The sequence below is a fragment of the Canis lupus genome, chromosome 2 (genome assembly GCF_003254725.2).
Source record: "Canis lupus dingo isolate Sandy chromosome 2, ASM325472v2, whole genome shotgun sequence".
Lineage (NCBI taxonomy): Eukaryota > Metazoa > Chordata > Mammalia > Carnivora > Canidae > Canis > Canis lupus.
In genome coordinates this window covers 75,289,993-75,434,171 of record NC_064244.1, presented here as the reverse complement: position 1 = coordinate 75,434,171, position 144,179 = coordinate 75,289,993, and the positions used below count along the sequence as shown (strand labels likewise).

Here is a 144,179-nt window from a genome sequence, read left to right as displayed (position 1 = left end):
TCAAGGCATGCCACTCTTCCAGCACCTCCATGTGTTCCCCAACCTGGAAACTCTCCACTTCGCTTAGTCTTTATGGAGGCTTCATTTCATAGACATGATTGGTTATATCATTGGGCATTAATGATTGACTCAACACCCAGCCCTTCTCCTTCTGGGGTGGGGGGGGGGTAGGGCAAAAGTTCCAACCCTCTAACTACCATGATTGGTTTCCCTGACAACCAGCTGCCCCCACCCAGCCTTAGGGACTTTCCCAGCTCAGGTGTTGAAACTGTGGTTTCAAGCCACTGAGTTTTGGGAGAGTTTGTCTAAAATCTCTATAGAGAGGTGAGACAAGGAAGAGGACCCACAAGTGGGTCCTGCCCTGGGAAAGTACCATAAGTGAAAACTGAAACACAGCAGGGCACTGTGTGAGAAAAGCTTGGGGCAGTGGGAATAGAAGTCAGGAGACGAGATACTTGGGTCTTGGCCCTGGTTCTTCCACCAAGGTGCTGTGTGGCTTTGCGCCTAAATCTCTCTGGGTATCAGTGTTCTCTTGACAGAGAAAGACTTGGGTCCCGTGGTCTCCAGGGTGTTGCTCAAGCTCTGTCATCCTTGGCTGGTTGGCTTCCTTGATGATCTTTAATCAAACTGCATATTCCTGCCTCCAAACACTTGCTCATCTTGACCTACTGTTGGGATGATCCAATGGAGTAATCCCAGGTTTGTCCATCTGTGTGTCCTCCCTGATGGCGCCAACCAATGGCTCACTTCCAGTAATACTTCCAGAGCAGGGGCTCTCTGGGCCAGAACACCTGGGTACCAATGCCAGCTCTATCACCAACTAGGTACCACCTTGGATGAATCCCTTCACCCCTCTGTGTCTTAGTTCCTCATCAGTAAAATGAGAATATCTCTCATGAAAGTATTTGTGCAAACATACTGGATGATTCACATGAAGCAGTGACCCTGTGCCTGACCCAAGGCAGCTGCTGCTCTTATTCCCCTCCTGTTTCTGTTTCATACAATTGTGCTCCACTGAGCATATTTAGTTTGAGTCTTGTCTCCTGATCCTATCCTCTCTCTTCCGATAGGCTTCAGGCTTCTGGAAAGCTTGACTCAGGCTGAAACCCAAACCACAAGATTTAGCACCAAACAGGGCCGCAGACAAGGCCCTGGGAGCCAGATGCCCACAGGCTGTGGGATCTGGGCATGATCTTGGCTCTTCTGAGCCTCTGCTTCCTCATCAGCAAAGCTGATCAACCCCATTCTGTCTCCTCCTGGGGCAAGGTAAAGACCAACCGACACACCGAGTGCTAATGTGATATGTAAACTGCCATATGTTTGATGTACATACACAAGGGACACAGTGGCCCAGGGTCAGACCACAGGCCTGGAGGGTGGAAGAGCTGGTTCTCATTCTGGCTTTGTGACATTGGGCACATTCCCTCCCCTCTCTGAGTCTCCGTATCCTGGCAGAGTGAGGTCAGATCACAAAACCTGCAGACATTTTGGCTTAGCCTACACGTAGTGTCCTTTAAAAATTCAAACTTATTTTTTTAAAGACTGGAGCCACTCACACAATCATTGATTTCCAGGTTCTCTCTAAAAAAAAAATCAGAAGGTGTAGCAGCATGGGCTCTATTCTCCCACAGGGTTGTTGCTGAGTGGTGGCCATCCCTTTTAGAGAAGGGTCTGTGTTCCCCAGGATGCCCCACCCATACCGGACCTCATGCCCCCTCCAGCTGTTCTCATGAATGTCACTTGTCCAGCCCTGACAGCCATCTGAGTTTGCCAGGCCTGAAGGAGGTGGCCTCTGGGGGCCACTTGCTGTGCTAACATCCTAAGAATCTCTGCCCACAATGAGTACGACAGTTATGCTTCCTGGTATCCCGCTCAGCCCGGCACAGTTCTGGGAACACAATGGATGCTCTGCAAACATTTGGCTCCCACCCCTCCCCGGCTGCCTGGTGACCTCGGTTACCCTACAACCCGGGAGGCTTGAGATGCATCCTGCAGGGTGTGCCTTGCCTAAGCCCAGTCCCCATGTGGCCTGCATCCGTGTGGCCAGTGCAACAGAAATCAGGACCTTGTTCAGTTGGGGTGGATCTCAGAAAACCTCAGAAACTGTGGATACTACTTTCTGCCCAGTTCCAAATTGGCCACTCTGTCTGCCTCCCATTTTCTCACCCCAAACAGAGCTGTGAACATTACCTGTGGACAGGAATTCACCTTCACCACACAGAGAGGTGGACAGCATAGATTCACATCACATAGACTTGGGTTGAAACCCAACTTGGTAGCTGTTGCTGTAGCTGTATTCGGGTTCTCCAAAGAAATAGAACCAATAGGATAGAGAGAGCTGTAATAGGAGATTTATTATAGGAATTGGCTCCTGTGGTTATGGCAGTGGAGAAGCCTCACTATCTGCCCTCTGCAGGCTGGAGACCCAGAGAAGGAAAAGGTGGTGATATGATTCAGTTGGAGTCTGAAGACCTGAAGATCAGTGAAGCCAGTGTGAAGATGCAGCTCTGAGTCTGAAAGGCCAAGGAGCAGGAGCACTGGTGTTCAAGGAAGTCCCAGCTTGGAAAGAGAGAGACAATTCGCCCTTCCTCCAACTTTCTGTTCAGGCCCTCAGAGGCTTGGCTGAAACCCACCCACATTGGCAAGGGGGGTCTTTTTATCCAATCTACTGACTCAAATGTTAATCTCTTTCAGAAACACCCTCACAGACTCACACAGAAATAACATTTTACCAGCCACCTGGGCATCCCTTAGGCCAGTCACACTGATGCATAAAATTAGCCATCACAATAAAGTCCCTCACTCTTCTGATCCTCAGGAAGGAGGGCTGCTGACAGGATTAAAGGGGCCGGCCAGATAATGAATGCATAGGAAGGGGTGGCAATCCGTGTCATCATCTCATCGTGGCTTGGCATTTCCAAACCAGAAGGAGCCGTTTCCCCCAACTCCATCATGAAACCAGGAAGAAATTGATGGATGTGCCTGGAGTCAAACTGGAACTGGGTGGAAGGAACCCAGTATCACGCAAATCTCTCACCCCTCAGTGGAAGACACCTTTTGATTTTTGCCCACCCAGCATCCACTTTCTCTTCTGGCAATAACATCCCAAGTTCCCTTGGGGAGACTAGCCCTCCTCCATGCTCAGTCTATGCAATTTATTGAGGTTGATGCTCTCAGCCACCTGGCCCATCAGAGCCCTGACTCCTCTAAGCACAGTGACTGGATCATGGTGAGCATGTGACCCAGGCTGGGCCAATAAGAGACCTCTCTGTGATTTTTACTGAGCTCTTGGGAAAGAGGCATCTTCTTTCATCTGGAGAGGTGCACGGGACATAAGCCTGCAGCTGCTGGTGGGCAACTTTACAAGCAGAGAAACAAATAAACAACCTATTTATTGAAGAGTGAAGCCAACAGCCAATACAGAGGAAAGCAGAGCCAAAGCGGATAGGGAGAAATCCCGACAATCATGTCCAAGCACCTGGATCCAGTCATGACTGAAGCTGTATGTATCCTTGCCTTGGAACATTTCAGGTATAGGTATTAATGAATTTCTTTTTCTACTTGAGCCAATGGGGTTGTATTTCTGCCACTTGTAATGAAAAAGTCCTAACACAGTCCAGAACTAAAGTCTGCTACAAACAGCAAGAGTGAGTAAACAAATGATTAAGGAAATAGATGAATTAGTAAGGGATCAAGAAAACAAATGAGTGAGTGAATGAGGGACTGAGTGAACGCACGAATGAAGGAAGCATTTTGGGGACCCACCCCATTATTGCTCTCCAAGCCTCAGATGCCGACCCTTTCTGCTCCTAAAAGGCCTCCTCTATGGCATGTGGCTGCAGGAGGACTCATCCTGGGGTACTTGGTTAGGGAGGGTTTTGCAGTCTGTCTCACAGAGGTGCAAGCTTCTTAGGTGTGCAAGTCACTTAACCTTTAGATGAGCCTGAGTTTCCTACCGTGAAATGGAGATAAGAGGACTTATAAGGCTGTCGCAATGGTTAAATAATGTAACGTACATAAGAGCACTTTTGGTAAACAACAGCAATGATGATCCTTACTGTTACCAGGCTTTCAGGCTCAGCTCATATCTACCTCCATGAAGTCACCTCTGACTGCCCGAGTCCCCATCAGCCTACTCCTTTAGAGCAGAATCTGAGTTGGCAAACTTCAGGATATCAGAGTCCCCAGGGGGAGTGTGTCAGAAATGCAGATTCCCAGGGCCACCGTCTGAGAACCGTTGCCAGGGGTCTACTGTGGGGCCCAGGGATCTGTATTTTCACCAAGTCCCTACCCCAGGATTATTCTGAAGCAAGTGATCCACAGACTACACTTCGCAGAAACATTCACCTACCCTCCACCCCATTTTCCAGATGGGGAAACTGAGGTCCACGGGGGGATACAGGTTGACCCAAAGTCAGAGAACCAACTTTGACCTAGAACTTGTGCCTCATGGACCTGGGCTAGTTCTGCCCTACCACACGGGGCTCCTTGTCTGTGGCCTGAAGCGTTCCTCAAGCCTCTATGCCAGAGGCTTGTGTTTTCCACCATTGGGTTCTCTAATCATTGTCCTGCCTCCTGCCTCCAGAAAATATGTCTGTTCGGAGCCCTAAATCGAGTTGGTATTCAACAAATATCCGTCAGAGGATGGACATGACTATAGCAGGACTAAAATATTTAGGACTTTCTTCAAGCGAAGGAGCCAGATAACCTGGGCATGGGAGTGATGGAATCTCCAAAAATGGCCTGAGGGAAGAGCCATTATCCTTGAGGGATCCCAAAACGTAGATCTTTTTTCTTGTGTTCCTTTTTCTCTCTTGAGATAGTTGTAACGTTGAAGAGCTGCTGAATGAACCTGCTAAACTATGAGCGCCAGCAGGTAGGGCCTGCCTCTGCCTTGCTCGCCTCTACTTCCCTCCTGGGCGTACAACAGGTGCTCAATAAGTGATGTGATGAGGGAAATGGGACTGTGGACCCTGCTTTCCATGCTAAGTAGTTCATTACTTGCTCTGTAGGTGGTCCGTTGGTGAGAATGTTACCAACCCCTGTCCCCCTCCCATCTTCCCAACCCCACCTTCCAGCTATGGGATGGGAGGACACGGAGGCCCAAGAGATGGCCTCGGTCCCCGCTCTCGAACCATCTTCTCTAGCATCATGTATCTGTGCAGTGGAGGGTGGAGTGGGGAGATTTCTGCCGAAATCGCTTCTGCACAGTCGGGGCGTGCCGTCACCCCCAGCTGCATACCCTTCCTCCATCAGCACTTTGGCGCCGCGGCCCTGGCTCAGCCAGGACTGGATTTGATTGATTCTTTATGGCCTGCGGATTCAATGCCTGAGCCGAACACATGTGGAAGACAAGCCAGGGTGGAGGTGGGGGAGAAGAGAGGCAAGGGGGAGCAGCGTGGGCCAGACCCCAACTCCTACAAGACACAGGGCTTCCCCAGGTCTGGCCCGGATCACAACCCACATGCCCGCCGCACCCACATACCGATGACTCTGGTTTCTAGAATTGTCCTGGACCTCATTTCCCAGCAATGTCCGATCGAATGGGAATGTCCAAGGCCAGGCCCTTCAGATGGGACAAGCCTGGGCCAAACGTCCTCCCGAAAAAATGCGATGTGAGCAGTGTTCATCTGTTATTGATTGGGAGGCTGTGAGCTTGGCTTCCAAAATCTCCAATAAAACTGGCTTGGAGGAGAATTTCCTGGATCCCCGGTAAGTGGATAAAGATGTTCCAGAAGTCCAGAGTGGTGCTGGTGGGGAAGCTCGCACACCATGTCCAGTTGGTTTTCCCCTTTGTTACTTAATGAAGAACAGAAAACAATCGGCCCAACCTCTCTGCATCCAGAGACGGCTCCCTTCTCCCTTTGAGTTAATTTCCGGTTGGAGACAGGAGCCTGCTCAGCCTGAGGGCCCCTGGGAACCTGCCCTCTTCTTCTCTTTTGGGTTGGGGGCTGGGGTTAGCTCGTTCCCCTGGACATCTCATGGTCAGGCTCTGGCACCTACAGGTGGTACTAGGAGAATAGGGGGTCTCCAGGGACTACAGCAGAGCATTTGGGGAGCTGGTTCCAGTGTTGGAGCAACAGAAAGCAAAAGGAAGACTGGATCCAACTCTGAGGTTCCCTCCTCTCAGGGGCCCTCCCATTCCCCCGCTGTGTGACCCCGGGCAACAGAGTTCACGTTTCAGAGCTTCAGTCTCTTCATCTGTGAAATGGGTGTCATCTCAGCCTCTGTCTCATGGGGTTGTTACCAGGAGTCAACAAGGGTATGTGTGCAATGTGCTTTACACAGTGCCTGGCGCACAGCAAGTACTCAATTAGCCTGGGTTGTTATTACTATTATTCCCTGACATCAGCAGCTGGGATTCTGCTGACTTCATGGTGAGACCCAGAGACGCCCAGAGAGATGGAATCACCCCCTTCTGGTCCTTCTCCTTCCCTTCCTCCACCTCCCACCACACTCTCTTGGGCCATGGAGTGGAAGGATGAGGACAGGGAATCTGAGTCAGAGTGCTTGTCATCTGGGTGGGAGGAGTGGGGGGTGGGCCAGGAGCTGGAAGACCTCAGCCAGAGCCAGGGTGCGGCTGGGGAGGTCAGCCCTTGGCCTCACATCTCCGCTGTACGGCGCAAAGATGCCGGGCAGCCTCCCACCTCCAGCGTCACTGACCTAGGCCTCCCTCAGCCCTCCCTCGGTTGGAAGAAGCAGCCTACTCGTGGCCTTTGCTCCCGTGCACCTATGTGACCGCGGGTCCCCAAGGCCTAATCTCTCAGACGAAGAGGTTGATTTTTGCCTCATGCACCTCCAAGGGATGTTATGTAGCTCAGAACAGTCTAGGGCCTGAAGGACTGAGTCGAGACCTGAACGATGTAGACAATCTAACCAGGAGCTGCAGGAACCAATGTGGCCAAGGCTCAGAAAACTCAACTGGGACCCAAAGCATTTGCCCAAGGGAGCCAAGCAGAACTTTTGGTCTGAAGCCAGCCAGGTTATTTGGGTGCTCAGAGAAAAATCTCAGTGTTCTCCAAAGACAGTTAAGAATCCAGAATCTATGCGGCTTAACATCACGGTGCCCAGAGCACAATCCAAAATTATCAGCATACTAAGAGCCACAGAAATATGAAGACTCTGAACCTGATAAAGGGCATCTATGAACAATTTAGAGCTAACAGCGTACTTAAGGGTGACAGATTGAATGCTTTCTCCTGTGAGCTGTATCTTGCACCATATAAAAATGAAACAAAAAATGGATCATACACCTAAATATAACACATAAAAACATAAAGGGTCTAGAGGAAAAGATAGGAGAAAAGTCTTTGTTATCTTGGGGTAGGCCAAGATTTCTTGGAGTCAGCACCAAAAATGTTATCTATAAAAGAAGAAATGGATGAATTGCACTGTATCGAAATTAAGAACTTATGCTTTTTAGGGGATCCCTGGGTGGCTCACCAGTTTAGTGCCTGCGTTTGGCCTAGGACATGATCCTGGAGTCCCAGGATCGAGTCCCGCGTCAGGCTCCCGGCATGGAGCCTGCTTCTCCCTCTGCCTCTCTCTCTCTCTATGTCTATCATGAATTAAAAAAAAAAAAAAAAAAGAACTTATGCTTTTTAAAAGACTCTATTAAGTAAGGTACAGACTGGGAGAAGCCATTTGCAAATCACATATCTGTTAAAACACTTGCATCTGGAATATATAAAGAATTTTCAAAATTAATAAGAGAACAAATAACCCAATAAAAAAGAAATGGGCAAAAGATCTGAACAGACACTTCACCAAAGAAGATATATGGGTGGCAAATAATCACACGAAAATGCTCAAAACAATTAATCACCTGTGGGGCACCTGGGTGGCTCAGTGGTTGAGCAACTGCCTTTGGCTCAGGTTGTGATCCCAAGGTCCTGGGATCGAGTCTCGCATCAGGCTCCCCATGGGGAGCCTGCTTCTCCCTCTGCCTGTGTCTTTGCCTCTTTCTCTGTGTTTCTCATGAGTAAATAAAGAAAATCTTTTTTAAAAATATAATCACCTGAGAACAGATCATTAAAACCACAGTGAGATACCATTCGCACTGGTTAGAATGGCTCAGATTAGGAAGACGGGCCATACCAAGTACCGGTGAAGACAAAACTCTCACAGACTGCTGGCGGGAATGAAAAAACAGTACCACCACTTTGGAAAACAGCTTGGCAGTTTTCCATTAATTAAGCATATGCCTGTCACTTGACCTAGCCATCTCGTCCCTCTTGGTGCTTAACCAAGAGAAAGGGAAATGTATGTGTTCACGAAAACTTGTATGTGAATGTCCATAGCGGCTTCTTTCGTAATAGCTAAAAACTGAGACCGACCCAAATGTATATCAACAGATGGGAGTGGATAAACCGTGTGTGGCATATCCGTACAAGGGACCACTGCTCACAAGGGAAAGGAATACACTATGGATACGTGCAACAACATCCCGGATCAAAATAATGAAGCCAAGCGAAAGAAGTCAGATGAGAAAGGAAACATGCCGCGTGACTCCGTTTAAAACTCTAGGAAGTGCAAACACTTTCTAGTGACAGGCACAGATGAGCGGTGTCAGAATAAGAAGAAAATGTTTCTTACCCCATTACAGGGATGGTTTCATGATGGTATACATATGTCAAAACAACCCAAAAGAGTACACTTGAAACACGTGTGGGCTGTAGCACTTCAAACTTAATGAAGCTGGGGAGTAAAAGGAATAGTTGTCTTCCTTTACACTACTATTAAATGCCCATCCATAGAGTACCCAAGGTGCCCCCTGAGCCACCCAGGGCTCTCCTGCTAGGAAGCACTACTTTAAAGAAAGTATTCAACTCATGTGACCCACCACTTTCCACAGTTGGTGAGTTGGTGGATGCAGACGTAAAACCCTAGCTGTAACGCTACTGTGAATTTAATTTGAACTGTAGGAGAAGTAAAAGTCAAGAGTTACGGGAGCGCTGAGGAGGAACAAATTCTCTCCTCGCCCGGCCCCACTCCCTCCCTCCCCGAAAGCAGAGCCTGAAGCAGAGGGCTCATGTGTTATCACTTTGTAGGGGGATAGAACCCCAGTGAGATGGCTAATTTTATACGCCAATTTAACTGGGTCCCGGGATACCCAGATATCTGGTTAAACACTTCTGGGAGTGTCTCTAAGGGTCCTTCCAGAAGATGAGAACATTTGGGTTGGTGGACTGAATACAGCAGATGGCCTTCCCCAGTAGTCATCATCCAATGGCCTGAGGGACTCAACGGAACAAAAAGGCGAAGGAAGTTGAATTTTCTGTCTTTCTGCCTGACTGCTTGAGCTAACGGGTAAGCCTTCTTCTGCCCTCGATCTGGGACTCGCACTCCTGGTTCTCAGGGCTTCGGCCCTGGGCTGAAATTATACCACCAGCTGAGGGATTCTCACCCTCCATATCCACATCCTTATAATAAATCTCATCCTAAAAGATAAAATAAAATAAAAATAAAATAAAATAAATAAATCTCATCCTAGAGGGGCCACTGGGTGGCCTGGTGATTAAGCATCCGACTCTTAATTTTGGCTCAACTCGTGATCTCAGGGTGGTGAGATGCAGCCCGGCTTGGGGCTCCATGCTGAGCACGGAGCCTACTTAACATTCCCTCCCGCTCTCCCTCTGCACACCCCCCTCCTCAACTTGCACACAGTGGCTCTTTCTCTCTCCCTCTAAAAAGAGTTAAAATAAATAAATCAGTCTCATCCTAGATGTGTAAACGTGTAGATGGCTATCAATTGCTGGTGTAGGTATCATCTTCTCCTGATTCTGTTTCCCTGGAGAACCAACCCCGCCTCAGACACCCAGGGTTAGGAGCGAAGGACGAGAGGAAGCAGAGAGCAGAGAGGGAGGATTGTGACTGTGAAGTCTGCAACCTGCGCCCGGAGAAGCTGTGTACACTTTGTTCTGGGATAGCCCGGGAGCAAAGGAGAAAATGTATCCACTGGCTCTTCTCTACCACTGGTCACCCATGGAGGAAGGGACCTCTCTCCCTCCTCCCACCTCCCCCTGCTCCCCAGCCCACACTCTGGGGCTGTGTGCACCCAGGGATTAGGCACCGGTACACCCAGTTAAAGGCAGAGTTAAAGGAAGTCCCAGGGTGAGCAGGAAGCTGTACCTGGGAGGAGCCTGCTGGGCCCACGGAAAGCCAGAAGGAGACACTGTCTTAGGGTGGTGGGAACAAGAGGAACTAGAGTGGCGCATAAGAGGGAGGCGTCTGATAAAAACTCTGGGGTCACTGGAGAAAGCCGCAGAGGGGGCAGGTGCACTGAATAAAGCCAGGCCTTGGAGGATGAGTAGTTTTCAGGAGTAGAAGGGTGTGTAAGCCAGGAAGGCCGTCCCCAATGAGGGAACAGGGTGGGCAAAGCCTGATGTTGGTAATGTATTAATGACCCCCCAATCTGTATCTCAAATTCATACTGGCCCTGAGCTCCAGGCCAAGAGATGGCTCTGCTCAACAGGGCTTAGACCGGCTCGTCCCCCCCACCCCAAACCTCTCCCCCGCTCAGCGCCTGTCCAAGGCTAGAGTCAAAGCCCCACGTCCTCCCAACTGCTTATGCCAGAGACCTGCAAATCCTCCTGGAACCCCCGATCTCCTCCGCATCCAGGCATCATCAAGTCCTGCTGATTCTGGCTCCTCGATATTCTCTCCAGATACTCGCAACTCCAAGTGCGGTCCAGGGACCGGCAGCGTCGCCATCAGATCTCGGCCCCCACCCAGACTCACAGACCAAACTGCATTTTAACAGCCTCCCCAGGTGACTCGTGTGAATGTGCAAGTTTGAGAAGCCCTGCTTTCAAAATTCTAACTCTCGCAGCCCTGGGGGAGCAATTTAATGTCATCTGAGAGTCTTTTAAAATACTGATGCCTTGGTCCCACCTCCAGAAATTCTGATTGAATTGGCCCGGGCCGGGGCCTGAGCATCGGGGTGTTTAAGAGCCCCCCAGGTAATCCTGCTGTCTGGGCTGAGGCCCGCCACTCTCGCCCCCGTCGCCCGCAGCCCCTCCCCGGCCCCCGCCCTGGGCTAGGCCTCCTACAGGGACAGTCTGGACCATGGAGCTTCCAGGGTAGCCCCCCGAGTCCACTCCCCACACTGCAGCCAGAGTGGCCTTCCAGAGCAGGAAGAGATTGGCACCCACTACAAAGAGATAAACCAAACAGGTATAGACAGAAATGTTGTTTTTTTCTGAGTGACCCCAACTCCTCAGTCGGTCTTATCATCTTGCTGAAGAAAGGAAAACAATTAAACCTGATTTTACCACTGAAAGGAGCATCTCTCTCTCTCTCTCTCTCTCTCGGGCTACGATGGTCTCTTTTGAGGGAGATGCTCTTTTAGGGGTTCTTTCCACCTGCCACCACCCCATCTTTCCCTCCTGAGGCAGTGTATGTTCTCGGAGTTGTTGCTGTCCACGTCGTGCGTCCTCTGACCCGCTTCACTGGCCTCCGGCGTCCTTGCTGGTCTCCGAGCTGCAGACCCTGCCTTCGCGTAAGTGCTGGTGCTGTCCTTGGTCCCTCCGGCCCGCAGATGTCTGTCCACATTCACTACTTCTCATGGTGGACCTTGCCCTTGCCTCCCTGGGGCCTCCTTGTCCTGATCTTCTCAGCCCCTGTGACCACCACCCTTGCTTTGGGAGGCAAACAGGGAGCTCCCAAGGGAGCTCATGCCCCATATCCACGAGCCATGGGGAACAAGCAGGCCTCTCTAGGTCTTCCTGGCTGGTCATATCCCTTCGTGTCTGCCTGAACCGGGAAGGCCAGCGGGGCAGGACACTCCCCTTCACTCCTCCGAAGAGAGTTTCTGTCCTCTCCGTCCCCTCAACCAACCCAGCAGGGTTTCTGCCCCAGACTGGCAGCACCACCCATCCTCCCCTCACGCAGGACGGGCTCTCGGATCCACCCTCTCTAAGGTATGTGCTTCTCTTGCATCTCACATGGGCTCCCCTATCTAAGACTCTCAGTAAGCTCTCTGGTCTGAGTTGATCGGGCCTGGCTCACCAATACAGGGAGTTTTGAACATTTTTTTAAAAAATCAGTTTCTTGGGCAGCCCAGGTGGCTCAGCGGTTTGGCGCCGCCTTCAGCCCAGGGCGTGATTCCGGAGACAGGGGATCGAGTCCCACATCGGGCTCCCTGCATGGAGCCTGCTTCTCCCTCTGCCTGTGTCTCTGCCTCTCTCTCTCTCTCTCTCTCTCTTTCTCTCTCTCTCTCTGTGTCTTCCATGAATAAATGAATAAAATCTTTACAAAAAATCAGTTTCTCTTCCTACAAGGCTGACTTTCAAGACTATTACCTCACTGCAAACCCAAGAAGGCAAATCTGGCCCCTTTGTCCTAAAGAATAGTTGTTCTCTGTTTCCCCAGGCAACAAGCCTCTTGGACTGTCCTTCACGGTGGGAAGGCTGCAAAGCGACACTAGGGTGAGAAGAGGGGAGAATTCAAAGCAGACTTCTTGCCCCCTGACTGTCCATCAGCAGTGAAAGGCATAGCCACGCAGCGGAGTATTACTCTGTAGTGAAAGGGGAGCAGCCTTGATGCGCAACCCGGGGGAGACACAAAAGCACTGTGTGAAGTGGGAAAAGCCCGTTGTGTACTGTGTGATTTAATGTGTAAGAACGTCTAAACAAGCCAAACCTACAGATTTTAGATCAGTGGCTGCCTGGGGCTGGCTGGGCAGAGGACAAGACTGCAAAGGGTCAGGTGAGAACTTTGGGAGGGGACGAGGGGACGAGGGGACGAAAATGCTCTTCTTCCTGATTATACTAGTAACAACACAATTGTATGCCTTTGTCAAAAACGATTGACATGTACCCTTAAAATTGGGGAATTTTATTATAAGCAAATTAGTTTTTAATGCACTTGCTTTTATTTTATTTTTTTAAGATTTTATTTATTTATTCATGAGAGACAGAGAGAGAGAGAGAGGCAGAGACACAGGTAGAGGGAGAAGCAGGCTCCATGCAGGGAGCCCGATGCGGGACTTGATCCTGGGACTCCAGGATCATGCCCTGGGCCGAAGGCAGGCGCTAAACCGCTGAGCCACCCAGGGATCCCCAATGCAGTTGCTTTAAAAAAAAAAAAAAAAAAAAAAAAAAAACCTTTAAAAACACCAGTCTCATATTTTGAAACATCAACCTCATTTCATGTCTAAAATTGACATCCCTTCATCTGATTCTCCATTCACACTTCCCATTGCCCTTGGGACAAAGTTTGACATCTGCCCTGCTCTCTCTCCTTTCATCCTCCAACTCAAATTTATTTTTGGACATTCTGCTTCAACCCCACACCAGGCCCCTCTGACCCCGGAGACTGGGCTAGATCTCCACGCACCGTGCGCCAGCAGCAGCTTCCACCTCTGCTTTGCACACTTGGGATTGCTTAATTATTTATCTGCTTTCCATGTTTCCCACTCGAGTGTGCATTTGGTGTCCCAGGGTTCCAGGGAGGTGTTCGGCACAGAGTAGAGCCTCAATTAATGTTTGCTGGGTGGCCCTCTAGGTGCTCAGTGAGTGTCTGCTGAGTGAACGAACAGAAGAGCAGTGAGTGGCCTGGTGGGCCTGGGGTGCTGTTGGCACAGAAGGGAAGCTATTGAACAAACACTGGGCAGGCACCTAAGGGATAGCTCGCGAGCCAGGCTGGACCCTGGAGGACAGGAGACACTAGGGAAAGAGAAGGAAGTGTGAAAAGATATTTGCCTTGGGAGCCCGGCCCAGCAAAGGCTGAGATTTTTTTTTTAATATTTTATTTATTTATTCATGAGAGACACAGAGAGATGCAGAGAGAGAAGCAGAGACACAGGCGGAGGGAGAAGCAGGCTCCATGCAGGGAACCCGACGTGGGACTCGATCCTAGGTCCCCAGGATCAGGCCCTGGGCTGAAGGTGGTGCTAAACCGCTGAGCCACCAGGGCTGCCCCCAAAGGCTGGGATTTGGCACATCACAGTGCACCAGGGGCTCCGGACGAGACGGGCTGCTCCCAACCAGATGCAGACACTGTTACCGAGTATTTGCCAGGTGCCAGTCGCGCGCCCAGGACCACAGCGAAGTTGTGCAAAGAACAGGCTGTTCCCACTTGTCTCCACGACGCATTTCGCCACCCCACACCTTAGTCTCTGCCTTGTAAAGATCGATTCTGTATTGACAGTTTCTGTCTGCACCCAAATAGGCAGAAAAAAACAGCCCCGCTGGAGGGACCCGGCAGCAACCGGATTATGACAGCGCCTCTGAGAACACAGGCCACACCGCAGCACGCCAGCCCTGCTGTGGCTCCCAGCGCCCCGGGGGGCACAGGGATCCCGCCGCCAGAAAGGCAAGGGTGGGCCCAGGAGGACAGGGTAAACCCGCATTTCCCCACGTCTACACCGTGCCAGCCTCTAAGGATACGGAGAACAGTAAGACCTCATCCCTGCCATGTTCCCAACCTTAGACCAGCCAACAAGCATTACCAAATACCTTCCATGTGTGTTCAATAATGTTTGTTGAGTTTTAGTTATTTAACAAACACTTACATAGTGCTTGCTATGTGCCAGGAAATGTTCTAAGTATTTTACAAAGATTAACTCCATTAAGCCTCGTCCGTTATGACTCCCATTCTAGGGATGAGGAGACTGAGGCCGAGAAATGCAGAAGCTTGCCGAGGGTCACATAGCGGGTGAGTGGCCGAGCCAGAGGACCGGACCAGACGGTGGGCTCTGGAGTCGGCGCTCACACCCCCCACGCTGTGTCGCCTTATCTTTGTCGTTGTTGAGCCTCATTCATTCATTCATTCAACAAATATTGAATGAGCTCCTACTGTGCATCAGACATGGCATAAGATGTCAGGGAAACAGAGAGTAAGGCCTCCCGCTAACATCTGGGGAGCACCTCCTGGGTGCCTCAAGGACAGGACCACGTCTCGCTCACCTGTGCACCAAGCAGAGGGTGCGAGATGTAGTTGGGGCTTGATCCTGTTTGTCGAGTGACTGAAAGTGCTGGAAAGAGTGCTGAACTTGGAGCCTGAGAACTTGGATCCCTCCTGCCGGGAAGGAAAATGTTTTGACAAGCTCATCCATATTCAGGTATGTTATATATCCCCAGGGGCTTATATTGAAAGAATGGAACTGAGATAAGGCAAGAATATTCTCCAAAAGAATGAAGTATTAATGGTGGAATTCCAGGCATCTGCAAAGGAGATAATTTGGTGGGTGGGTGGCCCCCATCACACCCCGTCACTGATCGCCTCCTCTGAAGGCCTGGGAATGGGACAAACACTGTCTGCTAGGAGGTGCCAAGCACTCCACGTGGGGCGGTGAGTCACTGGCTGGTCACACTGGAACCTGACAGGGAGGACAGAGAGCACATCCACCCTGCAGACAGCTCCGTCCTCAGGGACAAGGCAGGGTCTGTGGGAGCCGAGCAGGGGCCTGGCCCTCTGAGCCATCAGACGACGAGGCTGACAGCAGCCCCAGTCTTGCGCCTGGGCTGGAACTGGCATATCTTCTCTGAGCCGGCTGCAGCCTGGGGAGGGGTTCGTGGGGATCGGCGACAGAAGCTGGCATCTGCATCACCTGACACCCCTGGGGTCCACTCAAGGCGCCCTGGCAGCCAGCAGGGGTAGGATCGTCCCAAATTCAGTTGGCTCAGCTCAGGGAGAGGGCGGAGTGGAGACTGCTGGATGTCCCTCCCGTCCTTGAGAAAACAACACCCACCGATGGTGAGAGGTGCCCAGTTGCCCCTGACACGGGGCACCTCATCTTACTTAATCCTGGCCCAGCTCTACGAGGCGGCGCTGTCCCTTGCCCCTTTTACAGAGGAGGAAGTGAGGCCTGGAGAGGCGAAGTCCGTCGCCCAGGGCGGCTCCGGAGGAGTTAAGGTTGGCTGCAAACCTGCTGCTTCTGAGTCTGGAGCCCGGGCACGGAACCACAGTGCCATGCTACCACCTGCTGGGTTTGGAGTCCTGCCCCGGCCTCCTGGCTGCCCGGCCTTCCCCGGCAACTGGCTCTGGCCTTAGTGGTGGCATCCACACAGATCCATGGTTCGGTCATCAGGTCTGACAGTAAAACCTGCTAAAAGCCCTGCTTGGATCAGGCCCTTTAAGTGAAGCCCATAACAGAAGTCAGTTAATCTCACACACACACACACACACACACACACACACACACACACACTTGGGGTGGGCCTGCCCTCTCTGGGGTCTCTCCAGCCTCACCCATGCCAGTTGCCCTCCCCTCTACCCTGACCTGCCTTCTCACCCTCCAGCAAGCTGGCCTCACCTTAGTTCAACACGCCCAGTCTTCCCCAGGCCAGGAAAGGTGGTGCTTGTGTCAGGGACTTCCTCCTTTGGCACTTATAATATTTAGAGTTAAGCATTGCCCCTTCTGGAAATATCGAGCTCATTGTATGCCCCCTCCTCCATGTACCTGGTGATGGTGTCAGGAAAATACTCAGGGACAGCTTCTATCCCCCACAGTCAAGCGGGTTCTAGACGGTGGCCAGGAGGGAGGCCTGAGAGGCAGTGGAGACCAACTCTCTCATGAAGAGGAGACAAGGCCAGCGAGGGTCAGGGATTCACCTCCAGACACACAGCGACCTCTACCTAGAATCCAGCTCTGTCCAACCCCTAGCCCAGTGCCATTTCTTAAAGTCAAGTTTCCAGAAGCACTGAGAGACCTCTGGCGACCTCCAATGCGGAGGCCCACCCTTAGCACCCTGTCCCCATGCCCGGGGTGAGGGCCGCCTCCTGACAGTGGCTCCTCCAGTCCTGTGCATTGCTGTTCGCGTCCCTGGAAGCCTGCCCCCCACACTCCTCTCCTCCCTGCCCTGTAACCAAAACAAACATTTTTCCCATACTTCGTTTCATCACCAGACAATAGCAGAATTTTTTCCCCCTTAGTGGAAGCGTTAATTTATTCTCTATCATGCAGCCAGCTCCACAGGGGTGATGCAGCCAAGCTGAGCACGGAAGGCCAGGTGGGCCGCCGTTCCTGAGAGACCAAGGTGTCCTAGCCTTCACGGGGCGTGCCATGCTCTGTCCAGCCAAACAGGCAGGAGAGAAGCGGCTCGAACCGCTTCCCTGGCTGGGCCAAAGCCAGCCGGGCCCCTGTCCTGACAGCCCTCTGGCTGGAAGGCTCGGCTTCTCTGTAGGGCTGGGGTGGAGGGCCCGTCCCCAGGCACCAAATTAAGACTGATAAAAAGTTCAAGGTCAGAAAAAAAACAAAAACCTAGAGCACGCCTGGCCCTGCCAGCTGATCTGCATCCAGCCGTCCAGGGGTTGGCTGTCTGTCTTGGGGTTCCATCATCTGTGGGCACATCACGGAAACATGGATCCCAGCAGAGAACTCTCCTGGCTCGGAGAGCTCCCTTTTCAATTTGCCATTTCAATTCCTCTGTCTCGCCCCTCCCCAGCATGCAATCCATCGGCAACCACCCCCCCTCTACGGGCCCCATCGCCTCACCGGGCTGAGCCACCATCACCTCCCACCTGCGTCATCACAACAGCACGTCCCTGGGCTCACCACTTGCACTCTACCTACCTTCCATATGGCAGAGAGGGGGGCCCTTTAAAATGAACATCAGATTTCTTTCCCATCCTACTTAATCCCTCCAATGAGGTATAAATTCAGGTCTCATTGTGGTCGACAAGACCCTACTTAATCCGGCCACCGCCTGTCACTCTAACCTCACCTCCTATGGGTCTCCCCCTTGGGCATGTCATACCAGCCTCCTTGCTGCTCTTCACTCCTGCCTCAGGGCCTTTGCATTTGCCATTCCCTCAGATATTCCCAGGGTTCACTTACTCTCTTAATTTAAAATATTCCCTCCTCAGCCCATCTCTGACTCCTTTACGGAATAGCCCTCTTCACCCTGTTACTCTCTGTCCCTATACTTCTCTTTCAAGCACTAATCGCTTTCTAATATTGCATTTTATCATTTACGTGATGGTGCTCCCCTCTAGAATGGAAGTTCTATGAGGGCAGAGGCCCTCTCTGTTCTTTTTCGTCTCTGCATCCTTAGTGCCTAGAGCAGCACGTAGTGCAGAGCAGAGGCTGAGTAAATGTCTGTTGAATGAACCAGTATTCTGTTTTGCATGGGCTGTATTTGCACACGTAGCAACGCTTCCTACCTAGATGATGTTCTTATTAAGGGGGAGGCATTCTAATGCCCCCAAAGCAATTTCCAAAGTGGTATCCAAACTGTCTTGCACGATAGTGGTTTTGTTGGCATAACAGGAACGGCAAGTGCCAGCATCCTTGCTTCAATTCCGCCCTTCCACTCCCATAATGGGCATTATTTGTGCATCATGGTTAACCAGGACTTTTCCCAAATGCAGGCTTGAAATCTTGGGCAGGTGATGTTACGGACTGCAAATACGTGTCCCGCCCAAGTTCGTGTGTTAAAATCCTAGTCCCTAGTGGGGGCTTGTATTAGGAGGTGGGGCCTATGGGAGGTGATTAAGGTTAGGTGAGGTCATGAGGGTGGAGACTCATGGTGGGATTAGTGGCCTTATAAGAGGAGGAAGAGATTAGAACTGTTCTGTCCACCAAGTGAGGACACAGCCAGAAGGTAGCTGTCTGCAACCCAGGAAGAGGGTCTTCACCAGACACTGGGATCTGTTGGCATCTTGATCTTGGACTTCCCAGCCTCCAGAACAGTGAGTAACAAATGTCTGTTGTTTAAAACACCAGGTCTATGGCAGTTTGTTGGAGCAGCCCAGGCTGACCAAGACAGGTGAGGCTCTGCTGGGGCAGCCCTCGTCATGGCAAGCACCCTGACCCTGAAAGTCTGGATGTGTTGTTCAACATGACTCACGGCTGGGGGAGACCACAACTGTGGCAGAGGACAGGATGCCCAGAGGGGCTGGACTACCCATTTGAAATAGGCATAATGGAGTTCAAGCAAGGTCAACGTTGTCCTTCATTTAAGTTCCTGAAAACCAAGCATTGAATTTCTCCCGGGGAATAATATAGAACGCAGATAGAGATTTATGGGTGACACTGTTTATCATGACCGTATTTGTAGTAGTGAAAAACCAGAAGCAACTCCATTTTCAACAAGAGGGGATTGAGGAGTCAAAATCTTGCAGATCTATGTGAGGGATTACCAGACGGCAGGGGTCTCAGCCTTGGCACCATCAGTGCTTGGGGCCAGGTAAGTCTTTACTATGGGGCTGGCCTGTGCACTGTGTGGTGTCTTGCAGCCAGTAGCAAGGCTCCCCCTCTCCCACCAGCTGTGGGAGTCTCCAGAAATTCCCAGATGCCTTTTAGGGAGGCAGGACTGCCCTCAGTTGAGAACCCCTGCTGTGCATTCAAGAAAAATAACACTTCTTAGTACTATGGGAAATGCTTGTGCGATTATGCTGGCTCAAGAAGAAAAAGATGCAAAATGTGTTTTCAACTATATGCATATGTAAAATAGAAAAAAAACTTCGGGGGACACCTCGGTGGCTCAGCGGTTGAGCATCTGCCTTCGGCTCAGAGCGTGATCCTGGAGTCCCGGGATCGAGTCCCACGTTGGGCTCCCTGCATGGAGCCTGCTTCTCCCTCTGCCGTGTCTCTGCCTCTCTCTCTGTCTCTCATTAATGAATGGATAGAATCTTTAAAAAAAAATAGAAAGAAAGAAAGAAAGAAAGAAAGAAAGAAAGAAAGAAAGAAAGAAAGAAAGTAAGTTTGGGAGATAACATACCAAGATGCTAGCAATAATCTCTGAATTATAAAAGCTTGTCTTTGACTCTTTATTTTAAACATCCATTCATTCATTCAGTAGATATTTATTGAGTACCTACTACATGCCATATATTGTTTTAGGCTTTGGGAATAGGTTGTGTGCAAGACAGACACAGGCGTGTGTCTACACATAGCTCTGACTCACACATAGGTGAAGTTCTAAGGGGGGATGGACATTAAACCCAGAACCTATAAAGAACAATGGTCTGAGGGGGAGGGAACTATAATCAGAACAAGGTGAAGGAGGAGAAAACTGGTCTGGCCTAGTCATGTTCAATGAGTATTTATTTTAAAATTTTATTTATTTATTCATGACAGAGAGAGAGAGAGAGAGAGGCAGAGACACAGGCAGAGGGAGAAGCAGGCTCCATGCAGAGAACCCGACGTGGGACTCGATCCAGGGTCTCCAGGATCACACCCTGGGCTGAAGGTGGCGCTAAACCGCTAGGCCACCAGGGCTGCCCCCAATGAATATTTTTATTTTATTTTATTTTATTTTTTATGAAGAACACTTACAGGATTTTTAAGTAGGGGAACTAAATGATCTGATTTCCGTTGACAGATAATTATTGTCAGAAAAAAATTAGTTTTTGAAAAGTTAATACCTGTTTGTTCTTGTGAAAAATTCAAACAGCACCAAGGAAAAGCTATGCAGGAGAATATAAAAATCCCACGGGATGCAGCCACAGAGAACAGACCCGGCAAACATGTCGGTGGCCCTCTTTTCATGTATCCTTCTCATTCCTCCCCTCTCTCTATTCCTGTCTATCTCTGCCTCTCTTTATAAATATATTAAAAAAATGTTGTATGCAAGTGGATTTAAACCATTCATGCTGATTTGTAACCTGCTCTTTTCCTGCCCTTTGTAATTTTATGCTCATTGTAAACTTTCCACAGTGGGCATATATTACTTTTATAATCCGGAACATAAAAAAAAGCAAAAGACCACAAAAAATAAAGTGAAACCCACAAATACAGGATGAGGGATCGCTGGCTGAGCAATACGGCTTGTGAAGAAAGGCTTTGGGGTTTCGCTGACCACAAACTCAGCATGAGTTGACGGCATAGTGCGGTTTCTAATTTCAGCTCAGTTCATTTTATCAGACAATTCCCCAGCTCCTAGTATGGGAAAAGCCAAGGGCAATAGGAGCAGGCTTCTCTGGGCTCAGCTCAGAGTACCTCGGTTCTGCTCAATCCCCTCTGCCTTACAGGTTTTGAAGCGCCTACTGTGCACAAAACCAGGATGATATAACAGCTCACATTTCCTGAGCACTTACTCGGTGCCAGGCACCGTCCTAAGGGCTTTCCATATATGAACACACTCAATCCTCACAGTTACCCTATTACATGGACACCATTATTGTTCTCACCTTATAGGTAAAGAAACTGAAGCCCAGAGAGGTTACACAAAACCTGCCTGAGGTCACGCAGCTCGGTAGGTATCCTGAGAAATACCAAGAGAAGCAAGTTTGGGGTCTGCCCTCAAGCAGCTGACAGTCCACGAGGCAAATGCGGTAACCTCGCATCAGTTCATCTGACAAACATTCAGTGTGCCGGGGGTCCCATGAATGCATTCTCTCAGCCTAGCCTTCTCTCAGTGAATGTTCACTATTCAGTTCTCCAGCACATTTTTCTTGAGCACCAGCTATGTCCCAGGCACAGTGCCGGCCACTAAGGAAAGGGTGGTGAACAAGACAAAGCCCCCACAGTTCAGCTTACGACTGAGTGGGAGAGAGACCAGCAAGCAAGTACCTGGTCTAATTTAATCCTGTAAGGAAGCAAGTCCTATGAGGAAAAAGAAGGTTGAGGCAGGGGCTGGAACATCCTGATGTGTGAGTCTGAGCAGGAGAGCCAATGTAGGCCATTTAGAGAAGACCATCAGGGACAGCCCCTTAGATAAGGTAGCTTTGGAGAAGGGGTCTGAACAGAGAGGTAGCAATCTTGGGAATCTGTGGGTCAGTGCTACCCAGGCATGAAGAATGGCAAGCGCAAAGGCCCTGAGGCACGAACAGACTTAGAAAGGCTGAGAACACCAAGGAGGCTGGTGTGTCTGGATCAGAGCCAATGAGGCAGGATTGTAGGAGACACGGCTGAGAGGCAGTCAGGAGTCAACAACACACAGTTGGGGTTTGGCTGCCAGGTAGGACGGTATTACATCCAGGAAGCACCTGAGAGTTTTTAGCAGGGAAGCAACAAGACCTGGTGTCCACTGTTGAAAGGTCACTGCATCTGAGGGCAACAGGGAAGAGGGGAAGCAAGGCTAATTCAGCACCAGGGACACGAGCTGATGGGAAAGACTGGGGTTCCTGTGGGAGTCAAGATCCATTATTAAATTAGAACTGACCACACCTTTGGACGGACGGAATGCACGATGTGAGGGAAACGGAGGAGGCAGGGTGGCTCCAGGAGTCTGGGCTGAGGCAACCAGTGGTGTCTACCTAGGAGTGGAAGACGGACGGGAGAGCAGGCGTCAGGAACTTGGGTCTCCTCCAAGTGGGAAGCTGGATATAAGAGTCTGGAGGTCAAGAGAAAGGTCTAGAGATAGACATTTGGGAGATGTCAAGGTAGAAAGATTCCATCTACACCCTCAGGCTGGATGAGCCTACCTAGGGAGGGGATGGAGAGCCCCGGGGTGCTCCTACACATATCCCTTTGGAAGAAGAGATAAATTCCAGAAGAGAGCCTGAGAAGGAGTGTCCAGGGAAGGAGAAAAACCAAGAAAGTGTGGGGTCCGGGGAGCCAAGTGCTTAAGACAGAGGACAGCACCCCGAAACCCAGACTCCTTGATTCCCAGATCCAGCCACGGGCCCATCAGCAGCCCTGGGACCTCTCCTCGGCCCACACAAGCGTCTGGCAGAGGAGCCCAGAAAACACCAGGCCCCAGTAGGACGGACCATCCTCCCGGGACCAGCAGAAGCACGCAGGGTACAATTTCCCAGAGACGGGTAGCTCCCTCCTGCAGACTGCTGGGAGGGTCACGGAGCCTGGAAGGAGCCTCATCAACTCAAACAGAAGGTAGCCTGCGGTCCATAATGAGCTCTGATCATGGCCATCAGAAACGAACTCTTCCTCCAACGCCATCCCCTCCTTCCCACTCCTCCCAAAGGCGACTCACCATCCCCAGGGCTCCTCCACCACCCCCCAACTTAGCCATCTCTTTGGGGGGGGTCTCTTTGGCTGGGCCATTCACAGGCACCTCAGCCTTCCTTCCCCTCCTCTGCTCATCACCATCTCCCCCAACCCCCGTCCCCCAGGGGAAAGCCAAAGGATGGCTGCAGTGAAAGTGAGGATGATGATGATGATAGTGATGAAGAGTGCTGCCGGCAGTGAGACTTCTCATCTCCTCATCCCTTCTGCCACCAAGGTAGGAGCTCTCCGAGGGGCAGAGCTACCCCTGCCGCCAGCAGGACATCGGTGATGCCTATAGTCAGCAGGCACTTACCACGAGCCACTGGCACCTTCTGCTCCCTCCCTCCCGCTGGCCTAACATCATTGGTAGGGGATCCATACTCACCGTGGAAAGGCCAAGTTGTTAAGTAAAAGAATAAATCTTGGATCAGAATTCAAAACTCAGGGTGGAGGCAGAGAGACTCCAGAAATGACTGCTAACCATTGAACCCCCCTGAGTTCCCAGAGAAACGCAGGTGTGGGGCGTCCTGTGCATTGGATGAGGGAGCAGAGGAATGCACAGCCCTGCTCCCCTGGGAGTCCTGCCCGGACAGAGGGACCCCTGGGTCCTTAGCTAGTGAGAGGAGCGGCCACCAGAGGCCTCGGTGACTTGAGCATGTCCCAGGGGGACTGTGGCGGTCTTTGCATTTTTGTGGCATGAGGTGGAAATTTGAAACAGTTAGAAAAGGGGAGGGAAGAGACAGAAAGGAGAAAGAAAGAAAAAGCAAGGAAACAATAAAATGTTACCATCTTGCAGGCGCCAGCCCGGGCGATGAAACCGCTAATGAGCCCAAGGTTCTGAGGAGCCCAGCACCTAATTCAAACCAGACAGATAACAGCCCCAAAAGCCCCTGTCCAAGTGCTGAGAATGTGCCCCCGAAACAAGGCTGGGGTGGGTGTCCCTGCCCCCAACCCTGCTGCCCATCCATCCAGCAGCCCAGCTGGGTCCGGTCAGGGTGGACGAGAGGAGAGGGGGCGAAAGGTAACTGGAAACAAGGTGAGAATAGACCCACCTGCCAGGGGTGGTCCTGTTGTGTCCTTGCCAGGGAACATTCTGGAGCATCACCCCAGGCCAGTCCCTGTTTCAATCAGCATTTCACGTTGGGGGATATAGAGCCTGCTAAACTTTTAAGGAGCCTTTCCCCCTATTCTATCTACCTTTGAGCATTTTAAGGATTTTTATTTTAGCTCACTATTTCTTTTTCTTTTTTTTTTTAAGGGGGGGCGGGGTAGGGGTAGAGGGAGAGGGTGAGAAAGAATCTTCGGCAGGCTCCGTGCATGGAACCTGACACAGGGCTTGATCTGATGACCCTGAGATCATGACCTGAGCTGAAATCAAAATTGGACTCTTTTTTTTTTTCAAAGATTTTATTTATTTATTCATGAGAGACACACAGAGAGAGGCAGAGACACAGGCAGAGGGAGAAGCAGGCTCCATGCAGGGAGCCCGATGTGGGACTCGATCCCAGGACTCTGGGGTCACTCCCTGGGCTGAAGGCAGGTGCTCAACCGCTGAGCCACCCAGGCGTCCCAGGATTAGACTCTTAACAGACTGAGCCACCCAGGTGGCCCTTGCTCACTTTTTCTTAAAGCGCTTGATCATGTGAATAATCAGCTAGAATTGTATCTTGGTCGCTATACTGTGAGTTTACTCTTTTCCAAGTATTTTGACTCCCTTTTAGGTGCCTTAGAAGCACGGTGGTGCAGGGGTGCCGGAGTAGGGCTACCTGGGTCTGAGTCCCAGCGTCACCAGTAGTAGCTGTGTGATCTTGGGCAAAGAATTAACCTCCCTGTGCACCAGTTTCCCATCTTTCAAATGGAGATCGTGAGAGTCTGTCGTCCAAACCTAAACGAGAGCCATCAGTGAGATGGTACATGTAAAACCCTTGCCACTGAGTAAACATTGAACAACTTAGCTGTTTTGTCTACTTTGACACATTTTATTTGTTTAAGACTCAGTATCAACTGAGCGTTTCCTGGAGTCGGGTGCTGGTCTGGGAACTAAGATAATGGTGAACACGACAAACAGGTCCCGGCCTTCCCAATGCTCCCTGTGCAGAAGGAAAGATGGGCCAGCAAAGAGATGATTACAGCGCAGGGTATCAGGGGTGAGGGGGCAAAAGTCCATGGCAGTGCACAGCAAAGGCACCCAGCCAGTCATCAGCAATCAGAGAGGGCTCCCTGGAGGAGGTGACGTCCCAGTTAAGATTCAAAGGACAAGCAGACATCAGGCAGCACAGAGGGACTGGGTATCCCGGTGGAGGGGTTTGCAAAGGCTCAGAAGCAGGAAACACCAGGATGCTCTTAACAGTGACCAGTGCTGGAAAGTCGGGTGTGGGGACAGTCAGCTGGCCAGGCCATGGAGGGAGCCACGAGGGGCCTCCCAAGCCTCTGATGCTGGGCTGAGGAGCTTTTTTTTTTGGGGGGGGGGGGGGCTGAGGAGCTTAAACACTCTTCCGAGGTTGGTTTGAACCTCATCTTTGAGCTCCTCCTTCCTCACCTATAAAGCCGGGGTGTCTCGAAAGCCGTTGGATGACGTGACGCCAGCCCCATGCCCCACACAGGCCGGCCACGTGGCAACAGTGCCACACGTGCAGACTGCAAGGAGCACTGACATTCCAGTCTAGCAGAATTATCGGGATGTAGGCAAGGTTCTCAGCACGTGAGAAGAGGGCACGGTCGTGCAGAACCTGGGTTCTGCAGCCAGACTGCGTGGGCTCCTGTCCCGGACCCTCCCCCTGAGACCCTCACCCCAAGAGGGGACGAGCGACCCCACCTCCCGAGCCTCCTCTTGGGGTCTGTTACATCGGCGCCAACCCCTCATGATGTGAGGATGAAGATCGTGGCAAGGGCCTAAAGTGTTTCTGGAGGGTGACAGGTGCTCGGAGAAACTAAAAAGGCGGCGATTATGTGCACTTCCCCATCACAACCCTACCTGCCTCTCGCCCCAGTTACACACAGTTACACAACCTTCGCCTTCCGATTACGCACAAGACTGTTTGAATAACTAGTTTATCAGCCACCAGGTTTGTTTGCTTTCAAGATGGTAGGAATAAATCCAACTCCAATCTCACCACTTTTCCAAGGTGGTGAGGATCACAAACCCCCAAAAGTCATCACAGAGTTAGCGGGTAACTAAGCACGAGTAGTTGGTAGGTAACTCCGGGTTCCCGCTAAATGCGGAGTCCTGGACACTCAGTACAAGCGGTCGGTGTTACTACCAACGAGCCCCTGCCGCCGAGCCACACATTTGAGGATGGGCTTTCTTTCTTTTTTTTTTTTTTTTTTTAAGATTTTATTTATTCATGAGAGACAGAGAAAGAGAGAGAGAGAGAGAGAGAGAGAGGCAGAGACACAGGTACAGGGAGAAAGCAGGATCCACACAGGGAGCCCGACGTGGGACTCGATCCCGGGTCTCCAGGATCACACCCTGGGCTGAAGGCGGCACTAAACCGCTGAGCCACCCAGGCTGCCCTGCCCAAGGATGGGCTTTCATATGCAGCCACCTTGAGGTGGGGTGAGGCACTCTCACTTTGCCTCGAGGAGATGGGGAGTCAGATGGGTCCCTTGGCAGCCAGCGCTTAGACCCCAAGCCAGGCTGTGACCTCTCCTTGGAGAAGCGTGGGCAGGGTCTTAATCTCCTTTACTGGCCTCCCCATCTCACTGTCCATTGTGAAGCTTATTCAAGGCCCAGAAGGGAGGACACTTGTCCAAATCACACAGGGAGAAAACGGGCTGTCCAGAGGTGTAGCTGGAGCTTCCTGGCTCTGGAGGAGGAGGGCAGAGAACAGGTGGGGGTGGAGGGTAAAGGGAGGCCTCCAAGCTGGGAGGCTGGGGGAAGAGGGAGTCTGGGGAGAGGAATGAGGCTGGAGTTGGAAGGACCAGGCTGCAGTTGGAAGGACCAGACTGGAGCAGGGGAGGGGGAGGGAGGAGGAGGGAAGCTAGGAAGAGGAAGAGGAGTCTCTCCCTTCTGCCCAAGGCAACGCTCCTGTTCACAGATGTGTCCTCAGCACCTAGAAGAAGGCCTGGCACCCGGAAAGTATTTAATAAATATTTGTTTGAGACCCTGAGGCAAAGGAAAGCCATCTGTTGGCCTTTCTGCCCTTGAGTGGAGCAGACCACTGGCTGGCCTTGGGACTCAGGTGAGCTCGCTGAGGTGGGAGCTGGGAGCAGATTCAGGCCTGCTTGGGGCTGAGTTTTTGGACTGGACCGTAGCTGCAATGGGTCTGAAGTTAGGCCTGGAGTTGGCTGAACTTGAGCTGAGCTTGAGACAGAGCTGACGTCAGGTTGAAGTGTGGACAGGGCTGGGGTGAGGTTTTAGCAGTTACAGGGGTCTTGGCGCTGGGGCCCTAGTGAGGCCAGAACAGGATTTTGAGGTGAGTGCTGATGTCCAGCCTGAATTCAAGATGGTCTGGGAATGGCCCCTGGGATTCGGGCAAGGCTGGTTCTGGAGCTGATGGAGGAATAGGGCCCAGGGTCTCCTTCCCTCCACTGCCCCAGCCCACGCTTCTCTCCACCAAGCCTGCCCCAAAGGTCCTTCCTGGAGTCCTGCCTACAGCCACCAGGGCCCAAGCATGCACCACCTCTTGACCTGTGATGCAGGCACATAGACGTGCCCCAGGGGGGCCAGGCTGGGCCCCAGCTCACCAAGGACAGGGCACCCTTACAGCTCTCCTGGACAGGCCAGAAGCAATGGGGCCCTGCCCTTTACTGCCTTTTCACAAATAAAATATACCAAGTGAAACTTTTTTAAGGCAACAGTAAATATTTACCAGTGTGTGGCTTCCTCAGCCCCTGATTTATGGGAGAACTGGGCCATGGGGCAGGATTCCTAGCAGAGGCTGCCTCAACCCTGGAGCTTATGTGTTAAAGGCTTGAATCCAGTTTCTACCCATCGGGGCTGGGCAGGAAGGTGCTGATGGGGCCAAGAGCAGCTCAGAACTCTGCCAGCTGGGAAGAGGAAACCCCATCATCTGAGTTTAGTTCCCACCTTTCTTTAGCACAGGCTTTGCAGTCAAAAAACCCCAGTTTTAATCTCAGCTCTGGGACCTGTAAATCAGCTCCGTCACCTCCCTGAGCCTCGGTTTTCATATCTCTAAAGTGGGATATTCTCTCCCTCATCAAGCTGTAGAGAGGATATGCCCGGCTCAGTGTCTGACTTACAAAATAGGTTTGCTATCCCTTCTTTCTTATAAAAGTTGAGAGATTAGGCTCTAGACTCAGACAGACCTGGGTTTAAATCTTGGCTTTGCCATTCATTATCTGGGGGTCCCTGAGCAAGTCACTTTACCTTTCTGAGCCTCAGTTTCCTCATCTGTAAAATGGGCAAAATAATAGTATCTATCTCATAGGGATACAGTGGTCAGAGCAAATGGTTGCAAGCAACAGAACCTGACTCTGTCGTGAGTGTACAAGCAAATTTCCTAGGAGCATATTGGGGTCCCACAGACCTCTGGCTAACAAACACCATGCACAAAGAGTGGATAGAAAGCAAGGAAGGAGGAAGGGCAGGGCAACAGAGACCTGAGCAAGTGGGAGCAGCCCAGATGCAGGCCACTGCAGCCACAGGGATGGCCAGGACTCCAGTGGTCCCTGGGCCTCCAATGCTCATGGCCAAACCTACATTATATGTCAATGCCCCATTTCTTTGGTTTCCATAGAGGACAGCATGACCTCCCAGCAATTCCCCAGGAATGAGCAGGGTGCTCATGAGAGGGGGTTTGGGAGGCAACCGCAAAGGTTCATAACAGGGGTCTTTGACAAAAAACTAAACACACATGGTCCACCCCACCTCCCAAGGCCTGGCACCAAGTAATGCTCCTTGAATGGCAGCCATCAGCTGTCGTGACAGCCTCTGCCAGCACGGTCCCTGCCTGCAGAGATTCCTGTATTAACGTGGCAAATATGAACAGAGCAGGGAGTTTGGCTCATGAGGCAACAGTCTGCTCCTCAGGCAGCATGATGTGAAGGAACGAGCACTCAACCAGGAGTCCAACTCTGCTTCTCATCATCCCCCTGCCACTAATCAGCAATGCAGTCTTGCCCGGCCCTTCGCCCTCCCTGAGCTCCCAGTTTCTCAGCTGAAAAACAGCACCAATGCTACCTGCCCTGGTGGCCCTGGCACCAGAAGTTAGGAGGAGCAAATGTGATAGCACATGGGAATTTTGTTTAATGTTTTCTAACAGCTTTTAAACATTTGGAAGGTAATAAATTAACTCACATACCATAAAATTCACCCTGTTAAAGTGTACACTCTTTGGCATATTATTATATTCACAGGGTTGTGCAGCCATCACTACTAATTCCAGAAAATTTCATCACCCCCCAAAGAATCTTTATACTCCAACAGCACCCGACAACCACTAATCCACTTTCTATCTCTATGGATTGGCCTCTTCTGGACATTTCACATAGATGGAATCATGTAATATGTGGTCTTTTGCATCTGGCTTCTTTCACTCAACATGTGTTCAAGGTTTACCTGTGTTGTACCACGTGTCAGTACCTCTCTCCTTTTCATGGTGGAATATTAGTCCATTGAATGGATATACCACATTTTGTTGACCCGTTCATGTAGGGTTATTCTTATTCACATTGGCCCAGCACTGGGGACTCAGGTGTCCTCACAGGGACAGAGGTCAGCGCAGAATGAGGAGAAGGGGTCACATCTGTCTGGGGAGGTGTGTGTAGCCCAAAGAGCTCAATCTCTGGCCCTATCTGTTCTTAAAGTGCCTGAAGGCATTCCAGAAATTCTCTGGATTCCAAGCTTGGAGAATTATTGCTGCCTAGAATCTGGGCTTTCCATCACCTTTGCCTCAAACACCAGGTTGCTGTGAGCACCAGCAAGGATTTCCTGGGGGAGGAGAGATAGCTGACACAATGCCAAACCAGGCACATGGTAAGTGCTCGGCAAATACTTGGATGGATAAAGGGATTAACAGAGATATATGGATGGGTGGATGGATGGATGGGTGGATGGATGGATGGGTGGATGGATGCACAGATGGATGGATGGATGGATGAATTGGTGGATGGATTGGCAAATGCAGCTGGCTCTACATCTTGCTAACACCTATCTTATGCAGAGGAGAGAGATAAACTTTCTACCTGGAGAGCTATCCTAGCCCAAGGCATTCTTGAGCCACAGGACCTATCATTTATGTGCTAACTCCTATTCAGGAGTAGGAAGGATTCAATCTAAAATCTTTGGAATTTCAAATTAAAATGATTTAGGGATGCCTGGGTGGCTCAATCAGTTGAGTATCTATCTGACTCATGATCTTGTCTCAGGTGTTGATCTCAGGGTTGTAGGTTCAGGCTCCGTGCTGGGCTCCATGGTGGGTGTGGAGCCTACTTAAAAAAAATCTGACTGTGCTTGGTACATAGTAGGTGCTTTGTACATCGTGAGTTAATGAATGACTTAAACAATGGAACAAACCCATTTCCCACCCATTTTACGAATTAGGAAAGTGACACTCATTTATAAATGAGGACAGTGGCACTTAAAGTCACCTGGAGACTAAGGGCAGAGTGCAGTGTGGAATCCAGACCAATTGGAGGTCCATCACCTTGTCCCCCAGAACAGGCAGGTTTCTGGCTCCTGATCTCAGTGCGGACATGTAAAACAGACAAGTCATTTCCAGACCTTGGATTTTTTGTTCTTCTACCTGCAACAAGGAGATCACTGAGCTGACCACATGTCTGATATTTGTGAGAGAGTAGAGGGTGAATGTGCACATGTACGCATCCTCAAGAACAGAAAGGCAAATATATCTTGTCAGCAGCCTCCACCTTTCCATTGTCCAGCTGTGGCATGTCAGGTGTATGGGACACTTGAGATAAGCTGGCTTTGACACACCGCAGATGCCTTCTTACCTCCCAGGGAGGTTGTGACAGCTGCATGTGACAGGTACAATGACATTCAACATCTGGGTAGCAGCTCATGTGAGCTAATGACTGCCTGGCACGTGGTAAGTGCTCAATGAATGGTGGCTGCTTTCATTAAATAATCACAATCCCCCTGGCCCACACATTCATATCAGGCTTATGCTTCTCAGTGCCACTGGACGGGGAATTGGAAGGTCTGGTTCTAATCCCAACTCCACCACGCACTCCCTGTAGGACCATGGGTGTCTAACCTTCCTGGGCCCCGGTCTTCTCACTCGCAGACTGCAGACAACCATATCCTCCTCACAGGGCTGATGGAGAGACAACAAGAGAGATGGGCTAGGAGGGTACTTTGCAGGCTACAGGCTAATAAGCAAGGGGAGCAGACTACCATGGGCCAGATCTGGCCCACCACTTATTTTTGTAAATAAAGTTTTATTGCAACACAGTCATGATCATTCGATCATTCACCTGTAGATTGGTTGCAGCTTCTTTTACACAATAACCACAGAGTTGAATAGTTGCAACAGAGACTGTAAGACCTGCAAGGTCTTAAGTATTTACTATCCATTCATTGACAAGAAAAGTCGGCTGACTCTTGCTATTGAGCAATTATTCCCAGGTCTTAGCAGCACCTCCTCTCTTCCCCAGGAGCTTGTTGCGAGTATCACTCCCAGGCTCACCCCAAGGTTCTAATTCAGTAGATCTCCTTTTTGACAAGTGTTCCTCATGATTCTGATAAAGGGAGGTCCCTAACCCAGATCCTGAAACACACTAGGGTAGACAGGCCTGGGGTCAAATCCCTGCTCCCTCACTTCCTATCTGTGTGACTGACTGTGGGCAAGGTACCTCGTCACTCCAAGTCTTGGCGTCCTCATTTACAACACGAGGACAGCAATGCCTGTCCCTTCGGGCTGCTGGGGAGATCAAGCGAGAATCTATAAAGTGCTCAGGAGGGCTTGGGAGCTCAGTACTTGACAGCTCTCTTTCCTTCCTGCATCCCTGGACACGCGTTCTCCCCGAAGCCCTGGGCAGGCCTCGTCTCCCAGTTCTCTCCGAACCCTCCCAGCTGCCCCCCTCAGCCCCAGGGCAGCAGGCAGGTCCTGCTTCCCTAGCACGTGGTTAGAGGCAGCATCCGGGGGCCGGTCTGTCAGAACCTGGGGTCCTTGGCCTGTTCCTGACACCGAAACTGCCACCAGCACCATGCTGACACACTTAATCTCATAATATTTGCTTTCTGTGGCCATGATTTGTCCAGGGGCTGACGTCAGATGAAGATAATCGACTCCCCACTGGAGCTTTCAAAGAGCAAGGTCAACACCTCCCCGTCCCTGTCCACTGTCTCATCCCCTCTCCCTGTCTGAGTTTTCTAAAATGACCACGTTCTGGGCGGCAAGTGACTTAGCCAAATGTGCTGGGGTGAGACCAGGAGAATAGGCACATTCCGGTTCCAACCCGTCACTGACCTCGGGGCTACCTTGGGCAGGTCTGGACCTCTGCCTGGGTCTCCGCTGCCTCATCTCTGCCCTCAGAGCTCTGGCTCGCCGGCACCACGATTCCGTGGCTCTGGGACTCCAGGAGCTCCCCAGCTTGGAAGAGTCTAGAGTTCACCTTGCTGTCACTTCCCACCTTCACCCCTCCACCCTTCTCAAGCAAGGGAAAAGTAGGGAGGCAGAGAACAGAAATCGTGAAAAGCTAAGCCATACTTCCATTTATCTACAGCCGTGCAAACAGCACCATCTTTCTCCCATGAAGATAGAAAATAAAAGCCAAGATAAACTATAAGCCTCTCAATCGGACCATCTCCCGGAGGTGTGTTTCTCTATCGCCACAAAGACCGTGTGCAAGCTTGGTCCCCTTGCAGGGGAAGCTACTCTGCGTCCCAGGGAGGACGAAGAGTCATGCCCAACTCCAGAGGAAGAGAAAATGACTATGTGAGTTCGGAGTCCCCTCCCCTGTTGAGATGTGCTTCTATATCAAGGACATTGGTTTGTGGCAAGGATGCTAGGAGGGCGCCCACACCTCCCAAGGACCACATAAAGGGCATCCATCTGAAACCTCGGCCTGGGAGACTTTAGTGAGTCGTACCATATTCCCTCCCACCTGGCCACGAGGCGGTGTGGGGTTGTGTCGTGGTTGGAGGGAAGTCTGTGGCACTAGACTAAGGCTACCCCGTGGCTGGGTGACCCTGGGCAAGCCAGGTTGCCTCTGTGGGCCCGGGTTCTCCCAACTGTGAAATGCACACGATAGCAATTTGTACCTCCTGGGGCCATTGTGGGAATTTAGAGTGGCCTAAGGAGAGTGCCTCGGCCAGCTCTAAGTTCATAGCAGGCCCTTACCAAAGGCTGTTTCGCCTCCCCTGCAGTGGTTATGGAATGATTCTCTGAGGGTAACACTGCAACAAGAAATACTTACTTTGGCATAGACAACACGCAAATCCTTGCAAGCACTCACACATGATCTGCCTTGATAACATTTCTCATGACAAGCCCCTAGACATCACTGTCCCCGTTTTACAGGAGCTGAAACAGGCTCGGAGAGGTGAAGCAATTTGCCCAAAGCTCACCAGGCACGAGTCAGTGGCAGGGCTTCACCCCCTGGCCAGCGCTCTTGCACATCCTTCCAGAGGGTCATGTCCTGCTGGCCCCATATGGCCTCCCAGGGGACAGGCCCCAGGCCTCCCAAATTTTGTCCCAGCTCAAGTGGACCATTGGTCAGGGCCAGTGGAGGGAAGCTCACCCAGAACTGTGGGGACACAGCACCCTCCAGTGGCTGCTTGCTGCAGTGAGGGACACCGAACTTCCCGGGGAAGGCCCAATTTCCCAAGTGCGGCAACACAAAAAAGAGAGGCACAGATCAGGTGCATGTTCCAGCTCCTACCCTCCCTCACCAGTCCACTAACTGCCGGGATGACTGGCTCCCTGACACCCCAAATAATCCCTCTGTCCAGGGCTCTTCTCTTAGAATCACATCATTTTAATCTGGGAAGAAACTGCAGCACTTCCTAAGCACACGCTCTCTTTGCACAGAAGAGGTTATTGAACCAGGGTGGGGACAGCATGTCCAAGGTCACACAGGCAGTCAGGCAGCATAGAGACCAGAGCCCAGATCGCCTGCCTCCCCCTTCAGCTCCAGCAGGAAGCTCAGGGAGGCTGGATCCAATAATGCTGCTGCATCTGCCCCAACCCTCCCGCATCCTCCTCTCTGCTTCCTCCTCCGAGTTCCCCGCTGCCCTCTCCCCCTCACTGGCTGCCAGACGCACCAGGTAGAGGGGGACAGGCTAAGGAGTAAGAGTGACACTAAAAACCGTTGATTGCTGTGTGACCTTGCACAGGTTACATAACCTCTCTGTGCCCCCCATTTCCTCCTCTTTGAAATGAGAAAAATAACAGTACCAGGATTGCTGCGAGGACCAAATGAGCAGCAAAGTAAAAGAGATCCATAGTAACCAGCCCCCAAGCATGGTAACCCTTGCTACAGTGATTATTATTTATTTGGTGTCTTTAATTCCCTGGCTCACAAACTCTCCTGAGCACAGCATCTCTCACTCTGTTTCCTCTCACCAAAACCCAAAGAGGCAAATGAATCCCCAGCACCTGTAGCCCATGTCTGTCCTGCTAGAGGAGGTGGCCTGGTCAGGGACTGGAGGGCCGGCCCACGGACACAGCCCCCTTGGGGTTCAGCAAAGCCACTCTGGCCAGCGTGAGGTTGGCCAAGTTTGAGTCTTGGGGAAGGGCTGGAACCCTAGAGAGTTTCTCTGGAGCCAAGAGGACAGGTTGGAAGAAGCTGTCAATATTTTCCTAGGCTTCTGGAAGGCTTCCGAGGGCCCAGCTCTCACAATCCGATACCATCAGGCTCAGGCTTCGTGCTGGATGCCTTGAAAATGCCTCCTTGGTTTTTCCTTTGCCACCAGGTTTGGAGCAGCCGCTCTGAGCTGTGTCATCCCGGGAAAAGATCGGACGTCTCTGAGCCTTAGTTCCCTTGTCTGTGAAGTGGGGGTGATGATGGGACTGTACAGAGCTGACCCTTGGCTTCGGAATAAAGTGCACAGTGCAGTACCTCGAATGTGGCACCTTGAGCTGCTTCCCCATCAGCAACTCCAAATACATTCACCCTCCTTTCCCCCAGGTTCCGTTCTTCCTCCTGGATTCCCTGGCAGATGGCAGCATCCGCCCAGCCGTTGGGTTCCCCCTCCCCTGCTAGGCCTACGAGGCCAACCTGCTGTCCTGCTGTCCTGTCGTCCTGTCGCACCCAGCTCCTGCCCGCCCGCACCTCTGCTCCCTCCCCGGCCCTGCTCTCCTTCCAGGGCTGGGTTGCAGCAAGTTGCTCCTCCTCGCTGGTTTCCTCCTTCCACCTGCACATCACCCCCTCGACACTCACACACAGTCCCCCCAGCGGGGAGTCCAAACCGCTCAGCAGAACGGGACAGCCGAGGCCCCCCCAGCTCTGAGCCTCCCTCCCAGCCACCTCCCAGCACCTTCTACTCCCACCCCTGCGCTCTTGCTCTGGCCTGTCCAGAGAGCTCAGGTCCCCTGACAGCACCTTGCTACCTCGTACCTCCAGGCTTCTGCCCAGGGCCACCGACATCCAGAGCGTCTCCCTTTTATTATTTTTTTTAAAGATTTTATTTATTTATTCATGAGAGACACACAGAGAGAGAGAGGCAGAGACACAGCAGAGGGAGGAGCAGGCTCCACGCAGGGAGCCCGACGTGGGATTCGATCCCGGGACTCCAGGATCATGCCCTGGGCCAAAGGCAGGCGCTAAACCGCTAAGCCACCCGGGGATCCCCGAGCATCTCCCTTTTAGACCACACCTGCGAGCCCACTGACTGGCCTGGCCTCCCCAGCCTTCCTTCATGGAGCTGAGCATCCCTCCCCCGGGTCCCCCTTGGACCTCCGTGATGTCCCTCCTCACCTGCATTTGGCACAATAACCAGTCAACCCTGGAAGTCATGAGAGAGCTCTGGTTGAGACCAACGCCCTGGGGTCATGTCACTAGCTTGGGCCTAAGTCCTGGGTCTTTGTGATAATTTTCTGACAGGACATGTGTAAAGCCCTAACACTGTGCCCGGGGCATAGTAGGTGCGCGATAAATGGAAATCATTCTTTTTATTACTATTCCCCCACAAGACTACAGGTTCCTGGAAGGCAAGACTCAGGTCTTCGTTATTTCTGCATCCGCAGCAACCGGCATGGGATCTGGCCCATCGGAGAAGTGTAACAGATGGACGAATGGACGTGGCTCAGAGGACAAAGGAAATGTAAGTTAGAGCTGCCATTGGTCTGGTAATTAGGTGGTGACAACAAACAGAGCACTTTACAAGGTGATGTCACCTAATCTTCACCCCACCATGGAGATAGAATCTATTTCTATACCCATTTCCAGGGGGAGAAATGGGCTCAGGATGGTGAAGACACCTGCCAGTGTCCCAGACTGATGATGCCGGTGATGGAGCAGATATTCAGAGTCACCTCCCTCTGGCTACAAACCCCACGCAATGTCCGTTTTTCTGCGCTGCTTCCTTAAGGGGGGGCAGTTGGAATAACAGCCAGCATCTGGAGGAAATAATCAGCAGCATGTATTGAGAGTCTGCTAAAATTGTCAGGTGTTTCATACTTATTTAATCCTCACAGGAAGGGAGGCTGCTATCTCTCATCCCCATTCTACAGATGAGGAAACTGAGGCACAGGGAGTGGGTAACTTGCTGACAGATACAGGGCTCTTTGCTGTGGCATGAGCCATCCTGCCTCCCAGACGCTGGTGGTGCCTAATGCAGCGCAGGAGGGTGAAGCTGGTGGGGTGCATCCTGGATCTGAAAGAGAGAAACAGAAGCAAGGAGGCAGAGGTGTCTGCAGACGTTCAGGCCTCGGTAGCAGGGTGCCCAGGAAATGTCGCTGGTATTACAGTTACTAATAACATATCCTATTAGTATAGATATTATATAAGAATATACTATTAAATTACTGACATTGTTGAGGCACTTGACAATTTTCAGAGCACTTTTGCACACACAACTAATTCTTCTTCACCGAAGTCCTTTGAGATATGTGAGGCTGGGATTTTTATCATAAACTTACAGAGCAAATGAGCTTCCAAGGAGTTAATATGAATCCTCCCAAGGTCCTAAAGCTAGTACGTGGGTCTCCCTGGGTCCCGATCTAGGCTTTTCCGACTCCTGATCTGTGCTGTCTCTCAGGCACCTGCAGCCTCTCCAAGAACCTCGATGGTACAGTACAGGTGGCGTTCAGCAGGTTGACGTGAGGGTTGATGGGGAGAGAGAGAGACAGCAGAGATGGATGAGAGGAAGCAGGATGATTAGGAACTGGGAAGGGAGGCTCTGCTGGGACAGGGAACAAGACAAGACAATCCAGGCCTCTCTGGGGTTCTCCCTGGGCCCCAGCCTCTGCTCAGAGCCACGTGCCACGCGGGCCACCCAGATGCTGGCAGGAGATGGCGCCCTTGGCTAGAGAACCGGCTGCAGTGAGCCTGCAGAGGAGGAGGAGGCTATGGGGGCTGCTGAGGAGGCGGCTGTGGTTTCCACCCTGCCTCTGCTGAGAAGGGGCATCTCTGCACATCAGCCTGGTTCAGAAGGGCCCTTTCCCACCTCCTCTACTAAAATCCTAGATCTGTACTCAAATCCACATACAACTGAGCCACACGGTTAATCAAGGGTTCACAGTTTTTACCAGGTAGGTGCATCTGAACATGGGGGGTGCAGATTTTAACCACAGTCCAGGCCTCCAAGGTATGTCTCCGGCACATGCAAAGGAGGGGGTTAGGGAAAGATCTTTCTAAAGTTTATTGAGCCCTTCTGAATGGACAACCCTCCTCTGCATGTAAGGTTGTCAGATAAAATGCAGGACACCCAGTTAACTTTGAATTCCAGATCAATAAGGAATAATTTCTTAGCATAAGTATGTCCCAAATATCTCATGGGACATACACCTACACTAAGAAGTTATTCCTTGCTTATCTGGGATTCAAAGTTACCTGGGCATCCTGTATTTATTTCTACTTGCTCAATCTGGCAACCCTACCTGTATTATATCATCCTCACGGTCACCGAGGAAGAATTTGGAATTCATCTCCACTTTAACAGGCATCATAACCGAGGTTCCAAGGGGTGAAGGAACTCACCGGTGTTCACAGGTGAGCAGCGGGGGCTGTAAGTCCAGTCCAGGTCTGCCCTGCTCCTGAATCCACACCCTCACTGGCCTTCTCCCTAACCAGCACGAGGGGCTGAGCAAAGAGGCTGAATGCCTCTGTTCTCTCAGGGAAGGGCCGGTTAGAACTGGACTCCAAAGGCATGGACTATAAATATCCTCAACACGAGAGGCATAGAGGTCCCACTGCAAAACACGAACGAGCCTTCCAATCATCCAGCAGAGAGACAGCTCAGCTTTGGGGTTAAGAGGTGGGCTCTGGAAACAGGTTGTTGGATCTATCTGTTACTAGCTGTGAGACTTTGGGCACATTACATAACCTTTCTGTGCCTCAGTTTCCCCATTAAGCATAGGAGGAAAATACTACCCATGTTGCAAGGTTGTAAAGATTAAATGAGGTGATACACGCACGACACTCAGAACAGTGCCTGGCATTTGTAAGAGCCCCAGATTATAAAAATTAGCTCCGTGTATACAGTCCAACCACTTTACTTCATGAAGGCAACACCGAAGCCCAGAGGGGACACTGCCTCACTCAAGGCCACACAGCGCATGAGTGACTGAGCAGAGTCTCAATCCTAGGTCTCCGAAGTGAAGTTTGTGATGTCGGCCTTAAAAGAAAAAGAGAAAGGAACCACTGTCCATGGCAGGCGGAAGCCCTGTTCCTGATCTTCTGGTCCTGACTCCTCCCATGCCAGTTGGTACAAAGGAATCCTACTGCTTCTGAGGTCATTTATAGAATTTAAATCTTCCAGTTCTTTTTTGCCAGTACAATGTCGTAAATTTATTTCTTCTCTCCGTCCACAAACATTCGCTGGGGGCCGGCCTCATGCCAGGCACCGTTTTAGGTGCACAGGATGAAAAAGCAGGTAGATACCAAGAGACAGCAGAGTGGTTAACGCCAGAAGTGGGGAGCCCAGGGCCCGTGGAAGCCAGATGAGGGATACCTGGCAAGGCAGAGGGGCAGGTGATAGTTGACCTGAGATCTTCAGGACAAAGATGGTTGGCCAGGTAAAGAAGAGGCCGCAAAGTTCTCCCAGACTGAAGGAATAGCGTGTGCCAAACCCTAGAGGCCCAACAGGAAAATATACCATTTACCAGAGGGCCCAGACAAGGAAACCAGGGCTACATCTGGGTGAACCAAATGCTCCCCACAATACCCCTGACCTGTACAGGGTAGCAAGCCCCCTCCAGCGGGATGGCTCCCTCATGGTCAAGAGGCAGCCAAGCCAAAGAGGCTCTCATGTTGCAAAGAAACCACTGCTCACTGAAACTGCCAAGCAGGACCCCAATCGATGGCACAAGGAGGGATTGTCTTGGGTTTGGCCTTTGTGCTACTGCGGATATGAATTCCTCTACTACTGGATAATGGAACCTAGAATGGACACCAGGTGTCATTGCACCCCGAGAGTCCCCAACAGGAAGGCTGGGGTGCCGGCTGAAGGCAGATCTTCAGCAAATCTCCATCTGTTTCATCTTGATGCCGTCAATGCAAAGATGAATTCTAACTGCTACCAGGCCAGAGAGGCAGGCAGCCACACACTCTGAATTCAGGGTGGCTCCAGCCCTGGATTGGGGAGTTTCTTCCAACTGGCTTTGTGCTCACTTGGATCTTCCTCTGAAGGTCATTGCCACCAAGGTCATCGGCAGTGCTGCATCTCTGGGAGGCCAGAGGTATTTGCTGGTTATTGGATGATATTTCTTCCAGCGTCCTAAGGGAGCCTCAGTTGTGTGAACGCCAGGAAGTCTGAAATGCCTGCATTGCTGAAACTGTTGACATCATCGATGCCCAGCTGCTCCCTCCACTGCAGGTGCTTTCTCCCCTCTTCTACTGAGAATTATTCCCTACCCCCACCCCCACTCCCTAGAAGAAGATGGAGATGCATTTAAAGGGGGCATGAGTGTTTAGTCAGGATCTTCTAGAATCACTGGAGCCACCCCAACATCATTCTCACTGGCTCGGGGTCTCACTTCTGGCTCTAGGCAGGTGACAGCCACAACCAGCCAGTTGATGAAGCCAAAGCTATGGAGACACCTTTGCCTCCTACCTGTCTTTCAACCTCCCCGGGTCTTCAAGTCCTGGAGCTATTTCCCCTCCCAAGCCTCTCTATCCACTTTCTCCACTACCTCTCACTCCCACCCTGGTCAAAGCCACATCATCTCAAGCCTAGGCACCGTGTTAGCCAACCTAGTAGCCTGTCCAACAGCTTCCAATCATATCCTGTGTGCTCTCTTTGCAATTCTACAACTAGAATGATCATTCTTTTTTTTTTAATTTTTTTTATTTTATGATAGTCACAGAGAGAGAGAGAGAGAGAGGCAGAGACACAGGCAGAGGGAGAAGCAGGCTCCATGCACTGGGAGCCTGACGTGGGATTCGATCCCGGGTCTCCAGGATCGCGCCCTGGGCCAAAGGCAGGCGCTAAACCACTGAGCCACCCAGGGATCCCTAGAATGATCATTCTAAAGTTAGAATATGATCTCCCTGCCTGAAACCCTCCCCTTCATTCATTCAGTTGGTGAATCATTCACTTCTTCAATAACAATGTTTGGCCCACCACATGCCAAACATTACTGATCATGCCATTAGGAACACATCAAAACAAAGCCCATGCCCTCATAGTATTTATCTTCTAGTGCACGTGCATCAAGAAATATATAACTCAGGGGCACCTGGGTGGCTCTGTTGGTTGAGCATTCAACTCTTGATTTTGGCTCAGGTCATGATCTCAGGGTTTTGGGATCGAGCCCTGTGTTGGGTTCCAAGCTTGGCACAGAGTCTGCTTATCCATCTCCCTCTGCTCCTCTCTCCATTCACTCTCTCCTTCTCTCTAAAATAAAAAATAATAATAAAAATAAATAAATAAATAAAATCTTTTAAAAAATCATTAGAAAAAAAGAAATATACAACTCAATGTGTGATAGGAAATACAATAAAGTGGAGGAGATAGAGAATGATAGGATGGCCATTTTCTAAGAGTAGTAGGGGAAGGTTCTCTGAGGACCATTTGTGTAGACTCCTGAACAAAGTGGGGGCCTGGCCAGGTGAAGATGTGGAATCTCAGAGAACATGTGAAAACACTAGTTCTACAGTACATCAAACCTTGTTCTGAAATGCTAGAAATGGAGAGTCAGGTGTGGGTACAAAGACAGACAGAGAGAAATCTAGAAGAGGATAGAGAAGCCAAAAACACGCCTGCACCTGTCTGGAGATTAGATTTATGACAAAGGGGTGGGTGGTGATCTTTTTGCTAAATGGCTTGGGGTAAATTGAATATGTAGAAAAATATTTATCTCCTATCACTCCCCCTGCCCCCCTAAAAAAAATCCAAGTGTGTTGTAGATCTTCGTGTGACAGACAAAACAATAAAACTTTCAGAAGATAGTATAGGAATATTTATTCTCATGACTTAATGGTAGGAAAAGATCAAATAGCACCCCTTCTGCTTGGGGGAAATTCCATCATCTCTCTGAGCCTTGGTTTCCTCTTCTTTAAGGTGGGGGCAACATTATGCCTCTGGTTATTGTGAAGCTTAAAAAAATACCAAATATTGGGGCACCTGGGTGGCTTAGTGGTTGAGCATCTGCCTTCAACTCAGGTTGTGATCCCAGGGTCCTGGGATAGAGTCCCATGTCGGGCTCCCCTCGGGGAGCCTGTTTCTCCCTCTGCCTATGTCTCTACCTCTCTCTGTGTCTCTCATGAATAAATGAATAAAATATCTAAAAAAAATAGCAAATACTGTGCTTCAGACAAAGCTTGAGGCAGAGCTAGAGAATATCACCTCCGTCCCTTCCTGTTACTCTTGCTCCACCTTTCTTAGCCACACCCTCTCTACAAAGCCTTCCCTAGGGAAGGAAGTCAGGTGGTGGGATTTCATTACCAGAACCTTCCAACCTCCATACACCTTCTTTTGTTTAAAAAAAAAATGTTTCCAAATAAAATAAGGTAAAAATTGCACACATGTACCAGAGTCACTGGTCCAGGTCAGAGGTGGTCTGTAGCTGTCCAGATGGTTTCAAGGTGAGGTTTCCAGACCACCTTTTGGAAAGCACTGTCCTGGAGCAGGAGGGAGCATGGACACTCAGGTGGGGATGAAGTTGGACAGACCAGGAGAAATGAGACGCTGTAAGATGTGTTCTAAGCCAAACCTAGGTAAAAAGTGCAACAATTTCAGTGCAACATATCACAGTTAGTGAAAAACAATATCCCATAGGAGATAGTATAAAGTTTTCTGAGTACATAAAACTTAGCAAAAAAAAAAAAAGAGTAGGCTGGTCATCCTTGCAAAAAGCTAGGTATTTAGGAAAACGTGTATTGGCTGCACAACCTTGAGCAAATGACTTAACCACCCCGTTACTCTGTTTTCTCATCTGCTAACTGGACATTCTACTCTAACTACCTATTCATCGGGTTGTCGTAAGGACGAAGTGATTTTAATCGTATAAAGTGCTTTAGCATGGCTCCAGGTACATGTCAGCTATGATTGGGATCACCACCAGCACCTTTTTATAGAGAACATGGACCCCTTTGAGACTGATGAAAAACGTGCACATGTTGCACTCTCAATTCAGCACACAATTTTGGAGGTTCATAGATTCCCTGATACCCATTCCCAGTAGTGGGGGAGGGTCATGTAGAAGGAGCTCAGAACCCTCCAGCTCCAGATTCAACTAGAGAAGCTCCATGTTCGCCTGTTTCATGCACCTGCACATCATATTTCTAGATGTGATTTCATTTGAAGAAAGGCTATTTTTTTAAAGTATGAAAAATGCTGGGGCACTTGGGTGGCTCAGTCGGTTAAGGGTCTGCCTTTGGCTCAGGTCATGATCCCAGGGTCCTGGAATTGAGCCCCTCATTGGGCTCCCTGCTCAGAAGGTAGCCTGCTTCTCCCTCTCCCTCTGCCTGCCACTCCCCCTGCTTGTGTTCTCTCTCTGTCAAATAAATAAATACGATCTTTAAAAAAAAATATGACAAATGCTCATCTTTCCCTTCTCGCTTTGAGGATGAGGCAACTGAAGGTTAGAGAGGGGAAGATAGATACACAGCCCATGGTCATAGAGTAAATTAGAGACAGAGTCAGGACTAGAGTCCCAATCTCTCATCTCCCAGGTCCGCAATCCTGCCCTCAGAGAGAAATTTAAAAAGGAAATTGGCAGAGTCCTCCATGGGTAAAAATGGTCCCATTGGAGTGGGCACAGCTCAGTGGACGAGAACATATGTCTGGGAGACAGGCCTGGGTATAAATCTTGAATCAGCCACTCACTCACCTTGAGTAAGTTTCTTAACCTCTCTGACCATCAATTTCCTCGTCTCTACAATGATTTAAAAAAATACTAAGGTGTATCAAAAGCCCTTCCTCGGGAAGGGGCAGTGCTGAGTGTAAAATGGAAAAGGCGACTGTGTATAAACAGTTTGGCATCACTTTCAAACATGTCTTAAAACCTTCATGACCCCACATGTCTGTGTTCCTTCTGGATAAAAGCCTTGAGTGATAAGACAGTTGCTAAACAAATCTGTGATGTTGAAGGCAAAGGTGTGCTTGATGGGAAAAGAGCATCAGGAGCCCCTGGGGAACAGGTGGGGGGAGAGCGGGGAGGCTCTGCAGGGCCTCTGCACCTGTTCCACTAGTTGTGCCCTGGATGCTGCTCTCTGGAAGCCTCCATCTGGCTTTGACAAGATAATTCTGTTGTTTTATTTATTGCTCATAAACCGCATGCTTCTGGGAAAGAATTTTTGAAACACTCTAATAATATCAACGTCATAGGATTGTTGTGGATGTAACGAGATTCATTCTGGGCTTAGCACGGAGTAAACGTTTAATATGTGTACGCCAATTTTAGAAAGGTGAGGGCACTGTCATCCTGAAAGCAGAGACAAAAATTTTGAGGCATGGTCTTCGTCATTTGCCGCAGAACCCCCAGCACTGAGCCCAGGACCTGGTGCTTAGTAGGAGCTCAATAAACCTCAGGTGACTAAAGACAGAACTGAAAGTTAACCGCAAAAAGGAGAAATGCTTTTTAGGTTGATTATAAGAAATATATTGAACGGAACAGGAATATAATAGGAGTATAATGGAGAAATTTTTACAAAACTTCAGAGAATTCCTCATTCATGCAGTCAATGCACATTTAGTGTTTTCTCTGGTCCAGGCACTTTTCCTAATGTGGGGACGAGCAGTGAACAAAAGAGACAAGGTCTCTGTTCTCATGGAGCTCACCTTCAGGGTAGGGTTGGGGACAGATAATGAATGACATATAATATGATATAATAAGTGCCATGTAAAATAAAGCAGAGTAAAAAAAAAAACTAGGGACTAAGGGAGATGCTGTTATATACAGTGAAAGCCTGTCAGAAAAAAATGACTTTTGAGCAGACATATGAGTGAAGCCAGGTGAATATCTGAGGGAAGAGACTGCCACACTCAGAAACAGTTGAAAAAAGAGCAATTGCATTTCATCCAGTACCTAGGCCTCATTTTCAATGGACTGAAACAAAATAAAGACTCTGTAGCGCCTTGCCTGAAAGTTGAACAGAAATATCCTCAGCATGAAAGGCAAACCTTTAGTTAATCTGTTTTTGTTGTTATTGAAATCTTAAGTACCTCCTTTATCGCAGATGGCTCAAAACCTGCAGGGAAAGAGATACTTTCGGAACACAATTCCAAATGAAAAACAAAAAAACCCCAGCAATGATAATGGCCTCACAAGAAATAACTTGAAATTGTGAGTGCGTTGCTTGATGAGATTAAACAGTTGGAGGCAAATGATGCAAGCCCCAAAGAGGAAAATATTCATATGAATCATTACAGAAATCCCATGTTTTAGCACATCAGACTCTGCAATTTTATGCTTGGGGAATAGTCATCCATTCATTCAAGAAACATTGTGGAGCACCCAATTATTTGTAAAGCTGGGTGTTTTGTGACTTAAAAGATGAATTGAGCCCAGATCTACACTTAAGGATCTTTCATCTTGCTCCACGTTGGCACGTAGTTATTATTTATTTTTAATTTATTCTTTTATTTTTCAATTTAAGTTTTTCTGTTCATCTTCCACTTCCAGTCCATTCCCCCATCCCCACAGGCATGGTTCTCAGGCTCTGTGTCCATTTTATTTACATTTAATACATGCATTTACGTTTTAAATGCATATATTTCTATTTATACCAAACAACATATGGTATTGTTTTGTGTGCATATTTCGTGTAGGTAAGTGATATATTGCCATATATGTCATTCTGTTTCTTTGAGATCTGTTCATGCTGATAAACATAGATCTAGGCCACTTCTTTTGACTGTTGAGTTGTATTCCATTATCTACATGTATTATGTTTCATTAGTAATTCCTTATTGAAGAACACTTAAGCTATTTCCAACTCTGTTATTATAAACTAATGCTGCAGTAAACATCCTTGAACATATCCCTTTGTGTTTAAGCAAGAATTTCTCTGGGGTTTATAAACGAGACAGGATTTGCAGTATAAACTGATGTGCACTTTGTTGTTATCACTAAATATTTCCAAATTGCAAAATGCACCAATTTTTCTTCCCCCTACCAGTGCATGAAAGTTGCATATTCCCCACATCTTTGGCAGTTCGATATTATCACATATTTCATCTTTGGATGCAAAGCAATATCTATTTCTCACTTTATCTTGCATTTCTGTGATTATTAATAAGGTTCAACATCTTTATCTGTTTGTTAGCCATTTAGGTTTCTGAGTTCCTCTTCCATGAATTGCTTGCTTTTCTTTCCATATTTTTATATAGAAATCTCCTTTTTTCCCCCTACTTTGCTGATTTCAGATACTAATGACCGTCATACGTATTGGAAATATATTCACCCAGTTTGTTGTCAGTTAACTCTGTCTATGGTGTTTCTTTGTTTTTGTTTTATTGGATAGCTACTGGCTATCCCCAATAACTTCTCTTTTTTGTAGTTGTTGTTAATTAAAACAAACTGATTTTTAACTGGATACAAGGCTTTCTGACATAAAGACTATATTTCCCAGCATAATTTGCAGGGTGTGACAATGGAGCTAAGTTCCTGCCAATAGGACATAAGAAAAGGTATGATGGAAAATTTGCAGGAAATATTCTTAAGGAGAAACAGCTCCCTCATTTCCTCTTTTCTCCTCACTGGTTGGTGTATTGGAACATGAGTTTGGAGCCATGTGCTATCAATAGGGAAACCACAATAGAAGGGCTGGGTCCCCGATGCCAGCCATGAACCACTTATTTCCAGACTGCTTACTTCTCACAGAGCTAAACCTAAATCTAACTCATGTGAACAAAAATCTTTCATTTAAAATAGTCTAATCATCCCACCCTGACAATAAAAAAAAAAATCATCAGACCAGGATTGTTTTGCAGGTAAATTCTACCAAACTTTCAGAGAACAGCTAGTTCCCATATTATTCAAGTTTTCCCAGAGAAGAGGGGAGGGAAAGTCACCTAACCAATTTATGAGTCTAGTTAAACCTTGATATTATAGCAGATAGGGACAGTATGAGGAAAGATAATTTTAGGCTGGTTTTATTTATAATTATAGATGTAAAATTCCTGATTCAAACAACCCCAAATGGGATTTAGTTTAGAAATGCAAGGATGATTTAGCATCTATCAAGGTGTTTCAGATTAAAGGAAAAAGTATAATATTTCAACAGATACAAGAAAAAGATCTGTTTATGATTAAAGTAGCCTTCTTAACCTGATAAAAAATCTCCAACAAAAACTTACAACACACATCATATTTAATGAAAAAATACAGACTGCTAGTTATTATAGAAATCAGACAAGTACACTTCCCAATACCATTACTGTCCAAAAGAGATGGACTGGTGGGGGAGGTAGGGAGGAGAGGTGTGGGAGAAGCAGGAGGGGTGAGGGAGGGGGAGTGGTATTGCTTATTAATCACGTTTCTCAAGAGTGCCTAGCACTTAATAAGTACTCAATAATTATTTATTGAATGAATGGGCGAGTGGATATTTTATACAAAGATTTTTCTTCTTGTGCCATTTTAGGCATTTCATATTTTTCCAAGCACTTCTACTTTTTGCTTAGGTTTTCCAGTTTTTTTGTATCTAGATTCTCATAACAATAGCAGACATGTTGACGGCCTCACCAGCAGTCATCTCCCAATACTTCCATTTTTCTCCAGTTGGTCACATATGTCAGGAGAGTGTAGCCCCCTGCAGCCTTGGAGAGCCATTTGGACAGTGACCCAGATCTGGCCAATGCCAAACACAGTGGTTCCCTGTTCCTTGTCAGCGATTAGCTTAGACGTGAGTATATGCTGCTATAAGGCGGAAGAGTACAGTTGGCCCTGGACCAACACAGGTCTGAACTACATGGGTCCCTGGATATGAGGATTTTTTTGCAATACAGTACTGTAAATGTTTTTCCTCTTTCTTAGAATTTTCCTAATGAACATAAGGAAAAAACCTTTTTTTCCTAATAATATTTTCTTTTCTGTAGCTTACTTTATTGTGTAATACATATGACATACAAAATACGTGTTGATCGACTTTGTTATCCATAAGGCTTCCACTCAACGGTGTGTTATTAATAGTTATGTTTTGGAGGGAGTCAAAGTTATACACAGATAGATTTCTGGCTCAGTCGGTTGGAGCAGCTGACTCTTGATTTCAGCTCAGGTCATGATATCAGGGTCCTGGGATCAAGCCCTGCTCTGGGCTTCCCACTCAGTGGGGACTCTGCTTGAGTATTCTCTCTCTCTCTCCCTCTGACCCTCCCCCCCACATTCTTTCTCTATCTCTTTAAAATAAATAAATAAACAATAAATTAAAAAAATATTTTATTTATTTATTCATGACAAGAAAAAAAAATTTATTTATTTATTCATGAGAGACACAGAGAGAGAAGCAGAGACACAGTCAGAGGGAGAAGCAGGCTGCCTGTGGGGAGCCCGATGTGGGACTTGATCCCAGGACCCCGGGCTCATGCCCTGAGCTGAAAGCAGACGCTCAACCACTGAGCCACCCAGGCACCCCTCTTTTTTTTTTTTTAAAGTAACACAGGTGTACCTGGGTGGCTCAGTCGGTTAAGCATCTGACTCTTGATTTTGGCTCAGGTCATGATCTCAGAGTCATGAGATGGAGCCCCTGTCAGGCTCCACACCCTGCTGGGCTCCACACTCAGCAAGGAGTCTGCTTGAGATTTTCTCTCTCCCTCTTCCTTTTGCTCATCTCCCCCACCCTTTCATGCACCCACTGTCTTTCTCTAAAATAAATGAGTAAATATTTTTTTAAAAAGTCTACACAGATTTCTGACTGCATGGGGCTGGAATCCCTAAAGTCTGCATTATTCAAGGGTCCAACTGTATATGGTAGAGGATGAGGGGCTTGAGCAAAAGATTTTTCTTCTCTGACAAGATGAGAAGCCTGGACCCACTAAGCTATTTTGTGTCTAGGAGGGGAGCTCATCTGTGGCTGAGTCTGCTGCACTGAGGATGCCAAAGTACAAGGATGAAAGGAAACTTGACTTTGATGTCTCAATGAAGGTCTAATTCACCAGTTCCCGAATTATCCTACTTGTGCACTTCCTGTTCTCTAAGGTAATAAATTTCTTATTCTGAAAATCAGGTTAGATCAATTCTTTTTTTATTATTTGTAGCCAAAAGCATCCTGATACAGCAAAACTCTTTTACAGTTTTTATGTTTTATTTCAATAGCATTAAAATTAAATAAGAATTTCCATTTCTGCTGTAGCTACACTTATGTATTCATTTTTATTATGCATTTTGTTTATTTGTTCGGTCTTTGCTAAGAGTTTGTCTATCTTAGTTTTAGGGGTTTTTTTTTCTTCAAAAAGCAACTTTTGATTTCGTTAACTGCCCTCCCTCCCCATTTCACTGATACTTGGCCTTCTATTATGTACTTTTCCCTTTCTTCTTTGGGGAAATTTACTCTGTTATTTGTTGTTGTTGTTGTTGTATTTAGCTTCTTTAAGATTTACTTCATTTTATTCACACTTCCTTTTTTTTCCTGAAAAATGCATTCAAAGTTATAATTTTCCCTACAAGAAATGCTTTAGCAACATCTCACTGATTTTTACACACCTTTGTCTTTAATAGTATTTCTTATTCTCCCTTATTATATTATCTTTATCCCATGCATTATGTAGAGGTATGATTTGAAATTATCAGACATATGGAGTTTTTTCAGCTCTCCTGTTTGTTACTGATTCTACTACTTATTGCATTGGATTTAGGCAGCTGACAAGGATGGTGCGGATTCTTAAGAATTTATTAAAAATTCCTTTGTAGCTTAACATGTAACCCATGTTCACCTGTTTCATGTGATTTTGAGAAGAATTTGTATTCTGGGTTTGAGGATGCATTCATTGTTCAAATGTTCTTTATCCTTGCTTTTTTTTTTTTTCCTGCTTTATCAATTTCTGAGAGGGGTGTGTTAGTATCTCCAACCACCGCTATAAATTCAGCTATTTGGCCTTGTAAGTCTATCAATAGGTTAATATATTTGGGGGATCCCTGGGTGGCTCAGAGGTTTAGTGCCTGTCTTCAGCCCAGGGCGTGATCCTGGGGACCCGGGATCGAGTCCCACATCAGGCTCCCTGCATGGAGCCTGCTTCTCCCTCTGCCTGTGTCTCTGCCTCTCTCTCTCTCATGAATAAATAAATAAAATCTTTTTAAAAATAGTTTAATATATTTGTGAGCTATATTATTAGATGCTTCTATGTTATGTCTCCTCAGTACAAAGTTCTTTTTACTGATATATGTGATCTTTTTTGGTCTGTATGGATGCTTTGATGTCCTAGTTTCCTTCTGATTTGTATCTGCTTGGTATATATTTTTCATCTTCTTAGGGTTTTTTTTTTAAGATTTTATTCATTTATTCATCAGAGACACAGAGAGGGAGAGAGGCAGAGACACAGGCAGAGGGAGAAGCAGGTTCCATGCAGGGAGCCTGATGTGGGACTCGATCCCGGGACTCCAGGATCACACCCTGGGCCAAAGGCAGGCACCAAACCACTGAGCCACCCAGGGATCCCCCAAATATATTAAGCCTCCCCCTTCTTGAGTTTTTAAAAAGATTCTATTTATCTATTGATTTGAGAGAGAGACAGAGCGTGCACCCGAGAGTGCCAGCAGGGGTGGGGAGTGAGTGCCAGGAGCAGAGAGGAAGGGAGGGGGACAAGCAGATTCTGCACTGAGCAGAGCCTGTTGTGCAGCTTGATCCCAGGACCCCGAGATCAGGACCTGAGCCAAAGTCAAGAGTTGGATGCTTAATCGACTGAGCCACCCAGGCAACCCCTCATCTTCTTTTCATGAATTTGTTGAGTAAATAATATGTTTCTGTGATTCAAACTCAGAATAATATTAAAGACATATAGTGAAAAGTTCTGCTCTTACCCAGTTTCCATCCACCCGGTACCAGCTATCATTTATTTGCCTCTACACACTAGATTGGCTCTACTTTATGTTGCCTTGTGATACTGGAACCAGACCCTGTAAACATTTGTCCTTTGGCAGATGGCATAATGTTAGGCCTTATCAGCAGAGGGTGCAGAGGGAAACTGCAAGAGAAGGAAGCTTGTCTTCCAGTTCTGGGGCTCTGCTTTCTGGCTCCCATAGTGTGATGGCTTCCTTATCAGCCTGCACTTCTCTGTCATAGGTATGCAGGAAACCCAGTGGTACACAGACACCAGCATCCCGTGGGCTACAGCTACACCTTCTCCTATAGATGCAAATCTCAGCTTTGAGGGGTGAGGGCCTCTTCCAAGATTTTTTGTCCTAGAGTACACTCCCTCAGCCTTGGCATTGGCAGCTACTCCCCACACCTCTGCCCATGTGGTAGCTACTAGCCAAAGGTGGCTACTTGAATTTAAAAATAAAGCAAAATCAAATTAAAAATCCAGTTCTTCAGTCACAGTAGCTATATTTCAAGTGTTTAATAGCCACACGTGGCTAATGAATGGGCAGTGAAGACATAGAACATGTCCAGTGTTGCAGAACATTCTGTTGGACCCACTGATTCAGAGGTCTCGCTATTGCTCTTAGGAGTTAATCTCCTTTATCAGCTAATAATTCTTTACATTGTACTAGTTAATATTATGCTAGTTATATTACTAGCTAATAATTCCTTTTTTTTTCCCAAGCCCAGCCTAATGTGGGGCTTGAGCTAATGATCCTGAGATCAAGAGTTCAGCTGAGACCAAGCAACAGACACTTAAAGGACTGAGCCACCCAGGCGCCCCACTAGATAGTGATTCTTCACGTTAAAGTTTCTCCATTCAGATTTCCCTGGTTTCCTGTCTCCTCATTAACCCTAACTGGCACACGCTCCATTTGTCATATTATCTTTTCAATGTTATTTAAGCAAATATAAGCAAATGCAAATATATATATTCTTATATGCACACACACATACACACATACACTCATTTACACAAAAATAACAAACCATGCATACAGTGCAGTAGTCTGACAAACTACTGCCAGCAGGCCAAATCCAGCCCAATCTGGCCACACCTGTTTGATTATATATCGTCTGATTGCTTTCCGGCTACAATGGCAAGTCAGCAAGTGGAGCAGATGCAACAGAGATTGCATGGCCTGCAAAGCTGAAAATATTTAGTGTCTGGCCCTTTACTAAAAAAGGCTTGTTGATCCCTGTTCTATCTCCTGCTTTTTCAGTTTCACAATATATAATGGAGTCCTTTCCTTATAAGGGTTTTAGAGCTTCCTCACCTTTTTTTTTTAAGCTGCATAATATTCCATTGAATAAATGCATCACAATATACTTAAGCAAGTTTTTTTTGGTTTAGATTCCATTTTGTTCCTATTTCATGAATTATTTCAGGAAATAACCTTGTACATGCATCATTTTGTATACATGCAGGTACATGTATAAAATAAATACCCAGAAGTGAAATAATTGGGTTAAAGGGAAAATGCATTTTTAAAAAAGATTGTATTCATTTATTCATGAGAGACACACACAGAGAGAGGCAGAGACACAGGCAGAGGGAGATGCAGGCTCCATGCTGGGAGCCTGATGCAGGACTTGATCCCCGGACCCCAGGATCAAGCTCTAAACCGAAGGCAGACACTTAACAGCTGAGCAACCCAGGGATCCCAGGGAAATGTAGTTTTAAATTGTGATAAATATTGTTAATCTACATAGGAACTGTACTACTTTATATTCCAACCTGCAGTGTATGACAGTGTCTGTTTACCATCACACTGTCAAATTCCAGAATTTTTCCTAATTTTATATGTTAAAAAAAGATATTTCAGGGTGGTTTTAATTTGCAGTGCTCATAGTATGAATGGGTTGAGCATCTTTTTGTGTATTTATAGGCCATGTGTGTGGTAGGTCTTTTATGTCTTTGCCCATTTTTCTAAGATTTTTGGGAGAGTTTTGTTCTTGCTCTTATAAATTTCTAGAAGCTCTTCATGTATTAGGAAAATTGATCCTTTTAATATGAGTTGCAAATATATTTTCCCAGGATGTCATTTGTATTTAGACTTTGTTCATTTTTTAAAAAGATTTTTATTTATTCATGAGAGACACAGAGAGAGAGAAAGAGGCAGAGACACAGGCAGAGGGAGAAGCAGGCTCCATGCAGGGAGCCCCATGTGGGACTGGATCCCGGGTCTCCAGGATCACACCCTTGGCTGAAGGTGGCCCTAAACTGCTGAGCCACCCGGGATGCCCCTTCATTTTTTTTTTCATGTGATTAAATTGGTCAGTCTCTCTTATTTGGTTTTTGGACTTTGAGTCAATTTGAAAGAATTTCATCACCTCAAAGTTGTAAAGGAGTTTGCCCACTTTTCATTAGTACTTTAACATGTATAATTTTTTAACTTTAAATCTTTGATCTATTTTTAGTTACCCCAGCATAAGATGTGAAATACAGATAAAACATCTTTTTTCAAATGATTACCCAATTATCCCCAAACCACTAATTATAAAATGTACCTTTTCTCTCTTACACTTTTAGCATATATTAAATTTCCGTGTGTAATTTTGATCTATTCCTGGACTTTTTATTTTGTTCCATTGGTTTGCCTATTTGTGTGCTGATTGCCCATTATTCTGGTTGCTGAGGCTTTAGAATATAGTTTAACATCTAGTAGAGCTGGTTCTCCATATTCTTTGTTGTCTATTTTTCCATTTAAACTTTGTAATCAGTGCAGCCCGGGTGGCTCAGCGGTTTAGCGCTGCCTTCAGCCCAGGGTGTGATTCTAGGGTTCCGGGATCAAGTCAAGTCCCACATCGGGCTCCCTGCATGGAACCTGCTTCTCCCTCTGCCTGTGTGTCTCTGCCTCTCTCTATCTCTCATGAATAAATAAATAAAATCTTTTAAAAAAATAAACTTTGTAATCAGCTTCTTTGTTATTTAAGAAATGGTAATTTTTTTTTTTTTTTTTTTTTTTTTTTTTTAGAGAGAGGTTAGAAAGAGGCCGAATCTTAAGCAGGCTCCATGCCCATCATGGAGCCTAATGTGGGGCTCAATCTCATGACCCTGAGGTCATGACCTGAGCCGAAATCAAGAGTTGGACACTTAACTAACTGCGCCATCCAGGCACCGAGGTATGTCTTTCTGTTCAGGTTTTCTGTTGTATCCTTCACTGATATTTTAAGTTTATACATTGGTATTTTTTCTTTTGCTGCTATTAAATACAGTCTTTTCTTCTATTACCTCTTCTAACTGAGTTCTGTGCAAAGTTTACATATTGATGCATCAATCATGGTTCTCCAGAAAAAAGAAACCAATAGCTTAGAGATTGAGACTGAGACAGAAATATATGAGAGGAGATGTATTTTAGAAATTGGCTCTCACAATTACAGAGGCTGAGATATGCACTAATATGCCATCTGCAAGCTGAAGAACCAGGAAAGCTGGTGGTATAATTCAGTCCAAGGCCAGAGGCCTGAAAACTGGAGGAGCTTATGGTGAGACCCAACAGTCCAGGAAGAGACCTTTGTCTTCTAGTTGGTTTCTGTATATTTGTTTAAATCATCACCACCTTACTTTATCACCTTCCCCTTCCTTTCTCTTCCTCCATCCCCTCTAGCTTTTTCTCCCTTTTCTCTCATTCCTTTTTTTTTTTTTTAAGATTTTATTTATTTATTTGAGAGTGAAAGAGAGAGAGAGTGTGTGTCTGTGCAAGCAGGGGCAGAGGGAGAGAGAGAATCTCAGGCTGACTCCATGTTGAGCATGGAGCCAGATGATGTGCAGGGTTGGATCTCACAACCCTGAGATCATGATCTGACCAAAGCCCAGAGTCGGCCGCTCACCCAACTGAACCACCCAAGTGCCCCTCTCATTCTTTTTCTGATAATTGGTTATTCAGGAAATTCTTTAGGGTTTTCCAGGCATAAAATCATATTATCTCTCTTTTCACTTATCTGCTTGTGTAGAGTAATACATCCAAAATAATGTAAAAAAAAAAAAATAGTGGTGACAGTGACCATCCTTGTGTTGTCTCTAAGTTTTAGAGAAGAATGCATCAGGGTTTCCCCATTAAGCAGATGCACTGTGCTAATAGTTTTCCTCTTAAAAGGAAAAATCGATAAATTAGATTTCATGAAAATTCAAAGCTTCTGTCCTTTGAATGACACCATGAAAAATATGAAAAGGCAAGCCAAGATTGAAATATTCATAATACATAGACCTGATAGAGGACTTGTATCCTTATATCCAAAATATATAAAGAATTTTTATACCTCAGTAATAAGAAAAATAACATGCAAAAGGAAATGACAATGAAAACCAAAAGTGGATACCCACTTCACACCCATTACAGTGACTACAGTTAAAATAACTGACAATACCAAATGTTGACAAGGAGGCGGATTAACTAGACCTCTCAGAATTGAAGTTGGGAATATAAATGTTACAACCCCTTTGGAGAACTCTTTGGTTGTTTCTTATCAAGGTAAATAAACAAGCTACTACATAATCTAGCCATTCCATTTCTAGGTGTGTACCCAGGAGAGATGAAAACACATGCCTACACAAAGACTTGCACACAAATATTCACAGCAGCATCATTCATAATACCCTAAAACTGGAAACACCCAAGTTAACGGGGTGAATGAATACATAAATGGTGGTCTATCTATAGCAAAGGGCCCTGCAATTAGAAGGAATAAAGTATTGATAAACTTAACAACGTGGATAAAGCTCAGCTAAGTTATGTGGAGTGAAAGAATCCAGGAACAAAATACTGCATACCATATAATTTCAGTATATTAAATTCCAGAACAGACAAAAGTCATCTATACCGAAAGCAAGTAGATTTGTTGCTGGAAGGGCTGCAGAAGGGCAGTTAAATAGGGAACGGGCACAAGCGAACAGTGCACTTTTTCAAGTGATGCAAGCGTCTCAAGACTCTGGTTTCTAGTCTAGCACAAAAGAACCTTGGAAATAGCTACTCTGTTCTAACAGTAAGAATCTGAATAAACTGAAAAATCCACCCTTCTTAGATCCATCAGAGAAGTGAGGTCACAGAGCAAACTGCTGCCCCCCACCATGGAGAGACAGACAAACAAAGAGAATCACAACTCACTTGAGCAGAAACCTTAATGGAAACCAGCGTAGGGACAGAGAAACCTGAACTGTAGTTGATAAAATGTTGGAGGGTCAGTATAGACAAGTCTGAGAGTTAAAAACTCCGGGGGGGGGGCGGGGTGTCTGGGTGGCTCAGTGATTGAGCGTCTGCCTTTGGCTCAGGGTGTGACCCCAGGGTCCTGGGATCGAGTCCCACAGTGGGTTTCCCACAGGGAGCCTGCTTCTCCCTGTGGAGTCACTCTGTGTGTCACACACATCCCTGTGTGTCACTCAGGAATAAAAAAAAAAAAAAAAACTAAAACAAAGCAAGCAAAACCCCCCCAAAAAAACTCCATAGGGACCAGTCATGGGGGAGGGTAGTCTTGTTGGTTTTTGTTAGTTTTACCTTCTAGAGCTCCACTAATGAATACCAGAGAGAAATCCCTGGTGCTTTTGCCAGGGGGAACGGAAAGGAACAATTTTGAAATACACCAGAGCATTCTGTTCTTAAGACTAAGGTCTGCCCTCATTAGGGAACCATTTAACCAGAGTCTAATCTGTTGAGGTTTCATCTGAGAGCCTAACTGACCTGGTGGAAGGAAAATACCCAGCTCCAACCCACTCTAGTTATCCTGTACCACTTAAGGGGGCAAAGAAATTCCAGAGTTTATATGGAAAGGCAACAGACTCAGATTAGCCGACTCAATATTGAAGAAGGAAAACAGAGTTGCAGGACTGACATGACTCAACTTCAGGACTTACTGTAAGGCTACAGTAATCAAGACTGTGGAATTGGCAAAAGAATAGATCAATAGAACAGAATAGCCCAGAAAAAAAATCTATATGGAGTTAACTCATATTTGAAAAAAAGTAGAAGAGGCAATACAATAGAGCAAAGATAGCTTCAACAAATGGTGCTGGAAAAACTGAACATCCTCATGCAAAAAAAGGAATCTAGACACAGACCTTACTCTATAAAATTAGCTTAAAGTGGATCACAGATCTAAAAGTAAAATGCAGAACTCTAAAAGTCCTAGAGAGTAACAGAGGAAGAAAATCTAGATGACCTTGGGTATGGTAATGACTTTTTAGATACAACACCAAAGGCATGATTCGTGAAAGAAAGAATTGACAAACTGGGCTCATTAAAATTAAACTTTCTGCTCAGCCAGAGACATTATCAAGAGAATGAGAAAATAAGATACAGACTGGGAGAAAATATTTGCAGAAGACATACCTGAAAAAGGACTATTATCTGTAATATACAAAGAACTCTCAAATCTCAACAATAAGAAAACAAACAACCTCCTGAAGAAATAAGTCCAAGGCCTTAATAGACACCTCGCCAAAGGAGACATACAGATGGCAAGTGTATGAAAAGATAGATGCTCCACATCATATGTCATCAGAGAAACACAAAGCAACAATGAGATGCCACTGTACACCCATTACAATGACCCAAGTTGAGAATAAAGACAACACCAAATGCTAATGAGGATGAACAGATCTCTCATTCATTGCTGGTGGGAATACAAAATGGTACAACCACTTTGGAAGACAGTTTGGCGGTTTCTTACAAACTACACATGCTCTTACCATATACTTCAACAACCGCTCCTTGATGTTGACTCAAATTCAGAACTTATGTCCACACAAAAGTGTGCACACGGATGTTTATAGCAGCTCAATTCATAATTGCCCAAACCTAGAAGCAATTGAGATGTCCTTCAATAGGTGAATGGATCAATATGCTATGAATCATATTGATGATGGAATATTATTCAATATTAAAAAGAAATGAGCTATCATGCCTGAAAAAGACATGGTGGAAACTTCAATGCATATTGCTAAGTGAAAGAAGCCAATCTGAAAAGGCCACATACTGGATGATTCCCACTATATGACATCTTGGAAAAGACAGAATTATAGAGACAGTCAATAAGTCAAGGTTAACAGGGATTGGAGGCAAAGAGTACAAATATAGTCACCATTATAGTATCACACAGGAGAGCAGTGAAATTCTTCTGTGCGATACTATAATGCTACATACATGCCATTCTATATTTGGCCAAACCCATAGAATGTACAACAAGAAGAATAAACCCTCATGTAAACTATGGACTTTCAGCGATAATGATGTGTCAACGTAGATACAATAACTGTAAGAAATGTGTCACGCTGGTGGGGATGTTGATGGTTAGGGGAGGTAATGCATGTGTATAGGCAGGGGGAATACCGGAAATCTATGTACCTGCCTCTCACTTTTGCTGTGAAACTAAAACTGCTCTTAAAAAATAAAAATGTTCTGTATCTCAATATTGCGGTGGTTACACAGGTGTATGCATTTGCCAAGACTCCACTTTAAATGAGTACATTTTCTTATATGTGAATTATGCTTAATAAAGTCGATTGTAAGTGACATGAAAAACTCTGCTGGCTTGCATCTGCAGAAGGAGGTAAAGCATATCGAAGGAGGCCAGAGAATGAGGACATTACAGTAGGTGAGAGATAAAGGTCAACTGGACTTTGGCCATGGAAACGGAGGATATATATTTAAGAGGTAAAATCAGTAAGATTAGGTGACTGATTGAGGTCAAGCAACAGAAGTGTCAAGGGCAACTTCCAGGTGCCTGACCTGAGCAATCGGGCAGAGAATGGTGGGTGGGTTGTCCTTTCTGAGCTAAGTTGCTGAAGAGGAGAAGCAGGTTTGGCTGGAAAATCATAGCTTCTGTGGATGCTCCATCTCCATGGAGATGTCAATTTCATTTCATCATTCTAAATGTAAAGCACCTTTTGTTTAGGGGGAAACCAAGGCAAGGGATGCATTCACAATATACGATATTGGTAAGACAAGACCCATAGAAAGGCTCCAGATTCCATTGGCTGGGCAGCCCCTTTGCAGCAAGGCGGTCTCCCTCCTCCGCGTCTTTTGTCTTTTGTGCCGGATGGATGAGCAGGCGCCTGACCTTTCTGAGTCATTCAGCAAATTCCAACAGCTTTCTCATCTGAGACTCACTGGTCTCCACTGGGCAAGATCTGAAGACCAAGCTTCATTTGGATTTGAGAAAAGGGTAGTGAAATTTGAACACATAAAAAGCCAGGAAAAAAGATTGCCAAGGCCCAGATACCTACTCTAACAAATAAAAAGCGTATGTCAAGCATCTAGCAAACTTCACTTCAACAAATACCGCCACCGCCTGAGGGAACAGCAGAGACATTTGACCAGGCAGCAGCTGCGGAGAGAGGGTGCTATTTAAAGACTCTGCTTTTGCAGCCCAAGGACTCTGGGTTTAGGATTTGATTAGAAGGCGGAGAACAGACACAAAGACTGAGAAAAGAACCAGATTTGGGGAAAAACATCACCGGGTGGTTGGCTGCTGGTGTGAACCCTGAGTATGTGAAATGAGTTTATTTTAATAAAATTATGTCTATGTCTCTCTGAGTAAATTAAATGTGTTAATTCATGGAAAGCACTTGGAACAATGTCCCGCACATAGTGCAATACTGGAGGGAAACTCATTATTATCGTTACTATCTGTCCATGTACCCACCTACATATATACCCAGGGATGGAGAAATGCTCAGCTATAATGATACGTTTCTGCTAAGTGCTAGGATTTATAGTGATTCTGTTTTTAAATCTCTCATTTGTTTTTTTTTTTTCCTGTAATCCTTGAACTCTTTATAATGGACACGTATATTTTGTAAAACCCCCAAGACATTATTCTGAGGGAAAAAAGTGAAGACTCTGAAGTCAGACTTCCTAGGTTTAAATCCCAACTCTACTGCTCAGAAGCTGTGTCACCTTCTCTGAATCTGTTTTCTCCTGCATAAAAAAGGACACTAATGTCACCTATCTCTTCGGGGGAGGGGGGGTGATGAGAATTCAATGAGATAACCTAGATAGAGCGTGGCATGGTCCCTGGCAGAGACCAGGGTGAGGTAAATGATGCCTGGCTGCTATTAGCAGTAGAAGTGGTGGAGGCTGTTCTATTTCCTATGGCAGGGATCATGTTCTATTCATCTCAGTGTCCTTGGCATGTAGGAGTCAAAAACAACTGGTAATTTTGCTGGAGCCTCCTCAGGCATCAGCCTGGGAATATTCTCTTGTCACAGTAGAAGAAAGGGTGAAAAGTTCTCAAGTACCTTCCTCCTTCAGGTCAAGGTTGGGTCTGTCTGACGATTGGGAAGCACAAGTTATTTCTCTAAAATCCTTGAGGCTCTCTGGAGAGATGAGGTCCTTAGAGGTTCCTGTCCTTGTTTTCTTATTCTCCCATGTGATGGCCAGCTGGGAGCCAGCGCCATTATTTCCATGACCCTATGCTTTTCTTCATGAACTATAGGCCAGGCAGTCCCTTGGGAACATCTAATAAAGCAAAACCTCAAGTAAGCAGTCATGGAGAAACTGCAGCCACTGACCCATGACTGTGTATGAGTGTGTGTTGAGGGATGGCATTTTTTGTCAGAGCTAAAACACTCCTTCGGAAAGAAAGAGTCCTTCCTATATTTCATAAACATATATTCCTTTTAAAATAAGAAATGCAAAATTAAGAAATCCTGTTCTTTGCAACTGTGATCCCAGGAATTCATGTACGTGGTAGCCACATTTCTCACGTCTTCTCCCAGTCCCTGTAGCATGCAGAGCCTTGTTAAGTGGAACAGGGAGGACGGATCGTGGCTTCAAACTTATTTCTATTGTTTCAGGTATTTGAACCTCAAGCTACTCATTCACCTTTACATACAGTGCATTGGCATTAATACTGGTTTGCAAGAAACAAATCCATTAATTCGAGAAATATTGTTTGAGCGCCTACTATGTGGCAAATACCACGCTAGGTATTTGTGGTTTGTTTGCCAAATCTGGCAACTCTGTAAATTGAAGGCTTCTATTATTTTTTTTTAAAGATTCTATTTATTTATTCATGAGACACACACAGAGAGAGAGAGAGAGGCAGAGACACAGGCAGAGGGAGAGGCAGACTCTTCGTGGGGGGGTCGGATGTGGGACTCTATCCCAGGACCCGGGGATCATGACCTGAGCCGAAGGCAGATAGATACTCAACCACTGAGCCACCCAGGCGTCTGAAGGGCTCCTGTTGAAGATGAATGCAGAGATGGTGGAAATGAATGATTGGGGGCACAGCATCCGTGGTGCGGCTCTAGTGACTACAAAAGTGACTGGACGTCAGGTCTAGTAAATCTGACCCTGCATGTGACAGTGACGCGTGAGTACAATAGTGAAAGTGACTAATTGGGCAGTAAGGAGGACAGCTGTGTACCCGGCAGGGGCCTGCTAAATATTGGCTCGACTATGGGGCAGTGAAAGCAGCTGAATGACAATGACAATGAAAACAACCACAAGGCTGACAGCCGGGCGCAGAGTCCAATTGCTACACTGCACAGAATTTTTCTTAGTTTGTGGTCATGGACAGGGGTCGCCTATCGGACAGTGACAGTAAAACAATAATGAAGCCGACGACAGCGACAATGCAAGTGACAGTTCTGCCCCGCAGATTGCATGCACTTGTGATGAAAACCAGGGATGCAGTGGGAGTCAGCCTGACAATGACAGCTCTCGGAACGACCGAGTATTGACATTGTGGATGTAACAGCTGTAACCACAGAGGGAACCCGGCATTGTACTGCGACTGCTGGATTTGGGCGGCATGACTGGCAGTGACAGAAAAATTGGCTGCGCGTCAGTGACAGAGTGACAGTGTGAGGTTCAGTGGGCCAGCACTGATGTGACTTAATTTGTCTGATACTGTCTGGATCTGACTGCATCGGTTGGGCTGTACGAGGGCTGCAAACAGGAGTTCCAGCGTGGAACGCTCACGGTGCAACAAAGCGTGTGAAAAGAGAAACTGAGCAAAAAGGCTCTGATCACCTCCGCCCGCCCCCAAAAAACACCTGCCCCTAAATTCCTTAGGGGGAGGAGGGAGAGGCGGGACTATAGCCCCTCAAGACGCGACGATTGGCTGACACGAGCCCGTTAGCCTATCACGGCCGAGCGGCGCCGAGCCCGCCCACCAATGAGGACGCGTCTGGGGACGCGGCTCGGGTCACGTCTCTGTTCTGCACGTGAACGTGTTTTGGAAAAACGCAGAGCAACCTTTTTGGTCCATTCGTGAAATAAGACCGTGACCCGGACATTGCCCCCGCAAGAGTCGGTAGAACCCCACTAAAAGTCTCCAAAGAGGGTGTGGGGGAGGGAGGGCGTGGCTAGGGGTCAGAGGTCAGGGAGCCCCAGCGCCCCGGCGGCGGCGGAGGTCGCGCGGGACTCAGGCCCCGCCCCGCGAGACCCGCCCCTCCCCCGGCACGTGACTGTGGCGCGCGCGGGGCAGGCCGGGCCGCCCCCTCGCCGCTTACACTCCTTACGCGCCCGCCTCAAGATGGCCGCCTTCTGGCGTCTCTGGCGCTGTTGAATGGAGAAAGCTTTATTGTTCCCTTCGGGCAGGAGTGTTCGTGTGTCCTCTATGGCGCTGTCAATAAAGAACGGCAGTTTGAATCGGTGCTGAACAGGTAACCATAGAAACGGGGCCGGGACTCCGCGTGGAGACCCCTTGAGCAGCCGAGGCCCGAGAGGCGCCGCACAGGACGGGCGCGCTGAGACCCTGCGGCGAGGCGAGCTCGGCGGGGCTCTGCCCGGGCCCGGCGGCCGGCTCTCCCCGGGACGCGGACCCCCGCGCGCGGGCTCGGCTGTAAGTGCCCGAGGGGGGCGCCGCGGGGCGCCGTGGGGCCTGCCCGCCGCCCGGGGCCTGCCCGCCGGCCGCCGCCTGGGCCTCGCCGCCGCGAGCCTCCGACCCGCTCTCCTGCGCCGGGCGTCCGCGCACTCGGCCTGGGCCTGGCCGTGGGGTTTTTTACCTTTTAAACGGTTGCGGTCGGGGGTTAGCGGGGGAGAAGACTTTAGTGTGATTTGTGAAACGTATATGAAATCCAATTTTAGTGACCCCCCCCCCCCCCAGTGAAGTTTTCTTGGAGCGCGGCCATGCGCATCGTTCGGTGCCGTCCACGGCTCCTTTCTTCCCGGAGTCGCTGCAGCGACACAGGCAGAGACGGCGTGGCCCGCAAAGCCCGGAATACTGCGGCCCGGCCCTGCCCCCCTGACCTGGACCCGCGTGGCCCGGCGGTTGCTGTGATCGCTTCCCACGGAGCGGCCCCCCTGCACCTAGAGCTCGACCCCCTGCACCTGGAGCTCGACCCCCTGCACCTGGAGCTCGACCCCCTGCACCTGGAGCTCGACTCCCTGCACCTGGAGCTCGACTCCCAGAGCTCTGCTCTCAGTGATCCGTTATTCAGCGTGTGAAGTGTTTCCCCTATTTTATTTTTAAAGATTTTATTTATTTATCAGAGACACAGGCAGAGGGAGAAGCAGGCCCCACGCAGGGAGCCCAACGTGGGACTCGATCCCAGGTCTCTGGGATCACGCCCTGGGCTGAAGGCAGATGCTCAACCCCTGAGCCACCCGGGCTGCCAGTTCCCCTATTTTAAACAACAGTCACCATGCATCATCCAGCGCTTGCAATAATAAGCCAGGCGCCTTATTTATATTCATACCCAGAGAGTTCTTTTTTTTTTTTTTTTTCTGCTGACAACACTTCATGAGTAAGTGCCCCTGTTTCCCGCCCCCCAAAGAGAGGAAGCCCAGATTCTGAGGTTACACTTCCTTAAGGGTGCACTAGATTATAGGTCTGGCACCTTGAGCCCCCTCCAGGGAGCCCTCTGCTTGGTAACCTACCTCCTGCTGCTCCAGGCTGCTTTCTCAAGTCTCAACCTGGGGCTCCTTGGTTCTTCCTTGAACTTGTATCACATCTGTGTGTGGTTTATGGAGATATAATCAGAACCTCAAAGGGAAAGTTTGTTTTTGACTTAGCTAAAGGACAAACATGTCACGCCCTGCTTTTTTTTTTTTTTTTTTTTGAAGATTTTATTTATTCATGAGAGACACACAGAAAGAAAGAGAGGCAGAGACACAGACAGAGGGAGAAGCAGTCTCCATGCAGGGATCCCGACGTGGGACTCAATCCCAGGTCTCTAGGATCACACCCTGGGCTGAAGGCAGCACTAAACCGCTGAGCCACCTGGGCTGCCCTGCTTTCTAATTTAATAGATGCCTTTCTTCTATGGCAGTAGTTCCCAAACCTAGCGATTCGTCACTAGTTTAACAAATGATTTCAGAACACCCCATGCCTGCCTGCCTGCATGCATGCATGCTTTCATGAATCATTCAAGTATTTGTTGAGCACCCACTATGTACTAGGGATGATTCAAATCCCTGGAAATAGGGATCCCTGGGTGGCTCAGCAGTTTAGGGCCTGCTTTCAGCCCAGGGCGTGATCCTGGAGACCCGGGATCAAGTCTCCTTACAGGGAGCCTGCTTCTCCCTCTGCCTGTGTCTCTGCCTCTCTATGTCTCTCATGAATAAATAAATAAGATCTTAAAAAAAAAAATCCCTGGAAATACAGTGGTGAACAAGATGAACATGGTCTTTACCCTTTCACGGAATTTAAATTCAGTAGGGTCTTGGACAGATGGTATGTGGGTAGGCAAAAGTAATTCTAAAAACAGGTGTCATAGCATCATAATAAAATTAGTAGTTAATATTAAATGATTTCTGCATTGCTAATACACTACTGCTTTATTTACATGGATTATCATTTAGTCCTCATGCCAACACTACAATAAAGGTAGTATTAATATTTCCATTTTAAGGGACGCCTGGTTGACTTAGCATTTCAGCATCTGCCTTTGGCTCAGGGCATGATCCCAGTCTCTCTCTGCATCGTGCTTCCGATGGGGAGCCTGCTTCTCCCTCTGCTTTGTCTCTGCCTCTTTCTGTGTGTCTGTCATGAATAAATAAATAAAATCTTTAAAAAAAATTCCTATTTTAAAGCTGAGGACAGAGACTCAGGAGAGATTACAAGATTACATAGTTAATATTCAAGGGAGCTGAGATCTGAACTTTAACTGATCACACCATCCTGCATTATCCCATCTGTTTATTATCTTTTTTTTTTTTTTTTAAAGATTTTATTTGTTTATTCTAGAGACACACACACAGAGGCAGAGACACAGGCAGAGGGAGAAGCAGGCTCCATGCAGGGAGCCCAACGTGGGATTCAATCCTGGGACCCCAGGATCACACCCTGGACCAAAGGCAGGCACTAAACCACTGAGCCACCCAGGAACCCCGTTTATTATCTTTTATACCAACTCGGGGATGCCCTCAAGGCAGGACCACACCTTACCTGTTTTTGTATCAGTTCCTAGCTAGTGCCCACAGCCTGTAGTCTGGTAAGTATTAAATCAACACATTCAGGCCATTGGTTGAGCAAATATTTGAGTGCCTCCTATGTACCAGACACCACTGTGTCTTATGATTACCATGAGGAAGATGGACCTAACACCTCATGTCTAACACAAATTGTGGTATCTGTGGGAGATCCCTCTTACCGGGATGGCCCAGTAAGCCACTGGAGAAAGGTATTTGAAGCTGAAACTCTTGAGTGACCGGGATCCAGTCCAGCAAGAAGGGAGAGGGGAGACAACTAGGAAGGAAGAACTCTTTAATAGGATCAGAGATTGTGAAGTTGCAAGAATTTGGGGTGTTGGAGACCTGGAAGAAGTTAGTAGTGGTTCTGTGATTCAGTCGTGTGCTTCCAAGTCCCTGTCCCTCCCTGAAGCCAGCTCTACTGTTGAGAGAGTGGCATGCCCATGGGCAGAAAATGATGGTACCTCCTCAAAGGATTATTATGTGGATTAAATAAGAGAAAATGTAATAACAGGTTGGGTGTCTCCTTTTTGTTGTTACACATGTTGCTAAATTCTGGTTAGAGAAAACTAACCAAATTTGGCCCCAAATGGAAATTTATTTGAAGTGCTAAATAATAACAAAAGCCCAGGATTCTCTTACCAACAGAACTGAAGGTGCGTCTGTCTTTAAGTTTCTATCTTTGAAAGAGACCAGGGACAGGAACAGGTCTTATCTTTTCTTAATGTTTCTGTTGAGATAGAACTCTTCCAAACGGCTTTTAATTTTTTTTTCGACCAAATTATACAACTGTTTATTCATGGCACTTTTCATTATTTTAGTGTGTTCCTCCATTGAAGACGTGCACTTTTTTAAGGCAGTCTAAGAAAATGATAGGCTTCTTCTAGTTGTTAGTCGTTTCAAATGGTTTGTTTGCAAATGGTTTTGAGTTTCCTCTGAAAGTTCTCAAGATGATGATGCATACTTTATGCAGGGCATTGAATGTTTTAAAGCACGTAGTAGAGTTTTTGAATTGGTAAAAATAAAAAGGTGTTTGGGTTCATGAATGTGAAAAATTGCAAAGGCAGTAAGAAATCAAGCAAACTGTATAAGAAGATCAGCAATGTCAAGTTTTGCTTTAAACTATGTCTAGTATCCAGATTGCACATGTCTTTAGAAGATGTAATCCAGCCCAGCAAATGGAGCAAGGAACTGGACAGAGAGTGGCAGGTTAAACAATAAGCCTTGCATTAAATTGCTATTTTAGGTTTGGGTGGGACGTTCACATTTCAGGTATTCCAGTTTTACTTTGTGATTTGGGGCTGTTAGGTTCCAGTAAAGAGAAGGTGGTAACACTGGTTTTGAAGGATAATATAAAACTGCAGGAGGAGCGAGGGCATACCAATTTGTTTTTCAGTCTATTTTATTTCAGTTCAAAGCAACATTGCAGACAGGCACTGCAGGAAAACGAGCCACACCTTGGTAATACTCAACTGCTTTTGGAGATTGAAGAAGACTGAGTATAACCAAAGTGTGACTTGTTTTCTTGGGCTATCTGTCTGCAAGGAAGCTTTGAACTGAAATAAAATAGATTGAAAAACAAATTGGTATGCCCTGTTGCCTCATACTGAGTATTTACGTTATCCTTCTGGAGTACTGCGTGTACCAGCACCCCGGAGGAAGGCAGTGACCCCTCAGCCGCTTTCAACTCTTCAAGAGAGTGAGCTCTTTGATTTTCACAAGGAAATTGAATTGGAATTTATGGTTTTCCGGATCTCCAATAGGCTGCCTTCTAAAGCTATCATCTCGATAATGCGAAGAAAGCAAGCTGTAACCATGTAGAGGAAAGAATTAAATATTAAGGGCATTTAAATTCAGAGATGAGATTGTCACTTTCTTTAAGTCATGGAGGGGGTATGGTGTGTCATTTGCAGAGACCATTGCAGTTTTGAGGCTTCTGCAGCCCTCAAGGGAAAGGGTAAGGAAAGAATACTAGCTTTTCTTATATTTCCCTAATGTTACTATTTAACTCCAAATCTTCAAACTCTTGGCACCAAGTATTTCATTTCCTTAGATGAAGTAAATACATTATTGCTGATCTCAGGTGGTTAATCTGGGGTAAACGGTTGAGTTGCAAGGGACCCACAGATTCTTTGAATTTGCCTGCAAATTTTTCTGAATGTCATTTTCCTGGGGAGTGAGCCCATTTCTCTGATCAGGTCTCAGAGGGATCCTTGACCTTCAAAAGGTGCAGAGCCAACGATAAAATGTTACATGTAATACCACTGGCCCAAAGTAGTATTGAGAATCCCCTTGAAGCCAGTTACTTCTTACTGCTGTGTGGTTTTGACTTCAGTTTTGAAAATATCTTTCCAGGCCTCGTTTCCTGTTGAAAGTGGCCAAGCATAGTTGAGTGATCACGTCTGATAGAGGTATTTACCCCATGAGGTACTTTAGAAATGCCTCAGAGGTCATTGTCATGATTTTACAGGAGACTGCCACACTGGTGATGTGTTGTCTTGGCAACCTTGGTAGCAGTTGCCCTATTTGTTTTCTTTTTTTTTTGACAGGTGAAAGGAAGAGGCTTAGCAGCCTAATACTTTGGCTCTAGGCATCAAATTTGTGCAACTGGACTCGGTTCCTCAGTACCATAAGAAAGTAGGATTAGGAGGGAGAGAGGAAGAGGAGAGGGATGGATTCAAGGAGGCAGAGACAGAGGAGTGAAGGAAGAGAGATGCTGCCCCTGCATTTGTCCTGGCATCCATCTGTGTGAAGGGAAAGAGCTCTTTCTGAAACCAAACTTACCTCACTTATCTAATACTAAGGACCTCTGAAAAAGTTGTCTCATAGATGCAGTTTCTGGTTTATTAGTACTCAAATGGAAATAAAAGGAACCATCTTTAGGTCTTTATCTTGGGGCATTTTGTAAACATGGGACCTCAGTCCAGAACTGTTGTGGGCCACGGTTTGGCCCATACTGTGTTTATCAATGTGTTGCTTACATTTACAGAGAGATTTTGCATCTGCCTGACCCCTGGAGGTATTTGCATGAGTGACTTCTGCTATCAGCCGAGAGTCTAATTCTGGGACTCTCGGTGTTTTACGAAGTACATTTTTATGAAGGGAAGGGCCTAAGAAGGAAGAGGGAGATGAGAAACAAAGGATTAGTAGCTATTGGGGCTCTAAATATTGGTTACTTTTTTTTTTTTTTTTTAAAGATTTTGTTTATTTGAGACAAGACCGTGAGCATGAGCACAGAGAGGGGCAGAGGGAGAGGGAAGAGCAGGCTCCCTGCTGAACAGGGAGCCCCATGTGGAGCTTGATCCCAAGACCCTGGGATCATGATTTGAGCTGAAAGCAGATGCTTAACTGACTGAGCCATCCAGGCGCCCGTAAATATTGGTTACTTGAAATTTGTTAAAATCTAAAAAAGTGAACAGTATGTGGTTCTGATTTTGAGAAAATATTGCAAGAGGTCATCTACCCTGCTAGTTTCATCTGTTTCTCAGCTTTCTGAGACTGCAGCCTGGTTGTTGGATCTTCCTCTTTGACTCCTTTAGCTCCTTGTCCCCACTAGCTCTGAAGGGTGATGTCAGGGGCTCTGGCGCAGTGAACTTGCCATTTTTCTTCCATCTGGTACTTATCTTTGGTTTCCTCATCTCAGTGGATGGCACCACACAGTTGGCAAAAGGCAGCAAGTGCCCCCATGTTCTTCCCCTTCTGTCAACCCACCACCCTCCTTCCACTCCCTACACATAAATAGTCCACGTTTATTTAGGCTACAAGCCTATTGATGTCCCCTTTCACTTTTGGTTAAAGCTACTGTAATCTCTTGTCCTGAATTACTACAACAGCCTCCTAGCTGGCCAGCTGGCTTCTTCCTTTGTTCCTTTCTAATCTATTTTGTACACTGTTGCCAGTGATCTTTATAAAGCACAGATCACATGTTACTGTGTCCCCCTTGCTTTAAACTCTCAAGTGGCTTGCCTGCCCTCAGGATAATACAGTTCCTTGGCTTGGCCAGCACTGCCCTCAAGCTCTGGCGAGGCCTGTCTCAAGCTTTATCTTCCTCTACCCTCCCCTCTCACCCTTCTTCTACTTGAGCACTGGTCAGTCATGCTCGATGGGCCGCAGAACTTCATCCTTCCCAGGACATGTGGGCCAGCTGCACTCTGGGGCTTTGCATTTTTCTGGTCATGTTACTAACCAGGCTTGCCACTATCTGCACTGATCATGAGATCACCGAATGTTGAGTTTTTTATGTGGTTCCTTTGTCCTTAGATTATGTGCTGCTTCAAATGTGTTGTCAAATATTGTCCTGAGGTCAGTTGATGTATTTATTTCCTGTGTGTGTATGCCACCAACTTGATAACCTTTATCAACAGGCTCTTTGTTTGAAATTTTAAGAATTGCTTTAAAAAAAATCTAATATTGTTTTTTAACTAGGTAAACCATTTATATGGTTCCAAAATCAAAACTACACACAAGGTGCATTCACAGAAGTTTTTATTTCATACCTGATCCTCCTTCTCTGTTTCTCTTGAGTCTTGCTATCAAAGTTTTGGGGGTTTTGCCCATCTGTTAGGTAAGAAATAATTTCAGTATAGTTTAAATTTGTTTTCTCCTTTAATGAGATACAGGATACCTGCCCAATGTCTGTGGCATAAGTTGCAAAAACATTTTTTCCAATTTGTCATATGCCTAACTTTGCATATGTTGTTTTATTGCTGTATAAAAGTTTTACACCTATATATAGTTATATTTGTGGGTCTTACCATGTATTGCTTTAGATTTTGAGTCACAGGAAGTTTGCCCTTCTCTTAATTCATGGGGAATTCATTAATGTTTTCTTCCAGTATATGTGTGGTTCCCCCTCCCTTTTTTTTTTTTTTTTTTTAAACATTTAAGGTTTTTATCCTTCTGGAATTTATCTTGATATTTGGTTTGAGAAACAGCCAGGTGCTCCAACGCTATTTATGAAAAGTTCTTATTGGGGCGCCTGAGTGGCTCAGTGGGTTAAGCATCCGACTCTTGATTTCAGCTCATGTCATGATCTCGAGGTCCTGAGGTCAGGTTACATGCTGGGCCTGAAGCCTGCTTAAGACTATCCTGTCTTTGTCTTCCCCCGCCCCCCTTCCCCACTTTCGTTCTCTCTCTTCAAGACAAAAAAAAAAAAAAAAAAAAGAAAGAAAGAAAAAAAAAAAAGAAAGAAAGGAAAGTCCTTATTTTTTGGTCCATTGATTTGAGATGCTGTTTTTACTGGATACTAAACTGTTGTATGCATTTGAGTTTCTTACTGAATTTTCTATTTTGTGCCATTGGTTTGTCAGTTCATATGCTGTTACAAAACCATCGTAATTTTAGAGGCTTTGGAATTTTTTTTAACATCTGGAAGGGCCATTTTTTTTCACATTGCTCTTAGTGTTTTCTGGCTGTTTCTGCCTGTTCATTTTGCCACAAAGACTTGATAAATCAATTTGTCTAATTTCAGGCATTAACGGATGGTATTTCTATTAAGATTATGTTAAATTTATTAATCAGCTTAGAGAGAACTAACATCTTTAGGATGTTGAGTCTTCTTCTCCAAGATTGCGGCCTGTCTTTCCATTTGCTCAAAGCCACTTTTGTGATTTTTCAGGAATGTTTTATGTTTTACCTATAAATTTTGTATGCTTCTTGTTAAGCTTATTAGGTTTTCATTCTTAATTATTATTTTTTTAAGATTTATTTATTTATTCATGAGAGACACAGAGAGAGAGGCAGAGACACAGGCAGAGGGAGAAGCAGGCTCCATGCAGGGAACCCGATGTGGGACTCGATTCCAGGACCTTGGGATCATGCCCTGATCCGAAGGCAGGTGCTAAACTGCTGAGCCACCCAGGCATCCCTCATTCTTAACTTAAAAAAAAAAAAAAATTCCTTTTAGAATTTTAGAATCCCTCCAGAACTTCTTGGAGGAATGTATATACCACACACTCATATACTTTTATATATCATTTCAGATGGTTCATAGATTTCTTCCTCAGCCCATCCTGTTGGATTATCCCCTCAGAACCCCTTCTCTTGTCTGTCTTTCTCACATTCCCATTCTCAGGACATAGCTCTGTGTCCTACATACAGTAGGCAGTCTGTACACATTTGTTGAATGGATAAATAAAGCAGGAAGGGGAAGATGAAAGTGGATGAAAGAGCGAGCCTGTAAGACCCATATATGGAAAGGTTGTCCTTGTACAGACATCCAGATATCCCTAAGTATACAGTCTGCAGCTGTTAATTCACTTTGTTTGTAGTATGTTGTTCTCTTTACCCTCATCCCAGAACTTTAAAAAATAGCATGTTGATAATGATAATTATCATTTATTGAATACTACAAAATGCTAGTCACTGGCTAGGTCTTTTCCATAATTATTTCTTGTCATCCTTATAGCAACTAAGCAATAGGTATTAATTAGTTTCTCCATTAAAATATGTAAGTTTCAAATATAGAAAAATGTAGATAGCATTATGAGTTCCCATTTACACATTACCTCCCTTAAGGTTGAGGAAACAGATTTTGAAAAATTAAGTAACTCCAGTTTACAAAGTTAAAGTCAGGTTTAGAACCCATCTCTTTTTAGCTTCTTACTAAGATTGTTTTTCAAATTTTAAAGTCTCAGCTGGCTAGGGAAAAGCAGAAACAAGGATGACGGTCAAGAAGCTACTCCATTCTAAACTCCAGCTCATAGTATTACATTAGTCTTCCCTTCTATCTAGTTTAATCACAAAGATTTCCCTTACTTGTTTGCAAACAGTAAGCCCTCTGAATCCCCCACCCCCTGCCCCGCTTCTCTTATATGTTCTGCTCACACTTGCTTTCTCTTGGCCTGGTTTTATTAGTATAGTCTAGTACTAGTTGATTTTGAAAGGCCTGCCAGTGTTTTGAGTACTGGCTCCCAGCATGATATTGAGAACATAGCAGGAACTTAGGAATTTAAATAATGGTATAAAACTTGCTGCTCTTATTTGTCTAGGCCATAGGTTTAGTGAGATCCTATAACTTGTGAATGATGCTCTGAAGTCATTAGCTCTGACCAACCTAGATACAAGCTGCTCCTATAGCCGGCACTCTGCTGTCAGCTGCCCTCAGTTCCAGTCAGGTTCAAACCAGAGGGAGACTTTCGAAGGTCAGAGTCCAAGACAGCAGAATAATTGGCCCCTAGAGTTCTGGATTTTTTTCTCAGGCAGTGAAGTGTTGAGGATGAAATTTTCCATGTCTTTCTTTGAACATTTTTGAGCAAATACTATGGAATCCCATAGGCTCTTTCCCAAAGTTAGAAGCAATAGGAAAGTTATCCTCTTTTGCATTTTGTTGTTGTTGCTAGCTCAAGTTAACCCCCTCAAGTCATGCTCCCTGGTGATAGAAAAGAGAAAGTTGGAGAGGAAAATAATCCCTGCTTCTTCAAAGACAAGAAACTTCTAGCACTGGAGGAGAGGAGAATGGAGTTCATCTGTGAGTGTGCACAGAGGTCTAGGGAAGGTTGGGTGATCTGCATAGTGTCACAGGACAGTAATGTAGGCAGTGGGGGAACTCCATAGTCTTCAGTGTGCCTGATACTACTGAGGTGTAAAAAGAATAGGCTTCTAAGCTAAAAGTGATGTTCTTACTTGTGCCGTGAGCTCTTTGAGAGCAGGATTATATTGAACTTCTTCTCAATGTAAGGACAGCTTTAGTTAAGGGTGTTTGGCTGAGCTCAGTAAAGATCTGTGGGATGGACAGCCACACACTGACTAAGGAACTGGGGCCTTAGAGCCCCACTAGGGCTGCGTGGGCTCCATCTGTCCCAACAGCACCATTACCTGCTTCATGGCTTCAAAGAAGTGTGTGTGGTGCCCATAGAGCACAGAATAAGTAGCCTCAAAATTAAAGTCATCTCCTCTTACTTTAGAAATACTTTATGTACACTGTCATGATGAGCACTGGGTAATGTATAGAATTGGTGAATCTCTATTGTAAACTAATATAACACTGTATGTTTATTGGAATTAAAAACAAACAACAGCAACAACAAAAGCCCTACTTTGTTTACTATGTATCTCTGCCCTGCCTCTGAACAGAGAAGTTACCAAAAAAGTGGGAGAAAGACTGAGGGATCAAGAGCTTTACTGCTTTTTCAGTTCCCACGCTTGGGCAGCATCCAGCGGTAAAGGTTCCGGCTCTGGAGTCAAACAGTGTGGGTTCATTTACGGACTCTGGCACTCATCGGCTTTGTGGTTTAGGGCAAGCTGTTTACTTTTTTTTTTTTTTAAGATTATTTATTTATTCATGAGAGAGGGAGAGAGGCAGAGACCCAGGCAGAGGGAGAAGCAGGCTCCATGCAGGGAGCTCGACGTGGGACTCAATCCCCGGTCTCCAGGATCACGCCCTGGGTTGAAGGCAGCACTAAACCACCGAGCCACCTGGGCTGCCCAACAAGCTGTTTACTTTTGATAGGACTCTACTTTTTCAGTTGAAAGTGGAATTAATAATAGTAACTACCTCACAGGTTTTGCAAAAATTATATAAGGCTACCATGCAAAGTGCTTGGCACAGTGCCTGGGATATAATAAACTTTCGCGAATGTTAGCTCCTATTGTTAGATCTCTACCTTAACCCTTCCGAACTGTGTCTTTTTCCCTTTCCAAAATGTGTTCTTCATTGCTTAGAGTATATACCAGAAACATAGGTAACAGGAAGAGTCTTATTTTTGTCATTAGTTACCTGGAAGATCTTGAGACACATGTCAACGCCTCCATTTCCTCATCTACAAAATGAGGGAATTGGACCAAATGATTTCAAAAGTTCTTGTATCACCTGTTAATTTTCAGTGAGTTTAAGGCTTTGAATTCTCTCAGATTACAGCCCAGCACTCTTTGTTATATACATACAGTGGCTTATTAGTACTTACAGCTATCTCACTAACAAGCACTAATACCTCCATTTTATATATGAGGAAACAAGCCTAGAGAGTTAAGTGGCTTGCCTAAAGTCACACAGCCTTTGAGAGCGACAGTACTGCAAGTCGTGATGATTCCTAATTTGCTGTGAGTTACCACCAGGGTGGGCGATACATAGTAAAGCGGGCTCCAGAGGTTTGTTTTTTTTTTAATTTATTTTTAGATTTTATTTACTTATTCATGAAAGATAGAGAGGCAGAGACTTAGGCAGAGGGAGAAGCAGGTTCCATGCAGGGAGCCCAATATAGGACTCAATCATGGGACTCCAGGATTACGCCCTGAGCTGAAGGCAGACGCTTAACCACTGAGCCACCCAGGCGTCCCTAGAGCTTCTGACCCCTACTGTAGGCACCTAGTCTCTAGAGTCACCTAGCCTGGTTTGGTATTGTGTAGTTTCCTGAGTGCTCTAATTTTTATATTAAATGGGTATCTTTGGATTTGAACTTTGGTCTGCTGTTACTGTGTTCCTCTGTGTGTCTAGATGGCTGAGGAAAAGCATGTGTATTCTCATAATCAAGTTGGTGAAACCTCAGAACTTATCCACATCTTCAGGTCACTGCAAAATGCCTGTAAGTACCAGTGACAAAGCCAAGAGTCTTTTTTTTTTAACACCTAAGAGGTAGGATATAAAAGCATTGGATTGATGATTGCTTGTTGAGACTCTTGACTGTAGGATGGAAGAGTTGCAGTAGGTGGAATGCAGTCACAGTCCCCAGCCACTCGTTAGATGACTGTGTTGCTCCAGAGATTTTGCAGTTTGGCCTGTGAAGAGTCATCTTGGGTGAGCTACTGAATCAGAGCAGCATGGCCGGAAAGGCACGGGAGAGACAGATAAGCCTCTCAAAGCCTCCTTCCATTAGAATAGCCTTGAAAAATCGCTTGTTTCTGGGAGTTAGAAGATAAGAGGACACAAGCGGTTTATTATACCGAACATTTTGATGTTTTTGTCTCATTGTATTTTATACAATGCCTCAAAAGAAGAGTTTCATTAGAAATTGAGAGAATCTAGAAAATGAAGTGAGTTTAATGTAATGGTTTTAATAGGCCTATCAAGAATCAGATGCTGCCAGTTTAGATGTGGCAAACAATCTTTATAGTGGTCTTTTGTCCATCCAGTCTCTACCTCCTTGAGAATTCAGTGGTGGGATGGTGGCAGTGATGGTGATTGATAGTGGCTGGCGGCTAATGAATTTATTACACACTTAATATGTCCTCAGTGCAGAGTGCTGGTGCTTTAGGTGTTAACTCATTGACTCTTCTAACCACCCCGTGAGAGACGTACTATTATTGCCCCTATTTTGTAGAGGAGGAAACTGTGCCCCTTGCAGGTTAGGTAATTTTCCTAAGATCACACACTTTGTGATTGGACGGTGGATCTTCACACCAGGTAGTGTGGCTCCAGCTCCATCCTTTAACCATTAAGCTGCACTGCTGCTCATGACAGCAGTGGGCTCTCCGCCCTGGAAAGTGTGCAGTTGGGACGACATTGCATGTAATTTAAAGAGCACATGGACTCTTCTTTCCCTTCCAAATCCATAGACTCAGGTTTAAACCTCATGCTAGACTTGTGGAAATTCTCTGCAGGCAGAGATAATATCTTCTTTAATTTTGCTTGGTACATAGTAAGAACTAAATAAATGTTTAATAGTGAATAGGTAGTTGAAAATGACACTGGCTTTGAAGCCAACCAGGCGTACCCTGGGTTTCTATTTTAAATTCCCTTGTTCTAAAAATAATACATGTTTACTATAAATAGTTGTGAGATGTATGAAGAATAAATCCCCCATCGTTACACTACCTAGGAACCCATTTTGATATATTTTCTGTCTTTTTAAATGCAGATATGTACATGCATGTACAAATACTTTTAAACCAAATTGGAATTTGGAATATAAAAAAAAAAAAAAAAAAAAAAAGGAATTTGGAATATCAATTGCATGCTGTTTTTTTTCCTTTTAGTATATTAAAAGCATTTCCTCATGTTATTAAAAATCTTCTAGAGTCTAATTTTAAAAAGTTATTTAGATATAATGCACATACTATACAGTTTACTGTTTTAAAGTATACAACTTAAAAGTCTGTGTAACCATCACCACTTTCTAATTCTGGAATATTTTCATCACTCTAAAAGAAAAACTCCCATATCCATTAACATTCACTCCCCTACTCCCCCTCTTCCCAGCCCCTGGCAAGCACTAATTCACTTCCTATTGCTGTGGATTTGCCTATTCTGAACAGTTTGTGTAAATGAATCCTGTGGTATGTGGCCTTTCGTGACTGGCTTCTTTCACAGAGCATAGTGTTGCCAAGTTTCACTCCTGTTGTATGCTTTCTGTATTCCGTTCCTTTGTATGGCTGAATAATATTCCATTGTAAAGCTATATAACATTGTGTTTGTTCATTTATCAGTTGGTGGACGTTTGTGTTGTTTCCAGTTTTTGTCTATTACATATAATGTTTCAGTGAACATGAGCATGTTTTTGTGTGGAATGTGTTTTCATTTCTTTTGGGTTAGACCTAGGATTGGAATTGCTGGCTAATGTAGTATCTCTGTTTAACTTTCTGAGGAACTTGCAAACTGTTTTCCGTGGTGGTTGCATATTTTACATTCCCACCAGCAATGTGTGAGGGCTCCAATTTCTCCACATCCTCAGCAACACTTGTACTTTCTGCCTGTGTGTGTTTGTTTTATTATAGCATCCTCATGGGTGTGGAGTGGTAGCTCCTGGCAGTTTTGATCTTCATTTCTCTAATGACAACTGATACTGAGCATTTTTTCATGTGCTTATTGGCCATTTTTTATATCCTCTTTGGAGAGATTTATTCCAATCCTTTGCCTGATTTTAATGGGCTTGATTGTTTGTGAATTTCATCTGTTTCCTTTATGTGTAAGAAGGCCTTCTATATCATGACCTCAGTTATATATTCATTAAACATGTAATCTTTTAAGTATCTTAAAGAGTCACTTTAAAAATGTGGTTTTTCTTTTTGTTGTGAAGTCACAAATCTACCTTCTAGTTGTATTAATGATAGTGGATCGGGGAAATTGCAATCATATATTCCCTAAGACACTTTTGGGCAGTTTTCCGGCTTGAGGATAATTATTTTCTCATTGAAAGAGCTATCAGTGGTTAATACTTAATCAACATTCAAAGGAAAAATAGTGAATGTGCTGTATAACAGGCCTGCTGCTAGTGGCTACCAGTCTGAGATACCTAGGAAGCCCTCCCCACTGAGCCACTCCCTTGTTGTGTATACTTACAGGTTTGGTATTTTGGTTCAAGTGCTGGCTTGAAAATCTAGAAATCCGGGTCCTGGGTTTGGCCCTGCCATTACTTAGGCCTGTGACTTGGCAGGTCACTTAATTCTATCAGCTTTTTTCATCTGTAAAATGACAGGCCTGAATTACATATAGTCTCTAAGGATAATTTTAGTTGCAGAATTCTCAGATTTTTATTATCCTTCTGATCAAGAGTCATTTCACATATGTTTGGTATTGATAAATTCCTTTTATAAAGTTTTAATTAGTGATGGGTGGCAGAGTGACTGAAGGCAGAGTGACAGGCTACAGAAGCGCATGGGAGGGGGGAGTGGGTGAGGAACCCGGGGAAAGGAAAAGAGTGAGGACTGAATCTGATAATAGCCAGGGAGACTTTAGAGGGTGGATAAATTTGAAGTGAGCTGAGAGCTTCATTGGGTGAAGCTCCTTGCAAGAAGAGTAGTTCTGACTCGATAGATGTTCAGAGCACCGAGTGAAAAGCCTGTGGGCAGGGGCAACAGGAGGGCACTGCTTGCATTCTGAAAGAGACTGAAAAATTAGCACATGGTCAGTGCTACTAAATACCTGCACAAGGTTACCTCAAAGACAAAGCTGAATCCAACTAAATCAAAAGAGAGACTGGAGCCACAGAAGAGTCCAGGAAGTTGGTGATGGAACGGACAAGATTGAATGTTAGTTGGTGGTGTCTGTGTTGTGGACACTGATGCTCAGACCCTGTCTGCCCAGTCTGGGGCCTGGCATTTACTTGCAAGATGAAGACAGATGCGCTGGGTTTCCATTGAATTGGTAGTATACAGTCTCTTCTGATGGTACTTGACCTTGCTGCTTGAGTTTTTTCACACCTAACTGTAAAGAGTAGGCCTATTTTGCTAATAAATGAACTAATAAATTCACTTTCTGATTTATATTTCTTTTAAGTTCAGACTGTGTTATCCAACCTCCCAACCAATTAACTGTGAGACTTTTATAGGATAGGGTGTTTATATCTGCAAGGTTGACAACCAGACTAGACCTTTTGGTAAATTAAGTTCAAGCCATCAAGGGAAGTTTCTTGGCAGCCAGCCAACCATCCTGTTCCAACAGCACTCTTTCCAGATAAGCATCTCCATCCATCTTTCAGCAGAGGCCACCGGAAGAAATAAGGCATCTCACATGCAGGTGCTCCTGTCAGGCCAGCCAGCAGCACATCTCTGTCTGTGGAGAGGGGTTGAGGAATGCTAACACCGAGCCCAGAAGTTCTGTCAAGACTAAGGTAGTAATTAAGAACAGGGAGCCAGCAGAACTGCATTGGTACCATGCTCAGACTTACTAGCTATATGGTCTTGGGCATAACCTGTTAGACATTAGTTTCCTCATTTGTACGTTAGGGGTAATAATGGGAATGTTAGGGGAATTGAAAGGAAAAGTGTATGGACAGTGCTTAGTACGGTGCTGGACATTATTACCATCGTGGAGCAATTGATGACCTTGTGAAAGGCATTCTAGAGATTCAAGCATATGAAGAAGAGCCAGTGGATTGGGCAAAAAAGAGATTTCAGGACTTCTTATTCACCCTGTTGCTGAGCAAGGGATTCCTACCCTAGGGTTATAGGGATGGTTGAACACACAACACTGGACACTGGCTGATGAGACTGACCGTAGCTTATTAGTCACATATACTCACAGCCCCAGAGAAGGACACAGGGTTGCCCGCAGGAGCAGAGTGAGTAATCAGGTGCTGTGGGAGGCAGGCTTTGTAGTATCAAAAGGGTGGGTTGCCTCCCGGTTTCTTTCAGAGGATATGATTGGCTTGCTGGAATAATTTTGGGGGCTGATAAGGAACTGAAGCCCACTACTCAGGGATAAATAGGAACTGGACCTTAGTCCCTTTGATAAGGAGGATTGTTTGGCTCAGGGACCTTGTCTACCAAGCAGAGTGGGTAGTAGATTTTGTAATTAGGTCATTTGAGGCCCTCCTGATTTTACCAGATGTTAAGGCAACACATAATATTGAGCTTGATTTTAGGCTTTGTGCCAGAAAAGAGAATGCAGGCTTTGAAATGCTGTTGAGTACAGCTTTCAGGGAAACTGGGTAGAAGGCTATAGAGTTGTCTGATTCTGGGGAAGACAGATGGGATAGTGGCTAAAAAGGAAATGACACAGTAGTTCATAATAGTGTTATAAGCAGAGATCTCTTCTTTGTTTTCAGTTCAGCATACGTTGATTGATTGACTGTACCGTCTTAGGCTCTTACAAGGCTTAACCAGGTTCAGCTGACCACTTTGGATCAGGAGCAGTTTGACCTCTAGTTACTTTAGCAGCAGCCAGGGAAGCTGTACTAACCCTGGAAGACCAGATTGCTGAAATGCATTCTCAGGATTTGGGGTTGGTGTCAGGCCATAGAGCTATTCACCTCAGACATGGTTATTGGAGTCCTCCATATTTTGTAGGTTTTATTCCCAGAGCTGTTAGGGAGTTTTTTTTTTTTCTGACTGGAGCCAAAGGCAGGTGCAAAAGGAAAGGATTTGAAGAGGACTTGAGATTTTTTAGAAGTGAAAAGTTACTTTAAGACATAATAATTTGATACGAAAAAAGTGATTGAGAACAGGCATTGTATTAGTGCTTTGTTCCTCAGAGGGTTCCTGGACCAATAGTATCCATATCACCTGGAGCTTATTAGAAATGCAGAATTCAGGCCCTACCCCAGAACTTCTGGATCAGATTCTTTTCTTTGACAGAATCACAGGTCAGAAACCTTTCTAGTGGATATAAGGGCAAGAGCTTTAGGTTGGGCCGACTGGATTAAAATCTCAGTTCCGGGCAGCCCTGGTGGTGCAGCGGTTTGGCGCTGCCTGCAGCCTGGGGTGTGATCCTGGAGACCGGGGATCGAGTCTCATATCGGGCTCCCTGCATGGAGCCTGCTTCTCCCTCTCCCTCTGCCCGTGTCTCTGCCTCTCTCTCTGTGTGTCTATGAATAAATAAATAAAATCTTTGAAAAAAATAAAATAAAATCTCAGTTCCTCTACTAATTTGCTATGTGATTTTGGGCCTGTTCCTTAACCTTTCCACTGTTAGGACTTACGGTAAATTGGTTTTACCTATCTTGCTGGATTGTTAGTATTAAAGGAGGTAACGTAAAAAGTGCTTAGAAACATAGTAAAGTACTTGTTTGTAGCTCTTATTAGTAGTCATTTGATAAATAATATCTTCATATAATTTGACAGAATATGAAAAGAAAGAGCAGAATATCATTAGGGCTAACTCTGTCATGAGACCTGAGTTGATAATTGAGAAAAAAATATGGTCTCCTGAGCTGATGGGGCAGTGGATGTGGTTGGCTCTAACCAGTTCCCTCAGAGGGGAGACTAAGTGTACTTTTTAAGTAACCAAAAGTTGACAGCTATACTTCTTAGTGGCCGCTGAACTCTTGGAAGGGAAAGTTATCTGCAAAAGTGGTAGCTAAGTTGGCATCTGGCGAGGCCTTCACATTATATGGGATAGAACCATGGCTTGAGAATTGAGACCTGGGCTCACTTCTACCCCTTGCCAACTCATGACTCTTAACCAGGCATTTAACATCGCTGAGCCTTAATCTTCCTCTGTAAAACGAAGATAAATGGGATGAGGTGTAAATCTCAGTACACAAGCAAGGGATTATGATCTCTATATCTTCCTTACTTAGTGTCTACCATATTGCTCACTGGATAGCATCCAAATCCCCAGAGGTGAATTTTATACTTGATGCCACCAGCTACTTAAGAATCTTCACTCTTGGGGTTCTTCAGAGCTATTCAGGTTACTTGGATTTCCCAATGACCAGAATGTACCTTAGGAAAACACACAGGCCAGTCAGGTATTGCTATAAATCTCAAGGACTAGAACCACAGGGAACTAGCATTTGGAATGGAATGAGGATGATAGTGACGAAGCGTTAGAAATGATGACGATACATATAACGGGATACTACTATGAATCCAGGAGTGCCAAATACAGAAACTTCCATCCCTTACACTACACGTTACTGCCTTTCAGGTCCTCTGTGTAAGAGACAAGACCAAATGACAGCTGCTTTTGAACTTGAGAAATCTGGGCCCACTAAAAGCTGCAACCACCCTTTTCTGACCTCACCCATCCACCTTGTATTCTCAGAAATAATTGCTAGTGGTTCTCTTTTAACTTAACTGATTCCTTAGATACCTTACATTTTAAATAATCTTTTTTGCGTGTAGCAAATGCCCCCTTTCTTGTCTCTGAATGTGTGATCTTTGCTCTAATTATGTTGAGAGTGCCTGTTATTTCACCTGACTCTGGTTGTTTGTGAGATACTAAATAGCCATGGGGTTAAAGCTGACTTGGATCAAAGAGCAATTCAGCCTCCCAGGACCTCAGTTTCCTCCCTTAAAAAGGAAAGAGATTGGACTAAGGTCATTTGGTCATGCGACAAGAGTACGTGATAGATAAAGTAATGAACTTCTGTTTGCTGAAAGCGATGAATAGGGCTCTCCGAGGTCTCTTCCAGCTCTCTGGTTCCAGCAGAGCCCAGACATCAAGGTAGAAATAAAGATTTTATTCAGGAGAAAGGGATTATCAACAGCAACAGAAAAAAACAAAACAAAACAAAAACCTTTAAGCAGATAAGATTGCATTGAGCCAGACCATAAGAGAGATGTTTCCTACCACGAGATAGATGTGCCCAAAGGAGAGTTCAGAATTGTTAGGGCAACCAGAATCAAGGACCGTTGATTAAGTAATAGAATGGCTTTTCTCACTTGGATATTGGAACATGGAAATCCAGGCAGAAGTGGGCCCAAATTCTCCATGGAACTCCACAATATAGGATGTCCAAGGCAACAACCTGTATAGACAGCCAATATAGACAACATAATAGAGGAGGCCTGTTCTTCCCTTTCCATTGCTAGGCACATTGCTTATTAGCCCAGCCCTCCTGTCACTGGGAAAGCTCTGCTTTAATAGTGCTAGTCCTATTGCAGAAGCTCCTCCCTCCAAGCAGGTGGAAGTTCCTCTGTTCCTTTTCTGTCCTGCCTAACCTAGCTAGGTAGCCTTGTGCTCCACACTGCCTCTTCGGTGAATGTTTTTGGAGACCCGCCCTCACCTGCCCAATGTCCATAATAATGATGGCAGCTAGTTCTTGGATGTCCTTCCAAAGCCACGTGTAGCACCTGTGTCCTATACACACACGATGTCCAGCACACATGCCAGGTGTGCCTCTTCTGGAGCTGAGTTCATGGTTCTTCCTCTGTCTGGAGTTCTTTACCTTTCACCCTGGCCTGTTGAGGTTGTACCTCGCTTGCATTTACCAGCTGTAGCTCTTTCCTTGTCCTTGCCACCCACTGGGATAAGTCTGTTTGTTGTTGTTTTTCTCGCCTTCCTTTCCATATGTCTCTTATGGATTGAGTCCTTTTAAGAGAACTATTTTCAATCATTCCAGCTTTGGGTCAACTTTATTACCAACTCCCTGTGGACAAAGATCTTGTTTTATATTTCATTTGGTTGCCTCATAGCACCTACCGATGTGCTGAGTAAATAATAGGCAAATAACCCATAATTAGGATTGGATGACATGTATGTATAGTAATTGAGGAATGGTAAGTCCAATTCCTGAGGTACAGAAAAGAGCCTCCTGCTCTCTAATAGTGACAGCAAAGGTCTTTGAGTGCTTTGCTAAAGACATCATCAGCAATTATGGGTTTCAGAGCATCTGTTTTATCTAATTAGGCAGTGCATATCAAGAGTGTTTAGCGTTACATTCCTCCTTGTTCATTGAAGGGATTCCATGTTTCTTATGAACTGTGACTTAGTTCTCACTTTTGCTCTTTCTGGTTTTTCTCTTGTTTCTTTTTAACTTAAAGAATCCCTAAACTTTCAAATCTTTTCTGGAAGTAGACAGAATAAAATTTAAATAAATAAACAATAAATAAATAAATAAATAAATAAATAAATAAATAAATAAATAAATATTCTTTGTACTCCTTTTAGAAAGCTGGCCTACTTTCCACTTTGTATTGAATTCTTCCCATTTGTGTTTTAGGTCATTATACAGCACTTGGTTCAGCCAATTAAGTTTTTTCTAAATATCTTTATTCTCTATCAGTATAGTCTTTTCTTGAGGCTTTAATATTGTTCCTTTGAGGAACATCCATCTTTCTGGTGCTCTTTTGTTGCTTAAATGTTCTTCCCTTGGGACCTTTGACAATTTTCCCAAGCCTGGCAATTTCACTAAGTGCTTAATAACATAATTTAGGATTGCCTCTATACAAGAATCTATAGGACTTCACTTAAGAGATTCAGCATGCAGTGTTGTAACTCTGAAAGGTACACTTTCACGACATTATCTCTAATGCTGTATTCTCTCTCCTCAGTTTAACTTCCCTACAAAGGGAATTAGGGGAAACAGTAAAATATATGTTAGAGGCTCTTATATTTTAGTTGTGAGATCAGCAAAATATAGTTTAGCCTCTATAGTACATGTCAGTAGCTCCCAAATCACCAGTGTATCTCTCATGATTATATATTAGATTTATTGAATAGCAATATTCTATACCTGAAAGTGGTCTACAGAGATTATAGAGTTTAATTGTTTATTTACAGATAGGTACTTCAGTTGTCAAGTCACATGGCTAGTTGTAAAACCATTTAATGAGGATGATTCATAGTTTAATAGTAGTAACAACTACCACATGTATTAGTTTCTACACACTAGGCACCGCTTTAAGTGTAAACACACCTACTCATTTGTTCTAAGTAACATATAGCTGATTTTTCTTAAACCCAATCAGAGAATCCAATCCCTCGGCCTTTTAAAGATTTTTAAAATTTATTTGAGAGAGAGAGATTGAGAGAGAGAGAGCTCTGAACGCAAAGATGATGCAGGGCTCCATCTCATGATCCTGAGATCACGACCTGAGCTGAAAGCAAGAGTTGGACGCTTAATTGACTGCGCCACCCAGGGGCCCCATCTCTTTGCCTTTTAACAGAAAGTTCGATCTGTTTCTTTATTGTGATTACTAATACATTTGGACTTATTTCTGCCATCTTCAGTTATTTTCTGTTTAATGTAGTTTTCTTGTGTCTTTTTTCCTTTTCTCACTTGGTGTTGGATTAATCACATTTTCTTTATTCTCTTTTGTACCCCCTGTTTAAAAATATTTATCTTGCTTCTATTCCCCTACATTCTTACCTTTTTTTTTTTTTTTAAAAGATTTTACTTATTTATTCATGAGAGACACAGGGAGGGAGATAGAGAGGCAGAGACATAGGCAGAGGGAGAAGCAGGCTGCACACAGGGAGCCCAATGTGGGACTCGATCCCAGGACTCCAAGATCATGCCCTGAGCCAAAGGCAGATGCTCAACCACTGAGCCACCCAGGCGTCCAACATTCTTAACTATTAACATACATACTTCACTTAGGCTAAAGATAAAGTCAGTCATTGTGCTTGTCATCCTCTTGACCGTTGGAACACCCTGACTCTGGTTTCCTCTCATCTTCCATGTTGTTGTTCATTGTTAATTTCAGAGAGGCATTGGATTTCTACAAATACAGACTTTAGAGCCTGGCTGCCTGAGTTTGGACCCCAGCTCTGCCCCACATAAGTATAAACCCTAGGTAAGTTATGTACCTCTTTGTGCCACAGTTTTTTTAATCTGTAAAACGTGAATAATAAGAGTAACTACTTCATAGAATTGTTGAAAGGATTAAATAAGTTAATATATGCAAAGCATTTAGAACTAGCGACTGTGGTTGTCATTATTCTACCTAGTTTTTAATCTCTCTTTCCAGTACCCATTTTTAAACAGCCAGTACATTTTAGGTATACCAACACATTTCTTAATTTCTTTTTTATGAGATACAATTAATATCTGAGCTTAGGTGTTATATTTGAAGAGTTTTGACAAATATCTGCTCCTTAAACACCACCTAAAATAAGATATAGAACATTTTCACTCCCCAGAAAGTTATTTAAAAAAATTTTTATTTATTTATTTATGAGAGAGAAAGAGAGAGAGGCAGAGACACAGGCAGAGGGAGAAGCAGGCTTCATGCAGGGAGCCTGATGTGGGACTCGATCCTGGGACTACAGGATCACGACCTGAGCTTAAGGCATTCTCAACCACTGAGCCACCCGGGCACCCCCTCTAGAAGGTTCTTTTGTCTCTCTTTCACTTCATTTCCCTACCCTACACCATCCTCACAACCTCCACACTACTATCTGATTTTTATCACTGTAAATTAGTTTTGCCTGTATTTCTGTTTCCTGTAAGTTGAGTCATATATATAGACTTTTCTGTGCCTGGTTTCTTTGACTTAACATAATAGTTTTAAGGTTTATCCATGTTGTTGGATTTATTACCAGTCTCTTCTGTATTATGAGAAAACTCCACACAGTTCTCCCAGGTGGTTATGCCATTTTACATTTCTACTAGCGGTGTATGCGAGTTCTAGTCACTTGACATCCTCACTAACATTGATGTTAGCAGTCTTTCTGATTTTAATTTTTCTGGTGGGTTTGTTTAGCAATTTCTTTGCTTGCCACTTGCTGTTTTTTCTTAAGTTCTGTTCCTTTTTTTTCTGGCTCAGTTTTCTTCTTAAAGTAATTCTTTCAGTGACGTCTGTGTTTGAAGATAATTTTATTTCAACCTAGATATGGATACTTGATTGTTATTTTCCTTAATGTTCAAAAATTGTTAATTGCATTTTCTTCTGGCATCTGTTATTAAAATGGAAAGTCTGTATCAATCCAATTGTCATTCTTTTATAAGTAATGCCTTTTCTGTTGGTTTCCTTACAACTTCTTTTTCTCTGTTGTTAATATTTTAAAGTTTTCATTCTGAAGACACGTGTTTGTCTCTAATTCGAGAAAATTCTCAGAAAGCATATCTTCTTGCTTCTCCTGCATGTTCTCCATTGTTTCCATTTGGAACACCTTCTTATCCTGTCCTCTGTGTCCTTTGACTTCCCTTTCATATTTCTGTTTTTTTATAAATTCTGCTACCTTCTGAGTAATTTTCCCAGACTTCTCTTCCTAATCACTGATTTTCTCTTTAGCTGTATCTAGTCTACTTAATTTATCAATGAATGAATATCAGTGAATTAATTTTTTAAAATTAAAAGTTTCTGTTTCACATCTGATTATTCTTTTTCTGTATTATCCTATCTTTTGGTTATGACTTCCTTCATTTTGCCTGTTTATTAAAATGAAACATAATTTATAATATTTTTCATAGTATTCTATTATTTTTATGATTTTCCATTCTTGGGGCTGCTATTTGTGCTGATTCCTGCATTTAATGACTTTCCTTTTAGTGATTCTCCTCTCTCCATGTGACTTTTCAGTTTTACTTTTTGCCTTTTGAGGGTGGTTCAGGGAGCCTCCTCATCTGTGACACTCTAGTATTTATTTCTCTGTCTGGGCAAAGCTCTTCTTGTTTGATTTTATTTTTCTTTCTTACCTCCAACACCTACTCTCATTGCCCTCCCATACTGCATGCTTCCCCTTTAATGTATTTGATAAAATGTCTTTGGCTGCATATGTAGCTTTGTCAGATATATAGTATTATTTTGATTACATGTTTTTAACTTACATAAATGCTATTATGCTCTAGATCTCATTGTGGTTATTATTTTTTTCACTCAACACTGAGTTATCTATCCATGTTTCTGTCTTAGTAGCTAGCTGTTACTTCTTTCTAATGCACTATTTTCCATAGTATACCTCTTGCACATTTACTTACATTCTTTTCGTGATGGACATCTAAATTGCCTCTCATCTTCCTGCTACCAAAAACAATGCTCCAGTGACTTTTCTGGCCATTCTTCCTTATGGACCCGTGTAAGAATCTTTCTAGGATATGTATGCAGGAGTATGATTGATTACTGGGTCACATACACACACACACACACACACACACACACACACAGAAAATTTCACTAAATATTAGCAGAATGTTTTTCTAGAACAGCTATATCAATTAATATACCCACCAGTGATACCTTAGATTCAAACTCAAGTTCTACCATGTGTTATTATGTGTTACTATGAGACTCTCCTTAGTTTCTTTATCAATAAAACGGGATATTACAGCATCTGCCCGATCAGATTGTTGAGAGGGCAAAATGATTTAATATATGTAAAGCATAGTCCTGAGTATAATAAACACTTTCTGAATATAATAAATATCAGATAAATACTAGCTGCTATTACTGCATATTTTTTTTTAAGATTATATTTATTTATTTGAGAGAGAGAAAGCATGAGCAGGGCTGGGGGAAAGAAGCAGACTCCCTGACTGACATATGGCTCCATCTTAGGACCCTGGGATCAGGACCTGAGCTGAAGGCAGATGCTTAACTGAGCCACCCAGGTGCCCCTATTACTACTATTATAACAACTACTATTATTACTTGTCAGTTAATTACAAGTAAGCTTTCCTTCTCTGAATTGTCTGGTTACATCATTTCCTTTTTCCCCCCTTGGATTTTAATTTTTTTAAGATTTGCAGGAATTTCTTGTATCTTCTAGGTATTAATTCTGTGTTGCCTTTAAACTTTGTACAATATTATCTCCTGATTTTGCCATTTGTCCATTGTCTGTTAATCATGTCTTTGATAGAAACCTTTATTATCACTGCAGTCAGACTCCTCATTTCCTTGTTTTTTTGGCATTTGGGGCATTGTTTAAGAAGTTTCCCTACCCTGCTTCAAAGACGCCTGACATTTTCTACTGTTAGCCTTTATAGATTTACCTTTCATGTTTGGGTCTTCCTCATATGGTTTGTAATAGTGAGCTCTGTTCTCTTTCTTTTTCACTGTGTGAGTCTGTGCCTTGGGTTGTGAAAGTACTGTTTTTTTTTTTTTTTCCTGCTGCATGTCAAAGACCAGTTTTTATGTTAATTTCTCAGCTCAGGATTCCTGTATGATACAAATTTGCATATCTACACATGCCTCTGTATGGCATAGGCCTGCATTTTAGATTTCTTGTGGGTGCCTTGTCCTCTTCTAAAAGCCCAGATAATTAACAACTTCTATTGCAGCTTCTCTGAGCCAGTAAGAAGATTTTTCAGACTGCATATCAGGGAAGGATAGGTATTTTGAGGCTCTGGGTTTTGTGCAAGGGTGTCAGTTTCACCTCGCCCACCTTCTACCTGCCTGAAGCTATATTTCTAGTTTCCATGTGAGGATTAATGCTTTCTCCTCCAAGCCCAGGGCCTGAATTGGAGTTTGAAACCTCTGTGGGCCACCATGGTCTCAACACCCACTTAATGTTCTAGTTTTGATTTTGATGTCTCTTTCATTTTAGATGCCTGGGGATTTCCTTTTTTTTTTTTTTTTCCTTAAAGCTTGACTATATATTTTAAAAGGATTTTTAAAATGTTTCATCCAGCATTTCTGTATGAAGTGGGAGAAAAGATCCATTTACATCAGCTTGGCATGCCGTTTTGCCAAAAGTTTATTCTTCAATTAGTATTGTTATTAATCTTAGTAAAATTTCAGCTTTCTACATTGCCAGCTTATAGTCATCAAGTAGCCCTTGATCACCCTTGAATGTTTTCTGCCTTTCCTAAAAGGAGGATGGATAGATCCTCCTTTTATTGCAAGTTTATAATCATGTTTTTAATATCTATGTATAGGTAAGCCACATAATTCCGTTCAGTTTTTTTTGAACCTTGCTCAGTCGCTTATTCTGCTACAGTTATTCTATTATTTTTCCCATCTAATTTTTTTTAAAGATTTTATTTATTTCAAAGAGAGTGAGCGAGTACACGCAAGCATGAATGGTGGGGGTGGTCTGAGGGAGAAGCAGACTCCCTGTTGAGCAGGGAGCCCCAGCTAGGCTCCATGTTGGGATCAATCTCAGGATCCTGGGATCATGACCTGAGTCAAAGGCAGACAGTTACCTGACAGAGTCACGCAGGCGCATCCCATCCATCCATCTATCTATCTATCTATCTATCTATCTATCTATCTATCTATCTATTTATTTATAGATTTTATTTATTCATGAGAGACACGGAGAGAGAGAGGCAGAGACACAGGCGGAAGGAGAAGCAGGCTCCATGCAGGGAGCCTGATGTGGGACTGTATCCCGGGACCACGCCCTGAGCTGAGCCACCCAGGCATCCCCCCCATCTAATTTATTTAACAAAAATATGAAATAGGGATCCCTGGGTGGTGTAGCGGTTTGGCGCCTGCCTTTGGCCCAAGGCGCAATCCTGGAAATCCGGGATCGAGTCCCACATCGGGCTCCCGGTGCATGGAGCCTGCTTCTCCTTCTGCCTGTGTCTCTGCCTCTCTCTCTCTCTCTCTGTGTGTGACTATCATAAGTAAATAAATAAATAAATAATGAAATAGCTCTGACCACAGGGTTCTGTAGTTAATGCTCAAAATAACTACCTCTGGATCATTGCTAGATCTTTTTTTTTTTTTTTTAATTTGATGAAAGTTGTGGATAATTTCCCCAGAAAATGACCAAAAAACCTCTTAAGTTTTAGCTTTCCTAAAACTATAATCCCAATCACTTGTTTCATATTAATAAGAATATTAAAAAAGACCTAATGTGTGTCCAGATAAGTCTTTTGATTTACTGAATCCATAAGGCCTATGGGGGAAAAAAATCACATTCTATTGATATAATTCACTCTTTAGGAAAAACATTAGTGCCCATTTACTAGTTCATGCTTTGTGTTATTTGCAAATTAAAGTCTTGTTCTGATTTTTTTCTCAATTGTTAAAATAAGTTAATTTACAAAATTTAAGAATTATCTTCTTAAAAAAGATAGTCTCTACTTTTGCCTCTTTTAAATCTTACAGAATCTTTTTTTGTTTTGTTTCCCCCAATACCAGGAGATAGGAATTCCAGTCCTGCCCCTGCCACTATGTTTAGCAAATTAGGTAGCTCCTTGATTGCAGTTTATTTGTTTTTAATAAGTATGCATTTTTATAGTATAGGTGTTAAGACAAATTGTACTCAAACAATAGGGCTAGATGTTCTTAAAGATATTCTGAGTAAACTAAAAATATTGTATGAATTCATGAATGTTCCATAATATTAAATACCATATAATAGGGTTTGGGTGGTTAGAACTGAAAATTTACATCCAGTTTATCAAGTTTTATAAATAAGGAAGCTTTATTTTTTAGAGCAGTTTTAGGTTTACAGCAAAGTTGAGAGTATTGAATACAGTAGAGTTCCTCACACCCACACAGCCTCCCCCACCATCCCACAAGGCAGTAATACATTTATTACAATTAGTGAACCTACATTAGCATCATTATCACAGTCTGTTGTTTTCATTAAGGTACACTTTTGGTATTGTATGTTCTTTGGATTTTGACAAATGTATAATACATGAATCCACCACTGAAATATCATAAAGAATAATTTCACTGCCCTAAAAGTCCTCTCTTCTTCACCTCTTTATCCCTGCTTTCCCATCCACTGGCAACCACTGATTTTTTTACTGTCTCCATGGTTTTGCCTTTTCTAGAATGTCATATAGTTGGATTCATACAGTGTATAGCCTTTCAGATTGGTTCCTTTCACTGAGCAGTATGCATTTACATTTCCTCCATGTTATTCTGTAGCTTGTTAGCTCATTTCTTTTTAGTGTACAATAATATTCTATTATCTGGATGTACCACAGTTTATCCATTTATGTACTGAAAGACATTTTGATTGCTTCCAACTTTTGGCAGTTATTAATAGAGCTGCTATAAATAGCTGTGTGCATGTTTTTGTGTAGACAGTTCATTTGGGTAAATATCAAGGAGCACAATTGTTGGAGCATATGGTAAGGATATGTTTAGTTTTGTAAGAAACTGCTAATCTGTCTTCCAGAGCAGCTGTACCATTTTGGATTCTCATTAGCAATAAATAGGAGTTCCTGTTACTATAAATCCTCACTGCATTTAGTATTGTCAGTGTTGTGGATTTTGGCTATTGTAATAGGTTGCTTTAATTTGCAATTCTCTTATGACATATGTTGAACGTTTTTTATACTTGCTTTTTTATACCTGCTATTTGTATCTCTTTGGTGAGATGTCTGTTAAGGTTTGGTACATTTTTTAATCAGATTGTTTTCTTACTGTTGAGTTTTAAGAGTTCTTTGTATATTTTGGATAGTAGTCTTTTAATAGATGTGTCTTTTGCAAGTATCTTATATCAGTCTGTGGCTTTTCATCTCATTTTGTGGACATTACCTTTCACAGAACAAAAGTTTTTTTTTTAAATTTTAATGAAATCTAGTTTATCAGTTATTTCTTTTAGGTACATGCTTTTGGTATTGTATATAAAAAGTTGTCACTGTACTCACGTTCCTTTTAAAAAATAAAAAAAAAAACAAGTTTGTTTATTCATGAGAGACAGAGAGAGAGGCAGAGACACAGGCAGAGGGAGAAGCAGACTCCATGCAGGGAGCCTGATGTGGGACTTGATCCCAGGACTCTAGGATTACTCCCTGGGCCAAAGGCAGGTGCTAAACCTCTGAACCACCCAGGGATCCCCAAGATCTTTCTTTTCTAATATATGCATTCAATGCTTTAGACATTCCCCTAAGCACTGTTCTTGCTGCATCCCACAAATTTTGATAAGTTGTATTTACATTTCCATTTAGTTTATAATATATATATATTTAAATTTCTACATCCAACGTTAGGCTCAGACTTACAACCTTGAAATCAAGAGTCACATGCTCCACTGACTGAGCCAGCCAGGCACCCCCTATTTTAGAAAATTTTTAAATTACTCTTGAGATTTCTTCCTTGACCTATGTGTCATTTAGAAAAATGTGTTTAATCTCCACATATTTGAGGTTTTCCAGCTATTTTTTGTCACTGATTTTTTTAAAAAACAGTTTTATTTATTTATTTGAGAGAAAAAGAATGCAAATAGGGGGAGGGGCAGAGGGAGAAGGAGAAGCAGACTTCTGCTGAGCAGGGAGCCTGACAGGGGGTTTGATCCCAGGACCCTGAGATCATGACCTGAGCTGAAGTCAGACCCTTAACTGACTGAGCCACTCAGGTGCCGTCATTGATTTCATTGTCTGAGAGCAGAGATTGTATGATTTCTGTTCATTTTAATTTGTTAAGGGTATTTTATGGCCCAGAATTGGTCTATGTTGTTAATATTCCCTGTGATCTTGAGAAGAATGTGTAATCTGCTGTTGTTAGATGAAGTAGTATAGATGCCCCTTAAATCCAGTTGACTAATAGTGCTCTTGACTTCCACTGTGTCCTTGCTTATGTTCTGCCTGCTTGATCTATTTCTGATAGAGGGATGTTTAAGGTCTTTTTAATTTCGATTAATTCTCTTTACAGTTCTTTCAGTTTGCCTTACTTGTTTTGATACACCATTGTTAGGCATACACATGTAAGAGATTATGTTTTCTTGAAGTATTGACTCCTTTTTCATTAAGTAATGCCCCTCTTTATCCCCGATAACTTTCCTTATTTGAAATGTGTTCTGTCTGAAATTAATATAGCTACCCCTGTTTTCTTTTGGTTATATTATCATGACATAGCTTTCTCTATGTATTTGCTTTATTTTTGTTTTTTTAAAAGATTTGTCCATTTATTTTAGAAGGTGGGGAGAGGCAGAAGGAGAGAGAGCCCCAAGCAGACTCTGCTGAGCACAGAGCCTGATGTGGAGCTCGATCCCATGACCCTGAGGCCACAACCTGAGCCAAAACCAAGATCTGGATGGATGCTCATCCAACTGTGCCACCCAGGCACGCCTGCATTTACTTTAAATCTATATGTGTCTTCACATTTGAAGTGGGTTTCTTGTAGACAACATAGAGTTGAGTCCTATTTTTTTCCTTTAAATCTGTTTTGACATCTGCTTTTTAATAGATGTATTTAGACCATCGATGTTTAAGATGATTATTGATAATGTTGGATTTATATCAGTCATGTTTGTTAATGTTATTTATATGTTGCCTTTGTTCTTTGTTCCTATTTTTGTCTTCCACATTTTTTCATCCTTCTGTGTTTTTTTGTTTTTTTTTTTAATTTTTATTTATTTATGATAGTCACACAGAGAGAGAGAGAGGCAGAGACATAGGCAGAGCGAGAAGCAGGCTCCATGCACCGGGAGCCCGACGTGGGATTCGATCCCGGGTCTCCAGGATCGCGCCCTGGGCCAAAGGCAGGCGCCAAACTGCTGCGCCACCCAGGGATCCCCCTTCTGTGGTTTTTAATTGATCATGTGACATGATTCCATTTTCACTTCTTTCTTAACATATCAGCTATATTTCTTTTCAAACTTTTTTTAGTGGTTGCCCTATGGTTTGTAGTATACATTTATAACTAATCCACTTTCAAATGACACTGTACCACTTCACAGGTAGTACAAGTACCTTATACTAATCAAATAATCCTAGTTCTTCTTCCTATCCCTTGTATCATTGCTATCATTCATTTCACTTATCTCTACACAAGTGTATCTAAAAATAAGCAAACATAATAAAATAAATTGTTGATGTTATTTTGAACAGTTACATGTTACATCATTAAAAATTAAAAAATAAATGTTTTTATTTTACCTTTACCTATTCATTTTCCAGTGCTTTTCATTTTTGTAGTGTAGATTCAAATTTCTGTACCTTTTCATTTTCCTTTTCTCTGAAAAACTTTTATAATGTTTTTTGCAAAGCAGGTTTAATGGTAACCAAGTCTCAATGGTAACCAGCTTTGCTTGTCTGAGAAAGTCTATTTCCCCTTCACTTTTGAAGGATAATTTTGCAAGGTACAGAATTCTAGATTCGTTGGGCTTTTTTTATTTTCTTCTCAGCACTTCAATTATTTTATTCTTACTCTCTTCCTACTTGCATGGCTTCTGAGGAGAAATCAGATGTGATTTTTATCTTTGCTCCTCCTCTATAAGTAAAGTGGTTTTTTCCCTCTCTGACTTTTTCTGAGATTTTTGTTTAAGCATTGATTTTCTATAGTTTGAATATGATATGCTTAAGTGTAATATTTTGCCATTTATTGTGCTTGGTGTTCTCTGAGCATCCTAGACCTTTGGTTTGGTGTCCAACATTAATTTTAGGAAATGCTCAGTCATTATTGCTTCAAATATTGTTTCTGTTTTTTTTCTATTTCATCTCCATCAGATATCCCCATTTGTAGTTGTCTCACAGTTCTTGGGTATTCTATTCTGATTATATCCTCAAACTCAGAGATTCTTTCCTCAGCTTTTTCCAGTCTACTAATGAGCACATCAACGACATTCCTAATTTCTGTTGTGTTTTTTACCTACAGCATATTTTTTTCATTTTTAAAATTTCGGTCTCTCTTCCATTGTTCATCTGTTCTTGCATATTGTCTATTTTATCCATTAATGCTCTTAGCATATTAATCACAGTTTTTAAAAATTCCTGGTCTGGTAATTCCTGACATATGTGACTGTGGTTTTGATACTTGTTCAGTCTCTTCAAACTGCGTTTTTGCCTTTTAGCATGTCTTGTAATTTTTTCTTGAGAGGTAGACATAAAGTGCTGGTAAAATGAATTGTGGCAAATAACTGTATAGTAATGGGATGGTAAGGTGTGGGGGAGGAAGTTTTTATAGACCCATGATTAGGTCTCAGTCTCTTGGTGAGCCTATGTCCCTGGACTATGAACTGTACCAGTGTTTTTCAGCATATCTCCTCCCCCACCACCACTTAGAGTGGTGCAGGCTAGGAGTAGGCTGAAGGTATTTCCCTTCCCCCAGTTAGGTTGGAATCTGGTAAAATAGTTTTCTTGAAGCCAGCCAGGCCTTGTTAAGAACAGAGTGCTCTGGCATATTTCAAAATGGTTAGTTCTCCCCACCCCCTTCAGAAGCAGGAAGGAATATTTCTCCTGCATTTACCCCTTAGAGCTCCTGGAGGTAAAACTCACAAAATTATGACTTAGTCTCTCTGGAGTTTTTAACTCAGACTTGTCCACCCTGAGCCTCCAGCAGTTTGTCAATTTCAGTTTAGTTTTCCTTTTCTGGTACCTGTTCCCATGGATGTGTCTGTTGGTGGGTTTCTCCTCTGAGAAGTTATGATTCTCTGTATCTGTTTTATCCTCCGTTTTGGGGGACAGCAGTTTTGCCTTGTGACCTCAATTCTCTGACAGATCTAAGAAGATTTGTGGACCCATTTGTTTAACTTTTTAACTGTTGAGGATGGTGGAATGGTAACTTCTAAGCTCCTTATGTGCCAGACCAGAAACCATAACTTGGAAATATATTTTTTTAAGATCGACTTTATTTATTTATTTATTTATTTATTTATTTATTTATTTATTTATTTAAGAGAATGTGCGCACATGAGCCAGGGGGAGGAGCAGAGGGAGAGGGACAAGCAGACTCTGTGCTGAGTGTGGAGCCCGATGTGGAGCTCAATTCCATGACCCTGAGAACATGACCAAAGATGAAACCAAGAATTGGGCATTCAACCAACTGAGCTGCCCAGGCGCCCTTATTTTTATTTTTATCTGTCAGCTTCAGATGTGGGAAAATAAAGAGTGGTGGAAGGGAAAGGGGATCATATGCAATCTTGCTAATACCAGACAACCAGTGTTGTTTTGGCATTTGTCTTTTCAACCTTTTATCAATGTATTTTCTTTTCTTTATACAGGTGAGATGATAGTATTTGGCTATCATCATAAGATCCTCAAACCCAAAACTTAACTACATGTCCTCTTCCCAAGACTGTTTTTTTGTGTTATCTGGATCATCTTAGCATCCATTCCCACTCACCAGACCAGGACCTGGGAACGGTCTCTTTCCTCACATCCACTAAGACTTTAAATCATGATAGTTAACATTTTCTAAATATTTTTGGCTGTCTCTTTCTCTCTTCTCTTGCTACTTCTCTGGGTCAGAGTCCTCACTGATTTGTCTCTGAACTCCTGCAGTAATAGAGCCTATCTCTAGCATTATCCTCCTTAATTCTGTGCAGTGGCACTTAGATGATATATTTAAGATGCATCTCTGACCGTGTCACTTCCCTGCTAAAAGCTTTTCAAACCCTTCAATGGCTCCTCGTTGTCTTTCAGATAAATCCAAGCTCCTGACCATGGCCCATGGATCTCTGTGTGGCCACAGCCTGTGCCTGCTAGATTTAGCTCCTGATACTCCTGTACCCTGCTTATGTTCCAGTATCACTGAATTCCTTACAGTCCACCGGCTCCCCATCCTCCCCACTACTGGGGATGTCTTTTTGTCTGTGTGCCTCATGCAGGCTCCCTGCTTGGAGCACCTGTTGTCTCACCCTCTTTACCTCGTCAGTGCCTACTCATTTCTTGAGGTAGGTCAGCTTCTCCTCCAGACCTTACTCTAACTTCTCGACACCCCTTTTCCCCAAGCTGGGTTTCTGGGTGCAGATCTCTGCCATTACATCTCCTTCATTTATTCATTCTACCAATTAACAACATTGTGTGAGACAGAATTTTAAGCACTAGGATATAGCAGACGATTTTTGAAAGTTCCTTCCCTAATGGAGCTTACATTCCGGTGAAGGAAGATACATGATAATAAGTAAAAATATGTGTTAGTACGCGATAATGCTGTGATGATAAATAGAGTGAGAGGGAAAGAATGTTCTGAGGTTGGAGAAGAGGCTGCTATTAAAGGACGGTGTCAGGGGAGCCCTCAGTAATGATGTGGCCATAGAGCAGAGACCTACTGGAAGAGAGTGAGCCATGCACACATGTGGAGACACCTGTAGATGAACATATCCAGAGTGTTCTGTGATCGGTAAGGAAGACAGTGTGCTTAGGGCGGGTGGGTGAGAGGGAGAGTGGTAGAAGGTGGCATAGAGAGTTAATGCCAGCCAGGTTATGAGGGGAGTGTAGGCTATTAGAAGACCTTTGGCATTTATTCTGAGACTGGCAGCCAAGGGGTCTTCTGTGCAAAGAAGGGACAAGCTCTGGCTATATGCTTAAAAACATCCCTCTGACTACTAGATTGAGGGAGGATAGGGTAGGGGTAGCGCTAGAAAGGGCCAGGGGCTTGGAGACCAGTTAGAGGAGATTGCTACGGTAGGCCATATACAAGGTGATGGGGGCTTGGACTCACCAGAGCAGAGACAGTGGAGGCAGCAGGAAGTGATAGGGTTTTGGACGTATTTTGAAGGTAGAGCCAACAGGATTTATAAAGGATTGGATAAGGAGTGTGAGGAAAAAATCAGGAGTCAAGGATTACTCCTGGGTTTTGGTCTGAACAACTAGAAAGACAAAATTGCTGTGAAGTACGAAGATGGCAGGAGAGTTTTAGATGTAAGTTTAAGAAACCCATCAGGCCTCCGATTGGAGATGCTGAGTAGGTAGTTGGAGGTGTGCATCTGGACTCCAGAGGAGAGGACTGAGCTCAACTAGTCAGCATTGTTGATATTTCAAAAATATGGAATCAGATGAGACAGAAGACGAGAGGGACAGGACTGAATCCTGGAGCATTTCAAACTGTAGAGGCCAATGTGACGCAGAGGATCCAGCAAAGAATGCTGGGAAGGCATGGCTAGGGGAGGTCACAGGAGAACCGAGAGAGCAAGAGCAAGTGAAACGTGTTTGAAGCGGGAGGGAGTGACAATGCCGTGTTGCAGATAGGTCAAGCAAGATGAGGGCATTATATTTTAGATCTATTATATATTTGCCTCCCTCCATTGGCTTAGAACTCACTGGAAGCAGGAACACATCCAGCAGTGTATTACCTACAGCTCTGAGGTGGGTGATAGGCACACGCCATTTAAAGGCTGTTGTGCCTCAGGCTGATTATCTCATTACCCCTGAGCTTCAGTCTCATCTGTAAAATGGGGAAGGTAGAGTATCTTTTTCCATTGAGTCATCGTGAGGATCCAGTGAGACTGTCCAGATGAAGCACAAAACATAATCCCTTTCATAGTGTTAAGCCCATGACCGCTCTCCTCCGCATAATTAATTTAGCATACCTGGCGCAGCGCGCCTCCTGTGGAGCAACATGGGTGAAGTGATGCGAGAGTGACTTGCCTGTTTGTTGGAATACTTCATTCAAGGCCTTTCCCTGTGCACTTGTGACGTATTCACATGGCACTTTTGGGGTCTCTCTAGGAGATAGCGCTGATCCTCCCAGAGTGGGTCCTGGAAGAAGAGAGAGCGAGAGGTCGTCCAGGCGGGACAGAGGCCATGGAGCTCCCCAACTACAGCCGGCAGCTGCTGCAGCAGCTCTACACGCTGTGCAAAGAGCAGCAGTTCTGTGACTGTACCATTTCCATCGGCGCCATTTACTTCCGGGCCCACAAGCTTGTCCTGGCTGCAGCCAGCCTCCTCTTCAGAACCCTGCTGGACAACACAGACACCATCTCCATTGACGCGTCTGTGGTGAGCCCCGAGGAATTTGCCCTCTTGTTAGAAATGATGTACACTGGCAAACTACCCGTGGGCAAGCACAACTTCTCCAAAATCATCTCCCTGGCTGACAGCCTCCAGATGTTCGATGTGGCCGTTAGTTGTAAAAATCTACTGACCAGCCTTGTGAACTGCTCTGTTCAGGGCCAGGTGGTGAGGGATGTCTCCATACCACCCTCAGAGGCATACAGGAAGGAGCGGGAGAAGCCTGAAGTAGAAGTCCTCGCCTCAGAGGGCGCTGGAGAGCCTCGTCCTTCCCTGGAGGCTTGTGTCCCTCCAGGGGCCCCTGTGAAAGCCGAGACTGAGGAGGATGTGATCCCTACAGTTGCAGGAGAGATGAGTGTGGGGCCTTCCACGGCCCGGGAGATCCAGGGGAACACAGACGCCCCAGTGGAGACTCCTCCTCCAGTTGAGGTTTGTTCCCCCTCCCCTGCTGTACAAGCCTTCAGTGAGGCAAAGGAGGCAAGCGCAGAGCCAGGTAATCTTCACTTAATAGTTGTTTTGTACTCTGTCCTTCTGTTGTCAATTACTATATTCAGTGATCATTATAAATTTTTTTGTTTCACTGATGAATTTACCAAAAACTGTTGCTGAATAGGAAACCAAAATCCAATCCAATCCAACACAAAATCCAAAGCAAAACTCTTATTGGAGCATTCTTCTTTTTTTTAAAGATTTTATTTTTTTTAAGTGATCTCTATACCCAACATGGAGCTCAAACTCATAGCCCTGATCAATAGTTGCCTGCTCCCCCAAATGAGCCAGCCAGGCACCCCAAGGGGAATTCTTTTATTAAAATGTGTGTTTTTGAGTGACGGAAGTATAAAGATGAGCTACTAGAGCAGAAAAACAGCACTGAAATAACAATGTATCGGGGGTTGGTTTGTTTTTGTTTTTGTTTTGAGGGGGTGGGCGCCTGGGTGGCTCAGTTGGTTAGGCCTCTGCCTTCAATTTAGGTCATGATCTCAGTCTTAATCCCTGAGGTCCTGGGATTAAGCCCCACATCAGGCTGCCTGCTCAGCGGGACGTCTACTTCTCTTTCTCCCTCGTGCTCGCTCTCTCTCTCTCTCTCTCTCAAATATTTAAAGAGAGAGAAAGAGAGAAAGAGCAGGGAGGGGCAAAAGCAGAGGGGGAGAGAGAATTCTTAGCAGGCTCCATGCCCAGACATCCTGGGCTTGAACTCACGACCCTGAGGTCATGGCCTGAACCAAAATCAGGAGTCAGATGCTTAACCAGCTGAGCCACCTAAGCACCCCCAATGTGCCAGGTTTCATGCTTACCCATTATTCTAACCAGGATGAGGATGACTCAAGAGGAAGCTGCTAGGCATACTGTTTTCTGTTACCGACAACTGACATGCTAGGTGTCAGAAATGCAGTATATGACCTAAAGGTTGTCAGCTTAGACTTTTAAAAATCATCTCAAGTAATGAGTCAGTGATATTTTTTTTATCGTATTTTGTTGTGCACTCAGAATATGAGAAGAAACACCATCAGCTGAATTTTCTTCTAGAGAATGAAAGTATCTTCTCCGATGCACTCTTGGTTACCAAGGATGTTTTAAAAAGACTAGAAGAATGTTCAGAAATTAAAGGTGCACAGGAGGAGGTAGGTACTGTGATTTTATTTGTTTGGGTGTAGTGTTCTCTGGTTACCAGATCAGCTTCCCTTATGGGCAGAACTATAAAAATGCAGAATACTCCAGGGTGTCAGTTTTTTCAAACTTTAACATTTTTTTTTTGACATTTATTCTCTAACAAAGAGGCCTGCAGAACTACTAGGCAAGATGTTTTCAAAACTAAGTTATGTTTTGATGACCAGGCTTAACAACCAGTTTTGATCCACGATACTTAACTGATGGTATGGTTTCCTCCTGACTAATCAAGGATAAAAATGAGGCAGAAGGTAGTCGTGGATAACCCCAAATGAAGATCAGATGATAAAAACCAAAGCAGAACAGGAAATACTCAAAACATGATACGAAAGGGATTTAATGTAAACCTTACATAGTAAATCGCATCTAATATTTAGGAATACAGTGGCCATTTTCAGACATAAAGCCACAAATGGTGAACATTTATTGGATACTTACCCGTGCTATGCTTAGCACACATTATCACATTTAATTCTCATAAAAATCACCAGGGTGGATACTATTTTACCGTTTTTTAGCCCTGTTTAACAGATGAGTAACTGGTCTCAGGTGTATAACCTGACCAAGCCACCGAGCTTATAGGACTGAACAAAAATTCAAACCTAAGCATTCTGACCTTAGAGCTGTTCCCTTGCACACTGAGTTTTACTGCCAGTAGGTAGAAATGACATATGTAAGTCATGTATGTGTAGGTGTTGAGGAACGGCCTGACAGAAGAGTGCCCAGTGCTTCTCATGTTCTTATTTCCTAATAGACCTTTTCTTTCTTTGAATATCTCAACGAGACCTATCCCCACTAGTGGGCTTCCTCACAATCTGCTTCTCATCCCTTGAACCTACAGGATCCATTCATAGCCACTTTATAACTGTTCTTGTTTCACCTTTCACCCAGCCATGTCTCCCGTGCTGAGTGGTGCTGGCAGAGCCAGTGGGCACTGTCCCCGCAGGCTTGCTCATCTGAGCAGTAAGTAGCGGGGTACAGGAGAGGCCTCCCATGTCTCTGTAGGCAATTGTCTGTCAGTTACCTTAATCTAAGCAAAAAAATGCCTTCTACTATATGTGTTTCCCCGATTCATAGCAAGTTACTTTAAAAAAAAAAAAAACAATTCAAGGTCAAGTATTTCTTTTAACCATGCTTAATTAACAGTTGATGTATAAATTATTTTCTTGGGAGAATAGCTTTTTTTTTTTTAACACTGGGCTAACCCTGATGACTCTCTTAGGGAGGTTGCAAGTTGTAAAACCTTGATATTCTTTGTGTCAGTTATGCTGAAGGACATTATGTTTTTATATTTTTGCACGTGGATGTTCTCTTAACTGTTCAATCTATCATTTTTGTCCTGAGCTTGTTACCTTGGTAGCTTATAGACACACCTCTTCATTTTTCCTCTTAGGACTTCCTCTCCACTTAATTTTGGTGACAGAGCAGCAGCAGCATTCCTTAGATTAGCAATAGTCAAATTATTAGGGTTACCTGTGTACTTACTTGAACTGTGTGTTAAGCATTTTTTTCTAACACTAGTACCTAAAAGTGTCTGGCACATAACACGTGCTCAAGAAATTTTTGCTGTACATGGTTTCATTCAACCTCCCCCCCCCAATTCTTTTTTTTTTTTTTAAAGATTTTATTTATGTATTCATGAGAGACACAGAGAGAGAGGCAGAGGCAGAGCATAGACAGAGGGAAAAAGCAGGCTTCTCACATGGAGCCTGGTGTGGGACTCCATCCCCAGACCTGGGATCACATCCTGAGCCGAAGGCAGACACTCAACTCTGAGCCACCCAGGCGTCCCTCCCCTCCAAATTCTTGTCCTAATCTTTTGGTGACAATAATATTAGCAGTACTTAGAAGGAACACTGATTCATTGTTGGGGATCATTATAGGCTTATGTTATTTCTTCCTCGGTTTTAGAGGTCAGAGTAAGAGCTCTACAAATCACTTGGTGGCTGTGTTTAGAACTGATTCTGTTACATTCCATAATAAACCTTTCAGCTGCAGAAAGAAAAAGAAAAAATACTTAAAGAGCATAAGATTAAATTAAATACAGAGTTGGTGAAGTACTGATTTGTACTTAGGCCCTGTACTTCTAACTTCCTTTTAGATAGATTTATTAAGGTATGATTGACATATAGCAAGCTGTATGTATTTAAAGTGTACAGTTTGATAAGTTTTAAAATCTGAAACCATCACTACAAACAAGATACTAAACATATCCATCACCCCTAAGTTTCCTTATGTCCTTGATCATCCCTCCCTCCTGCTCCTTTCAACCCACCCATCCCAGGTGACACTGACTTGCTGTCTCTCTGTGGATGAATTTGCATTTTCTAGAGTATTATATATAAATGGAGTAATATAGTGTATATTCTTTTTGGTCCAGCTTTTTGCATTCAGCATAATTCTTCTGAGGTTTATCCATGTTGTTGCATATTTATTCCTTTTTATGCCTGAGCAGAGTTCTGCTGTGTGGACATATAATTATTTATTCAGCTCTACCATTTGCTAGTGTTGTGACCTCAAACAGTTTAATCTCTGTAAGCCTTAATTTCCTAATTTGTAAAATGGGAATGTTATCACCTATATCACAGGATGATTGTGAAATTAGTAAAGATTATTGATGGAAAATGCCACAATAAAATGCCAGGCTCATAGAGCTCAATTGGTGGTACTATTGTTTGTTTATGTATTAACTTTGTATTTTTAGACTTAGTTGACCTTGAAACCCCTTTTTTACTTAATGCCTTATAATACCCTAGTGCCATGGTCATTTGCTCTGACACATGAGATAGATTGCTGTTACTTTAAGCTTAATTTGCAAGTCATGCTTTCATTACCATTACCCACTTGGAAGTACCTTCCTGACTGCAGGTGTAGTGTCTGGTACAAAGCCATCAGTCTCCAGAACACTGGTTCAGTGTATATAAAAATCATCCGGTGTACTTGTTAAAATGTACACCTCCAGACCTCATTTCCAGAGAGTCTGATTCTTAGGTTGTGGTAGAGCTTTGGGGATCTGCATCTTTAACAAGCTCCCCGTGTTGCTGTTGTGGTATCTATAGACCGCATTTCTGAGAAGCACTGCTAGAGAAGTTAATGGCTTACATAGTTCTTAGTGTATGATGGCAGATATCACAGTGTCTATGCTGACACCTTAGTGTTTTGAGGGGCCACCAAGTACACATTTTTCCCAAGTGTTATTCTTTACTTCTTGATTCAGCAAATATTTACTGAGCGGCTGGTGTGTGCCAGGCATTGAGCTGGTTCCTAGGAAAATAAATATAAATAAAAATGGATCCCTAGCCCTATAGTGTTTTGAAAGCAGAGAAATCCTGCCACATATGTAATTATTTTTTTGGAGTCACCAAACTATGGAAATCCCCAAAAGGCTCTGGTATTGAAAGCATTTGCAAACTGTTCACTTGAAACATCAGTCTGCATTTCAGCTCCAATTGTAAAGGTTGGGGATTTGTTTGCTGTTTTTCTGTTTAAATAGTTTTAGCTCCCAAGGAGCTTTGAATGCTTTTTGTTGTTGTTACTTGGTTAATCAGCATACATTAAAAAGGCAGCTTAACATTAAAAATAATATGTGCTTTGATGTAAAATTTGAGATGTGTTAAGGCTTGCGAGTGTTTTGGTTGAGATGGACTAGCCTGTTACTTTTCTGAAACACAGACACAAGGTGTGCAACTGGCCTGGACTGAGTTTCAGGAGGACACCATGAACTCGTGTCCTGATTATTTTATTTCTTGAGATAAATGATGAAAGGTGGCAAAGCCATTCCCTGAGCAGTGATTGCAGCAACACAGGATGAGGCTAGGCCGCTTGGGTTGTGTGAAACCAAAGCCAAAACTGATTAAGGAGAAATCTCTTGGGTGCTGGGATAGGAAAGTGGCTTCTGCCTGTCTTTATCTCAGTGTAATATCCTTCCCCATTAGAAAAAGCAGATACTGACCTAACAGGTTTTCTGGCTGAGCTGAGCAAAACCTGTGTTTAAAGGCAAACTCATAATTTTTTTCAGCTTTTATGAAGGAACTTTTAATTGTCTGTCTTTTCTTTTCTTTCTTTTCTTTTCTTTTCTTTTCTTTTTTCTTTTCTTTTCTTTTCTTTTCTTTTTTCTTTTCTTTTTTCTTTTCTTTTCTTTTCTTTTCTTTTTTCTTTTCTTTTTTCTTTTCTTTTCTTTTCTTTTCTTTCTTCTTTTCTTTTCTTTCTTCCTAGCCATGTCTCTGCTTTTAATTAATTGTGTACATAGCAAAGTGAATCATTGAGTAGAATAAGGAGATAACTTCTACTATTGATTTCCTTGCTGTTTGATCCACTTTTCACCTAAAGTTCTAGAAAGACTCTCAAAGCTTAAGGCCTAGTAGCATTTTTTTCTCTTTCAACTTTGTTTCAAAGGCAAACAAATCTCCTCTGCTAAGTGAATCTGATGTTTTTAACCATGTCACTACTTTGGAGGTTTGTCAAGTAGTGCAGGTCTGTGTTTCGTGGACTGTGTTCACTGATAGCATAGGGTAACTCATTGAGAAGGGAATTAATAGGCTTCATTTTACAGGTCTGAGAAATGGAAGTTGTTGTTTCTCCATATCTCCTCTCTACTGATTATGAAGTATGAGATATGCAGCCATAGATAGAAGGGCCATTGGTTTTATAGCCAGGGAATTTTATTCAGTTAAACAAATATTTATGAACCACCTACTGTGTACCAGTCTGTGTACAAATCACTGGGACCAGGAGGAATGGTACAGATTGTCTAGATATGACCCAGTGTTCAATGTGATGTTGATTCTAATAAGTCTAGTAGAATGCAATGTAAATGGATTTGGTTGCACTCAAATCTGGGAGTGGGAACTAGTGAAAGCGGTACCAGGTCACTGAAATTAGATCATGGTTTTCTCCAGGGTACTTTACTTACTGGCCACACAACCTAAGGTGAGTCACTTCATCTCTCTGACTCTCATTGAAGTAGTCATAGTAATAATGCTCCCAGGACTGATGTGAGGAGTCACATAGGTGGCACCTGTGTACAGTGGTCTGGGATGGTGTTGAGCTCTTGTGGTCTGTGTCATGAGTTCCATTGTCTGGCCCTCGGCATTCAGGGGAGGCACGAGTAAATAAGAGCACAGCATAACTCAAATCTAAAGGCAATAGGCAGACAGTTGGGAAAATAAGTAAGTTCAATTAAAAGACCTTAGCAGAACGCGAAGATTAAATTTTAAAAGGAAACTGTCCCATCTTTACATATTTTGACCTGTAGTTCATTCATAAATCAAAGTACATTGATTACATGTGTGACCATAAGTTGATAGGAACTTATGGAAGTACCTTTAACTCTAAGAATCAAAGGAATTCCAAACGTTTGCTTAAAGCGCAAAGCTGTTTTGGATTCCTGTCTTAGAGTTCTGATACGCGGTGGCAGTCCATGAATCTGTTTGCCACAATACAGGACACCTTCTGTTTAGGCAGATATGCCATTTCAGAAAAGAGCTCACTGCACAGAGGAGCCCCCGGCAGCTCAGGGGGCTGACGGAGTAACAGTTAAAGCACTGGCTCTGGTGCCAGGTCCCCAGTCGGTTCTGGAAGAAAGAGCAAAGAACAGGGCTGTCCAGGCAGCTGACTACTCCCTCCTGGCCCTTTCATCAGCTCACCCCTGCTCCTCTTCCCAGATGGTCACACCCTAGCATCACTGCTGAGCAATGAAGTTAACAAATGTTTTAATTTCACTGCTGAGCAGTTCTGCAGAGAAGGAGACAGCCGAGAGGATAATGAGAAGCGCATCAGACGCCACCACTGATGAAAGCTTCTCTTCCCCACCGGCTCAAATGATAATGTCAGACAAATTGGATACTAAGAGAGGCGGATTCGCGATATTCAGAGAACTTCAGGTGAAAGCACCCTGGCCTAGGGTAGATGATGGCTAAATTCTCTGCCATATCAGTTAAGAAGCATGAAAGAAAGGAAGGGAGGAAAGGGGAAATAAAGAAGGAGAAAATGTTTACTGAGGGCATTAGCATTGAGTGGGTCTGTATTAGATATCTATTGCTGCATAACAAATTACCCTAACATTTAGCAGTTTAAAAGAATACACACTTATTATCTCACTATTTCTGAGGGTCAAGAATCTAGGCGTCCTTAACTGAGTCCCTGGCTCAAGGTCCCTGGCAGGTCTGCAGTCAGGGTGGATGGCCAAGGCTGCAGACAGCTCAGAGTGGGTGGTGAGGGGCGGGGAGTGTCTCCTTCTGAGTACACTCACGTGACTGTTGGCAGGGTTCTGAAGATTCACTTCCAAGCTCACTCACTCACTGTTGGCTGGAGATGTCCGATGTCTGTTCCCTGCCACGTGGGCCTCTCTGTAGGGCAGCTTACAACATGGCAGCTTGCCTCCAGAGCAAAGGCGGAGAGTACCCACACAGACAAGATGGAAGTCACGGTGACCGAGGCTCAGAAGTGCCATCCATTACTTTTGCCGTGTTCTTTTCCTTGGAAACATGACATCAAGTTTACCCCAAGGGCATGAATACCTGGTGGCAGGAATATTGCAAACCATTTAGAGGCTGCCTACCGCAGGTCCCTACTGCTGTCAGGGAAAAGGCTATCTTTAAAGAGATTTTAGGCCCACTGAAGATGAAAGCACAGAAGGTTGGATAAAAATGACTGAAGGCGATTAAGCATTCAACTGTTTTTCATTTGTTTATTATTTTTAAAATGGAAACAAGAATTTTTCAGGTTCATGGAAGTTACTTAATTTAGTTAATGTGGCTTCCTAAACTGGGTTTTATCTGAATTTACTTTTGTATGTGACTAAAAATCTAGGAACTTTATTTTTCTTTTTTAAGTTTGGCTTGGCTTTATACGGCCATTCTGTGATCAGGAAGCAAGCTCAAGCAAAGCCAAGAAACACAGTCTAACCCGTTCATAATTCCTGTTATTTGGGAAGAGGAGAGAAAGATCAAAATCTGTCTAAACAAAAATTTTAAATCTATAATTACCAGAATTTATAAGAACTGTTTAGCTAAATTTTGCAAGTGTAGATATTCATGAGATCCTTTCATGTTGTGTGTGTGTGTGTGTGTGTGTGTGTGTAGAAAACCATAACTTTTTGCTTTCTTGTAAGGAAGCTCTTAGAGTATCAACACTAAAAAACCATCAAAGCTAAGTTGTAGATTTGCGAAGGAGAAATATAAAGACTGTGTACATGAAATTAATTTTTGGTTCCAGATTTTTCAAAACTAAATTCATTATTGCTAAAATAGAAATGTTAACCCTTCCTTCCATTTGGCCTTCCTCCCACTAATTTCATTTATTTTACCACTGGAGTTGCTGATATTTTGGTACTCTGGGGTTAGAAGAGCCCAGATGGTCACATGTGCTGCCAAGACCTCTGGAGGAAAAGGCATCTCTAGCAGAAACTATGTGGCTCTAAATTTATTGTATTTTATTTCTTTAAAGATTTTATTTATTCATGACAGACACACAGAGAGGGAGAGAGAGAGGCAGAGACACAGGCAGAGGAAGAAGAAGGCTCCACACAGGGAGCCCAATGTGGGACTCAATTCCGGGTCTCCAGGATCCAGCCCTGGGCTGAAGGCAGCACTAGACTGCTGAGCCACCCGGGCTGCCCTGTGGCTCTAAATTTAAACAGAAAGCTTCGGATTAGGGAGATAGTTTGCAGTGTTATCTGCCTAGAGGTGACATGAAAGCTGTATATGTAAGAGCTATTCCAAACGGAAAGCATAACAGGAGAAAAAATAGAGTTGGGACCAGTTTTTGGTACTGCTTATGGTTAGAGATTTGGAAGGAGAATCAGTGAGGAAGGCCCAGAAGGAGGGGTGAGAATGGCGGGTGCTTATTCATCCCAGTGCTTCAGTGCTACCAAATCAGAGAAGCCATGATGCAGAGACTGTCGAAATGCCAAATATGACGAAAGGCCAAAGTGGCAGGGATCAAATTCTTGAGGGCCTCACTCACCAAATCCAAGGAACGTGGCTGGCTGATCTCTCTTTCTGGTTACTTGTGTCCACAGACTATAATGGGATGTCTTGAGGGTGAAGAAGGTCACTCAGCATTCCAGAGAATCCTGGATAAAGTGAGAGATGAGAGCCTGGATGTTCAGACTGTTGTGTCGCTGTTGAGGCTGTACCAAGATTCCAATCCCGCAGTAAAGGCAGCATTGTTAGGCAGAAAGCCAGAAGGTGTCGAAGCAGTGCAGCCAAAAGGTAGGAGAAAACCCTGTCCACCTGAGTGGCTTGGGTTTTATTCTGGAAAGATGCTGTCAGGCTTGCTCTGCTGATACATTTCCTCAGTGGCTTCATTATCATTACGTGATTTTCACATCAGTTCTACACATAATTCCAGAAGCTGCCTGTTAAACACACATACAACCTCAATTGGAGTCTCCGTTGCTATCCCCTAGCGGACTAGTCTGACACCTTGAGGCTCGAGACGACCATCGGCCTTCTCCTGCCCTTCAGAAGCCACACATCCCAGTCAGTGTTTTGAGTGCCCAGAGTGAACTGGTTTGCCAGCCGCATTGACGGCTGCACTTTCTCTCGTTTGGGTTAGGTACAAAGCAGTGGCCTTGCCAACCAGAAGTTAACCTCTGGCTGGCTCTGCAGCTTTGTGTTTCGACAGATAAATGAAACATTTTTCCTTTCATAGAGTTTAAACAGAATAATAAAGTATTTTCCTCTCCAAAAAAGAGATTCTGCATTCGGGTGCTCAAAATAGGCTGAGAACCACTTTACTATTCTGTTAGATCTCCCTTGACAAACCATGCTGTCATTTTCTTCAAATTGACTAGCTTCTTCTGTGCATCTCTAACCCCCCCCCCCCCCACCTCCCCAGGGAGCACAGAGGAGGGAAAGACCTTGTCTGCTCTGTTACTAGAACACAAAGAGGACCTGATCCAGTGTGTCACACAGCTGAGACCGATCCTGGAGTTCCTGGAAACAGCCGAGGAGGAATTCCTGACTGGCACTGAGAAAAGGGTAACCGTGGTATCCTTCCTTCTGAGTTAATGCAGCACTTTTTTAAAGCTCTTTTGCGGCATGTAGCACTTCTTCCCTTGCGGTGTTTTTGCACACACTGCATAGTAAGAATCTTGAAGTTCATGTTCTTGATCCATGTCTCTTTGTACCCTTGGCAGCAGCTGGCTGAGGGGCTCACAGATCATGTCGTATGATTAAATGTTGAGATATGTGGATAGGTGCATAGTCCTGCTCGGACTTGATGAGTTTTTAATGTATAACAGTTGCCCCAAGAGTTAAGATGTTTAGGCACATTTGTAATTATAATTTTGTCACTTCCTTATAGAAATGATACACTGTTCACCTGTAGGAAAAATTGGGGAAAAAAAGAAGAAAAAAATTAAAACCTCTCACCATCTCGTCACTCAGAGATGATCACTGCTGACACTTTGGAGCATGTGCCCCTAATTTTTCTCGCTTTAGCCAATCCCAGGATAGGCTCATGCAGAATAACTTTGGGTTTTTTATTTAACATACTGTGAATATATTTCCACCTCTATAATAGGGGGTTTGGTAGCTGCATTGTATTCTGTTTCATGAACATACCCTAATTCATTAGTTGTTGTGCATTTGTTTCCAATTTTCTGCCATAATAAATGATGTAGAGAACATCCTCGCACACAAATCCTTGCATACTTCTCAAATTATTTCCTTCGAGTAATTTCTAAGAAGTGGAATTTTGGAATAGAGAATATAAAAATTTTCAAGTGTTTGCTGTATATTGCCAAATTGCCCTTCAGAAAGGTTGTACCAATTTTCTCTCCCACCAGCCAGCTACTAAAATCCTCATAAAACTGCTGGCATGACTTCTCAAGTCAACTAGATAACTGTATTTGTTGGTGCTATTGATTTCAACTTTGTGCTAAAAATATTTATATATCTGGAAGGAAGGAATAGGGACAGAGAACTTCTGTGGCATCAATTCTTAAATCTGTGGGAAGTGGCTTATGATTCGGGAGAGAAGATACTTGGAAAGCAGTTGTAGGATGGCTGAGTGTGGGTCAGTTGTGAAGATGGCATCCTCCATTCTCTTTTTCTCAGTGATCTTAAATTGTTTTTTCACATAAAATGGGAACAATCTTTACTCTCAAAATTATATTTTATAAATTACATTTTTCCCAAAATTTTAACTCCTTTGAATTTATTAGAGAAAGATAATATACAAAATAAGATTAAACCTCTGGTTTCTCCTTAGGCTTAAGACTGAATGTAATTTCAGGCACTCCGTTTAAGTAAGTTGCTTATAGCTCTACAAGTTCCTGATTCCCTGTTTAGGATTTCATTCGATTACTCATTCAAACCTTTTCCTTATTAGCTAGATTGAATGTGTCCTTTGAACTGTTTCATTATCTTGGTAAAAGAGCATTTATAGGAAGAGCCCAGACTCAGCCTCAGCCTCATTCTCTGCACCAAGACACCACACTGTCATTTTCCTCTGTCACTTTCAGTTTATTTGATGGAAAGGACCGAAGCACAAGAACTTAAATTAGTTATAAATCACAAAAACACCTCTTAGAATCAGGGTTCTACCGGACCTCATTAAGCTACTACTTCTCATGAAAATTGAAGCAAAAGAATAAAGGAATGTAGAGGTGAATGTTGATCAAATAGGCACAGTGTTTGGGCGTTGTGTGGAACACTCACTCAGGCCTTTTAGAACTCTCTTCTGTGATAGAATGATGCTAATCAAGGCACGGGGCCCCTATGTATACATACCCTGGGGGGTCCTATAAGAATTGGTAAACAGAAATGTCTTTACTTCAGGATTGGAAACAGATACTAAAATAGGAATTATGACAGTTATTGCTTACCCATACACTGTGCCCAGCAGTGTGCTGAGGATCTTTTAAACATTACTAAGTTCTTCCCTCGCAGCAACTTTACAAAGTCACAGATATTACCCTCATTTTAAAGACGAGGAAACAGGACACTTAGACACTTAGGTGAAGAGCTCAGCCAGAGACACAGCTGCTGGGCACCAGTACCGGAGTTCAGACTTGGAAACATGGCACATTCTCTGAAGCACTGTGCATACAGCTGCCTAAGGGTATCATTACCCATTGTCATGTAAAGATCATATGTGTCCTAGTCGTTATGTCAGGCTCTACAAATAGCAACTTCACTTTAGGGGCTCCTAATAACAAGTGTGCAAGAGTTGGTATTGTTCTTTTCTTTCACAGATGAGGAAGATAAGTTTCAAAGAATGAAAGAACTCACCCAGGGTCATACCAGCTGTACATTTTAGGACTGGGGTTCCTACTAGGCCTGTCCAGCTTTAAAGCCCCCGCCCACTCTTGACCGTCTTTGGTTGCCTCAGTATGTATCAGGTCATTGCTTAGGAACTGAGAGCACTAGATCAGAATGGATGTTTTTTTTTCAGCATGGATTTTAGATATAGACACTTTAATTTTGAATTATGATTCATTTAGTAGGAATCTAGTATATATTAGACATTAAACAGAATGACTATGTTCTATACTGATGAATATGACAGCTTAATATATAATGTATACATTCCTTTCATATACGTAATGTAGATATTCCTTTCATATACATAAAACCAATTTGGTCTTATAGCTAAATTTATTTTTATTTTTATTTTTTATTTTTATTTTTTTATTTTTTTTTTAAATTTTTTAAAATTTATTTTTAAATGGGAGTTAATTTGATAATGGCATCCTCTGGCACGCTACTGTGACTGATCTGCTTGACTATTTCTCCTTAAAGCTGTCAATTTCCCAAGGGAAAGCTCAAAATTTGGTTACTAGGAATCTGTAAATCATATGTGTTGAAATAATCTCCCATAAGAGCCAAGTTATACATAGTTACTTGTGGTTTATTTGGAAATAGTCCTATTGTAATAGGAAAATATCTGTAAAATAACAGACATGTATTTTGCTGGAGTCCGGTGCCCTCCTGACTCAGAAAATCCTCTAGCACACCAAGGAAGAACAAGGGGGTGGAAGTGGGGGATGATGACTGGAGCCGATGTGTGTGTGGAGCTGATAAGAGAGATCAAGAATACAGAATCTACCAGAAAAATTATCCAGAAATGTACTTTAAATCTATTATATTGGAGGCCACAGACTAATGTGTAGCATATCTGGGCATTCAAATTGCTATGAAAATTAAGCAAAAGGAAGTAAGATAATAGGATTGCTCTGAAATTGCAACCTCTTGCCACAATCATGTAGTTATTGAACAGAGACTGGAAACCACTGTGACCATATTCATTAATTGCCAGTCTGTTTCTCAGTCTGTGTCTGAACAAACCAAATCTGAAGAACCAGTGAGAGGTAGTCTACTTGCTCTGCCAAGTGGGCCTGTGGTAGGCATCTTCTCACAAAATGCAGACTGTTGGGGCACAAAGAGTACATACAGACCTGCAGTTGAGCAAGAGGGATTTTCACAGAGCTGTTTGTTTGGAGAAAACTTGGGCTTTTTACTGACACAGCACAAGGCAGAGACTATAGAGGAGGGGCTGGAGACTGTAGAGGAGGACCTGGGGACAGGCGCCTCGTCCCGCCATCTTGCTGGGCTTGCCAGTGGTGTGTCAGATGCACTTAGAAGTGCCAGTAACTGCTGTCTGCCTGATTGCTTGCCGCTGCAGGTGATCCTGAATTGCTGCGAGGGCGGAACACCCAAGGAGACAATGGAAAAGCTGCTGCACAGAATGTCTGAAGACAAGACTCTGACTGCAGAGAGTTTGGTAAAACTCCTTCAGGCTGTGAAACCGATGTCCCCAAACTTGGGCCTTCTGCTGGAGAATTTGCAGAGATTAGCCACTTGGCCAAGCACCACAGGTATCAGTTAATTGTCAGCTTTCTGAACTGGAACCTCTCCCACAGAAAACTTGAGCTTAGACACCCTTTGGGCTCCGTGGTGGGGAGATGAGGTAATGGGAAGAGATGCCCTTGTGAAAAAGAAACTAGCTGTCAGAAGTCAGTGATCCTCAGTAGTTGGGGAGGCAAGATCTGAAATCTGAGAACTGCCCTTATCCATCGAGCGCCCTCCTGATGTTTCTGTGCTTGGGGGGTTTGTGAGGGTGTGGCCTTCCCAGGGCCAGAGGCTGGCAGCTTGCCGCCAGGAATGCCGAAGGAGAGGCGGGCTCACAGACACATGAAGTCGTATTGATAAATACAAGGAGCAAAAACCCCAATCTTGATTTGCCTACTCCCGTGTGAGTGCTGTTTGGTTCTGGCAGTCCCCAGAATTACCCACCCCTCGTGTACGTACACGCAGTCTGGAGGAATGAGGCCCTGTCCCAGTTCTTAGAAGAACGGGCCAAGTCTAGCCAGTTCTCCCTTATCTCAGAGCATTTGAGACCAAGGTGATTTTCAGAAAAAAGGTAGTTGGAAAAGGAGGGAACTTTCTTCTAGCTTATAAAAATAATGAATACCCATACAAACTTCAACAATTTATAAAATAAAGACAAAAACAATCTCAAATTCTACCACTTGATTTTTTTCAGCATTAGCACATTGACATATTTTGTCACATTATTTTTACAGTGTTGAGAGATTCTACTGTATTTTAGAATTTTATAATTTCTTCCATTTAACAGTATAACCTAAACATTCTCCCCCACTTTCCAGGAAACTCTATAGGTCTATTTTTGAAGGCTATGTGGTTTTTCTCATAGGGATGCATATCATGCATTACTCTTGCCCTGTTTAGGGGTGCAGGTAGTGTAAGGTTAGGGCTTCAGCTATGAAGACTACCTGGGTTTGTATCCTGACTTACTTTGTAGCCGAGTGACCCTGAGCCAATGACTTAACCCCTCCGAACCTTGTTTTCTCCTCTCTGATGAGACGGAGGTGAGTATAGTATCCATCACATTCATTTTTGCGGTGACTGTGAGATCATATATATGTACAACATTTAGCAAATCAGAGGTCCTCAGTAAGTATTAGGTGTTCTCTTCCTCCTCCTCATCACAGGTTATGCAGTAACAAATATCTTCATACACAGACTTTTTGCCTCCACAGCATTTCTTAAGGTATGATTCCCAGAAGCAGAGTTAACTGGGCCAAAGAGGAAAATATATTTTTAAATATCTGTAAGACTAAAGGAAATGCCTGATAGTTTTGATTTTTCTTACTTTCAAATTAAATATGATCTCTTAAAAGAGAGTAACAGATTGGCTCAAAGGGCATATACACAGAAGAACCATGGGTCAGCTTCACTACTGGAATCCTGACTCACGCCTGCCTGTATTTTGGATTGCCACATAGACCTTAAGCTCAGGCTCAAGGAACAACAGCCCTTGAATCTGTATGCCTGAATCTCTTACAAGCACGCCTTCTAATTACCTCCCTGTTGAGCAATCACTAGCTTCTACCACCAGGCGCTGACTTTCAAAGTGTTAGTGGTTTTGTGACCCTGAAGCACCAAGTGATTGAGGGTAGACCAAAGGAGATACGAACACATATGTATGAGGCCCCAAGCCAGGAACCAAACTTGCCTTCTGGAGGAGACAGAGCACTTGCGTTATAATGCTCTTCCTCTGTCATTTATAACTCCCCTAATCTTCTGTAGGAGAAGTCTGGAAGGACATTTTGTTGTAGCAGACATTACTGTTTTGCTAATATCCTTGCAGTCCAAGCAAGCCCTGATGATTATGGGACTGAGCTGTTGAGACGGTATCATGAAAACCTCTCGGAGATTTTCACAGACAACCAGATGTTACTAAAAATGATACCACACATGAAGGGTTTAGCCTCTGGAGAAAGAGAGGTAAGAAAAAAGGGAAGAGGGAAAGAGGGTGGGTAAAATGAGAGAAGGAAAAAAGATGAACATTATGTACATACTTTAAAAACACATTTATATTTTTACATAAATATACACATGCATCCGTGTGGAGAAATGCTAAGGGGTCAGTAGAGAAGGAAAAAAAAACAAGGTAATTTAATTTTTAGGGCAGTGTGATAAGTTGGAATTTCTGCAGTAATAAGAAAGGCATTCAAAGGGAAGTGTGAAGAGCTTGGCAGGTATAAAAGTCTCTCAGGTTGAAAGGTGAAAGATGCTGAAAAACCCCTCCCCAGAAATATGTCCACTGTAACCTAGGGCTCAGATTTGCAGCTTTCCAGCTGCACTGGTAGCTAGGAAGTCCCTTACATGTGTTTTTGTGCCACATCTTGAAGGTCATGGAGAAGCTTGTGAAACATGACTCTGGCTCGAGTGGTTTCAGTTCTCTGATGTCAGCAGTTCTAGAAAAGCAGACTCTCTCTGCAACAGCCATTTGGCAACTGCTGCTGGTGGCTCAGGAGACAAAGACCTGCCCACTGAACCTGCTCATGGAGGAAATACGAAGGGAACCTGGTGCCGATGCCTTCTTCCGGGCAGGTAGGCTCCCAGATCTTCATCAGATCTTCGTCCCCGATAGAGAGGGGCGCCAAGTCTCTGGTGGTCATCTTCCACATCCCCACCATTGGAAGTAAGTAAGGACTGGCTTTTGTTCAAGGACGTGGGAGTTTGTTTGTAAAATAAAATATGCAGTAAATATTCTAGGCTTTTATTAATTATGGTCTAAGTACAGCCCATTTGCCATTCCCCCCACTCCCAGCCCCAGGAAGGAGATCAGTGAGTATTCTCACTGTGAAGAGTTGAGTTGAGAAAAGGTGAAGGAAAAATGGTGCTCGTAGTTTCACCCATGAGTTTTCAATCCCCCTTTCTTTCAGTGGTCAGCCCAGAAAGTGCGGTCTTGGAAGCCATCCTGAAGCATCGCAGACTGATCTCAGAGGCCGTCCGGCAAGGGATGGAACTCAAGTGCTTTACTCCAGAGGAGGAGCAGCTGGCAGAGGCTGTGAAGGAGGTGCGATGGGGAGAAAAACTCATTGTTCCAGAGAGTTCTACCAGACTGATGCCTGGGACTGTCTCGTTCCTAAGGGAGGCACCAGATTCTGCAGAGTGCCTATTACCTGTGGAGCCCCATGCTGAGCTAACACTTCTTTGTTTTTTAATTCTCCCAACTCTGCGTGGCTGGTGATGTCATCCACATTTTACAGATTAGGGAACTCGGGCTCCAGGGGGTTCAATAACCTGTCTAGGATGCTCCACCTGGTCAGATTTGAAGCCGGGATTTGAACCCAGCCTCTGAACCCAGGCTCACGTGACTCAAACATAGATGTATTTCATTTGCCTAAACCTAGGTAAACTCAAAGGGAACCATGATACTATTCCGTAACATGTTCTAAGAAGCAACTTCTTTCAGAGGAAGAAAAGTAAAATTGCTCTTATTGCATACTTTGTTCTGGTGTCTAGGAAGAGCCAAGATAAACATAGATAGAACAAAGCTTTTGCCCATATGGGGTAGCAAATAGTGCCAGCTCATTTTCTGTAAGGCTTCTCAGTGTGGCCAGCATCCCAGAAAAACCAGGTGGGGACTGGGGGGATTCATGGATGTCCAGCCCAGGATCATGGGCATCACAAGTGGGGCAGAATCATAAAGGGACTAAAATCAAACTAAATAGTTCACCTATATGTGCTTTTTAATCCAAGTAGGTGTGGAAGGTAAACGGAAGGGCGGGCTTCTAGCACATCCACACAGGTAACAGCCCCACCTTGGTCTCTCAGATGGGAAGAAGGTGGCACGTATTTCTGTGGGGCTTCAGAGGAAAAATGCATCTGCTAGACTCTCTCCAGTGTGCCTTGCGCTTCAGAGACGGCGCTCCTGCGGTTGATGAGTTTGAGCCTCACTAATGAGTCTCAGGCCTGCCTCCAGGGACATCAGGTTTATTTAGATAGACTTGAAAAGAGCAGAAATAAAATGTCTTCCCAAATGAAAATTCCATTTGGCCATCTGTGGATGGTTTTGCTTTATTTTCTCAGTGTACAGACTCTTTCTGCTGATAGCTCTAACATTCTGAAAGAGGAGGGCTTTGAAATAAAATTCTTGGCCTCTTTAAAGCCCCTATTTGAACCTTCTTTAAAAAGCTGAGTTTTTTTCATGAAAGAAAATGTTTAAAAGGGTACATCTAAGTGTCTAAAAATGTGAAGCCACTGATCATGCAGAATTACTTCCAGACACTGAGACAATTATATATTATAAAAAATTATCTTGATCTTCAGGACAGAGCCACCAACTACCAAATCCTACAGCTTTCCAAACTTTTAATATAAAGATCTAGAAAAGTTCTTTTGGAGACTCCTGGCTTCTGAGAAGATATTTCTCATAGAAAATGCCCAATCTCTTGCTTTGTACCTTCTTTGTGTTTGCACGTTTGTCTTGCCATGTGCCTCCCTTTTCTTTTTTTTTTTTTTTTTTAATTTTGCCAATTTCCCTGTTCTCTGGAAAAGAGGGTTCTCCACTACATTTATCACAAGAGATATAAACTTGTTAGAGATGGAGCAGTGCCTTCCTGAAATTAGCTTTTTTTCCCCCTAAGTTGAAAACTATGGAGAAAACTGCTGATATTAACCACAAACCTTTGTCTCATGGTGTTCATTTAGATTCTGAGCATTTCCTCTGAGACAGCCAACCCTGAAGCTTCCTTGAAAGTAGTGCTGAGCAGAGCCATGGAAAAATCTGTCTCGGCCATTGAAATATGTCATCTCCTGTGCAGAATCCACAGATCTTTCCCAGCCCTGCAGCCTGTCATGCATGAGTTAGCATACATTGGTAAGGAATAGCATGTACTGGTAAGGAACAGAGTGGGGTAGGGGTCCTGTCAGACCCACCGATTGGGTCTGGATTGGAAAGAAGAGGCCGCAGTTTATAACAAGAGTTCATCCATTGCTGCCTTACTTCTTTGATATGCTCTTAGTACCTAGAGACATCACAGGCATAGATGTAAAATGATGCTACGTATGTAAAGTGTGATAGCGGTATTTCTCTGGAGTTTTAGAGGGTCCCACAGAGTTTGCAGCCTTCTCTAAGAAAAGTTAGGAAACAAAGTAGAAAATACAAAAGTTCCAGAGCCATGCGATTTCTCTTGTATGCAGGCTTCCTTACTCAGGAAAGCGGAGGGAAGAAAGGGTGGAAGGTGAGCAATAAATTTCACCGTGAAGCCGACGACAGAACAGAGGAGAAGGTAGCCGAGCCAGCGGAGGAAGGCTGCCAGTCTGGGAAACAGAACAATCAAGGAGAGACTGGTTCCTTGCCAGAGCAACAAGAGAAAGACACGTCTGCCTCCCCTGACTCTGCCAAGAAGAGCTTCGTCTGTAAGGCCTGTGACAAAAGCTTCCATTTCTACTGCCGTCTAAAGGTGCACATGAAGCGCTGCCGGGTGGCCAAGAGCAAACAGGTGCAGTGTAAGGAGTGCAACGAGACCAAGGATTCTAAGAAAGAGCTGGAAAAACATCAGCTGGAGGCCCATGGTGCAGGAGGAGAGCCCGATTTCCCAAAGAAGAAGAAGAAGAGGCTTCCAGTGACGTGTGACCTCTGTGGAAGAGAGTTTGCCCATGCCTCAGGTACTTTCAAGGTGAAGTCATTTCAGAGGGTGAGCATTCTGGACATCGTAGTTTGGATTCTAGGCCTTTCCTCTAGTTGTAGACATTAAGGGATACAGGTGGGCCTAGGAAACAGCAGGCTCCTACAGAGGCAGGACAGTGTTTTCAGAAGAACATGAGCTTTGGAATCAGCTCTGAGCTTTAATTTCCCCATCTGTTAAATAAGCACCCTGACACCACCCACTTTTTTGAATTGTAAGGATTTAAGATAATACAGTTAAACACCTACGTACAGCGCCTACGATAGAGTTAGTACTTAGTAAATTGTGGCTATTATTATTCGCAATGATAACCAGCTATTTAACACCTGACTCTTAGGTTTCCATGTATCACTTGGGATGTGTAGTCAGAATTGTTTACCCTTGTCCCAGGTGTCGGATACACCTAATGAAACATAAAAGTGAGTTTTGTTTCACAGTTCCTGGGTAGTGGGTCCTGTTTAAGAGAGGGGATGAGAAAGATAAACCCATAATACTTCATGCCTGACTCAAACAGGAGTGGGACCGAGGTGATTTAGAGTGCTGGGCAGTAGGTGGATGAGCAGCACGGTTGTGTGAGGTCAGAGTGAGTGTGGCCTGGTGTCCTGTGGTTCACGCTGTGCATCTTCTTGGGGCCTGGCCTCAGACTGCTGGTATGTGTCCTCATGCTGGATTCATAGCACTGATTACTGGTGTCCCTCTGGCCCCCGGCATGGCTTCCCTAGGCATGCAGTACCACAAACTGACAGAACACTTTGATGAGAAGCCTTTCTCCTGTGAAGAGTGTGGGGCAAAGTTTGCAGCCAATTCTACCCTGAAGAACCACCTTCGCCTTCACACTGGGGACCGCCCGTTCATGTGCAAGCACTGCCTCATGACCTTTACCCAGGCTTCTGCCCTGGCCTACCATACCAAGAAGAAGCACTCGGAAGGTAAGGCGTGCAGAGTTTCCTCATTCTTCCTACCAACTTTAGCTGTGTGAACTGCCTAAAAACCCATTTGGAACTAGGCATGACCTGTATCTCAAGTAGATTAAAAACAAAAAATAATGCAGTCTCTAGGGACACAGATGACCAGGAGTAGGTAGGTACACAGGCAAATAAAATGTTTCTGGTGAGAGTTTGGGAAGAGAGGCTAGCTAATGCAGGATTGTGACTTTAGAGTTACAGAATTGGTCTAAAACTAGGACTTCCTTGGGCTTTGAGGTGGAATTCAAGCCTGAGAAAAATCCTGGGCGAGCACCTGCTGCAGTTTGCGCAGCAGCGGCGGCTGAATGATGAAGTTGGAGCTGCCGTGCTCACAGAGCTGATGGTCCAGGGCGTCTCTGGTGTAGAGACCATTGCAGTGCAGAGCCACTGGCGGCAGAGTAGGGAGTAACCCCGGTGAGATGGAAGGATGGCGGAGGGGTTTCCAGTCCGGTCAGAGCAGAGTAGGTGCGTTGTCAGAGAGGGCTTCTCAGAGGACTCTCTGCCTTGTTTGGTACCTTTGTGCGTAAGGAGGAATCCTGCTGTCATTTTACCTGGATTGTGGTAGTGGCCACCTACCTGGTCCCCTTGCTCTCATCCTCTCCCTAGGTAGTGCTTTCGGGACACAGGACCCTGTGGTCCTTCCAGTGCTAACCCACATCCTGTCATTTCTGTGCTCAAAACCTTCTTGCAAAGGCTCTTCACCTTGCTCGGTATAAAATCTGAAGGCCTAATGATAGCCCCACAGACACCCTGTGACCATGTTTCCTAAGACCTTCCCTCCTACTCCTCTCCCCCACCCTCACCCTGATCTACCCACTGCAGCCTCCTTGTGAGGCCCCAGCCCTACAAGACGGGACCCCTGCCATGGGCCCTGCATTCTTGCACTTCCCTCTGCTTGGAGTGCTTTGTTTTCATCCCGCCTCATCTCCTTCGGGAATTTGTTCACACCTCTTCCCCGTGAGTGCTTTCCTGACCACCCTGTGGAAAATCTCAGCCCCAGCTCCAGTGCCCCTGCATCATTTTCCTCCACAGGGCTGTCATAGGATATAGTATCTACTTCATTAATTCCTTATGTTTCTAGTTAGCTCCCCCTGTTAGAATGCAAGCTCTATGACGGTAGAGCGATCAGTCTTCCCCCTGCCACTGCTGTTATCATTGGAACTGAGAATAGTGCTTAGCAATAGTAGACCTTCAGTAAACCTTTCCTGAGCGAATGAGTTTTTTGAGCACTATTACAGGCACCAGGGATCGTGTAAGCATACAGACCTTGCTTCCATGGAGTTTACATTCCTGTGGGTAAGAAGACCGTAAACAAATAACTGTGTGATATAAATTCAGATTGTAGTAACTGGTATAAAGAAAAGTAAAATGGGGTAAGCAGCAGGAGAAAGGCAAGGTTCTCTTATCATCAGAGAAGGCCTTGGAGAAGCGGGGCTTGTGTAGGAACCTGAGTGACATGGCAGTTGGAACCAGTGGGAGATTTAGAAGAGCACCATAAGCGCAGAGCCCCCTCCCAAGTGGGAATGAGCCTGACCTGTTTGAGAGGCCAAGAGAAAACTAGGAAGGGCCAAAGCAGAGTAAACAAGGGAAGGCCAGAGAGGTCGCCAGAGGCCAGGTCTTATAGGGCCTTATAAGCCAGGATCAGGACTTTGTTTTTTGTTGTTGACGTTGTTTTATTTTGTTTTGTTTTTAGGCTTTTGGTTTTTATGCAGAGTGTGCCAGTTTCTATTGCTGCTGTAACAAATTACCACATGCAGTGGCTTAAATCAATGCAAATAAGAGCACCTGGGTGGCTCAGTTAAGCATCTGCCTTTGGCTCAGGTCATGATCCTAGGATCAAGCCCCACATTGGGCTCTCTGCTCAGCACATAGCCTGCTTCTCCCTATCCCTCTGCCTACTGCTCTGCCTACTCGTGTGCTCTCTCTGTCAAAAAAATAAAATAAAATATTAAAAAAAATAAATCAATGCAAATGTATTATCTTGCCACTTTGGAGGTTAAAGAACCAAAAGAGGTTTTTAACAAGGGAAGAGTCATAGTTTTGGTGAATGTGGTCCTTCTGGAAGGTCTAGGGGAGAACTGATGCCTTGTTTTCCTAGCTTCTAGAGGTTGTGTGCCTTCCCTGGCTCATGGCCACACTCTGTAACCTCTGTTTCTCCCATTGTGCCTCCTCCTTTGACCCTTCTTGCTCCTTCTTCCAGAGACTCTGTGGTTATGTTGGGCCTGCTGGTATAATCCAGGATAATCTTCTCATTTCAAAGTGCTTAAGATAATCATATTTGCGAAGCCCCTTTTGCCATGTAAGGGAACATATTCCCAAGTTTTGGGGAGTTAGAACATGGGCATCCTTGGGGGCCATTATTCTACGGTAGGAAGCCATAGGACAGTTGTGAGCAGAGGAGCAATAGGATATGACATGTGTTTTGGAGTTAATTCTGACCACTCTCAACAGTAATTGGAGTAAGGCAAGAGTAGTGTTCACAGAGAGTCAGGGAGGGCCCAGTTGTCTGGTGTGGAGGTGATGGAGCTCTCAGCCTGAGTGTACCAGGGGCAGTTGTCAAATGTTCAAGTTTGGGGATGTGGCATTGAAGCAGAAGTGATGGGACCCAGGTGGGTGTAGGTGTGAGGGGAGAAGTTAAGGGTGGCTGTGGAGTTTCTGGCATGAGCAGCCAAGTACATGGCCCTGCTATTTGCTTCAGTGGAGGAAACCAGAGTGCATGGGGGTTGTGGCCAGTCTCAGGGGTACCAGGGATGGCGTCTCAGGAGCTCTGTCCAAGGTACCAGTTAGACCTCCAGGCAGAGGACAGGAGTAAGAGATTGGATGTGTAACTTCCTATTCTAGGGGAAGCTGGGAGCCAGAGAGAGAACTGTGGGCTCTATCAGAGTACAGATGGTATCTGAGCTCTGAGATAAGGTCATTTACAAAGGGAGGATAAAGAAGAAGGCCAAGGGCTGAGTCCTGGGCTTCTGAATAATTTCAGCTCTTGATTCTTTGAAGAAACCCTTTTTTCCCTAACAAAATCTTATTTCAAAGCCCAATATGTAAGAAATGAAAATGATGTTGATTGCTCTAACTGAAGTAGGCCCGAGGATTTGGGGGATCTGGACCCTCAGCTCACTGATTTCTCTGCTTCTCTGCTGGCCCATAAAGGAGCCTAGAGCCTGATGGTTTCTTACAAATGCCAGTTTTCCAGCCTCTCTCCTTACCTCTATTTCCCAATAGTCTTTGGTAGTCTGGTCATTGTATTCTCATTATGTGCATGAGAGAATAGAGAAGCCAAATGATTTATAATAACTTCATAGCAAGTCAGCAGGGGAAGGCTTCCCTTTTCTGAATCCCCGTCTGTCACCTCTGTGTGCAGTCACGATTCTGCACAGCGTATGTGGCGAGGGATCCAGACCTGGGAATTTCTGGGCTCGAGGATATATCTGTTTTCTGGGAGTGGAATGAGCTCTTCCATACTTGGGGTGGCCTGGTTAACAGATGGGTAGTCTTGTGTGTGAGAACTCTGTCCTTATTCCTCAGGGGAGGGAGGCCACACTGTGCGATCAGCTGTGTGTGAGGTGCCATCTGATAGGAGGGCCCAGACCTCTCACCCAGTGTGTACAAATTGCTTGTGGCTTTAACGCCATCTCCCAAATAATATTCTCCAACATGTGCCTTATAGTGTGATCTTGTGTTTAGGAATGCCATACATGTTGGCACTGTTTCTAATAAGGAGACTCGTGTGTGCTTCCAGGGAAGATGTACGCCTGCCAGTACTGTGATGCTGTGTTCGCCCAGTCCATTGAGCTTTCCCGCCACGTGAGGACCCACACTGGGGACAAGCCATATGTCTGCAGGGACTGTGGCAAGGGCTTCCGGCAGGCCAATGGCCTGTCCATCCACCTGCACACATTTCACAGTACGTACTGAGATTGTGGCTGTCAGGCACTCTGCGCCAGGCCCGGCTCTGGGAAAGCGTGTAATGATCATGACAGAAGTTGTCACTCCACCAGAGCCAGGCCCCAGTTGGTGCCTTCCCCTCCTCTGTTCACCTACGACACCGAGTCCCTCGTTCCTATTTCACCATGTCATTGTGTAATGTCCAGGCTGTTTCCTTATCTCTTTTTTAGCCCACCTGGCACTGCTTGGCTGACAGAGGCAAAGTATGCTTGAAGGAGTGTCTCAGGAACAGGCCACAGAGCATCAGCATATTCCCATTAGTCCACGGAACTGCTCTTCCCATGCCCCCACCTTCCCCACTCATCTGTATCCTCCCCGCCTTCCCCATAGGAGCAGCTGGATGCTGTCTGCGTTCATGTGTACCATCGTGAGTGGTCTCTGCTCGCACTCCCCTGAAATCCTTCTGCCCAGCGTTCTCTCCCCAGGGCCCCAGTAGCCATGCAGTGGGGTCTGCCCCCACCTTTCTCTCCTTCTACCAGAACTGATGTAGACAAAACACACTTCTGTTCGACACACACATAGGAGGGAGAAGAAAACTGTGCATCCTCATTCCAGCTTTGGGAAATGGCCCGCATGGCATCTGGTGGCCGCATCCCATCTTCCCCAGCAGCCTTGTTACAGCAGGAGTGTGAGCAGCATGGTGCCCAGGAGGTTAGGAACTTAGGCTCCAAAATCACACGGGCCTGGGCTTGAAACTCACCCCTGCCACTTACTTCCTTGAGACCTTAAACAGATTTCTTTACCTTTCCAAACCTCTGATACTCCTTCTGCAAAGAGAAAAAGTGATAATACTGCCACTTTGGGTTTCTGTATTAGTAAGGTATCCCATGTAAAGCATGAAACTCCCTGCCTGACACACAGAAAATGCTCAATAAATGCCACCCTCTTAGGTGCCATATGTCAACATTAAAGCCTGTCCTTTCTGACACGCCATGCTCTCTGCATATCCTCTCTCCCTTCCTTCTCCACCCCTGTTTCCCACACACCAGTTTCTAGCTGTTGGCAAATACGGGACCTCACAAACATGGGCTTTATGTCAACACATTCAAATATATTATCAGCCAGCCAGCAAAGAATGTTGTCAGGGCTCCTATGTGCCAAGCATGGGCCTGGTAACTGGGTGAGGTATATACAGTTTCCCCCAGAGTGCCCAGGTCCCCGCATCCAGCTGCAGTAGACTTCCAGATGAGTGAGATCTGGCTTGGATCCAGTGCCAGAATTTCGATGTCCTTTCAGCCTTTTTATTTTTTATTTTATTTTTTTTAAGATTTTATTTCTTCATGAGCGACACAGAGAAAGAGCGAGCGAGAGAGAGGGAGGCAGAGACACAGGCAGAGGGAGAAGCAAGCTCCGTGCAGGGAGCCTGACATGGGACTCGATCCTGGGTCTCCAGGATCAGGCCCTGGGCTGAAGGTGGCGCTAAACCACTGAGCCACCCCGGCTGCCCTTTCAACCTTTTTAAATGACATTCTGCTCTAGTCTCCTTTTTCCTGATAGCATTACATGGGAGTGAGGGGAGGACAGCATGAATCAATTGTCAGGACAAGGGGAGCCCAAAGACTTCCATGTCTCAGGAAATGTCACTGGCAGCAGGCCAGTGTCCAGGCCCCTCTCCTGGATCCCTCCTTGCCTGTGTCACAGGCCCTTGTCCTAGCATATGGAGAACTGTTTCCAGGTGCCTTCGGAGACAGTATAAACTGATATTTCAAGAGCTCATGTCCATGGGGACACTGGTTAATGACACCGAGTGCTGCCGTGTGTCCAGATTCCTAAATTAATTGGACTCAGGGCACACATAAGATTGGCTTGTGGGCAAAGGATTTTATTATTAAAACATTCTGCTTTCTGTTGCTTTCAAAAAAAATAAACTGAAGTCTCTTGCCATAGGGACAATGAATGCATCCTTCATCAGTGCTAGTTCTTGTTTTTGAGGCCTCACTGAAGACTTGGCATGTCCAGTTAAGCAGGCAGCTCAGAGCATAGCCTTGGGAGTGAGAGCTGGGACTGTCCCCCGGTTCACCCAGTGCCCCACTTGTGTCACTGGACACTCTCTAAGGCTTGCTTTTCTTAATCTCTAAAATAGTATGAGAATAGATCCCACTCACAGGGTTACTGGAAGGATAAAGTGAGTTCATATTTGTAAGGCACTTTAAACATGCCTGTCATATAGCACTCATTAAACATTGAAAATGTTTTTATTGTTGAATCTGAGGTGAGGAGCAAGGAAGCATTCTTCCTGTCAGTCATATGCTGACAACAAAGGCAGTAGTGATGCTCTGGGGAGTATGTTGGAAATCTCTGCAGAAAATGAGAAAATGCAGAAATGCCCAGTGCAAGGAGGGGAGGAGCAAGGGCAATACTCCCTGCAAAGTAGTTAAATGGAATTGAACTTGTGGGATGTAAGGTGAGGAATGGGAATGAACCACTTGATACCCCGGGGGTGGTTAGTACAGAAGCCTCAGAGGAATCCTACCTCCTGGGACGAGGTGGTACTTGGGGGTGGTACTTGGAGTCTGTGGCCGTGCCTGACCTCTGAACAGGGCCCTGCACCTGGAGTTGTGCACAGCAGCCACATCTGACTGACTCCTGCCTGTGGTATTTCTCTCCCTCCCTCTCTCTCACGGATGCCCGTGAAACCAGACATAGAAGATCCGTACGACTGCAAGAAATGCAGGATGAGCTTCCACACTCTACAGGACCATCGCAAGCACATCCATGAGGTGCACTCCAAGGAGTACCACCCCTGCCCCACATGCGGGAAGATCTTCAGCGCCCCTTCCATGCTGGAGCGGCACATGGTGACCCACGTCGGAGGCAAGCCCTTCAGCTGCGGGATCTGCAACAAGGCCTACCAGGTGACCGCAGACTGCCAGGAGTGCCTCCCCTCGTCCCCAGCCTGCCCTCCCTCACATCTGCCAAGAGTCCCAGACATGACGATGTGGCTGCTGTTTGTGAAGGATGCAGCTTGTAATTACTCAGATTCTCTAAGGTGATCTGGTCAGAGTCATGCAATTGGGCACTTTAATTGGAACTGGGAATTCTATACCTCTTCTCTTGGATTTCAGCCCTGTCATGAACTGAATGCTGCTTTTCCCCTTGGACACTCACACTCTGTGGAGCCTCTTGACCCCTTGTGTCAAGGGATGTGAGAGTGAGACTGGTCTGTGGAGAATTACATGGGAGAATTACATGCTTATTTAGCACTGGATTGTTGTTTTTAAACTCCTAGGGAAGGGGTCTGCTTTTTTACCATAGGATTTGATATGTAATTAAAGGGAAACCCCATATGGAACTAAAAAGAAGCCACGTATGAAGAACTCAGCTCTAAAACTAGAGAGAAAAAAATGGTTCTTGTGACATCTATAAGATTTTGGTATATAGACAAAAGCACAGCAACTAATTTCAGCTCAACAGAAATGGAGAGCTAACTTTGTGCCGTGCCTGGTGCTGTGACGTCAGGGTTACAGAGCCGCGTATGGCCTGGGCTTCGTCTCTAGGGAGTGTCCCATGGCTGCTCTACCTCGGAAGGAGGAGTGGTTGCTGATGGAACAGGGACACCACAGGCTCCTGTTTCAGCAGGGTTCTCTGCTGCTTTCCTGGGCCTCAGGGAGATCGTGAGATATAGCTCAGACACTCCAATTAGAAGGCCAGGGTTTGAATCCTGGCCCTGCTGTTTACTAATCATTGACACAGTCATTTAACCTGAGTGTGCCTCAGCTTCCACCTCTGACACCTCCCTCCTAAGCTTCTAGGGAGGGTTGAGAGTTTCTGAAGGACCAGGCTGGGCCCTGCCCTATAGCAGTCTCTCAGCAAACACACAGGTACCTTATTCCCACTAGCACTAGCCTTGCCTCTCATGTGAGCACTCAGATTCTAGATCCATAAGCTCATTAGTCTCACGAGGGCCTTGTGACCTCCTCAGCTTGCTGGAACCTTCTAAGACTTAACATTTGCCATATTCCTTGCAGCAATTGTCTGGTTTGTGGTACCACAATCGGACCCACCACCCTGATGTGTTTGCTGCTCAGAACCATCGATCTTCCAAATTCTCATCACTTCAGTGCAGCTCCTGTGACAAAACCTTTTCCAACACCATTGAACACAAGAGGCACATCAAGGCAGAGCATACAGGTGAAGTTTGGGTGCCTATACACAGGGAATGTGAGCTGATGAGTGGGAGAGGCTTGATGACAGCATCCTGGGCTCCATCCAAAAATCCCAACTTCCAGTGCTTCAGTGTGGTGTGTCATGGCAATTGCCTTTATTCTGTCCCAGCACACCTGAGGGAGGCTGTGCTGGCCCATCAGTAACAGTAAACAGCAGCTTAAGTGGCAGTGGTTCTCAAACCTAGAGGCCTAGGGCATTGTAAGTTCCTACCAGCCAGCCCCTGAGGGACGTTGGTGCATTACAATGCCTGGGAAGGGTGGCAGGTATGGTGGCAGACAGGCTCCCGTGGAAATCCTGACTCCCACGCTGATTAGTTGCATGACCTTGGCAAGTGACCTCTCTTTCCTGAGCCAGTTTCCTTCTCTTCAGAAAGTCCGTTAATGCCTACCTTGCAGGCCAGTCTGGGGATAATCACCACAGTCATGAAGCATCTCCTGTGTGCAAGGCACATGCTAAGCACTGGTGGGCGCGTTCTCATTCCATTCTCATAGCAGCCCTACTTCCATCCAGGCAGCCTGGCGCAGATCTGGTGCTCTTTACACTAGCCTGTGCTACCTCACAGCTGTGGTACCTCCTGACACTTGGTAGACGCTTGCTAAGTGTTAGCCATCGCCCCCATCCCCAGCCCTGTTCCCTTCGGCCATCCTCTTGTTTGTTCCCACCACTTCTTCTTTGTGTGCTTTGCAGAGATGAGATTCCATGAATGTGACCAGTGTAAGGAGCTCTTCCCCACACCAGCTTTGCTGCAGGTTCACATCAAGTGCCAGCACTCAGGTCAGTGCCCCTTCCAGGATGCTCCTGGGCTGGGCTGCGCGGGTGCATCTCACCTTCACCTTTCACAGCTGTGCAGTCCAGGCCAAGTAACTGAACTAACTTGTGCCTCAGTTTCCTCATCTATAAAATGGGGACAGTTAGAGTGCTTCTTTCCTTATAGAGTAGCTACGAATTGAATGTTAGAACGCAGAAAGCACATAAGGCCTGGCACCAGAGAGCATCCCTCTAGTGGTACCTGTGATTATCGTTGTTGCTGCCATATCCCATCAAGTCTAAAATCCTAGTCTTTAATGAACCATTGAGAAAGAAAAACTGCTGCCAATTAAACTGTATTTCATTGTCACTTAGAATTCACAGGTAATTCTAAGTGCTGTTCTGGACTGAATCTGACACAGACTATATATACTCTTGCACATGTACATCAGAGGAAAAATACGAGAAATGAGTCATCCAGCTTCTCAGAGTAGCTTTCACTTTCACCTGTCCAGGTGCATGTCATTGCACATGGTGTGTGCTCTACCGTCAGCAGCACTGGTGATGGGACACAGGCAGGCCGTCAGTTTGGGTCCCTCAAGCATTATGTTATGTGAAACCAGTTTACTCTTGCTGCTCTGGGGATGTAGCTGAACATCCATCCCTTACCTCATCCTCCTAAATCACTGGTTCCTGGGAGTTAAAAACATGCACCAATCCCATCTCGGGGATGTTCTCTGAAGCCACGGACACACACTCTGCAGGTCCTGGTCCTGTCACTTTTGATGTCCATGTGTGCGTGGTCATTGGTGATTTTACACTGATGCCGTCAGGGATGTTAGCGTGTGCCTCTGGGACTTGATAAGGTCCTCAGCATCCTGACTTACAAGTTGCATGATGGATGGCCTTCAGCCGAGGTAGAGTTAGCCTGGAGCTAATGCTGAGGAAGCCGCATCTGCGGAGCCCCTCACTTGCTGGGGACCTGCACCTGTATTTGTAATGTTGCCTTATTTTTCCTAAAGAGGATTCCCCCCAAATTGTACACGCTTCAGGTCCCACAGCACCTGAAGCCACCTCTGCACCTCGGTCCTGGTCACTTCCTCTCTCCTGTCCCACAGCCCATCCTTTCTGTCCTGCCTCTTCCAGGCTCACAGCCGTTCCGGTGCTTATATTGTGCGGCCACCTTCCGCTTCCCGGGAGCACTGCAGCACCACGTCACCACGGAGCACTTCAAGCAATCAGAGAACACCTTCCCCTGTGAGCTCTGCGGGGAGCTCTTCACCTCCCAGGCCCAGCTTGATGCTCACTTGGAATCTGAACACCCAAAGGTGACAGGCACTGAACCCCAAGCAGCAACCTCACAGGTGGTACAGGTGATTCTGGGGCCATCAGATATGAGGGTTTCTCTAGAGGCAGCTCTGTCACACCAGCCAGCCTTTCTCTCTGGGGCTCCTGGAGAATCCTATAGGTAATAACGTGCATGACCAAGAGGGCCTTGTAGAAGAGTCTCTCTGGACTTCTTACCAAATGGAACAGAACATTCTAGTCTCCTGGGGAGCACATGCAAATGGTCCCTGGGTAGAGGGAGCCTGGAATGAGAATTTCCAAAAACAGAACAACCTTGGTTTTTCCTCATTCACACACTCCTCCACCTTCTGCAAAACACTGTGGGTTGTGGCAGGAGCTGCAGGAAATCTCAGAGAAGGGGATTGCTCCTCTGATGCTGAAACACCTTGCTAGTTCCTCTAGGCTGGGCACAGGACACTAGGTATGTCAGGACCCTTCACCTTTACCTGGAAGGAAAGCTCATCTTTTCCTATCTTTTGCAGAGAGGGTGGGCAGAAAAGGAAAAGAAACTTCAGTTCTGTGGATTGTCTCTGGGTGGACTGGAGCAGCATTGCTAACTGGACCGTCCCACTGTCCAGCCCCACAGCAGAGTCCTTGATGGACCATGTTCTCACGGGCCTCTGCGCGAACAGAGAGCGAGTCAGGTGGGCAGGCTGCAGTGAAATTCCTGCTGCCATGTCACCTAGAATGGCTCTACTTTGATCTTTTTATACATATTAGGATTCTTGGTCAGATGTCCTTTGAGGAGAAAAAAAAAAAACTTCCATTGCTGAAAAAAGAAAAAACCAGTTTTTTCTTTTCTTCAGTTATCCTAGATGATTTTTGATTAAACATCATAATCAGGCTTCTCACCCCTGCAGTACAGACGGGCGTCTGAGCTCTGCTTCCCCACTTCCGCCCACTCAGGCATAGCGCTCCGCTCCCTACTCCTGGCTAGTTCTCAAGGGCCAGGGTGGCTGTGCCCTCGGTGGGTTCTCTGGTTTGAAAATATTGGGGGGGGCACCAGGCAGTCCTGAGCCCCCACAGGTCACAAGTATCAGCTTGGAGGTTGGGGCGGGAACTGAGTGTGCTTCATCACAGACTGGTTCTCCCTGGGAAGGTCATCTTAAACAGGAGCCGCAGATTTGGAAGAGGTCTCTGTGGCCTTTGCAGGGGGCCTGCCAAGTGAGGGAGTTGATAGAAGTCCCATTTCCCCTACTCATTACCGCTCCGAAGCTCTGTAGCAATGCAGCCTCCAAGGAAGGCTCTTCACCCGAGAGCCAGAGACACCACCTTGAGCAAGCCAAGGCTTCTGATAAAGCTTTCCATTTCGGTGGTCAAGCATTCCTAACCACCTTCAGTAGCATTCCTTTCACATGGCGCTTACCTCCGCAGTGTGATCCTCCAGACAGAAAAACCCAGCGTAAGAAACTGAGCCGCTATTCACTGGTGTGTAATCATAGAGTCCGGGCACCCTGAGATAGCGTACGGAGCTAAATTATAGCAATTTAGCACACACAGTTATTTAAATTGTTTGCCTGCCTTCTCTTTTGCATCACTGGTGTGTTAGACTTGCCTCTTCCCATTAGGTGCATGTAATTGCTCTCCTCAGGTGAAAACATAAATATCATCATTACAGCATGAGACAAAAACCATGTAAATTCTGGGGAGCTCCCTGTGGACACTGCCCAGAGCAGCCTCACGGTCTTTCCCTTTCAGGTGATCCAGACCCCAGAGCCAGCGGCCCCGACAGAGCAGGTGATCACTTTGGAGGAGACCCAACTTGCTGGGTCACAGGTGTTTGTGACATTGCCAGATTCGCAGACATCTCAGACCAGCTCTGAGCTTGTGGCTGTGACCGTGGAGGATTTGCTAGATGGTACTGTGACCCTGATCTGTGGCGAGGCCAAGTGAGTGGCTCCTCGTCCTGGGGAGGGCCTGCATTTGCAGCAGAGAGAAGGTTCCACAGCTTGCCATATGCCCTTCATCCCTGGCTGTCCTGAGTACTGAGCATCTCCGCCTCCACCAACCAGAACACTCACTTTGCTCTCACATAACTAACAGCGTTGGAGTCATTGGCACCGACGCCACTGCCCACCACAGGGGCCGGGCCTACTGCTGTGACCTCTATGACGAGCAGTGGGGTAGGAGCTGGTGGCCAGGGCTCCAGGGAGGTCCTTTGGTTGGCAGCCTTCACTGTACAGAGTGGCAGGTAGACTTGGGGCTGTGGCCCACGGACTGGACCTGCCAATGCTGCCGGTGCCTCCTGGCCATTTAGAAATGAGAGAGAAGCACCAACACACCATCCAGAGACATCCCCCCCCGCCCCCCCCCGCCCCCCCCCGCCCCGGGCTGGAGCACACTTGGCTCCTTCCTCACACTATTATCCTCCCATCCGCTTGGGTGGCCCAGCCCTCTCCTGGTGGCAGGAGGACAGGGAGCAGCGTGTTACCACAGGCAGGCCTCCTCTCCACGCCGAGTCCCACCTCATCAGTACAGTTGGCCCTCCCCCAAGCAAGCCTTGCAGGGTTTTTGCGGGACGAGGTCAGCTACAAAGACAGTCCCTGCCTTTCCAGGATCTTCTCCACAGTGTCCTGTACCTGAGGGCTGTCCCCGCAGCCTTCTCATGTTCTCCTTACCCCCTGTTCCCTGTCAAAGTTGAGAATGTCTTTGTGGCCTGGAAGCCTTGCCCCCTCGCTCTGGAGCCTGTGGCATGGCTAGTGAACCAGCGCTGGGTGCCGTGGCACCCTGGCTCTTCCTCCTGCCACATGCTCCCTGCCTTGTGAGTGGCCTGCTGTCTGACTCTTCCAGGCAACTGCTATTACTGCAGCGTAGTGATCCTTTGGAGTCTGAATTTCACGAAGCTTTTTTATTTTCGGTTCCTAAAATATAATCTGATAATTAATGGTTTGTGGAATCCATTATGAAGTGCAATTAGATGGATGTAAATTCCTGCCGTTTGGAGGGAATGACTAGCATTTATCTTCCTTTCCTCAATGCCAGAAGGTCAAAGTCTGCTAGTGTAGTGTTTACACACCAGGCAGAGCTGCCTGCCACCTCATGCGGCCTCACCCCCTGCAGAGGTAGTGCGGAATTTCATCACTCAGCCTCAAGCTACAGGTCGGCAGAGGACAAGCCCACGGCTTCTTTCCAAGCACATTTCATGTCACTGGGTACAAGCAGGGGCAAGGGGTCAATTTGGGACGCAGTCGGGACTTTGCCTCCACACACTGCTGGAGGGACAGAAGGCAGAGCCCTGCCACTGACCGGCGTGTCTGCTGTGGCCATCTGGCTTTGCGCGGGCAACGAGTTCCAGCACGGGCCTGCACACTCTAGGCAGCTAACTCCTCCCGCCTCCAGTTGTGTCCTCATTTTGATATGCAAGTCACTTGAGCTTGTCAGCTCAGGGATCTTCCCGTTCTGGAGTAAATGAAGTTTGCAAAGGCAAGTCCTCAAAAACCAAAACCTGACCAGAAGATGGTGCTCAAACCTTTAAGACGTGGCCTCCACATGAAGCCCTCACTGCTCCTGCCATGGCCGGCTATCCTTCAGGTTCAGTGCTGTGAGCTGTCAGACCAGGAGAACTCTTGATCTGCAGGTGGCACCATGGCACTGAATCCTTGGCACCAGAGAAAACCCTCTGAAAGGGAACAGAGTGTCCCAGGCTTGCAGGGCCTCGAGGCCCAGCCCAGCAGTCAAGGATACTGCTCCACGTTGATGGTTGGCGACTACAGCACCATCAAAATTTCTTCTAACCAAAAGATAAATAAAAACTTAATTGCTAGGACCCGTAGGGGAAAGTGACTTTTCTTCTTAAAAAGTCTTCTGATGAAAGAAAGCCGTTAAGTTTTTAAACCGAGTTTCGGATCCTTGACAATACCAAGAACTCCCTCCTTGGGTTTCCAGCGGAGCCCCAGATTGGGGCAGGGCAGGCATTTCCTTAGAATTGCGGCCTGGGACCCGCAGCTCACCGCACTGGGAGCAGAGCGAGAGGTCGGACCTGCCGCTAGAAGTGCTCTTACCCTGCGGCCCACCGGGCAGGAGGCACAGGTTCTGTGCTGCCTGCAGTCAGGAAAGAGGATAGGTGCATTCTGAATTTTGTCTCTGCTCACAGTGGACCTCTGCAATGTGCTCACTGGCACTGATCTTACAGTGTCCCTCCCCAGAGGTGCCCGAGTGTGGCTTTTATTGTAGGAAGATGTGTTCTAGCTCTACTTGGCTGTTTTGTTCTTTCCCTCCACTGCTGCCCAAGAGACCTGATTGCCACAGAGGATGTTGTTACTGTGCTCTCCTTGGTCCCCATCACTTGCTTTCTTACAGCAGAGCTGTCTCTTCCTCGTTGCCATGGTGCATCCTGGTGGCCTCCAGGCTGAACCCCAGGGGCATTCGTGGTGGTGTGGAGGAGCCCGTGGTCTTCTTGGGACTCCTGCCTGCATATGTTCCTTGGGACCCCAGACTTTCTCTGCTTCCAGAGCTCGTGAAGCAGCTGGTGAGGAGGGAAAGGCAGTCTGCTTCGAAGCTGGAGTCTCATTTTGTGGGAATAATAGGGATCATTTAATAGAGCAGGATTTGCCATCCCAGGTAAGTGAGACGGCAAATAGGAGATTGAAGAGCAAGAGTTGCCAGAGGAAGACGGGACCATCCCAAGTGGGTGAGCAGCCCCAGGGCCGCAGGGGCAAAGCTCTTTCCTTGTCTGTGTGATAAAGCCTGTCTCTGTCTCAGAAGCTTTATGTTTAGAAAACCTTGAGCCCACCAATTAGAAAGGACTGTGCTGTGACTCCTGGATTCCCCTGGTGACCAAGGCTTCTCTGCGGAAGCGCTCTGACTCTCCCCTCTTACCAACCACTGGCATTGGCCTTGTCCCTCAGGAAAGAGTTCTGATGGTTGGGTGCTGAGGGATAAAATGGGGTCCCCGTATGACGGGGTGAAGGAGGGGAAGGTCCCTTTCTCTGCTCATGATTTAAATAAGTCAGGTCTACTCCCAGAAACAAGGAGAGGAGGAGATATGAGCCCTAAGAGTTTGTCACCGCAGGTGATGTCACGGTCACATAGGCTGATGACATATTAATGAAATGGGAGGGCTGTGCCTTTAAATCTCACGTGCCTGAGATCTATGAATTGCCTAAGGGTTGGAAGTAACTGCTAACCTCACATAGAATGGTTCTAGGGGACAAGCTGTGTTTGTATGAAATTGGGGCTAGAAAGCAGGACAGCGATGAGGAAATGGCTGGGATGCTTTAATTATTTCTCCCAAAGGAAGAGTAGCAGCCTCAGCCCACTCCACTTGATCCAGTGTATCCCAGGGACCCTTGGGAGGTAGGGAAAAAATGGGAGTAAGATTTGGGGTTGAAGGGGGTATCATGATTGTTGTGTTGCCATGGAAAACCTTGGGGCTGGCAGGACTTGGGCCAAAAGCTCAAAGCACAGCCCAGAGCTCAGCAGCTTCCTGCATGTACAGCTGTGCCTATAAGGACTAGAGAAGCACGAGGGAAGCTGCCTGTGCTCTGGGATCACGCTGTTGAGAAAAATTACCCCCTGGGCTAATTCACATTGTGTCCAAATCATGGAAATGTTCATCATTTCTCTTCCCAAGGCCAGCCACACCTCCCACCACAGTCGGGACAACCAGCCAGCACCTGATGCTGTATAAATTAGATTACAAACCATTATTTTCATTTAACTTGCACTATTCTATATAAATAAAATCTGTACTTTGAAAAAATTGTGCTGCATGAGTTTCAAATGGACTGTGATGAGACCTGTTTCCTCTTTGGTTCTGGCCGTCCCTTGGGCACAGGCTTGACAGGCCTGGATTCCTAGGGGCTCTTGTACCTTCAGGCCACGCTAACACGGCTGGGGGCGGGTGCCATCCTGTCCCGGGGAGGCTCTTCCCTCAGCCCTCTTTCCCAGGGAGTGAGTGTGGTGCGGTGTCTCAGAGGTGGGCGTGGACATGCAGCCTGGGTGTATATATCCGTGCTGTGCCACTTGCTGACTGTGTGACCTTGGGGGAGACGCCGTCTCAGCCCCTTCCTCCCAGCTCCCGTCTTTAATGGGGGACAGTGCCGCACAGAACTGTATGGGGAATCCCAAGGCTGGCTTTAATGAACTTAATGTTGAGATTGTAATTGGTAGCTAAGTCCTTCACATGGCGGTCAGCCATTCGCCAGAATTGCTGGCACTGAGGTGGATGTCCTTTCCTGCACCTTCACATTTCTCTTCTCTTTTCTCTCTCTTTCTCTCTTGCTCTCTTTCTCTCTTTCTCTTTTTCTTTCTCACTCTCTCTCTCTCTGAACCCACAGGGGACCTTATAACACCCACCACTTTTCATTTATCTCTTGAATCTCAACTGCCCGAAAGCCCAAAGTGCTGAGCAGATGAGTATAAAATAAGCAGAAGCCTTTTGTGGTAAATAGCTGAAAATGTCACGTTGCTGGCATCCACCAAGGCAGCACATGGATAGGGTATACATCATTTTTGTGAGAAGAATCCACTAGAAAAGGCAAGGGGAGGTACAATCCGTCTATTCTCTCCCATCCATTTTGTCTTCTAGTCCTCTAAGGCCAGGTCAGCCCCGAAGCTGGGGAGGGCAGGGGTGAGGTGGCTGTGCTCAACCTGGGACAGTCCTAGAGTGGCACGAGTGGACCCTTGTCCAGAGTCCGCAGGGCCTTTATTGAAGGAGTGCCTCTGCCTATGTGGTGTCTTTGGAGAGAGACCGGAGCTCTCTGTTGTATTTGGAGCAATAATCCTTACGGTGTCCTAGGCAGCTCTGGATAATTGTAATATACCGCGGGACTCCAGCCATGAAGGTGAATGTGTAAAAAGGTAGGAAGTGGGCTTAGTGATCCCTTGGCAATCTAGTTATCTTAGCCCTGGGCCTGGGGGGCTGCTGTAGGAGGCTAAGCAGTACAGTGGGAAGGGCATGGACCAACTAGATGGATGACCTTGGGCGAGGCCTTCCTGGACCCCCTGACGGCATGTAGATGCTTTGGAAATGACGTCTGTTCCTATTTCCAGTACTTATAAAGAGCCTGGGGGAAGAGGGCAGAAAAGAGCAAGAGGGAGTGTGCACAATAGATCCCTAAGATAGAGGGCCTGGAATAGAGTGCTGGAGTGCCCAAGACCCACCTCTCTGGGCTGTACTGTAGTAAGCTCAGGGCCTCCGTCCCAGATATAAGTGAACAGGGGCAAGGGGGGAATGGATGGCCAGGCTTGGAACAGAACCTCTCAGAGCCCCTCAGTACAGCTGAGGGGTCTTATCTCGGTACAGGTACAGCCTCTGAATGTCAGGTGGGAGCACACGTGGTGAGCACCAGGGAGTGGAAACACAGAGTATGTCATGATGTCTGGCCTTCCCACCTTACCTCTGGAGCGTTCTTTTTTTTTTTTTTTTTTTTTTTAAGTATTCATGGGAGACAGAGGCAGAGACACAGGCAGAGGGAGAAGCAGGCTCCGTGCAGGGAACCCGACGTGGGACTCGATCCTGGGACTCCAGGATCATGCCTTCAACCACTGAGCCACCTGGAGCATTCTGTTCATTGTTCATCTTACCTTCCATGCTTATGCTCAGGTTGGTCTTTGGATGAAAAGAGAAATGCAGCTTCTAGCTGCCTCTCTGTGAACTTGTCCTAGACCAAGGAGCTTCACCCTTCGTTGGCAAATAGCCCAGTACTCAGGGCTTCACTAGAAGAGAGGGTCTAGGACAAGGGCATTTCTTCTTGTGAATGTTCTTGAGACTTTATTCTTGTGCATCTGTCCCATCTTCTCTGCCCTGTCACCCAGTGTGACCAGAGCATAGGTCCCATGCTCACTGAGACACTTGTATCCGCTCCACACACTTGGCGCACCGGACAGTGCGCTCAGGTACTTAGTAGATGTTGCTGCTGCTCATCTCACTTGCCCTCATGCCCCTGGGGAAGAAACCAACTTCCACATCTCACCCCTGCCAGCCAAGGTGTTCCCCCGGCTACCTGTGGGCTGGTCTATCAGAACATCCTCCTTCCTTTGTCCTCTGAGGAGAGATTAGCAGAAGGTGAAGAGCAGCTAGCCAGGCCCAGAGCTCCCCGGCTGCTCTGATCAAACACCACTTCTGCCGGCTCTTCTTGCACGGGTTCCCCCAGCGTAGGCCAGAAACAGCTGATCAAACACATCAGGACAAGGTCAGTCCAGGGACCCACAGTCCCCTCCAGGGGAGATTTCATAGACTTGCCATCAGGAGAGTCTGATAAAAATGGGCAGGGGGTGGGGAAGGGGGCCCATGGGGCTGGCACAGGACCAAACAGCGTTTCATTTCCTTTTAAGGTTGAAACCTCTGCTCCACCACAGGGTCCAGACCAAAGCCAGCACTTGCAGAGAGGCCAGGGCTAGCGCTGCCTGTGAGCCCGGGGAACTGAGGTAAAATAAGGAACAGGGTAGCTGTGCCCACATGCATGATGGGGTGAAAGATGTCAGGCAGGAGCAAGTGTGTGTTTGGGAGCATGGGATTATTAGATTGTCACAAGGTAACTTAAGATCCTCCCTCACTAAACTGTGACCCTTTCAAGGGCAAGAGCTGTGTGGCATCCTTGCTAACACACACACAGTTAGCCAGGCACATCCGGGTTTTGATTGCCTGCGTCTCTTCTTCCCGAAGTTCTGGAGTCTCTGAGGTCCTATTATGTGCTCAGTCCCATGCCAGGTGCTGTAGACTTTGGGTTGTACTGGGCTAAAATGGTGTGTGGTTCCTCCTAGGGACTGTCATCTTGTTGGCCAGGCAAGGATTATTTATGAGAAATAAGAACCAAGAACATCTGTGTAGGTCCAGACCAAGACCTACAGAACCTATAAAAATGCTACGTATCTCTCTCACCTATACACACTCTCTCTCTTTTATCTTTTTCATGGAGATGGTCAATATTTTTAAAAAGTCTCATAATAAATGATGCCTATTAGGTGATTGCCGTATATTGTACATGGGACAGAGAGCTTTGTGTAGTTCTTCCTTCACCAGCGTCCTGTGTTACAGACGAGGAGACCAACACCAGCGAAGTCACGTGATCAATGACCAGGCTAGTGAGCTGGGATTGGAACACGGGCAGTCTGACTCCACAGCCTGCTCTTAAATACCAAGCGTTTCTTGCTTAATACCTAGTCAGCTAGAAAAGATCCCGTCCATCCAACTTCCCAGCCCTTAGCAGCCTGATGTGTCACACCTGGACTGTTGTCACAGGACCTAGCAAGGCTCCCTGCCTGCCCTCTCCTTTCCCTTCCCCTCCATCCATCCTACCTGACACAGCCAGTCAGGCCTAAGGCTCTGCTTTTATCTGCTAGAGATGTGGTGTCCTGTAGCAATGAGTCATGTGCTTTGCCTTGGCTTTGGGACTAGATGGTTTGGGACTAGGATGGCCCGGACTAGTGGGCCTGGGACCCACTCCTGTTTCACCAGTCCTCAGTGTGGGCTCTTCCCTGGAAAGCAGAAGGACGGCTGCCGCACCTGCCCGAGCCCCGCAGGGGCAGTGGAAGCCCACACAGCCTGACTGACCGGTGTGTGAGGGTGGTTCCTCCACCTCCACCCACACAGCTCCGGGAAGCATCTGGGCCCCTCTGACATCCCCACCTCTCCCCTAATCCTGGCCTCCTAAAAGGAAAATGGTTTGTAGACAGCAGCCGTGTTATTGGAGAATATCTGGTTAGAACCTAGGAGATGAAATGCAGTGGTTCAGAGCCACCGTTTCAAGTTATTCAGACCCGAATTCATACCCTGCTCTGTCCCTTGTTCGATGTGTGACTGGGTAGGTCAGCTTCTCTTTACCTTGATTCTTTTTTTTTTTTTTTTTTGTCTGTAAATGAGAGTAAAAACTCTTACGGTAATTGTGGAGGTTAAAGGTAATGGATGTAAGACTTTGGGATAGGTCATGGCATGTAGCAAGTGCTCAAAAACAAAACAAAACCAAAAAAACCCACTCATGCTAACAGGGGTCCCAGGGCTCTGGAGTGGTCCCTGCCCCAATTCCAACCCGTGGGTGCCTCTGAGGCTCGGGTGAGGTGGACTTCTGGGGGGAGGCAGACGAAAAAGAAACCAAGCTGGACAGAGTCCCAGGAGGGCAGGGCCTCCTCAGCCGCCTCTCTGCCCCATTTCCGTGGCGTCGGTGCCTGGCTGGTACTCCGGAAACACCTGCTGTATGACTAGGTGAGCAGCAAAACCAGGAGTAGAGCTGGGGTGTGGATATCCAGGAGCCTGGGGCTTATGCTGCGTCCTCCTGCTCCGCAGCGCCACCTGGAGCAGGATCCTGCCGCCCAATGCGGGAGCCACACAGGCCGGCGGCTTGGATCTGACCACACCCGAGGCCCTGGCCATGTGGCCCCAGTGCAGTTGGCATCTTGTTCCGGCATCAGCAGAACAGGTTGCCTTGGTCCGTTGGGTGTGGAGCATTTCTGCTCCAACCTGGTGTGCTGGCTTGGAGCAGGAGGGCTCTCAGCTGGTGGAGTGGGACTCTCAGGCAGGTGGAGCAGAGAGAGAAGACGAGGTGACAAACGCTTGGCCCAGCTTGGCCTCCCTCGTTTCTTGTGCAGGCAACAGTAATCCCATAATGCCTTATTCTTGAGTAGTGCTCTGCTATTTTCAGGTCATTACTGAGCCTCACAGCAAGATGAAAGTTGAGGTATCTTCATTATTCCTCTTATGGTGAAGGAATTCAGACGCAGCCTCTGTGGACATTAAGGGTCCTCAGCTAATAAGAGGTAGGATTGCAGTCCAGTTGTCTGACACCAGAGGCAGGCTTTTCCCACTCCACTGTGCTATCCCTTTTGTCACTCTGGTCCCCATATTTCAGTGCATTTTGAATCATTTACTTGCTTGACTCTGGCAGCAATGTTCTGAGGCTAAAAGAGCATGAATTATTATTTTGCCAATGAGGAAATTGAGGTTCCAGGAGGTGACCTCACTCGGTCACCCAGTAAGTCAGTAGCAGAACTGCAATCAGAGCAGCTGGACCCAGCATTCCATCCACTTTGCAAGAAAAAGCACTACTTAAGCCCTGAGAATAAGTGGACTCGGGGCTCAGCCAGAGTCCTCACGGCAGGGACGGGCTTGGCTGTGCGCATCATCCCCAGTGCAGAAGTCCCATCTCCGTTCAGGTCGCCAGATGAGCACTGCCCAGTAGGATCCCCTGTGGTGAGGGAAATGGTCTGTTTTGCTCTGTCTGATGTAGGAATCACTAGTCAGATGTGGCTTTGAACATTTGAAATGTGGCTAGTGTGACCAAGAAACTGAATTTTAAATTTTAATTTAAATAATCACCTGTGGCTAACGGCTATCATGCTGGGTGAGAGTCCTACGGGGAGTGACTGAACCCAAATTCAGGTCCAACCCTATTGGTCCCCAAAGCCCATGACATTTCCATGGGTGCCCGGTGCCAGGGGGACAGGCACTTGAGTGGTAAGCAGCGGCCACCAGGTGGAGAGTGCCTGCCCTCGCTCACTAAGGCTAGCTCTCGCCTCCTGCTCCTGCAGTCAGCAGGTCAGCACCGTCCCCATCCTGTGCCCTCCTCCATTGTCGTCATCCTCCTCACTGTCCACACCAGGGGCTCCACCTCCACCGCGATGGATGCTCATACACTGTGGTGACGTTCCTTTTAGCCCATTTTTCAGGTGAGTACACTGGAGCTCACCAGGGTTGAGGAACTTGTCCAAGATCACCCAGCTTTTGCTGGAAGGTCACACTGCTATAAACACAAGATGCCTCGTTCCTGCTCCTGTTTGTCACCAGCTCCAGACCAGAGCTCAACTGAAACAGAAGGTACCCCAATGCCACCAGGAAACCCTCTCCCTTCCCCACCTTCGAGGGGACAGCCTTACACTGCAAGTGCTGCCTGGGCGCCAACCGTCAGCCCCGTGGAGGGAGCAGCTGGGGCCCATCGTGCTCCCCGGGGCAGGCCTACCTTCCTGTATCTGGCATTCTGACGACTGTTGTCCTGGAAGGTACTTGTTTCAATTAAACACACTTTTTTTTTTAAAGCGTACCATAAATTTACATGCGACTTTTGTTTCTCTTGGAACTAACAAGACTTGTGGCAACGTGTCAGCATGTTTATAAGAAGTCCTAGGAAAATTAAGTGCATTGTCACCCATGAGCCGTGTGACGTCGGTCTCTACAGCACCCCCACCCCCACCCAGTGACTGGATTTGACAGCCTCCGGGGGCCTCTCTCCAGCTGCCTGCAATTCCTCCACAGCACTGGAAGCAGAGAAGTCAGGGCTCTGGGCCTGGCGCTGCCGTGTGCATGTTCTGCAACTCCCCGAGCCTCGGTTTCCTCATCAGCGATGGTGTCACCCCTGCGGTGTCAAGCACCGAGCCCGGCCCGGGGTTGCCACACGGTGAGCGTGCGGTGAAGGCCCTCCTGGGCTCTGTGCTGCGTGCACAACCCCCAGCTGTACCTCCTGCCCCTCTCGGGGAACACACACTGGAAGAACCGCCGCCTCAAATGGGAGGGGAAGTGTGTCCCTTTGGGCCAAAATGCTGGCACAGGTGTGGCGAATGGTGCCAAAGAGAGGCTCCCGTGGTGGCTTCTGTCCAGTGCAGCCTTGCCTTCCCTCACTGTAGTGAGGGCTGAGGGGACTGTGCCCACCACCGCATGGCTGGGAGGGGCTGGTGAGGCCAGGTGACAGGAACATCTAGCTTTCCAGAGCTGGGGGGAGGGGCTGCCCAAGGAGGAGAGTGGGACCCGGAGCCAGTGGCTCTGCCCGCCCTGCCGGCCCTGGTCTGAAGCAACCCTAGAGCTCAGGGTAGCCCAAGGCCTGAGTTACTGTCAGCTTCCCTGGGCCTGGCCCTCGACGGGGCAGCTGTTGCAGGAGGAGGCTCACAGGGCAACAGCGAGGAGGGGAGTCCGTGCCTAGTGTTCTCTTCTACCCCAAGTTCGCTGACGCTCTGGCCTTAGCACCGACAGGGAGACTCATGGTGGGAGGCCTGGTGTGTCTGTGCCCTGAGTCTTCCAGGTTAGGCCTACCTGGCAGGATGAACAAGCCAGGAACCCTGAGACTGTGGGGACATCCTCAGCCCTCCACTCAGCAGGCCTATGGAGGTAGGATCCCCTGGATACCGTGAGCTGCTCCCTATTTCCTGGTCAGAAGCTTCCCCCCAAGCCTTCCTGAGGGCTCAGATCCAGGCTGGCAGGGAGAGGGAGAGGTGACAGGGCTCCAAGGTTCCCAATGTGGGGCCACGTGTACCCTAGCCAAGCCCACACACAAGGCCAGACTTACCTTCAAGGCCCATCCCAAACATCTCCCACTCCAGAAAATTGCCTCCAATTACACCAGCCAGAGCATTTTCTGGGCTTCTCTGATACCTTGTGGGATCCACAATATGGAGCATGGGGTAATCTCTGTTGGTTGGGTTTTTTTTTTTCCATCTTTTTTTTTTTTTGGTGGTAAAATATACAAAACAAAAAAAATTTTCCATTTTAGCATTTTTAAGTGTAAAGTTCCATGGCATTGAGTACATTCACACTGTTGTGCAACCGTCACCACCATCCATCTCCAGAACTTGCTCATCATTTCATACTGAAGCTCTTCCCACTAAGCATTTTCATCACCCTGAAAGAAGCCCCAAATCTGTTAGCATCACTCCCATTCCCCCCTCCTTCCAGGCCCTGGAAACCACTCTACGTCCTCTCTCTATGAATTAGTCTGGGTTTCTCACAGAAGTGCAATTATATAGTCTTTGTGTTCATGTCTTAGCCCTCTATAGATCCCTGGGCCTCTGCTGAGTGAGCGAGCGGAGAGGGCACACGAAGTGGCCAAAGAACAAAGATCATGCCCTGCTGAAGGCTTCTGGAGACAGGCATGGCCCCACCACACCCCTCTCACATCCCTGAACCAGAATTCATTCATTCATTCATTCATTCATTCATTCAACAGGTATCAATTGAGCACTTACTAAGGGCTAGACAGCGTTCTGGGTGCTGGAGCCGCCACAGTGAACAGAACAGAATAAAATCCCTGCTTTCATATTTTAGTATGGGAGACAGACAATAAGTAAAGTGCATAGAATGCTGGATAATGCCGAGTGTCCAGGAGAACGTAGGCAATGCCGCAATGTTGTAGTTTTAAGTAGGGTGGCCGGGACAGGCCTCGCTTAGCAAATGACTTCAGCAAAGACCTGATGGCTTGAGGGATTGGCCATGTGAGTGTCCAGGGGAGGGACCTCCCCCACCCCTCACAGAGAGAACAGCCAGTGCAAGGGCCTCAGCATGTGCATGAGTACACATGGCCTGTTTGAGGAATACTGAGGAGGCCGTGTGGCCAGAGCAGAGTGGGCAAGGGAGAGAGTAGTGGGAGAGGAAGCTAGGAAAAAAAAAAAAAATCAGGATCCAAAAGATGTAGGACCTTCTAGGTCACGTTAAGGATCCAGCCACTGGTGTGTTTTGGGTGCGGTGTTGAGGCTATGGGTCAAGAATAAATGAGAAGGGGGAATCCTGGGGGATTACTTAAGGGCCATCATAGCAGAATTGCTCAGAATTTTATTTTATTTTATTTTATTTTTTTTTTTTTTTGCTCAGAATTTTAAAATGAAAATGAGACTGTGACCAAAGTCCGTTTCTGAGTGGCTCATTTGTTAGCCAAGCAAGGG

The 144,179-nt window shown here is 45.8% G+C and overlaps 1 protein-coding gene and 1 long non-coding RNA gene across 14 annotated transcripts; one reads left to right on the top strand and one right to left on the bottom strand.

Annotated features, from left to right (window-relative positions):
- Window positions 1-35,404: 35,404 nt before the first annotated feature.
- Window positions 35,405-63,835, bottom strand: LOC112660665 (uncharacterized). 2 transcript variants are annotated; one of them, XR_007408422.1, is made up of 4 exons: window positions 63,211-63,835; window positions 41,897-42,078; window positions 40,603-40,760; window positions 35,405-36,578 (listed from the first exon to the last, which is right to left on the bottom strand). It is a non-coding gene; the product is annotated as an uncharacterized LOC112660665 (long non-coding RNA). The 2 variants fall into 2 exon arrangements; XR_003137132.3 differs by lacking the exon at window positions 35,405-36,578 and having other exon boundaries at window positions 40,190-40,760.
- ZBTB40 (zinc finger and BTB domain containing 40) lies at window positions 61,811-135,300 on the top strand. Of its 12 annotated transcripts, XM_049105999.1 has the most exons (21): window positions 61,811-61,994; window positions 64,500-64,766; window positions 84,490-84,579; window positions 95,252-95,410; window positions 98,025-98,799; window positions 99,795-99,928; window positions 107,995-108,187; window positions 108,816-108,958; window positions 112,608-112,800; window positions 114,597-114,733; window positions 115,141-115,342; window positions 115,678-115,811; window positions 117,449-117,617; window positions 117,941-118,408; window positions 119,151-119,357; window positions 123,133-123,297; window positions 125,979-126,193; window positions 127,307-127,469; window positions 128,193-128,279; window positions 129,399-129,625; window positions 131,298-135,300. In XM_049105999.1, exons 5-21 carry the CDS (start codon window positions 98,100-98,102, stop codon window positions 131,490-131,492), a joined length of 3,732 nt encoding a protein of 1,243 aa, XP_048961956.1. In that variant the 5' UTR covers window positions 61,811-61,994; window positions 64,500-64,766; window positions 84,490-84,579; window positions 95,252-95,410; window positions 98,025-98,099; the 3' UTR covers window positions 131,493-135,300. The 12 variants fall into 12 exon arrangements, with proteins under 12 accessions (XP_048961956.1, XP_048961940.1, XP_025304135.3 ...); XM_049105983.1 differs by lacking the exon at window positions 64,500-64,766; XM_025448350.3 differs by lacking the exon at window positions 95,252-95,410 and having other exon boundaries at window positions 64,520-64,766.
- The last annotated feature ends 8,879 nt before the right edge of the window (window positions 135,301-144,179 follow it).

What these genes read in the sequence shown, in the direction of transcription:
- ZBTB40 (XM_025448349.3), top strand. An exon ending in CACTTGGCCAAGCACCACAG is followed by an intron (nt 112,801 to 114,596) that starts GTATCAGTTAAT and finishes ATATCCTTGCAG; the next exon opens with TCCAAGCAAGCCCTGATGAT. An exon ending in CATCAAGGCAGAGCATACAG is followed by an intron (nt 127,470 to 128,192) that starts GTGAAGTTTGGG and finishes TGTGCTTTGCAG; the next exon opens with AGATGAGATTCCATGAATGT.